This window comes from Tetrao urogallus, assembly GCF_951394365.1.
Source record: "Tetrao urogallus genome assembly, chromosome: 18".
Lineage (NCBI taxonomy): Eukaryota > Metazoa > Chordata > Aves > Galliformes > Phasianidae > Tetrao > Tetrao urogallus.
Window position 1 is genome coordinate 3,152,210 of NC_136831.1, and position 121,896 is coordinate 3,274,105.

General features: G+C 42.7%; 1 protein-coding gene across 2 annotated transcripts; it reads right to left on the reverse strand.

The window, feature by feature from the left end:
- Positions 1-10,715: 10,715 nt before the first annotated feature.
- On the reverse strand, positions 10,716-121,314 carry PRKCA (protein kinase C alpha; the record flags this gene model as incomplete). 2 transcript variants are annotated; one of them, XM_079544162.1, is made up of 18 exons in its annotated part: positions 10,716-10,880; positions 14,204-14,344; positions 16,485-16,592; positions 17,979-18,059; positions 23,239-23,377; positions 23,630-23,692; positions 24,988-25,079; positions 25,968-26,141; positions 26,861-27,004; positions 33,721-33,750; positions 40,114-40,210; positions 40,905-41,039; positions 41,129-41,285; positions 49,298-49,426; positions 50,143-50,254; positions 75,534-75,616; positions 118,429-118,460; positions 121,142-121,314. In XM_079544162.1, 18 exons carry the CDS (start codon positions 121,312-121,314, stop codon positions 10,716-10,718), a joined length of 2,055 nt encoding a protein of 684 aa, XP_079400288.1. The 2 variants fall into 2 exon arrangements, with proteins under 2 accessions (XP_079400288.1, XP_079400289.1); XM_079544163.1 differs by lacking the exon at positions 33,721-33,750.
- Between the last annotated feature and the right edge of the window lie 582 nt (positions 121,315-121,896).

Below are 121,896 nucleotides of genomic sequence, written 5' to 3' on the forward strand. Positions count from 1 at the left end.
CCAAACTGCATGTCAGAACCCTCAGCTCGCTGCCGGGATGACTGAAATCCCACATTTCATGTTCCATATCCTTTTGTAGGATATGAATAAGGAGCGTGTGGAGAAGAGAAGACAAGCACCACATCCCTGTGAGCTTTGTTCATATGGCAACACACGATCCAGCATTTTTTTTACCCTCTTTACTTTACTCCACTTAACGAGCAGGTCAGATTTTCTCACATAGCTGCCCCCTCTGAGGGGTTAACGACACCAGAAGGCATTGGCAGCCCCTGACTTACAGTGGATTTTATATTCCCTGTGAAAAATACACGAGGACGGACGTTCAGAAACGACGGGTAAAACGTGAGGATGCTCACCGCACCCCAGGGCTCCGATCTCCTGGAGCAGAACAGCCTCGGGCTGAGCAGCATGGATCGGGGTCCCCCGTGTGCCGAATCCAGCCGGAGCTTTCAGCCGGGGTTCCTGTGCCCTCCCACAGCCCGGCACCCCAGCAGCGGGGCAGGGGCGATCCCACACGACGCAGCACGGATCGCTCCAGCACAGCCCGGGGCTCTGCGGCCCTGCGCCACCCCGTTGCCCGCACACAGCCGGGGCCGAGCACGGCTGAGCCCAGGGCGGTGCCCCCGGGGTCGGCTCCCACAGCGCATCCGAATCCAGCGGGGTTACGGACCATGAACGAACGTACCACATTCCAACCCTCTGCTCCGCGCTCACACGGCACTTCCCAGATCCCTCCCTCTTCCTCTCAGGCATTGAACTTTCTGGCTTTTCCATGCATTTCGGGAAAAGCCCCACGAAGCTCCTACCGGGACCGCGTGCCCTCCACCCATCCGTACGGACACAGCAAGGTCCCCGCTGCTCCCGCACTCACCGACCCCGCAGCGCTGCTCTCCGGCCCCGGGATGTTTCCTCCGCGCTGCGCCGGGAGAACCCGGGAGGAGCGGGCATCACATGGCGCCGGCGGGGCCAACCCACCGCCCTCCTCCGTGCCCCTTCCCTCCTCCCTCCTTCCTCCTCCTTTTTCTCCAGCCATCCCTCCTTCCTTCCCCCCCCTTCTCCATTCACCCTCCTTCCTTCCTTAAAAGCACCTTTCCTCCATCCCTCCTTTCCTCTCCATCCTCCTTTCCTTCCTCTTACCCCCTCTCCCTGCTCCCTTTTATCCCTTCTTTCCCCATTCCTTCCTCTTCTTTCACCTTTTTTCTTGACTCTCTCTCTTTCCCTCCACTCACCCTTTTTTTACTCCCTACCTTTTCCCTTTTTCATCCTTTCCCTCCATCCCCTTTCTCTCACCTCCTGCCCATCTGCCTGGGACCTGGCTGTGCCACCTGGGACACCACTCACCTGGGAGCTGGGAAGGGCAAATCTGTCTGCAGCCACCGGAGTCAAACAAGCACAGGTCTGAGGACACACAGCCGACAGGGAGGATTGGAGGGCACAAAGCCAGCACATTGGAGAAAGCCAGCTTGGCAGTACTAAGACGAAGGTAGAGAAAGCCAGGGCTAAAGGAGAAAGGGACAAAGGGGCGCATGCTGCAGACCCTGGAAAGCACAGCCAGGCTGAGTGATTCAGCCAAAACACACAGAAATGAGTCCAGAGCCAGGAATGAGGCCATGGCTCTGTCAGGGTGCCCAGCAGTGGGACACCACCTCAGACACAGCAGGAAGGGCACAAAGCTCGTGCTGTGCAGGTGGCTCCTGCTGGGTGAGGGAAGCTCTTTGCTGTCACCTCCAGTGCTCCACAGAGCAACGTGGCACAGAGCTGCCACTGTGCAGGGCTCTGAGGGCATTTGTCCCCTGGCTGGTCCCGGCCATGACAGCGGTGACACGGGGCACAGCTACCTGGGATGGCTGCAAGGAAGGTACCTCTGAGGTCTGCCAGCAGGAAAATAACGAAAGTCATTTGTTAATTACAAATCTAATAGATTCAGTCTCTAAGAAATACTGGGTCACACTTTCTGCACATGCTTTGTCCCAGCTGTACTTTCCCACTCCTCAGCGCTGGGCTACAGCATGGCACGTCTCCATCCATCCACCATGTCCCCAGCCAGCAAAGCACCAACAGCTTGAATGGAATAATTCAAAATAAAGTGAGATATGAGGTGCAGAGGAGGTGGTGGCTGGATAGCTCATCTGAAATCAATGGAGCCGCACGCTCTGGCTTGTTGAGCTCTGTTTCGATTTACAGCAGTAATAAAAGCTGATGCAGGTGTCTAAGTTTTGATTTTTCCAGCCAGAATGTGGCAAAACATAACAGAGCCAACACCTTTCAAACAACAAATCCAAACCCATTTTCTCCAGAATGGAACTGCTGTGTGATCTGCTTGGACACTGGGCAGGGTTGTTTGAATACAACAGGAAAAAGGCTGCAGTGCGAGTAGCCAGTGACATAATTAACCAGTACAGTGTAAGAGGCCCCCAGCAGCCATGCATATAATCAATTAGAAATACACATTTTGGGCCTCAGTCTCTTTTTTTTTTCCCCATCCCCTTCTGCTTCCATGCAGATGTACTTAGACTAAAGCACTCAGAAGGATTTTCCACTGCTGCTCATCTGATCATGTGAACCAGGACCAGGTGTGAGAGGCACCCAAAGCAGCACAGCAGAGCTCCTACCTGCTCAGCAGCACTTTCCCAATCAGCTGGCTGCAGCTGATTGGGAAACCAGCCCCACTGGCTGCAAAAAGCAATGAGGACCAGGAGAAAACCCCTTCTGCAGCAGCAGGCCCAGGCACCTTGCATTTCAGCATCCCTGAAACAAAGATCTTTGTCCTCTTTGTTCCCTGCTTTCATTCGATTCTCTCCTTGCCCCTATGCTCCCATCCAAGAGAGCTCAGAGTTCACTGTGCAGCCCTGTAAGTGAGAGGAGGCAGGTGGGATCTGGCACAGCATGCAGTGGTGTAACCAAAACCCTGCACACAGCTGGCTCTGATCCTTTCATTTATGCACTGAATGAGGACACTTTCTGCAGAAGGAAATGAGGGCTGTTGCTGCACCTGTCCTCACACCAGAAGAGAAAGCCCTGGGTGGGTGCAAAGCTGTACTGTGTGATCACTTCTTCTGGCTTGGTAGTATTGGTCCTAGACAGCTCCCACCTCCTTTTGGCTCTCAGTGCTGAACTGCTGCACTGATGTCCTCAGGGAACCTTTCTGAGAGTCGTTTCCTTTCTAGCAGAGATAACAACAAAGAACACAGAATATCGCCCAGCGAATGGTCCCAACATCCTGCCTGACACAGAATGAAGGGACACAGAATGATGGGGACCCTCTGGCTTCTCTCTGCTCCCTCCAATTTGCTGAATTACTCAGCTCTGCTCTGCAGGAGGATAAGGAGGAGCCCCACGAGCTGCCCTGTGCACACTGTGACATCTGGTGTGGTGATGGGCAGCAGCCACCAACCAGGGGTTGTCAGCAGCATTTTGGGCACAGGAAGGAAAAAGCCATACCAGCCCCAAATTCCAGCTTGTGCCTGAGGAAAGAGGGCTGGTAGATGCAGTGACCCCAGCTCCCCAGAGAGCCCACAGCAGCTAGGAAATACTCAAAATGGAGGCTGCCGAGATGCTCTGCTGCGAGATTTGGGAAAATGCACAGCACCAAAGGATGCTGGCAGCTGCCCGGTCTCTGTTGGGTGGGGGGGTTCCTGCATGCTGCTCACACTACATCAAATTCAAGACATCAGCTCCGGCGCAGCCCTGAGCTCAGCCCACAATGTTGGAGCTGCAGGGGGAGAAGCACATGGAGAGGTGAGGCTCTATTTTCAGCTCCGCACCCACACACTGTGAGAAAGCTTAAAAATAGATATAGATTAAAAAGAAAAAGCAGAGCCTTTGGGAGGCAGCCTCCCAAGGGGCCCTGACTTATGGGGCAACAGAGGCGCACGTGCCAATGGAAGTTACACTCTTTGTTTAAAATAAAACGCCCTCTGTAATCCTATGGGCCTCATTCGAACTGATGAGAGCTGAGGCTGTGTATCCTACAGCCCCACACGGCCCTGGGAGGGGATGTGAAGGGCCCTGCAGAGGTTGTGGTGTGGGAAGTGGTTCAGAGGGCACTCATTAAAGCCTCAGAGCATTTGTATGAAGGGTAACAGTGTTCCGTGTGATTTGTATCATGCTGGGATTTGTTACTGATCTTTTAATGATGTTAGGGTCAAGCAGGCGCAAGAGCATTGAACGAGGTATCCCAGAAGGACCAGGAGCTGAGCCAAGCTCTCATCTCTGTCCTGAGCTCTTTCCTCCCTTCTGCTCTCACTTTCACCACTGGCAGCTTTCACCATAGAACCACAGAGTGCTGGGGTTGGGATCCACCCCCCAGTATGGGCTGGCTGTCCCCCCAGCTCAGGCTGCCCTGGCCCCCTCCATGGCCTTGGGCACCTCCAGGGATGGGCACCCACAGCTCTATGCAGTGCCATGGCCTCACTGCCCACTGAGGGAAGAATCTCCCTCCTCACACCTGACCTGATCTCCCTCTGGCAGTCAGGGGATGATACCATCTCCAGGGCAGTGAATGCAGCAAACCCCTGGAAGGAGGCAGCGCTGATTCATTTCCCACCATATCTGCCTTGTTTCATCCTCTCCTTTGGGAAAAACGCCCTTAAGAAAGCTACGTGGCCAGCTCTGAAGGTGCAGATCACCTCTCTCTGTCCCTGGTCGGACCCCTGTCGCCCTGTGGGAAGGTGACAGACACCTGGTGCCATCGGGGAAAGCATCTGGCCACGTCCCTCCTGAGCCCCTCCTCAGTTCATCTCTACAGGGCTGACTATGGATTTTTCCAGCACAGCAGCAATGATGCCTCTGAAGAGCCAGGTGGGATTCTAATCACCCTGCAGTAATTAATGCAACCATCTTTAGCTACTCCAGCAGTTTGCGGAGAGGTGGTTCTATTTCCCACACACGTACCAGCACTGCAAAAATCCTCTGGGCTGGTGAAGCCAAGCACCCAGAGCCCCATTGGAATGGCCGAGGGGATGGGATGGATGTGGGCAAAGCCCGTGGTGCCCCCAGCTCTGGGCTGTGTGCTGCAGGGAGCGCCAAGGCTGGGAAGAGAGGTTGGCACGGGCTGCAGAGAAGCCGTGCGCATCAGATGGAACTGAGCAGTGGGGGGTGGCCTGGAAGTGCTGTTTCCACCAAAAAATAAAATGAAATAAAATGAATGGATTTCATGCATTCCTTTGGGCAAAGTCAGCCAGATTTTTCTGCAAATTAAACTAACTCAATTACTGAGTTAGCACAAGATGCAATATGTCTGAGAGCCAGCGGAGAAAGAATGTGTCCGTCAAGTTGTTGCAGAGTTTGTACACAGCTTCTGAATCTTGAAAATAAAATGACATCGGCCCCAACAGGGGGAGCACCAGGCTGAGGTGCAGGAAACCCACTCCAGGAGCTGCTACTCCACCCCTAGCTCCCTGTGTCATAACAGCAGCACTTGCACCAGACCTGCAGGCTGTCCGTACACGCACCCCTTTCCCCCAGTTTAGCCTCTTGTTCTCTCAATTTATTAACAGGAATTTAACAAGGGCTCAGGTTGGCATTCTGTGTGCGAGGGTTTCAGTCCAGTAGGATTCTGCTCTGGATGCCAGCGAGGCCCATGGCTGATGGAGCATGGAGCATCCACACCAGAGCATCTGCACAGCACATTTGGAAATGAATTCCCACCAAAGCAGAGCAAACTCTTGCAACATAATGATCAGTATTTTTATTTGCACACACTTGCTTTGAAACTACAATTCATATTTAACAAAAGTGTTTCATGCCAACAAAGACTGAAGGTCTTGAGGAATAAGAAAAAAAGAAAAAAAAGGGAAAAAAAAAAAAAGATGCTGTAATTTGTAGACCGGTTTTGCCCACTACACTTCCAATGTGGTTTTTCTGATTTGGCATCTCCCAGTTTCCCAGTAGCATCTTGCAGAAAAATAAACCATGAGAAAATGAATAATGTTCTCCTCTTTATAAATACAAGCGTCGGGTATTAAAATAACATCCATAAATATGAATGACTCAAGGTAGCACGGCTCCTTGTTTAAATAAAGGACAGCGTTGAAACAACATGCAATCATTTCAAACGTTTCAGGTGTGTTTCGCATCGTTGTGCAAAATCAAACAGGAGTTGGGGTCGCCCCGAATGTGTTCAAAAGAGATGGCACGCTTCAGGTCGTTGAAATTATTTTTCTTACATTCATGTTAATAGCTCATGAGAGAACTGGTGAAGGGCTCTGTTGGCTTCTGTGTGAGGGCTGGGGCTGTGCTGGGCAGGATGGGAGCCGTGGGGAGCCCTGCTGGGGCTGGGAGCAGGACGGGATCCAGTGAAGCTGTGGAGCACCGGTTGGGTGCTGGGCACTGTGTTCTTCCTCTGCTGCCTTGCTCCAAGACAGCTGCACTCCGGACCCTGGAAAGACCAAACCACCTGCATCACTGCCATCAACAGCTTTGCTTCCCTGTGACTGGGAGGAATACAGCTGTATTGCTTCCAATAATTGACGGGAAAAGGTTTATAAATCACAGAGACCTCATTTCCCTCTCTGTTAAGACGTTCCTGCCACCAACACTTCTGGCTTTTAAATTTGGACTGTGGCGTCACGCGGAAGCAACAGAAAAGCAAGAGGAGATACGACACAGGAATACACTAAAATCTCACTGGAATAAAACTGTCTCAGATGGAGCAGCCGCGTAGCAAATATCACTCCTCCAGCAGGAGTCAGTACAAATGTTATTAGAAAAGAGCTGTGCTAATGGTATTTACCCATAGGGAATCATATCCTACAACTGTCAGTTCTGCTAAGACCTCAATTGACATGGAATTATCACATAGAATCTCAGTGTTTGGAGAGGAGAGAGCTGCACCGACCCAAGCAGTGTCACCTCCTCCCTCACCCCTCAGCAAAGGCTGCACTCCGAAATCTGGAAGAAACGTATCACATCTGTTTGTGCTCTCCTTCAAATGGTTTCAGTAGAATTTCTGAAGTCATACAAAAAAGTAGCAACACCCCATGAATAAACAGTGATACCACGCGAGTCGAATATGCTGATACAATAGTAAAAATTATAGTAATACTTATACAACTCTTCTCAGGTTACAAGGGCATTAGAAACATGAACTGAGAAGTCCTTGCACCCCTGCAGGGCAGTATTATTACCCTCATTTGACAGAGAGAAACTGAGGCAGGGACAGCAGCAGCCCGGGGGCTCAGCCTCTCTGTTGTGATTCTCTGGGAGCAGAAGGGCTGTAGTGCACGATGGTTCCTTGTTGTAAGGCTGCTGATCACCAATTGCTGCTGGCATGGCCACTGGTTGATATGAAGTCATGTTTATGGAGTCAATTCTTATTCAACTCTTCCACTCAACTACTTTGGATTCAACTCTTATTCAACTCTTCCACTCAACTACTACATGTAAGCGTGTGGAGCTGTACCTCAGCTGCTCTTGTACTACACTGCAGCTCAGTGCCTGCCTAGCACACAGCACTCACACCCTGTAGCTGCAAACAGATGGAACCTAAATGCACAATAATGCTCATGATGACAAGGACTCAAAGTCACCAAGAACTCAAAGTCACATTAAATGTTTCCGTCACATCCTTCATGGGGATGGCCTCGCTCCATTAGAAGGGAAAGAGTGGAATGCCTTTGCTACTGAGTATGAGGGAAAGAAAAGCAGTCCTAATGCCTTGGCTGACAAAGGCTCTCTGTCTAGGAAGCCACATCTTGTGAGAAACATTTTATAAATAACACCTATATTAAAAAACATGGGAAAGTACTTGCTGGACATTTAATGTTTTATGAGGAGCAGCCACAAAGTGAGCAGCTCCGCTCAGAGGCTGGACCAGCTCCTTACTGCCAGTGAGAGCACCACGTCACTGCTCTGCCAGCAGCAACCACTTCCAGATGGACATCCCAGCACAGCTCCTCAGGAGAAACAACAGATTCAGGAACATCTCTTGGTTTTCTCTCCTGCCTCTTTCTGGGTTGGGGAGCTGCACCACGTGCTGTTTTCCTTGCTCCACAAACCCATGCTTTGCTCTATTTCCTCGTATTTTCCTTTTCTTAGAACCATAGAATCATTTGAGTTGGAAGGGACCTTTAGAGGACAACTAGTCTCCTTTTCAGAAGCCTCCTTTTCACATTCCTACACCACCTGCTGCCTGCTCCAAGCAGATTTAAACACTGAGAGCTCCCTTATTTCCTCAACATCTGACCTCCACAATCTATTACCTTGTACAGCATGACACCGAGATATCCCCAAACCATGGCAGGCTACTAATAATCAGAAAGACAGAAATAGTCGTGAATGCTGCGTTAGTCCACATGCTTTATGGCGAACAACATACCATAATCTTCAGGTATATAATACACAAAGAGAAAAACGAATGCCCAGACTTGGCTGATGACATGTTTGCCACGGGATAGTTGAAAAATCGTACTCCTAAAATATGTTAAAACGGCTGAGGTCTTTTATTTAGGCAACAATCTGGGGAGCTGTTCGTTGGGGGATGCGCTGGGTCCATCCACCATGGGCTGAGCCCTCCCTGGGGATGCTCCAACCAAGGGCTGTGACCACGAAGGGAGCAGGGCTGCTCACACAACTGGAGTGCTGCAAATCCCAGACGCCAAAGGACGGCTTCGGAAGGCATACGTGGTGCAGGAGCGCCGCGCAGATGCTTCTGTTCACATCCGACCGCGCTTTGCTCACAAACTGTCCCAGGTGCCACGGGGTCACTCCTGCACATCATCGCCATCCAATCTGCAGGACTGGATCTTTCTGGCAGAATCTTTGGCACAGGCTCAATGTTTTATTGTAATAAAAGATGATTAGAAAGTAGATTCCTGCCCCCCTCCCACCGCCACCCTCTGGTTACATATTCTAGTATAAATGTAAGTCCTTTATGGCAAATATCTGACTTCTTGAGTATGTTCACATGCTGGAAAAAACGTATTCAGTCTGCATGCAGCAACAGAGACATCATGCTTCTGGCATCGTCATGCACATCTGACAGACAAAGAGTGCCTATGGCTGCTACCATTGACAAGGCAGAAGGGAAAAAAAGGAAAACGCACCGCCTATTATTTTACATGCTGTAACAAAACCAAAGTAAGCACAAAAATATTTACTGATATTTGAATTAAGATCTTCTGGTAAGTGGTTAAGAGGAAATATCAAAATTTGTATCTAAGTGAGATAGGAGAGGAGAAGATTGCATTAATTACAGTGTTCATCATTGCAAATAAAATCTATTTCCTTCCCTGTAAGTAATCAGCAGACATGAAATGAAAGCCTAATTGAAACTTGTATAAAACCTGCAGGTAGAGTTATTGTTTAAAAGTAGATCTACATTTAAAAAAACAGATGATACCCTAAGTCATTAGCAATATCCAAAAACTAGAAAAAAACAACCCAAAACAACAGCGAGAAAACATTTAGCTAAACCTAAATGATGTTGTTCAGAACAGGAACTTCCACAAATAAAGCACAATTTGTTTTATAAAACTTTTATAATACTCTGTATGCTTGATATGATTATGTCAATATAGAACTGCTTATTATTAACCCTTATTATTAAGAGTTATTACTAAACATGCAAAATTCATTGCATGAAGCATATGCAAAATGTATTAAATTCCATTCTATCAATAAAACAAGCTTTAGGTGCTTCTTTCAAGCTTGATTATTGTACAGCCCCAAGTTTTCTGAGTTAAAATTGATTACTGTAGGACTAATTCTCAATTAATTGTCACGAGTTGCTCTGGACAAATCAGGAAGTCAGCTGGGACTGCATTTTTGTTAATTTAGCATACACAATATTCCTTCAACTTACTGCCCTATACTGCAGACTACAAACACACGCACGTAAATAAGATGTAAGGGATTACAGTTCTGTTTTGCATTCCAGGTTAACTTCATAGTAAAACATTGTTAGTAGAACCAGTCAACAGTGAGCTTGAGGAGTGGTGTAAATGAAATCAACTGAACAAACAATGGCACCCTGGATCACAGAATAATCTCACGGAGATTAAAATTCACAAAAATATTATTAAAATTATTACTATTATTATTATTATTATTAAAGACAAAACTTCACCCTCGAGTTTATCACATGCTACTTAGCAAAGATCTAGAGATCTGGCCACTGCTGGAGAGCGTTTAAATTCGGTGTTGCTTACAGGATCGGTTCACAAAACTTTGGGCTCTAATTGGATTTCATTCCCCCCCCCCCCCCCCCCCCTCCCAACTCGTATTTATTTGCCAGGTTTTGGTAACAACTGCTTTCCACCACGTTCTGCAATGCCTCTCCTCCCCAGCGCTCTCCAGTCCCATGCTCTGCTCTCCCCATGGCGCCCATAGGAGCGGGGAGCACTGGTCCCCTGCAAGGACTGAGAACTGGAGGTGCTTCTCAGGTCGGGTCTTGGATTATTTGTAACAGCGGCGGAGTGAAAAACGGAGCAAAAAGACAGTGGGGAGCTACAAAACTATAGAATGTACCAAAAACAGGGAACTTCAGACGAGTCAGTGGAGACTTCTAGAAGGAGAAACGGGCACCATACGCTAATTTATCTCCCATTAAGACGTTTCGGTTGCAAAGCCAAAATCCTCACTAAGTGGCCTTTTCCCCCCATCTCACATTTTTTAACCCTATAATTTTCAGGCCCAAATGGAACCAAGGCAAAAACCTAAAAATTTTAGGGTTAAGAACCGTTTCCTACTGCGGGATTTGTTCCCGTTCTGCTGTTTCATGCTACATTTTCTAGGAGGGGATGTACAAACTGGGGGTTGACATAGGAGAACCCTTCAAAATCAGATTGATCTATGTTAGCAATGACCAGCTGGTCCGGCGGGGTTAACACTGGCTGTCCTCGTGTGAAGAATTTATCGAAGTTTTCAGCACCTTTGCCACACTGCAAGAGAACAAAACAAGAGAGAAAAAAGACTGAAAAGATCAGCAATACAGTCAGCAGGTCTGCAGATTTCCCAGGACGAATGCAAGTCTTACAAGTAATTAAGATAACATTTTCTTTTCAGATATTTGAACCAAAACAATCCCAAGCAAATAGAGGAGCTTTTAATTGATGAGTTGTGGTGAAAAGCACCATGAGATGGCAAGTTAAAGAGGCTTAAATATAGAGACAGGTTTTACTAAAGGAAATACGGATGTAACATTTGGGAAATTATGAACAGATCTGCATACACATACAGATCCATTTGCTTCACGTGTGTTTGTGTATAATCATTACTACAAAATTATACCACGTTATAATGCAGCTGTCTATTATTAGATCAGGAACATGCTTGGTTCCAGAAGGTATTTATTCCAAATCACACTTCAGTCCCACTCAGTGAAGCAGAAATGAAACGAGGCCCTGCAAAGTACTGAAATCCTGGGCAGCCTCACAGGGAACAACGTGGGAACTGCAAGCACAACCAGAGAGCCCTCAAAAGTGTGGAGCAGAGACATGGAGACAAACCTGGCTCTCTTCAGACAGCAGTAAGCACAGAAAAGGAACTGAACTGCTTAGCAGCACCTGAATAACAGTGCACAGTGGATTTAAAGGTAGAAACCAGGACCCAACCACCCTCACCAGTCTCCCCATCACAAGGCAGTCCATGTGATTCTGTATGCCTCAGTGCTGGATGCACACTGCAGAGATGTACAGGAACGGCAAGTACTTGATCCTTGCCTTCCAAACTTCCCCCTGGTTTAACCCCCAGAAGCAGCAATGACAATCAGCTCCACGAAATGAAATGGAAGATATTCTTCTTTCCAAGCATCTGCAGGAGGTAACAGACCAAACTAGCAGCAAACTGCTGCCTGCCTAGGAATGGAAGTGGGGCAGGGAGTGCACCCTGGGAACAGGCCCACGTTGCAAAATGTGCTATCACAGGTTTCTTTCCTTTTTTGTCCAAGAGAAGAGACTTGTGAAGCCTAACTGAGAAGCGTGATTACATACAGCTCCACATTGAGTGCTCTTCATTCAGAACAGAAAACAAAAGAAATCAAGTTTGCTGAAAGGGGGAATTTGGAGTGGTGTGGAAACAGTTGAAAGGCAGGAGAGTAAAATTAGCAGCAAGTGAAAAAGGGAGAAGTTGGAAACAGAACAAAATGAGTTTGGGTGCAAGAAAGACTGCTCATCTGGGGATAAACAGACAGCAATTCTGCACGGAGGTCCAAAGGCAACTCATAAATCTGTTTATTTCAAATCCAGCTACTATAAGAGCTCCTCAAAGAGTGGATGCGTGATATACACAGTGAATACTTCTTCCTGTTGTCCCTGACCCTTTCCTCCCTCCCCTGAAGCAGAGCTGCACTATCATTTATTTTTGTTACTGAATATATCTACATTGGGATTTGGAGGATAACAGTGCATTAAACCATTATCTTCTGACTTAGAAGGTAACTTTGAAAGGACAGAAGATCACTTGTACAATATGCCAATATAAAACATTGATTTTTCTGAACTAACTCAATATGAATATAGGTGCACATTTATAGGAGGAACAAACTGGAGGGGAGCCTTAAGGGAATTCAAGGGCGAGACATGTGGCTCATAACCTATCTTGAAAACAGCTCAGTTAGTTTCTTAATTGCTTACAACACACCTGGCACACAGACTTGGATATGCCAGCCAGTCTGAGCTACAGAGAACTTCTGCTGCCCCAGGCACAAGTTGTTTTATATCTCAGATGAGAAATACATGCTGAGATACTGGACCAGCGTGCTGACAACGGGCACTTGTTCAACCTTGGAAGAGTGAAGGCTAATGGCAGACTGCTTTTCTACTGAATATCCTGGCCTTTTGGTCCAGAGAGTGGACAAGAGCTGAACTTTTACAAGGGGAAAACTGCCTTTTTTTTTTTTTAAGGCAGTGCAGCCAATTCAGAGCAGGGATGTTTTCACAGGAAAGACTTTTTTTTTCCTTTTTTTTTAAATAGATGTTTTATGGAGAAGTCTGATGCTTCTACATAATTATGCTCTATCTGTTTTCCCTTTTTCTCCAAAAAACGGAATTTAAACCAGCTGTGTCTTGAAACCAAGGTGTGACTGAGAATAAGAGATCACCAGAATTCTCACAAGCATGAGAAAATGTCTTTCCTGCCAAGCAATGACCCTACACCTAAGGGTTATGAATTGTCAGTCTAGAAAGGAACATGTTATTTAAACCAACCAATTGCTGACCCAAAATCTGCAGCTCTGTGTTGGAGTGAGAACTGTGCCTGTCTGCAAAAGCAGCAGGATTGCTCCTGCAGCAAAGTGCTTCCTAGGGAAGGTTATCTAAAAACAAAACAAAGCCAACAAATACGAACACATCTTAAAACAAATTAAGGTTTGCGTGTTTTGGAATCAATACAAATAGAATCAGCAATCACAATAAATGAGTTATACATAGGGTATGTAAATATTAGACTTGGATTTTGAATGATTTTTGTCTGGGAAGATGATGTTTTCCATGTGAATGCTTGCCCAAATCTCCTTGGTATCTTTCAATAGCTGCCTGTATAAACAAAACAGGTCATGATAACCACAGGGAAAGATAACAGCTGCTCTGAACAGGATCCAGGATCCGCCACGAAGTGTGCTCTGATGGAACCGGACCGTATTTCAGGATTTAGCATCTTCATGCTGACGAGCACTCAGTTCCCAAGCTAATAAAGCTTGCAGTTGTGGAGGTAGATTTGCTTTATGGTCAGCTTCAATTCTGACTCAAGAAGGACATAATGAAAACCTTACATAAAATGTTTGTAAAGATGTGAAGCTCCCCCTCTGACAGACAGTTCTGGGACTGGTCTGACAGTGTCAGCAGTGCTGTGCATGGCTTTTTTGCTTATTTATACCTTTCCTTCCATGCAAAATCCACATCCTATGGAAAGGCTGATTTCCCCTAGCATAGAACACTTCTTGGCATACAACTCCTCTTCTGGTGAGAGGAAAAAGGCCTTTGTATGCAGTAAGAGAGGAATGTACTCTGCCTCTGTACACTAGTTAGTGGTGACCCGCTAGCACGTCTGCAATGACAAACAGATCAGAGCACAGAGCAACAATCCTATACCTGCCATGCTCTGTGCATCTCAGCAGAAGTGAAAACAGTGTTAAAGAGCAAAGATTCAACAGAAAGATGTAACAATTTTCAGCTGCTCCTGAAGGAATTGCATCTGTTGGCCAGCACAGATCCCAGCCCAGGAGTGCAGACAGGTGCTGGGTGAACGCGGCCATCACCCCACTCACCACTTTGGGCTTGAAAGGTGGCTGGATCTCTCTGTTTTCCAGTTTCTCCCAGTCAATTCTCCTGAAGAAAGCATGTTCCCTGATGTCTCTTTCACCTTCGAGGCCGCAGCCAAGGCGCTTTGCAGGATGTTTAGTCATTAGCTGCCAACAAGAAAACACCAAATGATTACACTGAGCACTGCAACTGGACGCGAGGCAGACTTTCCCCAGACTGCAATGTTCTCGGAGATGGAAGTTGCTAATAAAATTGCTGCGAAAAGCTAAAATTAATTTTTTGAGAATAGCTTCTGTTTGGTCACAGGAGACGGCAGCCCGCGGCTGAACGCAGAGCTGCGTGGGCCTCACCGCACCGCTCGCTCCCCAGTTCCGTCTTTGGTCTGTTGGTTCAGCCTTATAAATCTCCAGAACAGCATCCGCCCTACCTCAGCAATCAATTAAATGCAATAAATCCCAGTTTGCTGGAGTTGTAGGAAGCACAGCCCTCCCTTCATTGCTCTGGGCCTGCTGAAGATGCCTCGCTACGGAGCCTGCAGCTCCTTGGCACCCAGCTGACAGCATCTCATCCGCGCTTCCTCCCGCGCATCCTTAACGACATCTTCGTCAACACTACACCCAGTTGTACAGATCAAGACTTGAGCAAAAAAAACCAACACCAGCACTGCATGCTTGGAAACACTGATGTGCTTTGTAATTAACAAGCTCATAAAAAATCTTGTTTGTCAATTAGGCATCGAGCAATGCAGCCTTCAGCTCTCAGTTCCAGTATTGCAGGGACTTTTAAAAGCTCTTCTACAATTAGATGTGATTGATGCACTGCTAGCAGCAATACCACAACGCATCTTTTTAAAACCTCAGCTGTACCACTTTACTTTTCCTCCAAATGTTCACTTGATCATATTCCAATTCAGAACCTAAAATAACAGAGATGTGAAGCAAATTTCAGGAAGCCAGCGAAGCTTGGGGCTGGGATGGATCACATCATTCTTCATGCTTAAGAGCAACTTTGCCTCTTCTTTAAAGCTTTTTGAACCCCCTTGCTTGAAGAGTGGGAGAAATAAGAAAAATGAGAATCTAGCAGTCATAATTCTGTCCCAAAGTTACTATGACCACCAAACCCAACACACTCAGAATCCATTAAAAGCTGTCAAGCAGACAATTCCCTTTCAGGTCACAGTGGGCAGCACCACCGTGCCTGGCTGTGTGGTCATTCTAGTTTTCTGAACTCCCTTTGCATAAGCAGCCAGTGCAATGGACAGCAAGCAGGAGAGCTGAGAACAAGGTAACTAGATCAGGTTCACATTGTGCGTGTGAACGTACAATTTTCACAACAAGGCATAAATCTTTACAGAAATATAACATTTAGTTTTTGTTAGCCACAAGCAGCATGTCTATACTGGGTAAGTTCTAAAATTAGAGTGGTCCTTCCTTTTACTTCATTGTTCTAAACAGCTTTTCTTTTTCTTGATGATTTTTCCTTACAGGATTAATATCCAAGCTATGGGCAATACTTCTTACATGCTTGCAAAGGAAAGGAAAAAAGGCATTACCAAATCAACTGACATGATGCAAAGTGAGGTAAGACATCAAAGTAAGGCTTTATAGAGGATGGTTTGGAAAAGCTGTGGAATGATTGTACCCAGGGGAATCGCACGGAGTCAAGAGAAAGTCAACCAAACTCTGTTTTTCTGAGCTAATCCCTTCAAATCAAATTTATTATTTTCCATGAAAAAAAAATTAGATTAACTCTCAATCTAAGATAAACTTTTGCTCATGCAGTTTGCAACTGGGTCAAGATTTCCCCACAGTTCCCATGCATTTATGCTACAGAATTTCACATAGGCTCATCTTTATTCACGTTGAAAAATGATCCTTATTAACTCCTCTGTTCTGCTGCTGTGATTAGGGCTGAGGACCACAGCACGTTCCCTGCAGTATCCATCTAAACTGGGAAGCCTCCCCACCTTGCCAACATGGGCTGGCACAGCCAAGGGCTGAGGCAAGGCAGGTGGAGATGTTTCACACCATCCTCCTGCTTGGATCCTCCTTTGGATTTGGCAGCTACTGCCTCTTACATTTGTTCTTACCATAAAATAAGCAGACACAGCAGGAGGAGCTGAATTCTTATCAGTGACACTGAGCGACAAGCACTTTATGACAATATAACTTAACACAGCCTGACAGAAATTACACTTAAAATACTAAGCACCATATCAAAGCCAGACAAAGTTATTCACAAGGATTGCCAAAAAGAAGCTTAGTGATAAAGAAACGTCTATCTCACCCCCTTGCAGATGGAGACAGCTTCTTTGGACAGTGATTTTGGATAGGAAACATTATGTTCCATTATGGACTGGAAAAGTTCATCTTCGTCTTCTCCATCAAATGGAGGCTGTTAAAATAAATGCTGTTAATTCTCCACTTTTTACGAGGTGGTATAGCAATACTGCAGCCATAGTGGTTCAGGTGAAAGATGCACCCATGCTGCCTCCAGACAATCACAGATGTCCAAAGGCATCAGTGGAAGCAAAGGTTCCTGCTCAGGAACAAGCATCCAGCCACCTGCAATCTGGGGACCTGCTGACCCAGAAGCTTAGTGTTTAGCAGTCTCAGACAGAAATTGATGACAAAAATTCATTTCTGCTCCCAGCATGGCAGAAAGTTAATGAAAGGTTTGCTGGAGTACCTTCAGTGATTCCATCTTTGTGATAATCTTTCATTAGCTTTTAAAGCTACTGTATACTGGACATCCAAAAGTACTTCAAAGGGTAAAGTTTGGAAACTGTAACTTTCAGTTACCTTCTATTAAGGCATATCTACCCCTCACTTCATTCTAGATAAATCCCAGTTTGTTTTTATAAGATGTGGCTGTAGACTCTGCTTCTGTGAAGGTGGGACTGCATCACAATACAGGATTGCATTTTAGTTTCAAATACAGGTGAAGAGGGAAGTGCCCCTGGCTGAGTCCCTGGGGTACAGACACTGTAAAGACTCAGCTAGCAGTAAATCTCATTTTCTCAAAAGCACTCAGCTGCCTAATGTTAGCACTGTACACTGTAAATGTTAACAACTGCCACTGCAACCCTTTAAAAACTTTTAAAATGCCAAAAGGGATTTAGTAGAGAAACTATTCAACCCATTTGTTAAAAATGTATGTTTTAAGTTTAAGAAATTCATACCTCTAGCTAACACTCACTGAAAGCTGCTTGCACAAATCTTATCCAACTCAAGACCAAAAGAGCTCTCGAAGTTGGTAGTTATATGCAATTTACTGTAGAACAGCATTGCTTTTCTACTTCAGTGACTCAGAGAGCAGCCTCTCATTAACTGTGCAGAATAAGGGGTCTGTAACTAAGCTTATTTAGAGCAGCGAGACCCATACTTTACCCCTAGGACACAGAATACAAAAACTGTATTCTTGTGACTTAACTGCAATGCACAGCATAGACAAAATCTCCCCGTGGTTTCAAACTACTAAGTGGTGTTTCTTCCATTTGACATGCATTTTCCTACTCAAGTGTCTCTCTCCCATTCAGTTTTGAACATGGCTATTTATAACATCATTACAGTACAAAGAAACCATATTCAAAGGCAGTGCTTTATTATGGGGGTGAAATACAAAGGGCTTAAAGACTACATTCTCAGTGAGTCGGAAACAGTCAAGAGTACATGGAGATAATAGTAGTATGAAAGGCCCCACGCTTGTCCCCTAAGGGTCTGGCCCTTCAGCAAGTTTTGAAAGTGAGCAGCATTGGAGCCACCAAGAGGTAACCCTTACCTGGCCAGCTAACATCTCGTAGAGCAGCACTCCATATGCCCACCAATCCACAGACTTCCCATAGGGCTGGTAAGCAATGATCTGTAAAATCACGTAAAAACAAAGTCCTGTGTTAACTAACTTCTAGTCTTGTGATGTTAGATAAATAGTGCCACAGAGACAAACAGAGTTCTTTGCAAAGTCCCAGAAAGCCAATACTGAATCCTCACTCCAGATAGTAACTGGTTTCAATGGGAATTGGACAGCTTTGCAAATGCTAGCTAAACCCATCTGTGTGTGTGGACGTTCTAGTACCTTGGGGAAGTCAGCTCTAGGAAATCCTGAGATGTGCATTTGATAAACAATGTGAGTAGAGTAGCACAATGTAAGAGACAAGGCAAAAAATTTATCCATTTGTTTGAGTCAAGGCTTCAGATCATGAGATTCACTAAATTGCAGATTATCAATAACTAAGCCTTTTTTTCAATGTTTATGATTTCTTTTTTACACTCCAAATAAAAAACAAAGTTCAAGAGCGAAACCTTGAAAAGCTCAGTTACGTTATTCCAAGCTGCATGACTAAAATGCTTGCAGTATGAAACCAGGTACCAGTCACACCAAAAGGGCAGGAGCCTCTGCTGCTCAGCCTAATGGAAACACCAAGTGTTTTGTGTCTTTACACACAGAAAATCTTAAAACATTTCATCCTCAACCTTTTTCCCACAACCTCTCGTCTTATGGAACAGCAAGGTGTGTTGTGAAAAAATAAAGGACAGTTTTTCAGAAAGTCATTAGATTGATAGGGCAAAACATTCTGTAAGAGGTTTTGATAGGAACATCTTATCTAAATTTGCAAATGAGAAAAAGATAGATCCATAGCCCTGAGAGGAGAAATCCCTCTAGACAGCCAAGCTTTCATCCTGGTCATCACTCTGTCCAGCTAGTCACGATCTGCTTCTTGTAACATCAAAGAGTTTGATGGGAGTACTGACAAGAGGCATTATTTTTAAAAAGCTAATGACATAAAATGAAAGACATAACAAAGCACGTAACTAATGGTGTTGTCTGTTTAACCAGCAAGAAGCAAGTCAAGATTGGGTTGTTCTCTAAATAGCATTCTCATCAGCAAATGCAATCTGCCCCAATTAAATTTGCCTTTGTGAGAGAATATCAAACAGAATCATCAGGAGAGACAGAACTGACATGAATAAAACCTCCTACAGTTAACCTAACATATGGTCAGCGTCATGAGAGCACTGAAATTCCTGTCCTATGTCATTGGCTGAAATATTTATTTGATGCCACATGTTGGCGTCAACAGAAGCTCATGACGAGCGGAGCAGTGGCCCTGCTGAGCTGGCATCCATCTCTCATGCAGAACTGGTTGCGTGATGAGAGTGGGATGCTGAGTAAGAGACACAGACACTGAGTTCAACTGGGACTGGAAGTGCACCACTTCAGAAAAGTTCCCTGGAGGCATTCAAAGCCAAGCTGGATGTGGCTCTGGGCAGCCTGGTCTGGCAGTTGGCGACCCTGCACATAGCAGGGGTGTTGAAACTAGATGAACATTGTGGTCCTTTTCAACCCAGGCCATTCTGTGATTCTATGAAGTTCCACTGCAAATGCAATAGAACAGCTTTTTCATTGCATCTACTGCAAGGTAGGAAGAGTAACATTTTACTGTCAATGTCTGTCGATGTACATAACACTGTAAGGTGTTTTCCTTTAATCCTAATTAAATATACTCATTTGAATCACCTGCCGAATGCTGGTAAGGATGTGATGCAAGTGAAACACAGGAAAGCAATCTGCCACATTCATTGCCAACCTGTGTGTCATGCATGGAAACCAACAGTTATACCCACACACAACACTGGCAGTTACTCCAAGCATTAATTGGAAAATGTAAAGAAGAGGAAAGAATGCTCATTTTGAGGAAGGGATTACACGTGGGAGGAAGCAGATGAGTTTTCAATATACAGTCCAACATGCATCGGTACAAAGTCAGGAGTTCTACATGTTGTGTTTTCTGCAGCTCCCTCCTCCTCACCCAGCAATCACCAGGCATTACCTTCCAGCTGCAGCCAGAGCCAGCGCTGCCTGCTGCCAACAGAATCCTATCTGCATGTATGAATTTGGGGATCTTTCAGGATAAATAGGGGTATATAAACAAAGAGGGGCATATCACTAAATAGTGCAGTGTGCAGAGCAGACACAGAGAGCAGTGAGGGCTATCATGGGACTACAAGTGAAGACCCACACCCTTCTGCTACAATCTCTGCTTTCTACAGGCCTGGAAGGAGCAGAAGATCGATAGGATCCTTCCCTTTCTTTTCCATCACTGATTTAAATGATTGCCTTTTGGCATTTCAGATCTCCCATTTTTCCTACCTACCATTGTGTGTGAAAGCTCTGCCTTTTCAGGCAGAGGATTTGAGAACTCAGGAAGAATTTCTCTCATCAACCCAAACTGGCAGAGGAATGTTGACTGCTTTTTTCCTTTCTTTCTTCTTTTATTTTGCCTCCAAGGAAGGCACAGTGAAGAGCAGGACGTGGAGATTAATACCAGCAATCTGTAGGAATGTTTAGATCACTGCAGCTTGCAGCTGGTAGCCAAATGGGATGAAACGATTATATCCCAGAGGCAAGAGAGAGAATCTTCTGTGAACATATCTTATGTCTACTGGAAAAGTTAAACCACAGTTATTAAAAGAAATAAATATAACTAGCACAAAAAACTTTCCAAACCTATGTCATTCCTATTGCCCTCCCTTAATCCTCGAAAATGTGTGGTTAGAACTTAAGGTTTGAGGTTATTGAATGGAAGAGAATAGGAGAGGATTTTTTTTTAATCTAAATTCTTCTGAAATTCCAAACCAGTGCTGTAGGTGCTGCAGGGATGCTCATGGTGGGATCAGCCCTGTGCTGCAGGCAGCGGTGGTGCTGCCAGAATCTCTTCCCACTAATCTCTTGACATCCATCCTCTTCAGTCTCTCTTGACTCACCAAGGGAATATAAAGGATTAATCGATTTCAAGGCTGTTATACTGCCCTGACCATACATATTTATATGCCTAAGTTCAGCATGTCAATAAATACTCTGTGCTAGAGAACCACTGCATGCCCAACAGATGTGGGATTCAACAACTCTAACCTCTTCCCTCTTCTTAATTTGCATATGATTGAAAAAAGGAATATCAATATCAGTGGATATCAGTGTATCAAGTCATAAATGCTAACTTCCCCAAACACACAAAAGGAAAGCATTATTCTATGGTGCACCAAAGCTTGCAGGTCCACTTTTCTGAATGCAATACCAGCATTGTCCCTGTGTTGCCCCTGCAGATCTCTGCACCCCAGCCATGGTATTCTTCCCCAGCATTGACCATAGGAGCCAATTCTCTATTTTTGATTGCCACACACTCACTTCAGATGGTTTATGTAGATTTAGCTCATCTATCTCCATGCAACAGGGAACAGCAACATTATGCTCATTATGACCTATCATAGGTTTTAGCCCATGGGTATGTGCTAAAATGCTCCTGCAGACAAAATGTGAACCTTACTCTGAAGTTTATCACAGACCTACTTAGCAACATAATGTCTTCAGAAACTAATGAAAATCATACAACTAACAAAAATATAAGATCTGTTTGTAAGATAATAGGAAGACTAATTTCCTTCAAGTTTTGGTTAAAGGGTTATTGCTGTACAGGAGATTTCCCAGCAAATTAAAATAAACCTAATAATCCTACATTGACCTGTAGTGAGCATTTTGGCACTGATAGCATGTTCTTTGGTATCAAATGACACAAGTCTATTGTCTCACAGAGGACACTTTTTAATGTGTTATATTGGCTTCATTTATGTTTTGACAGAAGAAAATGAAATACTGCTCTGGCTGTTCTGTTATCCTATTGCAAGCAACAGCAATTTGTGAAAAAAACAAGCTTTTATAATACACAATATTTCATTCTGAAAAGCATGAATGGGGAGGTTGGAGATTCATGATCCTTAGGTCCCTTCCAACCCTGGCCATTCTGTGATTCTGTGAATTAGCAACTGGAAAAATAAACTATTTTTCATTCTACTTTCACAGAGATGGCAAAATTCACCTTTAACACTAATTTGCTTGTCCGTGTACAAATCTCCTCCGCTCCAACAAACACTCAATTACAGCCAGCAATGTTCCAGCCAGCACTGCCTCTTGCTTAACACTCAGCATATCTTGGATCCTGCATCTTGCACTGAACTTGCAGCCAAACAAATCGAGACTCTTGAAAGCTCAGCAAGCACAAACACCAGATTTTAATATTCATATAGTTGAATCATTTCCAAACTACCACATGTGCTTGTTTTTCATGTTTTGTATCTAAGGTACTGAAATATAAATCTGATCCAGACTAAAAATCTTAATGGTAAGGTCCTATTTCTTTATCACAGTGCTTCAAAACGTGACTGTGTTTCTAAGCATCCCATTCGCACTTCAGACACACTGCAGTTAGGTTTGTCTTTGAATGTGATTTTCAGTACTTCAATGGCTTGAATGCAACAGAGGTATTGGTAAGTCACAGAAAACCCCAGCCAAATGATGGATTTATTATGTCAGCTCCATTCAAGCCCTGATCTTACAGCTTAGTTGAGGTTTTCAATGAGCAGAACTTTCCTGAGATCAAACGCACTGCCTCGGGGCTTTGGTAAGTCATGGCCTGGAGCCGACCAAAGCAGCTTTGTAGAGAGGTCAAGGAAAAACTTCAAGATTTCACGAGTCTCTTCCTGAAAATCAATGAGATTTGTGACCTCCTAAAAATGCTGAACAATCTTTTCACTACCTGTATTTTGACAGCTGTGTGAACCTATAAAAACATTAAAGAAACTACGTTTGCTCACAGCAAAATGTTTGCTGACCTCATTGGCTACGCCCACAAACTTTCTCTGACTTCACACCAAAGCACAAGCAAGTATAGTAGCACTTGCAGTCTACAAATTAAATAATCACAAGGGGGTGAGCCTGCTCATTTAGTCTTGCTAGTATGAACAACATTTGAAATACTGATTCTGTACCAAGTTAGGTTTTCCATCAACTAAATTTTAAAATAGCAAAGTCTTAGAGATATCCTCGTGTTAACTCATTGAGGTATTCAACATACCTGCAGAAATACAAACAGTACCATCCATAGAGCATCCAGAGCTACAGCCATCAACACGTGGTGGTGTGAAATGCCTGTACTGACAACTGCCAATGGAGAGGATGTCAGACTCTTGAAATGGTGAATATTTACCTCTGGTGCAATGTAGTCTGGGGTGCCACAGAAGGTCCTGGTTGTTACTCCATCTAACATATGCTCTTTGCACATTCCAAAGTCAGCAATTTTAATGTGTCCTTCTGAATCCAACATCACATTATCCAATTTCAGATCTCTATAAAGAAGTAATTCAATGTTAACGTTTAGGATCATTTTCCTTTACATATTCAAGGTTTCAGATGAGTTGGGTACGGTGCAGAAAAGCTGACGTAAAGCTGAGGGATTGGTTTGCAGTGCAACAACACCAGAATGACACTTCTGTGATTATTTCTAAAAATTCCTTAAAAATTCACTGATAAGTCAAAGAAATTGACCATTTTGGGGTTTGAAAATAGCACAGAAATTACTTACAACACATTGTACTCACCTATAAACAATCCCTCTATTATGGAGAAAGAATAACCCAACTGAGATCTCAGCCGCATAGAACCTGTGTGAAGAGAAAAAGCCCAAGGATTTCTTATTACCTCGTGATTTGCCTCCGACAAAATATTTTGGACATGCATCACAGTAAAAAGTGATGACAGTAAAGTATAAAAACATACATTAAAGGTAGAAGACATAATAGGCACCTTCCTTCCAATCGACTTTAACAGATAAATTTAACTTTGATGTCAAAAATTTGATGACAAAATAGGGCAGCTTTTTGTTTTTTAATTGAAAATTTGTTTCTAGACCAGAGAGAAGAAGGTGCAGCTGGAGCACAGCACTGCTGCTGCACCAATCAGACGTAGGTCATTATCTCTAATCACACACCAATGCCGAGTTCAGGAATGCAGCTCAATTTACACTGCAATTCATATGGCATTAAATCATTTGCAGAAATAGCATTCCTTTATACAGGCTCTTAATGGATTAATTACGTAATTAAAATGACTGCAATATGAAATATAATTGTTGAATGTAGTAAAAGAATATATAATATTGATGGATGCTTGATGCCAGTTGCTGCGGATCTGCATAAATTATAGGGAAGAAGATAAGGACTATTTTTTAGGCTTAAAGCTTAAAGAAAATGAAAGGTTAGCTCTGAAACCAGAGCTGTTTGCAGACATGTGTGCTGCAATATGCTCCACAGGCACAAGTTGTCATAAAGCAGTATCGTTTCCAACAGGTGGTGGACATGGTACATGAGCTGGGAGCCAAGGATGTTCTGACACCATCGTGCTCTTCTTTAGGGAGTTGCTAACATTTTGTTTTGTATCTCAAAATTTATATCTAGAAGGCCTTTCCTTTAAGCAAGCCCTGATTACTTAAATCAAAATAAGAAATTATTTCCATGGGTTTCTTAAACAGAATTGGTTACGCTTGATTTGAAAGTTTCATTGGTAAATGATTCATGAAACACTAATAAATGATGATGAGATGTTATAAACATGACTAAAATGGCACTGATGTTCTGCCTGCTCACATTTAAATATGCTACATATCATTATCAGTTACTCACTGATACACCAGATGTACAATGACCCGAAAGGGACTATGTACATAAACAACTTCTCATCATTTCCTGACTTCTCACAGATAAAACTTCTATAAAATGTAGCATCACAGAACTTCTCATAAGCTGCACACTGAAATATCTTGTGTAAACTACAATGCAATGTCTCTTTCCCTATAATACTAATCCAGACTTAAAGCATAGGCTGATAGAGAAATTTAACTCTGTTACAGTATAAAAATAAGGTCATTACGTGATTTAAATATACAAACATGGACACTCACACTGCTTGTGGCTCCTTAAATTTCCCTACTTGCTGAATGTGGTACATGAGATCCCCACCATTCACATACTCCATAACAAAATACAGGCGGTCCTAGGATAAAGTATTAAACATGCACATGAACACATCAGACAATAACAGGTAAGCACCGATCAGGAATAAAGCTTTTAAGGTTATTGGGACTGGTTGTACATTCTGGTAAAATTGATACATTAGGAAATGGAAGTGGGATGTTTTGTAAAACCTGCAAGAGTCAATGACTGATGGGAGCTGCCTGGTTTTGCCAATGGTGACTCACGTTTATGTATTCCTTGCTTACATTGTTCCCATAATTACTCACACATAGTTTTGTCTGCTAAAAATAAATGTCAAAAAAAGCATTAAAGACGGTTAAAAATCTTTGTCTTCAGCCTATTTCTGATCCCTCCTAATAGATTTAGGTATATATATACTACTGATGATTAAAAATAGGCAAGAAAAGAAGTCACAGGGTTTACAAAAGTATCTTGAATCTTCAACAGTGATACTAAATTCCTTTCTCACTTTATTTCAGCTAGAGAAAGACTGCAATAAAGTATTTTGGAGGATGATTTTTCTTGCAAAGTAAAAAATTTTAAAGCTTGTATCCAGGTATCTTAAGTGAAACATAACTACAACATATCTGAGTACTTTTGTAGTATTTTCCCACTTAGTGACCTTAAGTGAGACTTAAGCCATATTGGTCTGTCCACCATTTTTCAGAGGACTAAAATTGACCTCTTCCATATGCCTTTGGTAAGAACATGTTGATGACACTCTACAAGCATGCACTCAGGGTGGTAGAGTTTGGGTAACTGCATGGGATCTCTTATCATTCACTGTTTCCTGCGTGCAGAAGCTATGATATATGTGTTGGATGATAATACAGATTATTGATCTGACATAATTCAGGATCACATATTATGAAAAACATCACTGCTACAAGGAAGAGAGCTCACGTACAACTGTTTGGAAACAAGAGTGAAGCTGTGTTAGGAATGGTGGTTTATCCTGCAGTGCTAGCACTCGTTTTTCAACCATTGTACACTCAACATCATCATCCTGAATCACCACATCTTTTTTCAGTATTTTGATTGCATAGAGCTCCTCTGTATTCTTCCTGTCCGCCAACATCACCTGCACAAAAAGAAACAGGAGTGAAAATCTTCCTACCTGCCAATGGAGAAGGTGACTCACATGCTCAGTGAGCTGTATAGGTGGCAATCCAGCTTGCCCTTTCATTGGTACAGACCAACTTGATCAAAACACCAAAAATAACATAATTACTCACCCACTGCAATGAGCTGTATCAGTCATTTCAGACAAAACCTGAGCCAAAACCCCAAGGTGAATTGCAGACATATTGCCCCAGGGCTGAGAAGATGTTAAGTCCCAGGGGACTTCAGTAAAGGGCACATCACCATACAAATGGGTGTTAAACTAGCCAGAAAAATAGCAGTCCTTTCTTTCCACTAATACATTTCAAATATAAATACTATCTGTGATTCTTCCCAGATATTCAGCCCTACCAAAGCCGGTGACTTCCAGAAGTGGCAGTTAGCTAGGGAGCAAGGTCAGAAAGGTAGACCTGATCTCCTTGAAACTGCTTAGAAGTGAGGATTTAAGTTATTTTCTTACACCCTGCCCAAAAGAGTGAGGCTGTTCTCAATCTGTTTTTGGAAAAAAAGTGCCCAATCATGACTGAAGCCTGCCAGTCCTTAAGGAACTGCCCCACTCTGCTCCTTCTGAAGTGCACTTCTTTTTGACTCCGGATTTTGCCTCTTAGAAGGAGAATGATTTATTAATTGTTCCTCAAGAATAAAACAATGGAGTGAACTGTTATTAACAATTCTTACCTTTCCAAAGCTTCCTTTTCCAAGAACCATAAGAAAGTTGAAATCTGTCAGCTTCACCCTGTCCAGATTGTTGGATGGCACAGTTGAACTCCTGTCTTCCGATGGAGTAATGACTTTGTTACCAGCTGGCCCAAGTTTGGCTTTCTAAAGGACATACACACACATATATACACAAAAACGGGGAAGTGAGAAGAGCAGCCCATTTCCTCAGCAGAGTGGGTCACTGGGTGAGCACTAGGTTGGAGATGACCACATTGGAGATGGCATTCTTGGGAGAAAGGCTGCATAACAAAATCTGTGCAGACACGAGTTCAAAGATTCATTCCAACAATACTTTTCACGTTATTGAGAGAATTAAAGTGGAAATATGTGTTCATGTATAACCAGATAAAAGCAGATAAACTTATCTGGTTATTGAAGCAAAACCAAAGCAAAATTGAAAGCCAAAGAAAAGAAGTCACGTATACTCATGCCAAAAGCAGGCTTCTCTGGTGCTTTTGTTTCAAAATACAAAAAACGTTCTTCAAAAATACCATGCTATCATCTACATAGAGTACTCTAGATAAAAACAGTCTTTTCAACACATTCTCTTTTGAAATGTAGTTCTCAAAGACACTCTGCATAGCGAGAGTTAATAAATATTTAACATGCATTAAGAAAAATAACCTGCATCAAAAAAACAACATATGAGGATTAATGCAGATGAACATGGCCACTTTCAAACTAGCATTACAATCAACTTTGATTTTCAATCAAGCGTTGATCTGGAAAAGAGAGGGAGGGAAATATTACATACAAAGGTTCTGTCTTGGCTAGACAGTCTGGTTTGCAGAAGGTTGCAATGGTCTCAGTATTTTCACATGAGACACCACATAATTGCTGAAGTAAGTTTCATTTCAAATCTCAAAGTTAACAAAAGAGAAAAAAGTAAGATTCACCACAAGATAATACAGGCTACAACAAAATATCCCTCTTGTTCTCAAACTTATCCCACACACCAGCAGAAGCAAAGCCAAGAAGGTTTAATAATAGCATAACTTTGGAATGTAAATGCTTTCCCCAAGTAGCTAGTGAGTTGGCATAGTAAATAATCTCTAATGTGGTTAATTTATTTTATGCCATTGGCATATGCTCAACATCTAAGAATAATTACTTCTGTTACTACACCACAAAAGGACAGTACTTGCATATTATTGGTTTTACAGATAAAAAACCCAAAGTCTGGTAATCAAAGCGTATTCAGAGTCACACAGTAAGTCTTGGCCTTAAAGGCCTTAAAGGCTTGGCCTGGCGTATGACCTTGGCAGCTCAACTGGAAACTGGAAGATACCAACCTTCCCCTCCCCAGACATGTTTAGATGTCTGAAACGGGAAGGGATGCCTTGATTCGGCCACCAGCCCCCCCTGCCATGAGCATGACAAGGGGCCCTCCTGTAAACCAACCGCACTGTGCTTACAAGGCCATAATTAGGTTTGTAACTGCAGAAAATCTTGTATCTGCCACATGGATATGAATTTTGGCATTTTTGGTATTTTTTTGTGTGTGTTTTGTTTGTAGTTTGTTTGTGAAAATATGGAATTCATTCCACCACTGTGATGGCTTACTTGTAAGAAAGCAGCCCCTGGAGATGCCAAACAGGACCAGGGGCTGCAAAAGCCTTTAGCAAGGGCAAGTCTTGGGCACCAGCCTACGTTTCCAATCCTACAAAGTACTTCCCAATGGCAGCTCCTGCTGCTGGTGGAATCCAGTGGTACCATGGAGTACAGCCACTAACTGGGCCTTAAGACTTGTACAAGACTCACCAAAACCCCAAATTTGTGTATACCTTAACATGTAGGGGTGTTGTTTCTACATGTAAGAAACAGTTTACGTATTTCAGATAGGGAACTACAAACCAAAACTGTTCTTAAAATAGAGTGACGGTGAGGAGCACAGTGCGTTGTAATTTGCATAAGTGAGATGTCAAAGCACACACCATTTCTTTCACCACTACCTCTGCGTCCAGGATTGCTCATGATGAATAGCTTTACTACTAATTAGAAGGGAAGAAAATCTGTTTGAGACTTATGCTCTGTCAAGGCCAATTCAAGCACTGAAAGAAGGACAGATATTGGATAGAAGTATTTTCCAGAGCTCCACCGAATGCTGTTTCAACAACACTGACCATAGAGGAATAAAGAGACCGATGGCCTTTTTGCATAGGTAAAGTGTGCATAAGGAGAGCGATTAGTGACAGGGAGCTCTGGACACACAGCTGAGAGCAGGGCTTTGGGACCCGAGACACACACAGACCATGGCACCCAGGTGAGACCGCAGATCTTGTTTCCTACAGCTGATGCTGTGAAATGGTGTCCAGATCTTTCTGGATCTTGGACAGATGCACTGTTTCCTCTTCCAGCTCTGCTCTTATAGACAGCCCAACACATGCATATTCTCAGATGTTTACCTAAAGTCAGTGTCTTGAACTGGAACAGGTTTTCTTGTAGTTGCATATGTCTAAAATAAAGGGAATGGTATGGAAAACAGATGGAAGAGGTACATCTGAAGGGAGAAGAGCTAACCAGAATCACAGCCTTCTGGTTGCTTTCTTAGAGGAAAATATATTTCATATGGAGCCATTCTAATAAAGTTATTTAAATGCTCCACGTTGTTTTGGGACTTACTCATTTTTAGAGCATTACAAACATCACCATTCAAGCCACCATATGGATTACATACATTAGGGGATTTTACAATAGTGGGTGCTTGCTCAAATTTGTCCACAACCCCCTCTCAATACGCTATAAACCGGTTTTGTCTGTGTAAAGAGTACAACATTGCACAACAAGGCCAGCTTGCAGCAAACAAACCCAGAAAACAGTACGGTAAAGATGAATTAGTCTGCACTGGTAGCAGAAGGGTTAATCTTAAAAGAAAACGAGACATGCACATCATCTTACTTCCTCCGGCTCGGACGCACCTTATCTCGGCCCGTTCTTTTACCCTGAAACCACAGGTGAGACACACTTTATGCATTTAGCCCAAACGCAGTTCTTTATGAAGTGTTGAAGTTACAGTGTGATACTTTGGAGAATCTCTTAGGACGTATTTCAGAGAACATCTCACTTTCACAGTTAAAAAATGCTTGTTGTTTTTGGCTTTCTAAATCCTGAGTGTAAAAACTGTTCATGGGTTTGTCATACGAACATGTTCTTCCATAATCTAATGATTGTGAAACAAAGAAGTGGTTTAGGGGACAGCAACTCATCACCACCCCTTCCTTTCAGTCACAGCTGAGTTTCCAGTCCTGGTTCCAACCCTCCAGGTCACCTCTCATGCACCATTTCAGAAGGGAAAACCCTGCATCATTTCCCTTGGCATGACCTGGAAGCCAACCCAAGGCCTGGTAGCATGCAGGCCACTGAGGATGTGTTTCCCTGTTGCCATGGCAATCCGCTCCCAGCAGTCCCTGGATGCGCAATGGGAAGACGGACCAGGGTAAATTCAAGAGGAGAAAGTGGTAAATGAAAAATATTTAACAAGACTGAATTTTAACAACAGTGCTGAATACTGCACGTGGGGAGGTATGAATGCATCCTGGGCATGCATCTTCTCGCCACGTTCCCTCTGCTGTGTACTGGTTCCACTGACACCTACTGGGAAAAGAAATGGAGCTCCCACGCACTGCTGAGAATGAGAAGTGGGAGATCCAGCAGCAGGGAGCAGCACTGCCTTCAGTTCCCTGCAAAAATCCTGCAGCTGTGACGGTCAGCAATGCAGCCAGGCTGCATCTGGGGTCCCAACACTTAATACTGGTTGTATCCTCTTGCCAGAATTAAATCCCTTTGTTAAACTAATGAGATCTCTGCCTCAAAATGCAGCAAGGTTCCACCAGACCCAAAAACTCCTCAAATGTCTCTGTGTCCCATATCAGCCTTGCCCCCAGCTTTTCCCTGCCTAATTCTGCAGGTAACTCAATGGCATTGCAGGACTGCAGGTAACCACATCCCACCCCAAAGTGGCACAGCGTGGTGAGAAGCAGGCAGGGAGAGGCAGAACTCACACTGCAGGTGTGGAAAGGGGAAGCTGAAGTAGTTCCCCAGTGACCCACGGAAGGACAGAGCCCTGCTGGACTTCCCAGTCCGAACACCTAACAGGCAGAGCCATTAGCAAGCCTTTAATGAAGAAAACACATGCAGTAAATTTTGAGTCACAATCTGCAGGGAAAAAACCTCCTCCTCAGCGACACATTCTCCATCATTGTGGCAGATTGTTTCTTACATTATTGCATTTCCAATTCCATGTAATTGTAGATGTTGTGAAGGACTATCCATTTCCTCGTGTATACGACTTAATTGTCAGGATGCTGATAACTCAAAATGGGGAGAGTTCATTTCTAATACTTCACCAGACTGTGTTTTAAGCTTAATTCCATAATGTAATGCAAGCTTATAATTCATTAGCAGAGAGCTTTGTAGCCATGGAAACAACACAGAGAGGAGAAGTTCCAGCCCAGGCCTGGGTGATGCAGCAGCCCAGCAGCTCCCACCAGCGAGTGATGAAGAAAATGAAGGAAAATGCTAAAATAGTTAATGAATAAAGAAAAGAAAGAAAAATCATGATATTCCCATTGTTAGTAAGAAAGCACAAAGGCAAACAGAATGGTCATGAAAATATAAATGGAGAGGGTGATAACTCCTGAGCGTTAAATATGGACTGCTCCACATCTTTGGTTTGCTTTTCCCCTCACCTCTTCTTCCTCTTACATTTGTGTCATATTTACCCTCTTGGTTATTAACAGTGCTTTTATTTAAACAAACTGCCTGAAAAAAAATGCTTGTGCCATATGGAAAAAGGATTAAAAATGCCTTTCTGATGAGAGCCTGACCAGAAGCACAGGAACCACCGCTGGAGCCCATCCAGATGCAGCACTGCTCTGCTCATCACAGAGCAGTAATGCAATCCCACGAAGAATTCTGGGTGATTGCTAAAACGGGGTAACACTGCCAGGTTAGCACTTACAGACACGATATGTGCAATATGAGGACTGACTGCCTGCCTCCCAGCAGAGGCGCTCCGCTGCCATCCCATGTTCTGCACTGACCCCTCGTGGCTCCTGACTCGGAGCAGCTCTGTGCTCTGCAGTGTGTTCTGCTGATGTCTTATTGGCAATAGGAGAATCCTAAAGGACAACACAAGACCTCAGTGTGCCACACAGCATCTCAAAAGTGCTGCTGATTTTGGGGGCTTAGAGCCATGTACCCTATCACTGATTGCCGTGATAGTGGCAATAAAAATAATTATATCGCTGGGTTTCTAGTTAATACTGGCATAGCCAATCCCTAAGTGTCCAAAAAAGAAAGGCTCTTTTGATACACATTCCCACAGATTTTTTAATTTTGCAAAGTACTGCCAATTCTCAACCATAATAATAAAAACCCACATAGGGTGTAGAATTTGCTTTAAGCATAAAACCCACTTCAGTATGGACAAAAAGCAAAGTGCTGCTCAGCATCAGCACTCACACGCATGATATGAAGGCACTTTCTGCATGATGTGAAAACACAAGAAGCTGCTTTTGCTCCATCAGAACATCTTCAATGGGCTTTGCAACACACTGTCACTGAGAATTGACCATCCACCACCTGTTCTGCCATCCCTGTGCATCCGTGTGTTCTACCTGCAATTACAGCTAAATACCCTATTGCAAAAAAAGTATATATTTAAACACTACCTACAAACTGCTTTGATTATTGTTTAAAATACATTTAAACAGAACCTTGAGGCTTCCCCGCATTAAACAATTTCCATCAATGAAACCAAAATGTGATTTTCTTTCTGAAGAAGAGGAGGTGTAAAGGACTGAGGAGGAGTACTCAGAGACACCAGCTAAAGGATGGAGGGTAAGGAAACAACGACCCACTGCCTGACAGATGGCATCATCACTGCACTAGGAAATACCTGGTATAGGCAAGTGACCTTATGCTTTGTTTTTCTGGTAAAATCGTGCTTTAATAATAAAAACAAGATTCAAAATCTGATTTTTAAATTAAGCATTTAAAACCCTGGGCTCTAACATCCAAAGCACCTCAGATCAACCTCAGGTGTTGGGGTACTACCAAGTGACAACGGCTTCAGCAATCTTAGATTTGTGAAGCAGGAGCTTCACTTTGTAATTTAAATTGTAATCTGACCAATGTATGAGACTGAAGTGTGATTTGGGTCAGTAATAAAGAAAGAAAATTCATCAGAGATCACATGCAAGTTAAAAGTTCAGACGCACACGGTCAATGCTGGCACATTTTGTTTCGTGAGATGGAGGTTAGTGAAGGAAGAAAGAGAGGAAGTGAATGTGTGGGTTAGTATTTGGGTATTGGATCCTTTGTGCACGTGGGTTATATCCCTGAGGATACAGTATACAAACAGATGTAACAGATGAAACAGATGAAACAGATGTAATATATTAGATCACAATATATGCATGCTACACATCCCACACATCCATGTTTTTAAACATCCAGTGAACATGAGAACTATTTGATCCATGGAAGTTAGAATTCCACAAGTGTATTTCAAATTAAAGATGCACCATTTCCCATCCTCCACGAGAAGGTGCCATTGGTTTAGCAGCGAGAGCACTGAGCTCCACAGAGCCCCTGGTGTGCATACATCCAGCCGACCTGGGGGTGCTTTGTGGCAGTTTATGGAAGATGCAGTCTTCACATTTATTTATTTTTTTTTAATTTAGAAAAGCTTAAATTGGGAAACTAAAGCTTAAATTGGGAAACAAGTGCATCCTTATGAAATTGAATTTAATCAGCTCGTGACATTCATAGAGAGAGTTTTGTGAAGAGAAAGATGCAGAACACTGAAGAGCTACCTTGAAGCAGCGGACATGTACATGGCAGTCCTGCAAGAGACAGGAAAGGGAGAAAACTGCTGTGTTAGCACAGGGCTGGTGAAGCAGAGCAATATCAGCACTCGTAGCAGATGGACACGATCAGGACGCAGCAGTGAGAAGTTAGATGGGCACACCTGTCTGCACAGAAACTGCAGTAGAGAAACCACAGCACCATTTGCTCCAGCACAGCCAGGCACATCCATGTGCTCCATGTATGAGGCATTCTCAATGCCCTCAAACCACTGAAAGGCACCAAGGCGAATGTGTATGGGGATGTGTGAAGTCGGGGCTGCTGGCAGCACACACACAATGCAGGCAGGTGACAGCACAAAAAAGCTTTGAATTTTCTGCCTTGTTTTGAGCATCTAAAATATACGGATCCCCATAACCAGTGTGGCTTGCTATGAACTTGCTTCATCTTCAATCACAACACATACACCAAGAAACCCCTCACGGAGAAACCAGCACCTCCCAGGAACTGGGACTGATGGATGTCACCTGGTTCAGAACTGTTGCATTCTCTCCTTTCAGAGATGGTGAGTGGATGGGAAACCTCCAGTTAACTGCATATGGGAATTCCCCATGCCAAGTGACAGTACAGAACAGATGGAGTCATCTCACAGCGTTTCTATACTGCTGCAAACTACTCTCTAATGATTAAATGTGCACAATTTAAAAATAGGAATGGGTGCCACAGACAAAAAAAAAAAAAAAAAAAAAAAAAGCAGCTCCTCTTTTTATAGCCATGAAGAGCGTGGATTGATGTGCCAGTGAAATGTTGGCTGGCCATGATTTCAGTGCACTTAGTGTCTGTTTCCTGAAAAGTAAATTCAGTCTTTTCTTTTGCAGTTTGGAGAGTCAGCAGCAATATTATTTCTCTTTTCCCTTTGCTGAACTGCCTGAAGTTACAGCTATTGCCTCAATAGGAGATGTGTACAAACTATGTGTGGGTATGGCAGAGACCAACTTCTTATTTACTGCAGAAAACAAAAGCATGAAGTGACTGCAGTACAACAGCTGTGGGGCAAAAGCACAGGCATCCCCAAAGGCTGGGGAGAAATATCCCCTTCTCAGACCTTACAGGGAAGTGTGCACAGACCAGAAATTAGCTCACCAATTAGCAAAACTTCAAGTTCCCTTACATGGTTGGGGTTGTTTTTTTTTTTTTGTTTTCTGTTTGTTTTTTTAATAAATAAATGAAAACATCACATTTAATTGGGAAACTCACTGGGTCTGAGGATCATGCACAGCCCACAGCTCTGAACACATACTGTGCCAGTCCCTGCTCCTGAATAAAGGAGAGGAAGAAAATGTCCTTTTGACATCAGGCTGTGGTGAACATCAGAAAAATGCCAGAGTAATGCAGAAAGTGATGGTCTCCTCCTTAATAGCAGAGCAGCCAGAAGCTGCCTGAAAAAAAGAAACCGAAAGGGAGTGCGAGAGATCTAAGAAACACAGAGCTTGCAGTGAAACAAGCTGAACTGATTTACTGATGGTGCTCAGGAAGGGAACAACAAATACATGAGTCTTTAGCACTGGACTCCAGACAACATCGAAAACAATCAGAAGGCTTTAATTGCACTTTAAAATCTGCAGTCATGTTGTCAAACGGTGTTTAACCTCGGCTGTTATCTTGGCACAGATAAGATGGGCTGTGTGGTCATCAGTTCAAGCCTGTATACTTACACTCCCCCAGAAATTACCAGAGAAGGCTGGGCAAACAAAAGGCTGCCCTGCACACTGCAGGAGGCCAGCACGCAGCTCTGGCAGCACTGGAGGAGGGCTGGGTATTCACAGCCAAGCCCAATGGTTGCACTGTTCCTCTAATTAAAATGGTAAGACGTTCAAAGAGACATTTCCTTAAGCATCGTAATAACAGTTATGTTTAGAAGTGCTGAGATGTCACCCAAATGTCACCACTGATGGTACGTTTCCAGCTTTCAGGTACAACATCTACCCTCGTCTGAACTGTTTCCTCTCTCACTGTGTCTCAGCCTCCTCAGTCTGCAGAAGAACAGCACAGCTGTAGCCTGTGGGCAGTGCTCCTCACCAACCCCAGCACACAGCAGCGCCTGTAATGACAATCTGAGACCAGCACTGCCAGCATAGGTTGCCCAGCCCCATGGCAGCAAAACAGCAATGGGACAGTGCTCCTGGGTGACCCATCCAGAGCTCGGGTCAATCCCAGAGAAAGCAGACTGGGTATTTCTCCTCTGAGAGAGCAGCGATGCACTGGCACACATTGCCCAGATTATTGAGGAGTCACCATCCCTGGAGGTGTTCCAGAACAGCAGGCATGTGGCACTGATGGACGTGGTTGGTGGGCACAGCGGGGATGAGCTGGGGTTGGGCTTGGGGATCTCAGAGGTCTTTTCCAACCTTAAACGATTCTGTGATTCTAAAGCAGAAAAGCAGCATGAGCACTGTCCCTCAGTACCCTGCTGACCCTTGTGGCACACAAAGCTTTATGGCACTGGCTCACTGTGAGGCAAAAAGCATTCCCTGCTTTTCCCCACATCAACGGGTTGGTAGCCCAAGGAGTGGGAATGCCTTGTTCTATGGCAACCCCTCACACAGCTACACTGGTGGGAATGGTGAGAGTAAAGGAAAACATCCATCATCTTATGAATATGCAAAAATAGGGCCCTTATGTACCCTCCCCAGAGCTGCTCTAAACGAGGGCTCTGGGACAACTGAGCTCCCCGTTGCAACAAGCTGCCTGAATGCCACCAATCACCAGAGCTGACTGCTCATATCACTTAATACACCTACACTTGGGAGACATATCCACGTGTGAGGATAATAGCTACCCGGTCCTTTTTTAATTAAAAAATGAATATTGATACGAACCGCAGCAGCTGCTTTATTTTTAATAACATTTTCCGTGATGGTGCTGCATAAAGAAGAGGACAGACAGAATAATTAACCAGCACATTAAGCCACTATTTTTCTATTATTCTTCTAAGGTTATGCTGAAGTATCTAGAAGTGCTAAATTAAGCAGCAAATTACAGGAAACGGGGCTGGAGAAAACAAAAATAACTTCCTACAATTCAAGTTTAGAATTTGCTGCTTTCTTTTCCTCGAATAAAAAACGTATTGCTGCTTGAATTGCAACTGGGTGTTAGAATGACAACAACGTGTCACTGGGTGCTTTTGTTTGGACAGCAATACACAGTGACAGGAAAGAAGTACACAACAACTAGTAGATACTGCAGTGAAACCCTGCTCGTTTGGGTTCATGCAGCCACCTGGGACCATCGCGAGTTGCCGTGGCAACCTCAGCCCGAACAATTATGGAGCAGCCACAATTATCCTCAACGTGCCTGCTGAGAACCCAGTTCAGCCTGGAGATGGCCACCAATAGTGCCATTCTGGGGAGAAAATCCACACCCAAAGCCTAAAGCCCATTGAAAAGCAGTGACAGATTTCACCCTGCCTCCCCTTCCTACAGCAGAATATTTTTGTCTCTAAGTATTAATAATGATGTATCATCTGTAGATCACTAAACTGGATCACAGTGCAAAGGGAATGAGGAGTTGATTCATAACTTTTAGTGATAGGTGAGATCCAAAAATAAGTCTGTTATTTAAAAAACAGAAAAAACTGCACCTTTGCATAGCATACCTCAACCTCAACATACTGTACTGCTTCATCTGGACAATATGTAGATAGCATACAGAAAGAAAATCCTTGCAGTAATAACTAAAAACATGAAGTCACTGTATGATTCCATTAATGAAATCATTGTCTTCCTCAATTCTCCTTTTCTGAACTTGGTCTCATTTGCTCAGCAGAACCAAGAGCTAAGGGCTATTTATCAGCTGCTTTAGACCTGGTAGGATGGGCCACACAGAAACTCCTTTTCTTTCCCTTTCAATTACAAAAGCAAGTGAATGGAATGCTTTGAGCATTTTTCTTACTATTCTTATTGGTATTATTGTTAATCTTGTATAGCTATTCCATGGTAGATTTGCACAGAATAAACGACTCCATGTCAGGAGGTCAGGGAGGAAGCAGACCAATGTGTGCCTACAGCAGGAACTCTGGGTTGCTAAAGTGGGTTCAGAAGGGCGTGATGGGATTGTGTCAACAGCCCAATCTTAAGGTTCTCCATTACTCATTTGAAATATTTTGTATTAAGAATGAGGTACTTCCACAGAAACTGTTGTGATTTTGTACTCAAAACTACATCAATGTGGTTTGGCTATCAATCACACTGCCGCATAGTGGACCCAGCACTGCAAACGGGGACTTGGATTAGCAAGCGCTCTTCTCTCCGAACTGGTAAATATGAAGATAGCTCTGTGTGACCTCTCTTGATCTATGGGTATTTTTCATCTTCCTGCCAACACCCAGCAATATGGCTGCCAAGAGCTTTCCCGCAAAGGTTCAGAACTGATTTCAGAGGAAATATTTATTTAGAAAATGCCACGAGATCACAAACAGAACTTCTCAGTGCCATCTACTTGTTCCTTAGCATAGGGTACTTAAAATAAAGTGACGATGTAAGCCAAGATAATTTCTCAATGATAAGAAAAATAACGTAGAAGAGCCAGCACCACTTATGCACCGTATCAGAATAGCTAGTAAGTTAAATACCACCATTCAGACATCCAGGCTGTTACTTTTTAAAAGCTATGACAGTAATTCCCCCTGAAACCAACTAAGAGAATTACTAGGGGGGGTGCTGCTCACAGCAACAGACTTTGAGTAAGCAGTCAAACTAAAATCCTTTCACTATGCAGAACCACGTTATGTAGCCTTGCCTCAGGTATAACTACAATTTTGTTGAGCTACAGATATTCACAAACAGCAGCATTAGGGTTAAAACCTGCTTATTATGCAGCTCTAGCATGGGGAAAGACACCGTGTTTGCTGCAAACCCATTCCCTTTCCCTGATTAATGCAGACCACTAAAATGTCCTCAACCTTGCTGCCTTCAGAACAGAGAAAGCCTCAAATGCACAGTGCTGGAACTGGACTAATTAGACTTCGAGACAGACTAATTATTTCTGAGACAGAGCTGACCCCATGTGAAGCTGCTGTTTCTGGGGGCCAGGCTGGCAGTTTTGCACGTTGCAATCTCTCAGTTTCTACACCAGTTCTCTGCAGAACGTAGATCAACCCTGACTATTCATGCTGCAACCAGTGTGTGCATAGAAGGCTCAAGTGAAAAAATAAAAGACTGTAAATACAATATGTAAACACAACACAAATAATAACTGACATTTCACAACAGAAATCTTTAGTGACTCGTCTTCATGCTGTTCCTGTCCCAAGAAAAAAATAGGTAATTTTATACCTCTACCACTAAAATACACGTCCACCCTGTTCCAGGCTCTGTATAATGCACAGAGCCATAGAAGCGGTGAAACAAATTACTTTTGAAGTTATTCTTTCTAAGGAGGGTCAGAGGTAAATATGATTTTGAATAGAAAATGACCTAAAAATAAAATCACACCGGTCAGATCACAACTGTAATGAAAGGAAAATGAAATGGAGGTTAAAGTACTTCTCAAATGTAAAGCCAAAATCATAGTTCATGCTGCAGACAAAAGTATGTTAGCTGATCCAAATGTGTTCAGAAGAAATTGAAGCACCTTTTCTTTGATTTTCTTGAAAGCTGAACAAGTGCCGTTTTTCCTCACTCTCTTGGGTTAACCCATCTTTATAACAACAATGTAGAATTCTGCCTGATGGTGAACATAAAAAATGGCCATTTCAGGTTGAAAGCAACAGGCTTAAGCGTTTGTTTAAGCACAAAAGGTACATGAATTACTTTCTGGATAAACTGCTAGGCTAAAGTTGGAAATGTCTGACTAGAAACAAAAGAAATCGCTATTAACCGGAATTTTAAACTTAATTACTGGAATATTTAAATTCATAATGGCATATTCAGCAGATCAGACCAGCTGAATCAAGTACAACCATCAGCAAAACACTTCCATCCTCAAAACATGCCCTTCTTCTCCTTGGGATGAATGGACAGCAAATATTTTGCAGTGGTATTACTGCAGATGTCAGAAGAGCCAGGTTATGTCTGTTACTTAGGAAACAACTCCTTTGCATGGCACAGTGAGGCCATGCTTGTGGCCAACCAACCACTCCACTGTGTGTGGCAAAGGGCAGGAGGACAACCATAACAGAAGAGCAGAACAGCCAGATCAATGCTGAAATACTGCTGAAATAATCCCCTCAGTGCAACCTTCAGGAAACCCAAAGGTCACACTGCTGACACAAGCAACAGAAGCTAGATTCTATGATATTAATAACATAAAAACTGTTAACAGTTTGGGTGTTGTTATTTTTTTGTTTTTGTTTTTTTAAGGTTAAAAAATAAATGCAATACAGAGGTAGCTTTAATCCTCACCTCGAACTTCTGCCGCAGCTCTGCATTTCCATCTTCATCAGCATCTGGAATTGGAACATTATAATATTCGCCTTCTTCTTGATTCAGCAGCTTGTACCTGTGGAACATTTGAGGAAAAAAAAAGGTGTTTTTGTACTTCTGCTCCTTTCAGATATAAAATCTGAGTTACGTCTGTTTGTGTCTGGTTTGTATCAGTGCCACTTGTATGTAAAGAACAACATTCTGAGTTCTAAAGGAGATACAGAAACAGAATATATTTCAAATAAAATTGTATCTTTAATGGCAAACCATGTGTCAAATGAAGACAAGGACTTCATCCCAATCATCTTGCGACATGGTGTAAGAAATCAACTCTGAAAAGACTCCAGTGCTTTTATAGACCTAAATCATCCCCTCCAACAAGTCATACTCTCTGAGAAGGTCTGGTAGTTGAGTTCTGGTTGAGGTCTGGTCTTGAGTTCTACCCGTGGTTTGGCACGTAATAAGATGGCATTATATAAAACCTATTCAGATGTACTTTAACTTGCTATACATAGCTGATATGCTTCATAATGAGTATATCATATTTGAGATAAAAATAAAATGTGTATCACAAGGCCATGAGTTTGCAGCAACTCCTGGTTCCAGCAGAAGCTTCATGAACATAACAAAAGGAAAGCTTCCTTTAATTATCCTCCTTTGCTATCTATAGCCCATGTTTCCCACTTTTAGTTGTATTTCCAGTGAATAAGAGATACAGTAATCAGGCTGCAGAAAAATACTATTTTAAAACTCTTTTCAGAAACTCTTACCATCCACTGGCTGGCATTTTCATGAGCTCTGACACCCCAAATGAAAGAGAGCCCATGAAATCATTCCTGGTTGTTCGATCCCAGTCCCAGACTTCTACAGAGAGCCGTCGGTCTTTATCCGTAGGTTTTAATTTACTGAAAAGGAGAGAAATAGCATTCTGAATGCAAAACTCAAACAGATGATTCAACACATAAGAAATTACATTAAAAGGGGTTAAACTTACAATGTGAATGACTCATTCCAGTGTGGATTCAGGGTAGAACGGAAGGTTTTTGTTTTTTGTTTACTTTCATTCTTGGGATCTGGGATAAGTTTCAGTTTAACATAAGGATCTGAAAGCCCATTTGGATCCATGGGAATGAGGTTTTTTGCTTCTCGCACTGTCAATATAAAACAAATGGCTGATTTGCATGGGGTTAAAAATCACTGTTAACAATATAGTAACAAGTCAAACCAAATCGAAAGAAGTACGTTGAAAGGTAACACAAATAAGATGAAAAACTCATGTGGTCAGACTTGGCATGGAAGAAAATAGTAAAGTAAGGTTGCACTTGATGGTATTTGTAAGGCTGGTAGAGAGAAGTGACAGGAGATGAGAGCGAGCCTAAATGGAATGAAGCAGCTCCTGGGCAGCTCTTTCCTGGAATGGAATGATTAAACATCCGAGCTCATCTCTATACATTTCTAAGCAGGGAGCATTTCTGTGTGCTTTATTTACTCATCAATCTTAGGTTCCACAACTATCAGACGAATGCTATAAGGCTGATAGTTGGATCAGAACAGATTTCCAAGAAGGGCTGCTTTATACAACATGTTATTGGTACTAAACTTCCCTTGGATTCACTGCTTGTTAGGTGTCAGCTGGAATCACTGTGAGAGTTGTCATGAGATGGCACCCAAAGTAAAAGCAGGGGAAGACGAGTTTAACTTTGCCTTCACAAAAATGGTATTTTTATATACAATTTTCATATTCATCTATTTTCACAATGGCAGAAGAGAGCACAAAGTGAGTTCATAGCCCTCATGATGCTACTGATGCCCTGAGACAAGGATGGCCAGCAACCTTCCTGTGGGACATTCCCCACATGGCCACATCTCTGTGCAGAACAAGGAGCAGAGGCAATGGTGGGCCTTTATCAATGGCTCAGCAGCGTTTGGGGCTCTGGCTGAGGTTGCTGCCACAGCTGTGGGGCTTCGCAGGGCAGCTCAGAAGTCACTGCAGATGAGTGGAGTATCACAATGCACGAGCAAGGCAGCACTTCCCTCCATCTTGCAGAAGACCAGCATGACACTCACACCACATTTATATGCACGGTGTGTAAGGTTTTATTATGTGTCAATGGCATTCTGCCATCAGCTTCTGCAGAAGTTCACAACCAGGCTGGATTTCAGGCGTTGTGAAACGCCGTCCCACCCAAACCAGTCGGGCTGACAAGGATCGGTGTCTGTATGTGCTGCTGAGCACGGGAAAAACCACTGACTGCATGTGTGAGGCTGCTCCTCTTCTGTAGGAGACATAGAATAAGGAAAAAGGCCTTTAAGCTCAAAAAGAAGTGCAGCTCAAAGATGCACTTGGAAAGAGAGATGCAACATGCACTAAATACAGGCTGCTAAAGTAGTCATGATCTCGCTCCTTATTTGGGCCATTTGTATTTTTGTGTAATTAGCACCCTTAGACATTTATTTCCAACTGGTAGCACTTTAAACACTTTTTCTTGAGGAAATGGCACGATGATATTTGCTAAATATAATTTATAAGGATTAATGCCATGATGGTTGGTCCATCCCTTTGAGAGTATCCTACTCTTACCAAGACAAGTCCACAAGAGGGATGGCAGGAAGCAGAGCCCCCTTAATATCACAGGTGCTCTCTCATGAGTGGCTGAAACAAAATTAAATGAAAAATAACTCCAAGAAAATAACTGAACCGAGGCTGAATTACAGCAGAAAATTCTGCTGTATCTCCAAGGAAAACAAGCAAACTCTTGTTGCTTTACAATTATTGGTTAATTAAACTCAGCACCAAGAGGAACTTGGAAGAAACACAGAATACCAGCTGCCAGTTTTCTGAGCATGATGATGATCTCTGCACTGAGCAAGGTAGCTGATACGAGTTAAATCCCTTATGGCCTGTCCAGATTAGATTCTTCAACTGGGACTGAGAACACACACAGACAAACAGGGAGTGAAGAGAAGCATATGCTCAAGTTTCCAACAAAGCAAGTGTGCCTGTGTTGTCACCATGCCACAAGGAAAAGGGACCACCTTCCTCCTTATCATTAATGAAGAAGAGATCATAAGTGCCTAGTCAGCAGAAAATATGGCCTGTTTGATGACTCTTCCATTCGACGACGTGTCTCTGCTATCACAGTGGTGCCTCCAGAAGCTGTGCCTAAAATTGGGGTATTCAAGTTTCCAGTAGTGTAAAGACATAAGCAAACACAGAGCTGGTTCTTAGGTACTCATACTTTAAATAAATATCTAAAGAAGACAGAGTGGGATGGCAGCAAACAACACTCACTCTGTGTGAAGGGAGAAATTCAGGCAGCATTTCAGAGTTTGGATGACAACACGTGAACTTTTTTCATGGAATGTATGGGTCAAACATCACAAACAATACACAGTTATGGATTTATAACTTCTTGTGGCGTCAGCAAATAGATTTAGCCACAGGAATGAGCAAAGAAATACTTCTGTCCCTAAAACAAAGCAGAGCTATTTGCAGCACAAGTTCACTCAGTTCCTTTTAATGAGTCACAACTACCTTTTCCTTGAATTTTCAAATGTTGATGATAAAATGATTTACTAATCACAGCAACTGTTGCTTGCCAATCTCTCGCTCCTTACAGGCTTCTTAGAGGAGTAGAAATCTCCCAGTGAATGCAAATAGATGCTTTTGAAAGAGGTCTTGAGCCTCCAACAGTCCTGCCTGGGAAGCTCTCCAATGAAGCAGAAGAAGAGGGAGAACACTGCTAGCTCAGAGTTCTGACTTCCAGCATTAAAACTCTAGAGAATTACAATTACAGGTGTACAACTGAATCTCCTCACATCCTGCTGTGCAGACCATTTCCACACAGTGCTTGGCCACTGAAAGGGCTTCTCAATATGAGATTTCTCTTTTGCATAACCATACCCCTGCTGATTTTCCTATGTACCTCTCCTGAGACCCCTGCCTGCTCTTTACTCCCAGTTTCCTGACTCCCATAGATGCCACAATAATGAATGTAGGCTGCAGGGATGCCTGCGTTTCACAGGTGACTTACACACAAGAAATGGATAAGGAATTAATTTCCTCCTGAGAACAAGACGAAAAATGAACTGGTGTTCCATCATGCTTCATTCCTCTGTCTTTTATTAAGACAGTCTCCCCTACTAATAAAAGGGTACCATCAACTCTAATGCTACTTAATAAGACCTGCAGTAAGTTCTCTGCTTTCATTTCCAGCTGGAAACCTCACAGGGGCATCTGTACTTTATGTTTAAAATCAGATTACCTCTATAAAAATTACCTTCATAAAAGAATACCGAGTACTGGGCAGTATAACTACATAATAAAACACAAGCCTTAACACAAACACTGACTACTGCTATATCAAATTGTCTGAAAAGGGGTTGATTATTAAATTTCTAATACTGATTTGTTCAAATTCTTATGCAAATCCATAGCATTTTAGGGTGTTTTTTTTTATATATGCATACAGATGGCTATCTATGAACAACAAATGTTTCTTTTCCATACTGTGCATTTACTGTTTTTTCACAGTAAAGAAAATTTAATGACTGAAATGGCAAACACTCATTTGCTACAGGGGTTGGCATTTATGAAAGGCACTGCCCTGTGTGCAAGCAGCACAGCAACCCTGCAGGTTCAGGGAATACCAGAGAACACAGAAGGTATTGGTGAGGTAAAACACGCCATTCTTACTTGAGTTATTAAAATGCCTCCCACACACAAGCAGTTATTTAGGATCACTTTATAGGGACTTCACATAACAGCTGATAACTCTCCTGAACACTCACGTGTCTTCCTTTTAAAATCAGCTGCAGAATGTTACAAAATTAATGCTAACAAAGAAAGACACTGTTAATAACCTAAGCAAACACAGATGAAATTAGGAGAGTGTGTGTGGAGGAGTCTTTCAAGGAAACAACTGGTGAACGTCCAGTGATTTGCAGCAGCTCTCCAGTTCTCCTCTTTGGGCAGAGGCTGCTCAGCCAGGTCTCCATGGCAAGCAGCATGATGGACATTAATATGCAGTGCCATAGAGTAGCTCAGCATCAGGCATTCATAAATAATTTGAAATATGTACAGCAGGGAGTGCAGAACTCCTGGGGAGGTGATAGCTGGAGCCCGCTCTGCGCTCCCAGCCTCCAGAAAGAACGGCCAGGTTTCCTCTTTTAAATCACAGAAGCATCACAGAAGAATAAAACCACATTTTCTGTATTCTTTCAGCTCTGAAAATTACACTTAGGAACCTGAGAGCTCTGGGCTGTGTTATATATACACATATTTTAGTAACACTGATAACGGTGGGGTGCCATGGCTGGCAGCATCGTGGCACCCTGCCCTCAGCAGCACCTGCAGCTCACTGCTGCTGGGAGGGCAGCTGCTGTCAGACCCAACTCCTGGGATCCCAACAGCGTGGTGGCTCTTTATATGTCACTGTGCCAGATGGGGTTATTTTCTCACAGAGGTTATTGTTTGCTCGCTATAAAAATAATTCAGAAATAAAATAAAGATCAAAACGGCGATTCAGCCACCTGCAAAACTGCTCAGAAGGAACCCAGGTTACATGATGGGTTGGCAAGTAAGTGTAAGGGTGACAAAACTTGTAGCACACACCAGCAAGGGGAAATTTCGATGCAGAACAACAGAGATTAAGAGCAGCAGAAACAGCTTTGCTATGCCTAAAAGCAAAATCCCAACAGTCCATTCTATGGAAGGGTCACAAATTCAGCAATGTCAAAAAAAAAGCAATTAAGAGAGTTCTTACGACCAGTTGATTTACAGCGATTGCAATAACGTATTAATATCCAAAGCCAACTCTCAAGGTAGTAGGTATAAAATGAACTGCTGATATTTAAGAACTGCCACATAAATGAGCACTGAAAATGGCACTGGGGAGGTGGTGAGATTTTGTCAGAGGACATCAATACAGAACTCCCACTCCTAGTCTGTAGCACTCATGCAGAAAGGACTGCCTGTCCACCTTTAGGCTCCTACACCAAAGATCTGAAGTGCACTGGAAGTTCACATGGAAGCACGCTAGCATTAAATATATTTATGTATGGGACTGAATCATTTCCAGGATCAATTGAATTCAAAACTTGCCCGAGTGTCCTGATATTTTAGATAATCTGGCTGAACTACGGGGCAGCTCCAGCTGGCCTCTTTCCTAATACTCAACGGGTAAAAAATCCCCAACGTTATTTACCCCATTTTATTGTGAAAACACTCAGTAAACATCCATGTACTGTGGCCCTTTTTGGAAAGAAAAGCCACTGCAACACCTTCTGAGCTGTTACACAGAAGCAAACACCACTTGCTATGCACCAAGCAGTGACTTCCCCCAAGGCACAGAGCTCTCCATCGCCGTTCAGTGCATGGCACCCTCCTTCCTCCCAGCAAGGAAGCGGAGCCGCCCACAGAAGGAACTGCAAGATGCCCACCGGAGTGCCACGTCTGCAGCGAACAGCATGACTGTTCTGCAGGCAGTCAAGGCTGGCTGCAGGAACACGAGCTCAGCAGGAACCAATTAACAGGCAAAACAGGATGCAGAGCAGAGAGATTAAGGAATTCAGCTGAAGGAGTTCAACACCTACAGAGACATTCTTTTGAAGAAGAATCCAGCAAAGGCTCAAACCCAAGAGCAGTTCCTGTACATCCTGGACTTTTGATCCAGCCCCTTCCTGAATCTAAAGGCAGCTCTGGAATCTGCAGACTTTTTTGCCAGTAAATATTTCAGTAAAGACGCTGTAGTAGGAGACACATTGAGTTAGAAATTTGGGGTTAGCAGCGTTCATGAACCAACTGAGAACCACTAATTTTGCTAGTCTTGCTGTTGAATATGCACAAAAGCTTCAGCTTGTCTGACCACAGCATATATAAGTACATTTGTATGGTATCATTTATAAATAAAAAAAAAAAAAAAAAGAAAAAAAGAAAGAAAAGTGTACTTTCAGGGAAATCCATTTATACTTAAAGAAATTTTTGGAAACCTTGGAAATGCCTAGGAATGTAACATAGAGAACATAGCTTCAAACATATGAACATAACACAGAGAACACAGCCCCAGTCATAAGAGCAGAACAGCACCTTAACGAGCTTATTACAACAAGGTTGTCGTAATAATTCTTCTTCATGTCCAGAAACCTTCTTAAATTTTGGATGGAAGTATTTTATCTACAAGCACACAAATAAAAGCATTTGCCAAGTGCACTCACACCAAAAAGTGGAAGCACCTTTCTCCTAAGGACAGCATCTTGGACAAGTTCATCTCTCCTACACGACAGGAAGCTATCTGAAAAGTTAATTACAGTTAAGTACTACTTGGGATCTATTCTAATCCTTTCTAACTAAATTTGATCATGCCTCTCCTTTTCAATGCTTTTTTACAAGGTTTGACAGAAGAATCTGGAGTTATTCAGATGCAGAGATAACAAAAGCATGAACAGTGACAGAAGGGAAGTTCAATGCTTCTGTGAGCTGTGAAAATCAAACGTGATGGCCTGATTTCCTTTATGCTGACTACAAGGAATATGGTACCTTTTGTGATTCATTCCCCAAATAAGAAGTGTGGAGATAGAAAGAACATCTCTCTGGTGTAGAGAAGAGAGCCATTCAATTGGAAGGGACCTGCAGATATCATCAGTCCGACTGCCTGACCACTTCAGGGCTAACCAAAGGTTGGGCTCTGAGTGTAAGAAATCAGCAATGCTGACACAATGGAACAATGCTCAACATCCACAGATTGCCAATGACCACATCAAGGAGTAAAGACAGAAAAACAGGTGCTTTGGGAAACCTTCTACTTTGTTCTGCCATAACTTTGGCCTTGAATTTGCAACACCAAACAGGCCGTGACAACAACAGTGTTCTCAGTTCCTGCTTCAATGTGTGGACTTTGTGAATTCAGCTGATCACAAAACCAATTTCCAAGATGTATTTGTGTGCGTGTAATAAGCAGTACAGTGTGTTAAGACGCATTGCTGAAGAAGCAGTGTTGGTCACCTGCCATGACATGATAGCTCATCCCTTATTTTGTTTTTGATAACTTCAGTGTGCCTTTAATATTTCCTGAAAGAGAATTCTGAGTCAAAAGAACTACTTTCATCTTGAATTTATATTAAACAGACTTGGTTTGAACTAATTCCCTTACATCAATTTCATCCAATTCCCACTCTGTGCTCTCCCTCTGAATAAAGACTTTGCAGCCCAATGGATAAAGAACAGTATTAGTGTCCAACAGAAAGGAAAAACCAACAGTAAAGTTCACTACCAGCTTTGCACTTGAGATATTAGAGCCAATTATCAGCTGACCTCAGTTAAACAGAAAGCAAGCACAGAGCAAACAAAACATAGGCTGTAAATACAAATTCTGAAGCGGATCCTGAGTGATAAACTCTGCTCCCTGATAATGCAGCAAGGAAGTTTTGCTTGAGGTAAGCAACACATCTATGTAGGGGGACAAAATGGTCCCTCAACTTGCAAAATACATTTTCCGTATGTTTTTCTGCAGCTTCAACTGGGAATGAGAAAGGCTGTGTGGGTGAGAGGAACCAAAGCTTACTGATAAGCCCTGGGAGAAGCACTTCCAAGGAAAGGAACTGCTGCCCTCTCCTTCCTTCCTTTCTCTCCCTTCTCCCTATCTTATTAACCTTAACCTCACAGAATATGATCTTTTTATTATTACTGCTTCATAATACATTGGGAGTAATATTTGGGATTGAGTCCAAATTTCTTTGTTTACTAAATACTCTGGAATACAGGAAATCCCTCCTTAACTGATGAAGTTAAGAGCATTTCTCATGTTCTGAAGATGATGGCTAGCTTCCTAAATGGTCAGCTATCCCACTGTGCTGCTTCCTACAAGGAAAACAGACATGACAGTCATTTTCTAATGAACATTCCTGATTTTTTTTAAAGCAGTTTTTCCATCTTTACATTTTCACTTTATTTTTTTAAGCGTGCGGATTCTTCAGAATGCCAGCTAACAGAGCATTTCTTGATTCAAAATGCTTCTGGGTTCAAGGACGCAGTGAATGAAACCCTCATGCTTCCAAAAGGAAACACTCTGCCAAAGTGCCCAAAAGATGTTGACCAAAGCACATCAGCTCACAGTGAATACAACACCCTTAGAAATCCTGCCACGTTTCAAAACGAGTCGTTTACCTGTTACTTCCAGTTTGTCACCAGTGACTTCAGCCTTCAGATAAATCCTTCCCCTTTTCTCAGTGTGATCCATGCCACAGAGGCTCGGGACGTTTATCACACATTGCTTATGCACATTCATATCACACGCTGTGGATACAGAAGCGTTTCAGATAGCTGTGAGAAACTAATAATACGATTCCATAGCAAACACTGAGCAGAGTGAAAGTTAAGATTACTATGTCTAATTGCTGGCAACATTTGCAGATTACAGCCAAATGCTTTCTGACTGACCAACATGGCTAGTTTTCATCCTGCAATACATTTTGTGGACAGTGAATGAAACACTGAAGAAAATAATCCACTTCAGACACTTGAATATATTAATGAAGTGCAAGAAAAAAAGTAAAACCAGAATAAAGACCTTCTGGGAATATGCCTGAGAAAACAGAGCACTTCTGCCTGCAGCAGCCATGAAGGGATTTGGGTTTAAGTCATTACAATTTGGTGCAGCAGACTTCCAAGACAAATGAAACACAAGGGAAATACTGGATCTTGGCTGCCACATGAACTGAAATGCCAGTTTTCAACTGCGTGTTCATCCACCCACTCCTGAAACAGGTTTCCTCAAAAGCAACAGCAAATGCACTCCTCTCGTATCAAAGTCCATGCAGCACTTTTGCAGCAACAGAAGAGGTTTTCATGAGATTATTATTATTCGACTGAAATATCCACTTGAAATACAACAGTCCTATAAATAGCTGACATTTGAAATGGTATTTTCCATTGAAAAGAAAAAGTTGTTATGAGGTGTTTCCACATGCTTTCAAAAGTACGGTTTGGTAACAAAGCAAAACTGAACTTACTGTCACATTTCATCCCTTGGTGTATGAGCCCATAAAGGAGGGACCCACAGTGGTCACAGAAGGTTGGGCTCCCATAGGTGTGGATTTTAAATTTGTGCTTGCTCCTGGGGTCCTACGGGATAGACAGAAAGATACACGAGTCATAGGAAATAAGATTGGAGCATCTTTAATGTAGCACTTCAAACACTGAAAATCCTCCAACTCTGCCAAAAAATATATACCATATCTTATTCATAACCCTTACAAGACTGTTGATATATTGGCCACAGTTTTAGTGCTCAGCTCTTATATTCCTTTTGCTTTGGTTTTGTCAGAAAGAATATGTCAGTTTAGCGAGCTGAGGCTTGTTCCTATGATTCATCTACACTAAAACTGCCATTTACTGACTGCACATAAACATAAAACACAATGACGGCATTCCTCCTGTGGCTGGACTGTCATCTGTCATCTGTTTATTTACAATCTATCATCACTGCTCTTCAATGACGACACAAAATACGGCAGAAGAGAAGCAGCAGTTTGTTAAGGGGCTAATCTGAAATGCAGTAAAATGACTGTAAAACCAGGATGTTTAAGATGGGATCATCTTGAAATGCTGCAAATTTATCACTTACATTATTGCAGATGAAAGAGAACAAATTCTAACTTGGCACATAGTAAATATTTTACAGAGACTGCTATTCCTGTCTGATTTTCCAGCAGAGAAATTTATAGTGAGGACATTTTAAGGCCACCGGCAGCTTGGAAATGGTTTTTAATTTTTGGCTGGTGAAATGGAATGCACCCAAATCCCTTAAAAACAAACACTGAAGACAGGTCAATTTATTATTATATTATTATATATATAAAATCCATTTGCTGTCCCTTCAATGGAAGAGGTCCCCTTCAGAGAACTGAGAAGTGCATTTGGATCAGGACTTCAGGACTGCCTCCAGCCCCACCTGTATGGTTTGACACAAATTTGGGAAGCACAATTTAGGTCTGCATTTCAGTCAAAGCTGTTGCAGCACAATCTTCATCAGACCTGGGAAGAGATGCAGCTCTTCTCCATTGAAAAAAAAAATACAACCAAGTTTGAAACCAATCTTTGCAAGCATTCTTTTTTCCTTTGGACTTTGACAGCCTCATGCATTGGCAGGGAATGGAAGTGATGCAGTACCAGATCCTTCATGCATTAAAACATCCCAACAAATACAACTGCAAAATGAGGGCTCAAAGAATTTTCTTCTGCTTACAGTTTATATTGGTATTAATACAGCTCCACAGTAGAAAAGAATTATTAAACTGTCATCAAAACCAAACTAAGCTAGCAACTTGCCAAGAAAAGCTTTCAGGATGAATCAAAGGAAAGTACACATTATACAAAATGGAAAAGTTGCCAACTCCTTCCTCAGAAACATAAGGCTCTTCTGCTATGAGCGCTTTCTCGAGAAATTTGGGAACTCCCAACGGTAATTTTATTGAACATACTGAACACACAGCAATGAAAAGGCAAAATCTTGCCTTCATAATGTAGTACTGTGATACTTTGTGAAGGTTTTTTGTTCACTTGCTTTGGTAAGCACTTCCGTGTTCTTTTCTGCGCTGATTCTAAGCTCTAGGATGACTCTATAAGCAGTAGTTGTCACTGCACACACAGAATATGGCTGTTATCCAGGTAATCTGTACAGCCCTACCATCAAGAATTCAAATTGACACTGGATTTCAATAGCTCTGCTTATTACACAGCCTGAGATACGAAATGCAAACTGCTAACAACCACATTTATGTTGTAAACACAGGCAACCTGCATGGAGTGGCATTCAAAACGCTCCGCAGAACGTCTCTTCCATTATTCATTAGTGATACAGCCAATGGGTGTGGGGTCATGGGAACGTTGCCTTAGTGAATGGTTATCTGAGGACCTGACTTCCACCATGTATGTGCCTGTCAAACAATTCGAAGCACCTTTTCAAGTGAAATTGTGCCTTGATTTTGTATTTACAAACAAGACTCGTCGGAAATTTGTTGCCTTTCAAACATATATCCTTAAACATCATTTTTGTTAGCACGTCTGTTGCTAAGAAGGACACAAATCACAGCTCCTAATGGTGCTGAATAAGGAGATCTTTATAGTTCTGTTTAATATATGACATAAGTGGCATTTATGAGTATAATGTACTGACAGAGGGAAAAGATATGTATATATAATGTGTTTTTAAGAGCCAGTATGTTGTGACTATGATATCTTATTATCCTCTATACACAAAATTGCTTCTTCTAGTCACAGCACAGAAAGTCAGAGGTCAAAGAAAAATAGAACTGAAACTACTGCTGAAACGGAATCCTTGCATGGAGGAAACCAGCTATTTAAGTCTCTTTAATAGAAGGAAATGATAAAACATTCAGAACATTCTAAAGGCTAACAAATAAGAGAGAAGTTTCTTCATCAGTATTTCATCCTATTTTCTGTTCCAAGCCCATGCTTTAATTTTGGTAAATTTAAGAATGCCAAACATCAAATTATTCCTTTGCGAGCAAGTCTGAGAATGAACATAGAAAGCTGAGAGGCCAGGTGATAAAGCACTCACGTTGTTCCCTGTATCAACATGGGCTTCTCATGTCCACAGTTTACACTTTAACTGTAATCCATATTAGTAATAATAATTATTTTGCCACCACCACTTAATTACTTGTATTATTAGCTGCAATTATCACTTCTTAATTGTTAATGCAGTGCAACATTTTCAAATATTAAATACGCATTTAGTGCATAACTGAGGAAATAACACTGCTTTCTGTCAGAGCTGCTCAGCAGAGGTAAACCACTGAGCCAGAGGTAAGATCCTGCAGATTTTTTTTTCAAATATCTCCTTTTAATCAATGTAAACTTTAAATAATTCCCAAAGTGTGGCTGGCAGTCATATTTCATAGTAAACATGGGGAGCCAAGCCAGAATATGACAGATGAACTGCCAAATAATGGCTGCTATTTGCAAGAGAATTGAACTTTGCACTAAACCTGGAGTAGATTAATTGTGAAACTCCAAGGGGAAAACCCACTTCTGTTTCCAAAACCCATCAAAATTAAGAAAGTGGCAATTGGAAAAGCATTGCCACTGCATTTATTCAGCAGCGATGAATGACAGGCTGTATTAAAACTGAAAAGTGAATGTTTTGCTTTTCTTAGGACAATTCCAACTTTCTGTAAGGAGAGCAGGATGCAGTGTGTTATAATTAAATTGGAAAGGACTGGCCTCAAAGCTAAGACACACTTCTGGAGAGGCGGGCACCCATGGCAATGTGGTGCACACAGAGGGATGCCTTGAGAAAGGAACCCCAAAATTCAAGCAGGAACTCAAAAACTGGTCCATGCCCCAATATGTGTGCAGAAGAACCCTTCCAGCCCTGCCCTGGCTCACAGCTGCTGCTCCAGCTCCAGCAGAAGGAAGCAGAATTGCACGGCCATGTCTTACTGTGTGCCCTACTGCAGCAGTGCCACCACTTCTTGGCCTGAAACCACTCCGTCCTTTTTCGGGATCAAAGATGGGAGTGGGAAATAACTGAAAGCACGCAGCTAACCAACTGCAAATGTCAAACTGTGCTTCGGCACGTTACAAAACAGCTTATGAGCACGATACCGACAAATTCCTTTTAAAATCTCCCTTTTGATCAGCAATTTATTCCCACTGATAGCACACTGAACTCACTGTAATTTTGTAGGCATTAAATCATTGCTTTGCTTTTCAGTATAAAACATACAAAAAGCCTCACGTGAGGCTGCAGCCGTGGGCATTTTATAGACAAAGCAGCGTTGTATTATGACTTACTGATGTCCTTTCATAGTAGAAGACTCCAAAGTTTCACTGTGTCACTAGAACTATGTGTTCAAGACCAATTCTGATGCTGATTCTGTGGCTCTGCGCTGCTACACCCCTACTGTCATAATTGAGCATCTTCAGGGTGACATGGATTTTTCAGAAGGAATTTAAATCAAAGTCACACAGGCTAAAAAAGATAAAATCCTGAATGCCAGTGGCATAAATGGAGGCTCTACTAAGGACAGAAGGGGAGATGTATTAAGGATACGCACTGGAAACACGGGCTGCTCTACGCACGGTGAGCTCAGACATCTCCTGCTGGAGCAGGAACACCAAATCCTGCATCCTTCCTCATTCCCCCAGGAAGCAACACGGCTCCAATGGGCTGAGCCCACCCCGATCTGCACCACTCCTGTTTCACTTAAAAGAGCTCCAAGTTCCCCAAGCCATTACCAAGTTAATAAAACATATCTGAGAAGGTGGTGTGTTTCCTCTGAGTAGAAACAAATCCCACGCTCATCCCACACCATCCTCGGGCAAACTTGTGTTTCATTTGAGAACGTTTTCAGATTCCATTTTTCAGACTGTTACTGAAGACCACTTTTACTTCTTATTAATAGGAAAAGATTCCAGAAGGTGAGCTAAGAAGGAAAACTGTATTTAGTCAATACTGACAGTTACTAACCAACCATTTCTACCTCCATACTTTCATAGAAGAAAGCTTCCTCACAGTTCAAATATGACTGAAAGGCAGATTTTTCAGTGCTCTCTTGGAATTCACACTAAATTATTACTTTTAATTAAAAGATACAACTGGTCATCAAATCAACTGATTTTGATGGCTGCCTTTTGTTCCTATTCTTCTGGCACGGAAATGTTTTAGGATGGACTAGAGATGCTGGTGATGTGGATTCAAAAAGAGTACTGGGAAGACAGTGGCACAGCTGTATATGCATCGAAAGTCATTTAGTATTTATTCATTTTATTCATGCATTTGATATTGGTCATATACCCTTTTAAACACCAAGTACACCTTCACACTTCGATCACTTCTCACAATGTAGAGTTTCACGTTGATCAGATGGGGGAAGTAATTTAAACAAATTCCCTTGCTGAATTGTTTAATATTAGAATTAACAATGCAGTTTCTGTGCTTTCCAATGGTGCTGAGATGCAGTTAGGTGGAGTGCCTCATTAATGTGATAAAGGACTTAGCACAAAGCAGGGATGTTGATGTCATTTGACTGTGGGACATCAGGTTGCATGCCAACTACATTAATGCATTTATGTACAATATCTTCTCATCAGGTTTTAAAAATTTCAGTATCTGCCAACTTGCTCATCCCAGAGATGATACGATTTACATTTTTTCCCCAAAACCCTCGGCTGGAGCTCACATTATCCTTCTTTCACTAATTGAAACAGAAAATGAAATGAGATAAAGGCTGAAAACCAACCCAACTTGAAATCCATTGGTTTCTCTGTAAAAGCAGTGACCCCAAGAGCAGAGGCATCAGGTCAAACAGCTCAACATCTGCTGTAGCTTGCACGCTATTCATGCAGGCAAGCAAAACACATTTATCCAAGAAATAATCAGAATTAAGGCAGGAGAGAGTGGGAGTGACTCCAAGCACATTTTTTCAGAAGCCATCACAGATGTCCACATCTTTTTTGCTCTGTTAAGACTCCAAAAAGTGGCTTAAAAGTCCTTATTCAGCTGCTAAGCCCTTGAGCTGTTCTGATACATATGGCACCGACTCATGACTGGTTTGCATGTCCCACGCTTCCTCCTAGTGCAGAATTCTGTTTTCCCCTATAAACTGTGAATGGTGCTCGCAGAGCCCACTGCCCCCTGCCCACCCTCACCAAACCCCACCTACCTATAGAGGACGTTGGCTTCCCCCCTGTTCTCAGCAGCACCCACGTGCTTCAGTGCTCCCAAGGCATTTCCATTGCTGGATGCACTGCTGCAGGGCAGGAAGGTTTACTACACACGAATATCAACTCATGGTCAAGATCTAAACGTGAAGCCACTAACTTCTGTGCTGGAGGAGAGTATTTCTTGAGTATGGAAAGCGAATCCAAGGAGCAATGTGTCATCTTCAGTGCTCTCCAGAGACACAAATGCCATTAACAACGGAGGGGTTTGATGCAGACACATGCTGGTCCCAAACCTGCACCTGGATGTGGAAATGCCGCTTTCATACCTCACCCCATCCCAGTAGGGACTGAGGCATGCAGTCCTTGAATGGTCTTTTGAATTGTATAACCACTGAAACACTATTTATTTATGCCTTGAACAGATGTTTTTCCATATGTCTAAATAACCCTTCTTCAAAAAAGCAATTCAAGCACATTAAATTTAGTAGACCAAGGAATATAGAGACATTAGACTCGTTGGTATTTATAGAGCATGCAGTATGTTTTCTATAGCAAAGTCAGAATGTTCTCTTTTGAAAAAGTCAGTAGTCCCAGCTAAAGCAAAAAACCTACGAAGGCTGGCTGTACAAATGCTATGACACAGCTTTTGTCCCCAATCCTGCCCTTGCAGTGCCAACACAGCATTTATACACAGCACTGTAGAAGTTACCATATATCTGTGGATGTAAAAATTCAGGAAGCAATACTAAAACTGTAAAAAAAAGTTATCAGTGCACAATAAACCTGGAAAAGAAGGGCAATCTTTTAGCACAGTCTCTTGATTCCCAGCTCTCCAGCAGCATTACTTGTGATTTAGAACTCAAACTCAGGGTTAGTACTTGGGGAGGAAAATGCTTCATTGTGACCATGGACGAAGCCCAGCTGGATGAAAACCAGGAGCTGACACAAACCTGCAGTCCCCAGGGCTGTGTTTGGCCTTTGTGTGGTTTGCTAACCAAGCCCAGTAAGGAAGCAGGGCTGTGAGCAGCAGAGCAGTGAGCTGTTGGCAGGCCAGTGGCATCAGGGGAGAGCCTGCAGCGTGCAGCAACGCTCCGTGATATCATCTATAAATATTTAATATCTGGCAATTAACTCAGCGCTGTTCAAAGCAGAAGGAAATGATGGAGATGCACAAAGACCTCCCCGAACCTTTGAGGAACACTTCTACATCGCATCTTTTGAGTTTGCCCATTCTGAGAGCGTTCCACAGACACCACTTTGAGAAAGCAGCACTCCTCCCGCTCCTTCTCTAATGAAGGCATTTTTCTCAAGGCTGCTGATGCCAGAGGAGCTCCCCAGATCTCACGCCATTGCTCCCAAAGTAGCTGAGCGCTCCCAAAGTAGGAAGGCGAGCTCGGCCTGCTGCTTCTTGTTTCTCAGAAATCATTTGTGAGAAAGAACATTCCCTTGTGAAGCCTAGGGTTGAAGGCTGCACAGCTCTGGGAAGCACTGCAGTGAGTGGGAATGTCACCAGATGCACTGTAACCTCCCATTAATGGGCAGCATAAGGCACAAACCAAGGAAGAACTTCCACAGATGTGTGGCACATCCCAGCAGCTCTGCCCCTTGTGTTCCTCACATTCCTATAAGCCAAACCCTTCTGCACACTTCTCCCCTTACTTCTGTTTGGCATTCGATCCCCCAGCCAGTGCAAATTAACCACATCCTAAACGCTGCCATACACTGCTTGTGAAGCTCATTGCCTTGAGTGCTATGGGGTCAGTTTTATACAGAAAATGCAGATTCAGGAACATCAGACAAAGAATGAAGAAAGAGAAACGAATAAATAACTTTCTCTTAAGAGAGGGAAAGCTTTTCCATGCTGGCTCTCCTGTTTCACAGCACTCAGGCCACATGCAGCAGGAAGCCCTGCAACAAGCACTTGGGCAGTGCCCTCTGCACGTGGAGACAGCCCTGAGCTCTGGGCACTGATACCATCAGTGAGGGGAGAAAAGATTTAGCAGGATGTTAAATCACCTTCCTCGAAGGTCCTACAGTGCCACGGTCGGTCAGGGGTTACGTAAAGCACCTCTATGGAATTCGCCTGGCATGTAGGAGAGCAGAATAATTGCATTTTCCCTAAACTGCAAGTAATGTAATGTTTGAAAAGAGTCAGGAAAGAAACTGTCCTTCCTCTGTAATCCCAGTATGTGGATCAGCAGAGGCTTTTTGTGGTGCTGCTAGCTAAGCCTTTGTAAGGCTGCATGGAAAACAATTATTAAAATTAATCCCAAGTACAAATGGAATTGCACAATATTAATCCTGCTAAAAATAAAAATGTAACATGATAAACACGTAGAAGACTGACATGAGGAACAAGGAAAGAAAACAAAGTGTCTTAGAAAACAAATGGGGCTAGCACTGGTCAAGCCTGCAGGAGCACATGAAAAAGGAACGTTTTAAAATGTGTATGCAGCCTTCTGGAGTGCCCAGCCTGAAGAAGGCACACATTTGCAGCCTGTCGGGAAGAACCTGAAGGAAATTCAAAGTGTTTTCCTTGTTTTGTTTTGCTTTTTAGATTGAAGATAAAACAAAATACAAAAGATGTGGGAAAAACCCTTCTGCAGCAGAGCGCCTCCATTGTGGAACCCAGAAAAACAGTCAGTGCAAAGCAGTTATACATTTAGAAACTGGGCAGCCCACAGAACCCCTCCTCACCATCCCATGGAACAAACAGGAGGAGGCATTCATGCACTGCCTCCAGATGAACGTTCAAAGGACACAAATGGTTTCAGATAAAACCACTGTAATGTCTATAATAGTTACTAGATTCCAATATAATGCAATTAGCATGAAGTTGGTTGAAGCTGTAACATAAATGCTGCCAGTGCAGTTCATAATGAGAATTTCATACGTAGAGAAGCATGTTTTATGCACTGCTTCCCAATGGCAGTTTGATTTTGAAAAGAAAAAAAAAATTGAAGAATTTCAGATTCATACTAAATGCTTTTTCTAGTTAAAGAAATAAAGATGTACTGTATCAAGTAGACACAGCGTTCTCCTGCATTGCCTAATGAGTGCAATCTCTGCATGACAAAACTATAATAAGGATGCAAAATGTCCTCTGGCCACAGAGATGCAAGACAACTCACTCATGCAGGAAATCTGCATGAAAGGGAGGGGACAGGACCTGGGAAGGCATAGGGCTAAGCATGAAGCAGCTCCTGTAGCCTTGATTAGACCCAGGGCATCTCCACAAACTCACGGTGGAGATGAGCAAATAAAGAATGTGTAATACAATGGGTCGTGACAAAGAAGCATAAACCTCACTTCAGTCAAACACGAATCGTGGCCTTACAGCTGTTTGGCCCCAGGAACAACACTCGAGTCCAGCTCCATACTGAGCATGAGCTGTTTGGCCATTCTCTGCAAATCAGTTGTGGAGAACTGTGAGGCTGCTCTTCAGAGATCTGCTGATTGAAAGAAGTCATCCAGCAATTTGTGACAGAATGCTGTTGTTAAGAAGTTAAGGCTAAGACAGACAAGTTGCAGGGGAGCTGACATTCATAAGAAGGAAGTTCTGATTTATCTGGCACCAGGATTACCAGCCATGACCTGCATGATGCACGTCATCATCCCTGCCCAGCAGCCAGCAATCCCACTACTGTGTGTGTGCAGGCAAGGCACGGAGGTACAGCCTGAAATAACACATCATTCTGAGCTGCAAGAAATACAAAATGAAGCTCGCCCTCCAACTGGGGAGGCTCTTCTGCTCCTAAGCCAATTGCCTTATTGATATCCAGGCCCCCAGTCACTGCTCTCTCCCCAGACTGCATGCAATGCTGCAACGGGCTTCAGCTTAAAATTAACTTGCCCTTGGGTTACTATGACTAAGGCAAAACAGAAGCAGAGAAAGCACAAAAAAAGCACCAGAATTGATCACGGCTGATTGAACTTGGCATAGAAATCTATGACAATGCATTATTTAAGAAAATGTGAATTGAAAAACACAAATAATACCACTTCAGTTTCAAACAAAAATGAAGTTTCACCACAAATGTCAGATGGGAGAAGGTTCAGCTTGCAGTAAAACAAAACACATGGTTGGAAGATATAAAACTGGAATAATGTTAAATATTTATAAGATCACATCTTCCCTAAAATAAACATATTTATAAAAGTGATTTAAACAAATGTATTTTGTTAAACATTTGTTAAAATGCTTTTCTATAGAATTAATTCACTGTTCTGCTGAGCACAGTTAATTGTTGGTCCCAAACTCACCCAACTGCTTTAAATTCAGCACATTCCTTTATATCCTTGCCCACCGTTTCTGCCATTACCTATGTGCCTGGCTCGTCAATCACAGCCCTGCAGATTGGCACCTCTCTACTTACATTTATCACTTTTCCATTTTCCTTCAGCACTTAGCATCATTAATTTATCAAGTCCCATTCCATCCTACTCCCACAGCTCCTTTAAGCATGACAGAGCAAGGTCTTGCTTCATTATTTTTCATTTTTAACATATTTCATGTCAGGCACAACAAATGAGGCGACTCCGCAGCAGCAAGGCATCGACAACAGGCTTTTACCATGACTTAATCAAAGTTTAAGTACACAGAGAAGAAGCTCCGTGCTGCATTCACCCAATGCTTTTCTTATAACACAGAAGCAGTTGCAGCAGCCTCCCTTCCCCCGTGCACAGGGCAGGCACTCAGCGCTGCAGTTATCCGCTTGGAAAGCTTCTATTGAAGCACTGAGAGACGTTTTACTTTCATGGTAATGTCTCTCTTGAATCTAAAAGTCCTTTCCAAACAGAGTAAAAGCTGAGCTTGCCAAACAGCCCATGTTCCAAAATACATTGTCCTATGGAGAGTGCAACTGGGCTCAGCACAGCGCAGTTAGCAGCTGATGCCAGGCACAGAAAAAGTCTTACAGACATCTGGACACTCACAAAGGCCACGTGGAGCTGCCTTCCACCATGCCATGGCAGGCTCCCTAACACAGGAGATGCTGCTTATCCATTCTTCCGAAGATTTTTCAAGCAATCTTGTTCTAAAACCCCAAACCCCCTCAAAAGAATGCAAAAGGTCTCCCCCTTTCCTTTTGATCTGAAACATTAGCAAAACCAAATGCATCTGGAAAGCACGGATGTATTGCACAGAGGTGTGCAGCCCTTGGGCTGGCAGCCCTTCTGTCACCACAGAGGAGAGGAAGGGAATGGAATCTCAGCAGGTTTGATCAGGTCGGATGGATCAGAGCTGAGGCCACAGAGCTGCCCGTCTCACAGAGCTGCTTCAGGCATCGTTGCAGGATTCTCTCATCTCTCGTTCTTCCTTTTTATATTACACTACATTTTATCTAACAAAGAGCAGATAACTGAAGTCTCATTCAATGAACCACCACAAGACCAGAAGTTCTCAAACATTCAATGCAAGCAGCATGCACAGTGGAGAAAGATTAATTCATATATGAAGTCCAGCAGCTGTGCACTTGTTTTTACTAAGTACACAGGGCACTGTGACATTCCAGCTCTGCTTCTTTTGCCATCCATCTGGGCTCGTGATCAATGGATGGTGACTAGAGACCACCATCTAGGTGGGTTTAAAGTTGTATCCCATCCTTCATCCTTCATCCTGTTCTTTTGCTTCAGCAGCTGCTCCTCCAGCAATGCCCACAGCACTGAGGTGGGACTTTGAGGCAGTTTGAGCTCCTTCTGCACTTGAACACTCACCATTTCTCTGCACATTGCCAAAGTGCAGTGGGTTTCAAACCCCACACGCATCATCATTGCAGATATGTTATGGTATCTCAATAAAATAGGCAATATTGTGTTGTGAGTTGTTTTGGTTTTTTTTTTCATTTTAGAATGTCAGGACCCTACATGGCATCTCTGATGGCCTGCAATGGAAACAGCATGGCAAGTAGGTAGCAGTCCATGGACTTGTTGGACTTGCAACATATTCAAAGCTTTGATTTTACAGTGCAAATGAATAGTCCACTTCCTATGAAACTAATTTCCCAAAAGCACAGAACCAAATACATGAAACTCCATCAAAATTCTGTATTCCCAGTGAGACAAATCTAACTACATCTCTTAGAACAAGTAGTGCTGATTCTCTAAAAGAGCTTATCCCCCAAACAAGCAGCAGGTAAAAACGGCACATCCCAGGTCCCTCTGGATTAAAGCACACCTGAAACTACAGCTCCCGGCCTGACAGTGATGTGCTGCTCAGCTGTGAGCCCTGGCACAGCTGTCTCAGAGGCTGCAGGAGGGAGCAGCCTCACTCCCCTGCATCCCTGCATCCCCACATCCCTGTTTCCCCATGCAGAGCAGCTCTGCTGCACAAAGCTGAGCCAGCAGCTCACAGGGATGACTGCTGTCTGCTGAACTAAACCTCCTTTTTCTTCTCTCTGAGAGTCACTCAAGTCTTTCCCTGAAAGCAAATTACATATCATTAATTTAACAGAATTTAATAAGAGTTTATTTTCAGCTTGTCCTGACACTGCACCAAGTAACTGCATAAAAAAACAACAGGATAACATCTTCATGTCTGTCTAATCAACGTCTGTGAATCAGTGGGTACTTTTTAATCAAAGCTCTCTCTGTTTAGCAAAGAAGTGCTGAATACACAGAGTGAAATAATGTCTGAAATAAGAACATGGAATGTTTCTTTACTGAGATTCTGTGTTTAAAAGAGCTCCGCTGTGGAGAAGAATATATATGCATTGATAGAGGTGCAAACTGCAGGCTGAAAAACGAACAATGAAAAGCTATAGAAGAAAAACACAAGAAATATTAATTATTGTATTGTCAAAGAAGCATTTCGTGTTAAATCTTCACCTACAGCTTTTATTGCTAAAACATATAATTATGTTCACATACTACTGGGTTGGTTGTCCTGCCCCCAGCGTTATGAAATAAACAATCCAGAACAAGCAGACAATCCAACAAAGTGGCAATTTATCCTGAGAACTGTGGGTTAAAATGGCAACCTATTAAAAATGTGACTTCAGTTCAAAGAGGGGAGCATCTGTATGGAGCCGCTGAAGGCAGCAGGATCGTTAGAGAAGAAATCCGGCCAGGAACAAAGATCAAATGAGAGAGCCCGTGGGAGATGCTCACTGCTCATTGCTGCTTCCCAACCTAACGTATGTGCTGAGCCCAGCACGTGAGATGGGGCCAGGCAGGAGCCAGCCTGCGGTTGGAAGCCTGGGGACACCCTGCTGGCATTCAGGCTGAGCTCCCTGTGGTCCATCTTGGAATCAGACGGAACAGCAATCAACCCAAGCACACACTGCGCGACAAAAACTAAACCAAAGCAACTCCTATTTCTGTGAAGCCCTGGAAAAAGAAACTTTGCTGTGCATAAATGGGGTCCGTGTGAATAGGAAATCAGCATGCTGAGAGTGAGATACTCCCATTGTTGGGGCCTTCTGAAGCAAAGACATCTGCTTCCAGATCTCTGGGGTTTTGAATTATTTTTAAACCCTGAACAAAGAACACTTGGTACCACATACTTCCAGTTTCACAGCTGGGTTATTTTAAGCAGGCAAAAAACTCGCTGGGATATAACTTTCTTATTTTGAAATATTTTAGCTTGAAGTTATTAATCTGCCCCTCGAGAATTCAGAACATCTTAGAACACTCGTTTTAAATATTCAGTATCTTTCAAAGCTACAATCTTCTCAGATGGCCTTAAAATGAACGCCTGAAATATCTCACTGTAATAACCCAAATGGAGCCCTTATTAAGGAAGAGATTCCATTTATTCTTGATTAGAAAATTTTTCTCCCTGTCTTCACTTCTCCCTCCTTGAGAAGGAAAATCTCTGTCCTTATAAAGAGGTGGGGAAATAGCCAGGAGAGAAGTGGTGGGATGAATTAATTGGTAGAGCAGGGAATTAAGCCACAAGGACTGAGGTGCAGGATGGACGACACGTCCTGACATGCCATACACTGCTTTCTGATAAAATCAGTCTGAAATTGGAAAACACAAAGGCAGCAGTAAGAAGCTTGCAGAGAGCTCACCAAAAGCTGTGCTAATACGAAGGGTCGGCTTCTCCATTTGCTGCCTCATTACTGGCTGGCTGATAGTTTCCAGGTTCTTAAAGAATTCAGATTGAATTTCCTCATCTAGCTTTAGTAAATTTTCATCTTATGCACTGACAATGAAACTAAATTTTCCTCTTTATGGTGGGATGATGAATTTTGTAGCTAAATCTCAAACTTCAATTTGAAGCACTTAACAGATTCTCCATCAGCCCTCACTGAGTCACCCAAACTGCCAGCAAAAATTCCCATTTGTTCTCTCTGTCATTCTGTGATATCATAAGCAAATAAAAGATTTGCTTTTCCACAGAATAATTCAATTTGTTTTAAAAGATGATTAAATACCCTCTAAAGAAAATTGGGGAATACTTCTGTGTAGTCACAGCATCTCTGGATGCAACCGCAGAGCATTTTCTGGATGCAGCAGGCTCAACCACAGCCAGGACAGGGAAATATCCCATAGAAAAACCTGGCAATGCAAGGAAGTGAAGTTCACAAGGAGCTCTGCCTTCAGCCATGCTGTTAAAGCACTTTTTTTGCTTCAAGACCAATCACGTTTCAAGTCTGCTGGGTAGCTGTTGACTATAAATGAGACTGCAGAATGAGAATACGGCTGTGCGTGTCACTGCCTTTTCCATTTGCTTGTTTGTTGTTTATTCACCTTGCTCTCCTGCATTAACTATCAACAGAACCTCAACAAATCCATTCTCACTATGTGCACCTGTACCACGCTTCAAAGGAAGGCTGCAACAAACTTTGTTGGCCACTAAAAACAAGAAAAATGAGCAGGGTGAAATGGTTTTAGCTGAATGGGGACACATTGGCACCACCTTCTGCAGAGACAACTTCCAGCAAGACACAGAACACCATCTGTAGGGGGAAACAGTGGGTTTCTATTAAAGACGACCTCTTGGTCAGGTGTGTAACACAAGGGGAGAGTAAGGGCTTGAGAGAGTAAAAAAAGGATAAATTGCTGTCTTTTAAGCATGATCAATTAACCACAGACAGCAAAAGAGCACTACACTGAACTTAAGGAAAATACCACTCATCAACATCAAGTGAACAGCAGAATGAAAAGTCACTTTCTTCACGGAAAGAGAGGGAATCAAGTTTGGCTGCAGAAGGTATTACAGAAAGTGAACTAAATAACTTAGAGCAGAAAGACACACATCTTGATCTAATTTTAGTTACGCAGCCTGGCATTTTGTTCCATCTTTCTTCAAGAAGATTCTGTCTCAAGAGATGACAAGTCATCCTGCAGGGACAGGACAGCCCAGTGAAACGCTTTGAAGAGCACTGAGGCCAGTCTGTCCAATTCCTTTTAATTGAATCAGACACAGACAGTGTATATTTTACTTTAATTAGGCTGCAGATAAAGAACATCACAACATACGGGATGCCTGTCAGGGATAAGTCATTAGACAGCAGAGAAAACTTGAAAATATGTGAGGCCAAAGAAGATGCTGCACAGATGAGAAGATGGGAGCAGGATCCTTTTCCATCAAAGGATCAGCGTCATGTGAAAGCAGGGAACAAGGGAGCACTGCACAGGGAGATGGAGAGACCTCTCATCAGTTTAGAAATGAGAGCACTTTGAGAAGAATGAAGTTACTGCAAAAGCAATGCTGCTTCTTTCTTTGCAGACATAATGCAATCAGGCATAGTAGTCTACCACAAACTAAAGTTACAGTCAAATATATTATTCAACCCATCCATTAAGGATATCTAATTATGGAACATCATTAGCAAAGACCTAATCCGATTTTTCCTTTATTTTTCTTTTTAATTCTAACCTATTAGTTTTCTCCCTTTATTGACAGACTTCACTTTTAAGTTGTTATCTTTGAAGTCTGAATAACATTAGCAGATTTATTTATAATTTTTTTTTTTTTAGCTGGCTGAACTGGCATGATTTTGCAGAAGGATTTGGACATCAGAGAGCCCCAGTTTTAAGACTTTCTCCTCCTCTCCTTTTTTGAAATTCTCATCTATGAAGTTTGCCTAACCTACTTGCAGTACTGAGCTTTTTGCATCCACATATCAGCACAACTGTAATGCTTTTTAAACGTACAGAGAGCATATCACTATTTATCATTAGGTACCTCATGTTTATGCACAAATTGACATGCAATTGCATAAGCAAAAGCCAGTGCAAACAGCATGCATCTTAGTGGATATTTTAAGCAGTGTGTAACACACACTCCTGGATTTGGTGTCATGATTTATCAGCCTAATTTTCAAAGGCTCAGAAGTGTCTTCATGCAGCTCCTGCTGACTCCAATGGTGAATGCAAACATCACTGGGCACATACAGGGAACAGCATCTGTGTGCATACACCCCATCTGTGTGCATGAGGAATTTCACGTCCTCTTTAGAATAGGGAAGATTTTGCCAAGAGGTTTTCGTTCAGAAAATACCGTCAGAGGTTTCCTCGTCTGTGATATTCTGAGAAGACCAATAATCCATGTATTAAAGCAGTACTTTATTTTTAAATGTGGTCATTTTGAACCTCTGCTGAAGGAAATGTTTAATTTTTGGAAGCCTGTATCGATTAAGATGCGTTGGTCTTTTATTGCAATGACAAATGACCCAAAGTCTTGGAGAGATCCCAACAGTATTGGCAACACACGCGGTAATGAACCTGAGGGAATGGGCTGCGCTCTGGCAGGAGCAGAGAGATCAAAACAAAGTGCTGTTCAACGCTAACAAGGGAAAAAAAGCACTTGTCTCTCATTCATTTTAGAAAATAAACTTTGATTACAGCAGCTACTTTTGGGCTATTATGTCATTATAGTGACTGCACTTAGGTGTACAGAGTAACTTGTAGATCCAGTGCCCATTTAGGTCTAAGTCCTGGTGCAGCACCATTCTCCTCATTTGACCTAAAGGCTTCATTACAGCAAAACACAAAGCACTGGGAAACACTGTGATTTGATTTGAGCTGGTAAGATCAGTAAACAGCTGTACCTTCTCACATCAGAGCAAAGGATTAGTATGGAATGGTAGGATAGAACATTTTCTGCCCTTTCTATTGCATAACGTCCTTCCAGCAAATTAAAAAAAAAAAAAAAAGTGTGTATTTCTGTTTTGCTTAATTTTACCTCTGAGCAGCATGTTTCTAAATTGGGCGCATTAAATATAACGCCGTTTGCGTTCGACTGAAGTCTTTCATATTATTTATTGCAAATCCCCTCTGTGTGGGAATACTGAACAAAGTCTGTTGATTGCACAGCTCTTTTTGTCTTCGTGAATGGTCCAATCATGCTCTTGGCGCACGAAGACACAAGTGACAGATGTTAAAACTGAGGGATTGTACATATCTCCTAACAGTTACAGGACTGTTTGAATTTCTACTGTTTCTTCCATTAAAGTGATTTCTTTTAGAGGGCAGAGCCCTCGGGGCTCCCAGCTTGTCAGCAGTGGCAGCCAGAGACACGCAGCCCATTATCACTTTCCGTTTGCCCAAACCAAACCAGAGCTACTGACTCGCTGCTGTTTACCCTCAATACTTCCCCAACTTCAAACCTTCCATATTCAACGTTTCCACCTTTTCTTGGTTAATTCTTATTTCCTCTTTTATATTAATTAGCATTCATATGTGTCGAAGTTCTCTTTTGTCATGAAGAAGTACTGAAAATCGTACTTTACTACTGACTTCATTTAAGCTCAAGACTGAGAACAAAGTCAACATGGTAACATGAACAAACTCTGAAGACTACTACCTACAGTCCCTGCTTATTAAAATTCTTATTTTAATTAAGTAAAGTGAAAACCTTTTTTAATGTTTTTGAAAAGCAATGCCATTAACACGTGGTGAGGAATGGGATTTTGGCCTTCCAGACCAAACAATAGAACATGACTCATTGATCCTAAGTAGGTCAATCCGTAGATACTAATACAGACCTTGAAAAATAAAATTGGATTTGAACTAAGGAAGGATTTAATACGGCTATTAATAAGGCAAACAGCCAGGTCTTCTTCCAGTTGTGTGCTAGGGCTGTGGGGTTCAGACTGCCATCATTCCGTTCATCTCCTGGTACTGACCACAATAACCAGATTTCAATAAATTCCAGGTTTTGTGGGGTTATTGCTTTTTTTTCTTGAGAAGCAGAAACAAAAGTAGCCAAAGCTTTGCATACGCTTTTTATAACTATTTTTATAGAGGCTTTTATCTACTTTCTGATCCATTCTTTGCTGGTCTGATGCTACAGTTTCCATAGAAACAGACCTGAAAGTAGCTTTGTTACAGATTACAACGGTTTTCCCAACACAGAGAAATTTCTTTCATGCCTCAGTTCAGCAAGTACCCTCCTCATGGGGACAAAAAGAGGAAAGAAAAACTCAGTCTCTGACCCTTGTACCTATTAAGTTCTCATTAGCAGAACGTATTACACGCTTTTGCCTTTACTTTGTGAGCTCAGCCTGTGCTCTAAGGATTAAGTTTCATTAATCACATGGGTCACACCAATGTTTATCTGCAAGGGAATAGCTGAAATCAAATTATGGAAGGGACTGTGATTGGGAGAACAGCTTCAGTGGAAGGGGAAGGATGACGTCCTTCAGTGCAGGTAACACGCTGTCGGCCTAAACCCTGCTGGCATCAACTCTCACTGGGTTACAGAAATCTGACCACTTATAAACATGAGAAAGTATTTCCCAACAGCAATTCCACGGAATACGTGTTCCCCGCTATCACCGCCTGTTTCACTGCACTCTGATCTCTTCCAAAACCTAAAGAAGATCTGTGAACTGTTTGGATGTTACCTTGGTAATGGACAGCTGAAATGAAGAGGAAGCAAACCAGATGACAAAAGCCCAATAACCAAATGGAATGTGTTTATGTGAAGCCCCCAAAAGGCTCTGCCAGGGCCAGACCAACACACAGAGCTCAGCCAGCAGGATCCCCTCCTGCTAGGCAGGTCCATCCCCAGCTCCTTTCGTCCTTCCCCTCTTCTCTTCCCTCTGCTCCACGGGCAAAGCTCAAGGATGAAATAACCTGCTTTCTCCTACAAGTGCTTCTTGTTCCCCCAACCCAGGGTTTGATTTATACTCAGAAACAAAGCCCCTGTCAGCTAACTCAGTAATTAGAAGCACATTTCTGCCAGCAGCCCAAGGAAACAGCTACCAACAATTTACAAAGATAGGTATGCTCCCTGGTGACACATCCCAGAATTATTTGTGGCATATGGGACCTACAGAGCTTTACAAAAGTAGCCCACTCATTTTAGTCCAAATTAAGATTTCGTCTAATTTTGGTGCAAGAACTGCCACCTCACAAACAGACATTGCTAAAAGTGTTTTGCATTCTGCAAAATCTCCGTGCTCTGTGCCCGTGTGCCATCCCTCCAGCTGATAAATTCAGGATGCCATAATCAGACTTCTTTCTAACACATGATTGTGGAGGTGGAACCCAATAGAGATGCCTGGGTTACATTTTACATGCCTTCTCATGTAAGAAAAAACGATCAGTAAGTCCTAAGCTTTCTTCCCCCTCTGCATCCCAATATCACATCGTTCTATTTACGCACAGCTTAAAGATTGACACAACAAACTTTTGGAAATGGTGGCTGTAAGATGACAAAGAAATAACTACATTAAACTTAACCCGACAACTGTAACAATACGGGCTGTTGGAATAATGTCAGCTTCAGCGTTGGGAATTAGAAGTTCTGATTGTACATCAGTGCCCAGCAGATTGCTTCATCAGTAGTTCTTACTGCCATTAAAACTGCAGCCCTATCAACGAGGTTTTTTTTACTACTGGGAATAACTTTGCTGAGAGTTCTCCTTCTATAATATCACTGCCTAATAATTGTTCTCAGATGCTTACTTCTTATGAAAATTGCTGATATTTTTAGGTCCGTCATTTATACAAATTTCCCATCTCTCAGCAGTACTCTCCTTGGTTATTAACTCTTCTGAGGATCATCTGTGTTATACTGACTGCACCTGTGCAGGGCCTCAGGCATGAGCTCTGAGAACGGATGGGTTGGGATGGAAGCCCCAGTGAATGGGGCCCAGCTGGCACGGGAGGGAGGTCACCCTCCACGAAAAGGAAGCAAAAGATTTGCGCTGTTCTTTTCAAGAGCTCTTTTCTCTTTTGAGAAAGTCAACCCAAGGGCTATCTTGGCAGAGCAGAAGGAAGGGTTTGTAAGTAGGCAAGGGTTGTGAACCCACCCGTGGTGCAGCCCCAGTGCAGGCTGAGCACACGCAGGCTATTCACACAATGCACACTGTGTCTTTCTTCAGATGTTTCTCTTTTGAATTTCTCTCTCATCTATTCAAAGTCTTACCTCAGGGCTGGTCCTGCTTGAACTAAAATTTCAGTCAGTGTATTCAAATACCTGCATGTCAAAATCATCATTAAATGATTAAAAATTACATTTTTGATAGCCAAGTCTTCCCTATAGTTAATTTCTATGTCTTTCAGGTCAAAACCATAAGTAATACCCTCATGGCACACTTCTTTCTCTATGAAGTACTTCCAGTACTCTGCAGAGATTCAGAATTCAGAGCACTCACAAGAAACCAAGCATTTGGTCTTGTAATAGAAGTATTTTTTTTGGACCAAAACATTTTAAACTACTTGCTGCATTGAGCGTAATGTTGATTTTTTTGTCCCTCGGACTGGCTTTGTAGGAAAAGGGAGTAGGAATAAATACAGAATACCATTTTGACAAAAGTTATGCTTGCACTGTAATTGCTTTATAAAAAGAATATCTACTGTATCTGCTGTAAACAAAGTTATTCTGATCAGTAATTCTAATAACAACAACGACAACAAAGCAAAACCATACTAAGTTGGTATTTTAAATGATTTTAAAGGAGTTTCTATATTTTCTTTTTTTCAAGTGTACAATGGAAGATTTAAAAATTTATTGCATCAGACCTGCTTCAGAGTCTCATCATTAACAAGAGCTTGCCTTTAGGAGTATATTTTTGCTATTCTGGCAGGCAGGAAACTTTGCTGTTTGCCAGACTCGCCTGCCTTTGTGTATCTTCTGTGATAAAGTGAGCAGATTTTTATTTTAATTACCAAGAAAATATTTCTGGTATAGGATTGCCTATCACCCAAAACTCAGATCAGTGAGAACAAAAACTTTGTCTATAATATTAACCAGTGATGTGTGTTTGCTGCTTGTGTCCCTCACGATGTCCAACAACTGAATGGTTAAAGGCAAAGCACTTTTCATTATCCCTGGGAGAAGGGCTGCAGAGCTTTCTGATTAAAATCCCTTTTGGACTGGGTTCTTGGGTAAGTCTTAATGCTGAGCTTCCAGCTGCTTTTTTGTTGTCGTTCTATTTTGTTCTGTTTTGAATTCCCAGTAAAGACCGGTAAAGCAACCATCTTCTTTCACTCTGAAATCTGAAAATATTTCCAAAGAAACCCCAAACCCAACCCTGGAAATATTCTGAAACCTGCCTGCTAGCATGAATCAGACCTGCATGCTTCCTGCAGATATAAAGGCATATATAAAGCCAGCAAAGCCAACCAGGAGGTCCAGGAGCACTGTTCCAAGCCCAGTGCCAAACTCCAGCCCTTATGATCCCTGCTTAGAACTTAACAGTCGTGGAAAGCAGTCAAAGACCCTTAGCATTTCCATTCCTTTCTAAATCCCTCTCCAGTACAGCTGCACAGCTCTATACAATGCATCTCACCAAAAATCAGAACAATCCCTTGCAACTTATCCTTCCACAGCACACCACTCCACAAGCCACTATGGAAAATATTCAGCTACTGCAGCATCCCATGCAACCTCAGGGCAAATTTAGAATGCTTTTTTTTTTTTTCCCCCAAATGTGCTTAATACAATAAATCTCACAAATCATTTCAATATCAAGAGGCTTATCCACTTTACCATCTTTCCCATATATGTCACCTTCAGCGGACACAAGGTCAGACACTGTGGCAAATGAAATGGGATGGCTTTGCTGTTTCATTTTGTGTAATCAAAATCTTATCAATTCATTCTATTCTGAGTGCTTAAATATTAAGAATTCACTGCAATTCTGAGTAGGGAAGTCAGATTTAATCTCCCTTGACCACACAGTTGTTTGCCTCCCACCCCCTTTTTTTTTTACTTTTCAATTTCTATTTATTTATTTATTTTGGTTATAAACCTTCCAAGTCTGAAAGGAGAGCAGTGCCCATGCAGAGACTGTGATGTCTGACTTCCTGTGCAATCCACGTTGTTTTAAAGGCTCGTTTAAAAAGTTGATCGTAGAATCACAGAATCATAGAATGGCTTGTGTTGGAAGGGATCCCAAGGATCCAGGGCCACCAATCTCCAGATCTGGTACTAGACCAGGCTGCCCAGGGCTCCATCCAACCTGCTCTTGAACACCTCCAGGGAGTGGGGTTGAATCTATTTAAATAATATTTTAAACAGTCAGTGTACTACAGAAACACAACGATTTTGGATTGCCTGAATTCTTGTTGTTTCAACTGAAAGGCAGTTTTGTTCCCCAGACACCATCATTCCAGCAGCAGCCATCGAGGAGACCACTTTATTCATCACTAATATTTCTTTTTGGCACAAAAACAGATCCTGCAACCCCATGTTTCAACCTGAATAAAGCAGAAAAAGAGGGTGATTTTAGGCTTCCCTATCTCCTGCATACCTTTTTGCTAAGGCATTCAAAAGTAATAATAAAAAATAATAAAAAATAATAGATAAATAATAATAACTTATTTTCTCTGTTACAGCAGTGGAGCACTGCAGCAAATAATAATGTTACACATGGAGACAATATTTGTACACCACTATTTTAGCGTGATGCAGGTCACAGGACTTCTATACAGCCACACAGTCAAAGTTTATAACAAAACACGCAGCTACATGGAGTTTAAGAAGGGCTAGGAAATAAGAAAAGGTCGGCGAAGGTGTGAAAACCCTTTTTGTTTTCTGAATTGCCTGATATAAAACTAAGTTTTGCTGCAGCTGTTCAATCCGTTTAGGGAAATGACTGAGAGTGAGGAGCTTCCTCTCCTCGCAGGGCACTGCAGCAGCCACAGAACTGCTCACAGTTCCTCTGCAATTGGAAATGGCTTTGCACGTGATTTATTATGGAAGTGTTCTAATTCTCTCATTCAAAAAAAACCATTATTTTCAAGATCTGCTCAGATCTCGTCCTTCAATCACAAAAACCCTCCCATGGAAGCCAGAAAGATGACTAGAAAAATTAAGGGTTTCCCCTCTTTGGAGTCTCCCTAAGTGACTAATGAACTTTGCTGCTCAGAAGCCCTCACCATCCCCCGAGGCATGCAGTGTAAGTGCCATACTACCTCGCCTCGAGACAAACCTATAAATAAATGCTTACATCGTGTCCTAGATACCCTCAGATAGACCTCAGCAGGATGTGTGGAAACACACCTGCAAGCACTGCCTCCTTTGGCTGCAAAAAGCACTTTTGTATCACAGTGGGAAATGTTCCATACATTGACATTCTGCAGCCCCTGGTTGAGAGGTGTCTCTGTGGCTGCCAGACTTGAGGTTCTCTTTATCAAGTGAAATAAATGGTACTGATAATTATTCCAGTGAAGCGTTTGTGAGAATTGCTTGATTTATGTGAGCAGTGCCGTGCAAGACAGTTTATAACTGTTACTGGAAGCAGAATAATTCTCCCTCGGAAGTGCAGAGCATATTCCAAGCAGTTCGTTAGCAGCCCACACTGTCCTTTGATCCTGACCTGCTGGCTCCTTGCTGCTCTTACTAGGAACATCACACAGAGTTTTGTGACACAAAAACTCATAATAAATGTCTATCACTTGACAAAGCTTAAGAAAAAAACCCCGCACATTTCCAGAGAGATGTCTTACTGCAAAAAAGTGGAAATTTCCTCACCTGAGCAAAATATAGGAAGATATTTTTAGCAGTGATATTTAGAGCATTGTTGAGCTTCTTCCACTGTAAGCTATTGCCAATAGAAGCTATGAAGAAATACACGATGTCTTAAAAATATATATGCATTTGGAACTCCTAAACAAAGATCCTGTGGTAATCACTTCAACATTTCACCATTTATTTTCAACGCTTCAATTTAGCATATCTATTTTGTGACATCATACTCCAAAGTTTAGGATGTGCTTGTGGACCTGTCATTAAGGGTAGAACAGTTAAAGAAGCAGCATCTTTCACTTGCATGAAAGAAACAGTCTGTAGTGCAAACATGGAGTGCTTCACTGCTTCTCACTCATCTGCCACGTATGAAGGATTCAGGACTGAAGCTATTCCTCTAACTTTATAAACTGAATATAATAAATGCTGAGAGCTGAGCAACAGATAAAAAATGGCCCACAGAAATTGTCCAAGCTTAACTGCCAGCCTGACCCATTGCTCCAATGCGTCATGCTGCTGTGAAGTTAGTGCACGCATCTGCTTTTGAAGGAGGCAATATCTGTGGGTTACACCAGCAAATTGATGAGCGGGTCAGGATCTCAGAGAGTGGAAAGAGGGCAGGGAAAAGTTACAAAGAGAAGAAGTGGGTGCTGAGGGCAGCAGTGTTTCTGTCAGCAACCTCAGCCTGCTGCCACAATGATAAGCATGTCTTATGTGCCTAAATTTGCATTATATGAAATGTTTAACAAACAAACTGTCTTTAAAATACTTTTCAGTTTCAGACTGAAACTTCAGCTACTGTACTTAAGCCCTGAACTTCAGCTAAAAAATAAGAAAACTTTCCAAAACCCCTTGCAGCTTCTGCTCATTATTCACTGATCTCATGTCTAGCATATTAAAACCATTCATGAGAAGCTCATTAAAACTTAGTAAGAAAAGTCTTCTGGTGTGTTTCATCAGAGGAGATAATAGCCTACAATCTAGAGCATGAATACGTTACAAGAGACAAAACAGAGCCATTTAGACAAAGAACACTTGGAATGCATTGTTCCCATAAGCAGATGTTAAATTACTTCACTGTAAAGTGGAATTTAGAAATCCCAAATAAATGTTATTTTTATGTGAACAAACAGTTTATTATTTCACTGGGGTGACACAATATTCTTGTAGATACGTCTCACCATGTAGGCAGATGTGTTGAAAATTTGATTGTTGACCAAAAATGCTGCTTGTAGATGCATGTATTGACAGGGCAAGATGGAACGGGTGCATCCTGACGGGTGTCCTGACCAGCTCAAGCATGAATATAATAATATAAGTTTCAGATAACCTATTTCAGATAAGCCTGCTGGCTCAAGATTAGGTTGGATCATCATCCGTCTCATCCATGGCACGTACTTAGAGCTGCAGATCCTTGTGTGTACAGAGGACGAGGAGCAGAGTCAACTCTGAAGTTATTCCTTGAGATATGTTGGGTACACAAACAAGCTCAGAAAAACCCTCAGCCTTTCATGGGCGTTGTTAGTATTAAATGCATACAAAACAAAGCAAACAAAAATAAAATGCTGACTTCATGCTTCATGCTTGGGTAAACACCTCACATTCTGTTGTCACATTCTGAGGAATATTGATCTTGGTCATACATTCATCCATTGTTAACTTTCTTTAAAAAAAAACAGCTCTCTAAAGTCCATAAATCTTCAATATTCACTTCAGAATGAGGACTATAAACATCAACCTTTAGAACCTATTGATGTTGTTTGTAATATCTTCTCACAGTTGAATGCCACAACATAAGAATACTTAGAAGAACAGCATATCAAATGTCAATGTACTTACATCAGTGTCAGGTCCCTTGTCAGCTCCAGGACAAGAGAAGGTAACGAACTCATGGCATCTCTTATGAACCACAAAACAGCAAACTGGTAAGAAAATGGAAAACAACAGTTACAGAGGCATGAGTTTAATTTCCTCTTGTTGATACAAATGTAGTTATGCAGGAAATAAGATAACACTTGGAGGCAAACATCTCACCTGTAAGTCATTCAAAGAAAGTAGAGCCTAATGCTAGACACAGACACACAAGAAAGGCAGATGTCAAGTAAACTATGCAATTACTGAGGAAATAAACACATTTAAAAATCAAAGGACAATTTTTCAATGATTAAGACATCCCAAAGTGTGAAAGTTTAGTGAGGAATGAACAACACTATGAAGTCGCTTTTCCTGAACCCAACCATGTTGTAGCTGGAACTCACTCTGTGTTCAGGCAAGAACAGCAGCCATAAATGAGGTACGTTAAACTGGAAGGAAAGCCAGCCCTGGGCATGGGATCTGTTTTCCTGCATGCTTTGATGAAGATGTCTAAGAAAACCCAGTGTCTTTGCTAGTTAATTATGTCTGTGAGAAAGCAAAGCTCTAAGTGAAGACTCTCGTGGAGAACAAAGTGTTCTCATATCACAGAGTGGCAGGAGATAACGGGAAAAGAAAATTAGCTTCTGCTTACAGAATAATTCCCATTTAGAAATTTATGAATGATCTGAAAGAACTTTCTTCATATAAGGAAAGCTTATTCTAATCTAATCATATAATGTGACAGAGCCTATAGGCTGTCACACAGCAGAGGTCACACACATTCCCAAAAGCACATATGAACAATTTGCTTGAGCAAGCTTTGTTTCACTAACAGGCACTAGCTTTTCACCCTCACAGAGGTTCTCTTTTTGTTTTACTCTTGGTTCTGGTATGTCATCATCAGTCCACATTTCAGCAGAACTGAAAAATCTAGAGTTGAGGTTTGGAACATCCTGATGCAAACACTGCACTATCAGGTGGTTTTGCAATGAGTCAGAAGGTTACAATGAAAAGTCCGAAGTAATACACAATTTCTTTACAGATAATACACTGTGTTACCTGAGCACTTCAGACTGTTTCCAGTAAATAATGTACAACATCGTAAAGGAGAGTTTTAAAAATATCAGACGGATTTTTTAGAATTGCAAGCAGTGCATTTCCAATTTCAGTGGAAACCAAGTTACAGTCTCACAGTTTTTCAAGACAGCTGATTTCATGTGGAATCTCACTTTTCCTTCCCATTCATAACGTGCATGGAGTTCTTTCACCCAATGAAGAGAAGTGGGAAAGATGCTATCAGGTGCATTTGGTGTCACTGCAGTGTACAACCCCTTGTGCCACCACAGTGCCATCCCAGCCTCCTGTGCAACCTTCAGGCGGTCGGCTGGCTCGAAAGAAGTCTAATCACCCTCGCATTTTTCTTCAGCTATTTCTCAGCAGTGGCCCATGCAGCAGTCGTCTCCAACTGTTCTATTTCTGACATGGCATATGTTTATTCTTTGGACAAATGGTGCAAAATGGGCTTTGCTCCCCTGGTTCCATCTAAGCCGACTTCATAAGAGCCACAGTTCTGGCTCCACGCTCACTGCCCACTTGCTTGTCTACTTTGTTAATCAATCTATATCCCAATGAATCCTACAATTATCATTTTGATAGTTTGTTTCCACCAAATGAAAGACCACTAAGTGGCAATTACTATTAATATTACTTGCAGCTGAAAAATGTTTCACTTCCAAATTATACTTTTGGTTCCAAACTTTCCACTCTTGAAGACAATAGCTTGATTTGTGTTTGCAGGAACATCCTTCATGATGTTCATCCTTCATGCCTGTTACATCCTTCAGAAAATAAAAATGTTAAATAATTTCTTCTGTGAGCAGTGATCATCTATTTGGAAAAAATACAAGATCATCTTCGCAAAGGAATGGAAAAATACCTCTGGAACTGAGCTGCACTACTGACGTTTTCTTACCAGCTGAGATCTTAGGCTGGCAAGCCCAGCTCTGCCTTTACTCAGGAACAGAGGCAGTGTTGTCATTGCTTTTAATACTGATATGTAATAAGTGTTAGGACATGTAGGAGAAACACTGTCACTCACTGCTGCCATCCCATCCTATGGCTCTGAACGGCAGCCTCTGGCTTCCACAAAAACTCTGCCAATCACATCACAATGAAAACTCCAACTCAGCTGTCAACACAGGCAAGCCACACAACATTCGACCTACTGGGCTTCAAACTACACTCCAAACACAATCACTAATTAAAGCTTCATACAGAACAACTTTCTAACCCTCCCTGTTCAACCCTCTGCTAATGGCTTGGCGCTCACACCTCACCACCAAAAGTCTCCATTCCTTCTCCTGGATTTCCTATCTGTACATGCTGTGTGTTACCCTTCTCCACAGAGCTCAGTTATTTAGTAAGCAGCTCAAAAGTATGACTGTCTCATGTTTTGAGAACATTCAAATGAAAAGAACATACTTTGACATAAAAAAAGGGATAAGCAAGTCTTGGTGAATGATAAATTCAATGGCAAATGAACACTGGGCTTAGATCCCTCGTTAGCAGGAATCATACATAAAATCCCACATCTAAATTTTCATTTTTCCAATTCAGCCAATAGGGCACATTTTAGTAACGAAGTTTTAATTTCAATAAGCGATACGTAGCTCGAGAGTTCGTAATAAGGAAAATCACGGGCAAGTGAAAACAAAATATTACCTGCTTAAAATACCACAACATTTTTAGTAATAAAGCTGAGAAGTAACCTTTCAGTCGTTACTTGTTATGGAAAGATATTAATAGCTTCGCTTCGCTTACTGCCACTGCTAAGAACTCCCATTATGTTCATCACCTTCTCCTAATGATAGCTCTATTACACCGCTTTGCAGAGGCTGCCAGGAAATTTGTTGCTTTACATTTTAACAAGAGTATAAGCAGGAAGGAGCTGGCACACATTACGTGTAGTTGCTGGAAAGCAAGCAGCATCTCCAGGCTGGTGGTTACACAGCAAGGAGCACTCTGCACCTTCTCCAAACACAAGCAGACGATGCACTGTGCAGTTTGGGGATTTATGATGTATAACCGAGGGCAATTCGTTCCATCCAACACTTTTCTGTTAGTTCACAGTGCTGAGAAAAACGTGTCGTTATTAAATATATATATTGCCATCAGTCACTTCTAGTTACAAGGCAGTGCCATAAATTTCAAGCTGTTTTCTAAATTATCTGACGTGTGAAGGTTATCAGTATAATACATGATGGGAGTTATCTGCTAAAAAACGCTGTTACTCGTAGCTTTTATATATGACACAGACTGGTGAGATAGAAATGAAATATTACAATAATAAATAACAGAAGCAATCTTCTCTATTAGATGGTCTATAAAGGAGAAAAGCTCTCGCTGAGCCCCCGTCACCCACGCGGCATTTAGCCGTGCATCTGGAGAGCTGTACAGACAGGAGCATTCCCAAGAACTGGGGGTAAATGCATTGAGGCAGAAGTCATGCATGTTACATGCTTGGAATTAGAAAGATCCAACAGATATTTAAAACCACAGTTCTACTCCCATTTTTGAGAGAACAACCCCCTGATGGGCTGGATGAGATTTCCCAGTAGAAGTGGTTCTCTCTGCTATGGCCCAGATTTATTTCAGTAAAATAAATGAAGCTGCGTGGAGAGCACAAGTAAAAAAAAACCAAAACCCTTTCTATGCAAGTTTATTTAAAAAACTCGATGACAGCAAGCGGTTCTACATACGTCCAACTGATCTGCCAGAGGAACCAGTGAGCTTTGTCAACCTCTGACTTATTTCTGCCACAGTCGCGATTATTTTCCCAGCTCGAATTATATTTTTTCAAATCTGAAGTAGCATAAAAATCCTCTATTAACTTTCGAAACAAACCTTAAAGCTTTGTCTCCACTGCAACGACAATTATTTGCCTGACATCAACAGCTATACGTATGCTTGCCTACATAATTTGTTTCTAGGGTAGAGTATCGATTCTCTCAGAGGTAATGGAAGAAGAGGTCTGATCAGCAGCAACAGGGAAATTACTCTGTGCAACAATATTTGTTCTTGGCTTTTACTTTTATTGTCTAACAGAGCAAGAATTGATTCCAAATTAGACCAAGGAGTTACAATAAAACTAAAATAAGCATGAAATCACTCCCTGCATTTGTCTCAGAGTGTAATAGGGAACTTTAAGGGCCTCGGTAGTCATATGGAGCACTTCATAATTTTTATGTTGCTATTTTACATGCTTTGCATTTTCAGTGAAGCCACAGAATTTCCCCAAGGGACCCATATTACTGCTTGACTTCTTCTTTTGCTTTCTGCGTGACACCGAGCAATGAACAAATTTGTCACACGGCATGCATTAGCTCCTTCTAAGATTAAATACAGTAATTACATTAAACAGAAATAGAGTAGTGTATTAAAACAGACAAGCCATTTCAGTATTAATTACTTTTTTCTTCTTTTAAATAAGCACTACTGTTTAAATAAATTTACTAGGTATAGAGTAAACTCAGGAATAGGGAGTATATCTTGAGCATAAAGTGTAACAATTAAATAGGATTTTCTCTTCCTCCTGCTCTGAATATGATGCTACGGTTATGACTTTTACAGAAAATCCACCGTTTTCACCATATTTAATACAAATGAGGGTTCTATTATATATCGAAGACACAAGTCAGAAGAAGTGCAGCCTCTGAATGTAATGGACATGAATCCACAGGGCATTTTACACACTGCATCGCCCTAACTTTTTCAACACGTGCAATTTGTAACACGTCAGCTACTTTTCCTGCCAATATTTCACCCCACATACAGGAGAAGGCTACCTCAAGAGAGAACCCAAGCTAGGGCTTAAACCTGATACATGCAAACTCTCCCCTTGTCACTTATAATTCCCTTCTCCCTAAAATTGCCCCCAGTCCAGTGCAATACAGTCTGCTCTGGGATAACATGGCTCACAAGGAAAACAGCCCTCTCCCTCAACTCCTTATCCTCTTCTTAAGCTTCTTAAAGCTCTTTTATAACAGCATGAGGTCACACAGCACCTTAAAGTGCTCACCTATGAAGAGCTATACCTTGCTTGTCTAACGGGTTACCTTTATCTTCATTGCAGTTTCTGCAGTCCTCAATCTACCTGCTCCAAGCAGCAGCAGAAACTTACCTTGAAGTCAAAGCATATGAGCCACAAGAAGACAACACAGACAAATTTAGGGCTGATTCCTCACTCTGAACTCCCAGAGTCTGCCAGGCAGTAACTGGATGCATATCCTCAGCTACACTGAATTGCACACTGCATTGTAGGGGCTGGAGGGGACCTCTGGAGGTCATCCAGTCCAACCCGAGGTCATTCAAATGTCTGACTTTGCTCCATAGTTTTTCTTTGTCAATTTGGTCAAGTTCAATTAGGCTAAACAAACAGGAGGGAGGACAGAAATAAAATCTCTGCTACAAAGTAGAAAAAAAAAAAAAAGAGAAAGTAATAGTTGCAACAACATCTTATTTGTGGGAAAGGATTACGCAGATCGCCTGGACAGTCTTAACTACTCAGGTCATTAACTCCTTTACACTAAGAACAAAACAGATGGATGCTGCCGGTAAGCTGGCTTTGCAAGATCTACAGCAGTGTGCAAATACTGGCTGCATGCCTGGCTGAAGCTGCATATGTATTTTCATCTCCAGCAATGAATTCAGCGGACCTGGTAGTGCCGGGGGAGAAAGAGATGAATATATTCCAGCAGCTGTATGGGCAGCATTTTTAAAACAGTTGGGATATAGCAAAATACTTCACATACCACACCTTCTAGATTTGACATTTCTACCTTCAGTTACAAGGAAAAGAAGGTCCATTATATTATTTTTATGCTGCCATGCTTGCAAAACAAAAGAAGTAGAAGATATTAATTTCCAAGTATGTCACAGAAAACTGCTTCAATTCATTGTTAACTGTGTTCTTTTTTTTTTGAACTTTTAAAGACAGACATCACCATTCCTGTGGAAAGTTCTTGCTAAAATTTCACAAAGCTATTAATCCTACTCCTTCGAGGCGTCCCATTTTATAAATGAATAATAATCCAGAAGCCACCTATCAAAGCCAGAACTGAAATAACTATCTCAAGAACTCACAATGGCAAAAAAGATGACCCACTATGCCAGGCTTCTTCTATCACTTCTGTAGTTCAAAACCACTGTAGTTCAAATACCTGCCTTTAACACGTTGTGCCAGCAGCAGAGGCACTGCAGCAGGGCAGGGTGCAGCTCCTGCAATTCAGCAATGCAACACAAAGCCCACAGATATTTCCTGTGAATGTTCATCCTTAAGAATCTGCACTACTTCATCGACGTGCCTAACCTCAGAAATGGGATGTCTGGAATAAAACAGCTGTCTTCAGCTTGTTGTGTTAACAGATGTAAAAAGAAATGGGCTGAGAGAGCGGGTTATGTGGAGCAGCACAGGCTGTACATGTTTCAGGACAGCATGAAACCAATCTCCAGCATGCAGCTGTTGGATGTTATTTGGTAAAACAGACAGAATCCCAGAGGGCTCCTTACAGGGAGCCAACAGAAAGTAAAGGGGTTTATGGAAAACCCCAAAACGGCTTCTGCCAGGGCTGCTCACATTCCAACCGTGCTCCTCAACGAGGCAGTGAGCAGCCACCAGGGCCTTCCTCTTCTGGAGGCTTTGCCACCACGCTTCCAGCTCATCCAGCCTGCCCCCAGCCTGTCCCCATCCCACCCTCTGCCCCCATCCTGCCCCCAGCCCAACCTGCACCCCATCCCCGTGGTGCTGCACTGCAGGCTGCAGGCACTTCTTGGTAACATCTGATCTGCCTCACAGCTGGAAGCATGGAAATCTGAACAGCTACAGAAAATGTCCTAGCACAGCTGGTGGGTTTTACCGTCAAAATCGTACAAACGTTTGGAAATATTTCAGTACTGGCTTTATAGCTTGCTTTTCTCAACACCTTATTAATAATTCAATGATATCAAGCTACGGGTAGTTGTAAACCAAAACAGTTCCATCCTTTAGCATGATTTGCAATGGACAACAACAGAAGCAAAATGCCAGATCCAAATGCCAAGAGATGAATGCAATGTATTCTAGTGTATTTTGAATTAAAATATGTGCATTTAGTTCTATTTGAGAAACCTTTTAACTTACTAACAAAATCAATAAACCTCACTTGGCAGTAAACACAATCCACACACTAATTCTAATACTGCTAAAAGATTTACTTTATTTTTTTTCCCAGGATGTAAGTGGGGTCAGGCCGACACCAAACGAGCTGTTTGCAATAAGAACAGAATCATCTCGCCACTGCTGAGCTCCAGGAAACCAGCTCCCTGCAGCACCTGCCTGCATGCAATCCCAACAGGAGGATGAATTCCCAGTTACTGACAGGACAGAGACAGCCACCCAATTCTACGTTTACTGACACGTGTAAAAGCTGTTAAAAAGATGACAGCATGCTTTGACATTAACTTTCACACAATTGTGATTCCAGAACAGGGCAGCGGGGCTTCAGAAGTATAAAAGCAAAATATTCCTGACTTGCACATTTATTTTTTTTCTTAAAAGCAGAGCGCTTCGTTTTAAAGGATGGAAGATCCCATCCCATCATACGAATGTTATTACAGCTCTTATGTCCTATTTATGTCTCCCACTTCATATTTATGCTTGCAACTTTCATAAAGTCATAAAGTCATGTATGAATAAAATCACGACAGGAACAGCAGCCCATGCTTCCCTCTCGTCAGTCTGATTTCATTTGCTCTTTCCAGTTATTTTAGCTTGGGGAGGTTTAAATCAAAAACATCATTACAAAACTTATGCCACAAAAAATCCACCTTATAGTGCTTAATGTTAATGATTCTCTCTGCGAGAGTTTAAAGTGCATTTAGACAGCAAGTTAACTCCAACAATTAGCTCATTCCTATTTGCACAATTAATCAAATTTGTGGCTTGTACTATAGTATATTCTGTGCTAAAATGACTGCATTAATAATGAATGATATTAATTTTGTGTGTGGAAGGCACACACACACACATACAAATAAAATTGAAAAGCAGTATTTACTCATTTGCTGACACCAAAACAAATCATTTGGATGTAATGAAATTGGCAGTATTCATTGTATTACTGGATCTGCAATGCCAATTTCAATATCTTTAGCTAGAAGATATGTAGGCATTCCCATTTTGTGCTGGGTTGTAATTATTATTAAGATTCAGATCTGATAATTTATTCTACATTAGCTCTAATTTGATAACTTCATTTGCCTTCATGCAAAATGAGTATTGATACGTAAATATTACTGTCCCATTAATTCATGACATATAAAAATAATGGTCAAATAATGGTCCAGTGACCCAACAGGAGAGAAGATATTAAAGATGTGTTAATGCTGCCAACACAGTCAGCTAGGGAGGGCAGCCACAGCATCTGCACAGCTACGGACCTGAAGCTTCACCCCTCGAAAGCAGACTTTCATGGCAAGAACCATTCCCTGCCTCAGCCTGAAGTGTGACTGGAGCAGCAAAGAGCATTTTAAACGTGAAAAGGTTCGAAAGAGAGGGCTGAAATTTTCAAAGGTTACAAAGAAAAAAGGGGAAGCTCATCTCATGGGCATGGGGGATACCTACAAAACCATCATTTTGGACACTTCTCTGAAAGGATTCAGGCTGGGGTTTAAAATTTAACCACCATCCTGTTTTGTGTGGGATTATATCAAGAAATTGAAGCTCATTTGCTCATTTGTTTAAGATTTTTTCCTATTGCTGTTTCTCTTTACTTTTCTGATGTTATTCAACAGATGGCCAATATTTGTTGCAAGTCTCATCCAATTAAATACATCTTATTAAAGGGTCATCTGCTAGAAACTTCAATAACACTTTCCAACTCTCATCAGTCACTGAAAACACAGTTTCATCCCCATGTAACAGCATCCTCTCGGGAAGCAATCAACAAGAAACTCTGCATTAAACCAACAGGAGTCAGAAATCCGTTGTTAAAGGAATTTAAATCACATAAGATGAAAAACTCATATAGAAACCAAGTACAGAATTTCAAAAATTTACCCTTTGCTGATAGGTGGAAAACTTTCTGCAGTGTTTTTGAAGGGTAAGTTATGGACTTAGATCAATTTCTTAGGTCTGGTGGTTACCAAAACAACGTGGCTGAGTGAAGGACATGAGCTACAATAATTCCTTCCAAATAGTAGAAGTAATATTTGTGGTAAATACCCGTGGGCTCATGAATGGGCAGCACACACAGGAAGCACAGAGTCATGGAAACAGGTCATAGAATCTCCAAAACTGGAAAAGATCTCTACGATTATCCAGTCCAACCATCCACTGCCATCAGTTTTTTCCCCATGAAACCACATCCCTCACTAGATCTAAACATTTCTTGAACACAAAACATCAGTGGTACGACCCAGATGGGACTTGAACCCACAATCCCCAGCTCCGGAGGCTGATGCCTTATCCATTAGGCCACTGGGTCACCCGTTATCAGTGATTAAACGACCTGATGACTCATCAAGTCATTTAATTACAAATGAACGATTTACATTTGCAATAGGAATTACAAAGAAAATCTTCAACGCTAAGAAACAGGTGAAGACGGGAGCTCTGCAGCAGGGAAAGCAGTATGGCAGCAATCAGCAGGACTTCCCATCATGCAGTCACTGTAATTTTTAAAACCTGTGCACAAATTCAGGAAAATTAAGGCAGCTACCAGTCTGCTACCTCAACTGAGCCCTTCCCAGTTTGTGCTGCAGGCTCCCAGTGCTCTGCTAGCTCCTACGTCTGCTCTCTGAGGGAAGCACTGCGTCAGGGGATGGGGCTGGCACGGCAACCGTTCCTTCAGTCGTGCTTACATGACTACTTTAATTTGACATATGGCACATTACTGTCAAAACCAGTGGTCCTGTCTGCTTGCTGCTATGTATTAACATCTACGCAGCCAATTTTTTTTTGGCAAGGTTGGATTTTAGCTGGAGCAGTTCCCCCAGCTTGCTCAATGCACAGAACGCGAACATTCACAAAAACAGAATACAGAACCTCTGTGGCAGCCTAGATTTATGCCAGGTTCATACCAGATAAAGCAGCCGCGTGGTAATGACCTATGGGAATGTCAGAACTCAATTCACATCGCACGATGAAGTCAATGAACCGAGATGCTCTCTGCAGTTTGTCTTGATGGCTGACAAAGTTATCAAAACATTTCTCAAGCACAGAAAACACTCCTAGAACTTGATCTTTGTCTCATAAATGAGCTCCCAAATTAAGCCTGAGTTCTTAGAAAGCATCATGGATATTCTTGTTATTCTGTCATATTGAAGCTTGACTACAGATACACAGGAAACAGTACGCAGGCATTTTCCACTGTATGGTCATGACATATTTGTGCAGCTTTTCTTGGCTCACTGGAGCAGCAATATAAACAGCATCTCTCAGTTTATGTCAGACAGAATGAATAGTTTTCTCATGATATGGCAAGGTAAATACTATTTTCTATCCCATTTATTTACTAAAAGCAATATATTAGTGTAAGTAACAAGCTAGGCATAAATGTCAGTCATATGCCAGCAGACATTTATCTAAGAATATTGCTTACAACAGGCCAGGAATTTTCAAGTAGCAACGCTAGAGCTCAGTAAGTCATCACCTGAGCCCCCAAAACCAAAAGATTGCAAACTGAGATTGCAACTCATTCCGAATGTCTGACTGTGTTGCGAAGTCTCAGCAGTGGGGATGGCACTGCACACATCCATGCATGCCATGCACAGCCACGAATGCAAGCAGATGCACTCAATGGGCAAAGATCACACACAGATGGTACTGCTGAGTCGTTACCATGAAGCCATAATGAGGAAAGACATGGATATGATGGAAGCACTTCAAGGGGACAGGATTTCTTTGCCATGCCACCAAGTCCATACAATGCTGATGGAAAACTGAGTGCACATAAGAGAACCTCGAGGTTTGTTAAACAATCCAGAAAGTCTGTGGAAAGTCAGCTCATTTGCATCATTTCCTCAGTGCTGCAATGTTTCTGTATCTCTTACTTCCCAAAACACAATCCAGATACCCAATGCTGCCCATAAATCCCAGCAGATCAAAGCCTGTGTTTGACAATGTTTGTCTGTAGGTCTCAGTAACAAAGATTATCCTACAACAAGTTTGTAGCAAGCTGGTAATAAAAAGCCACATTCTCCCTTGCATCCCTTCCCATATTAGTCCTTATACTCAATAGCCTGAATAAGGCACTTTTATATAATGCAGCTCATTCATCACATCTCACCCACACTTCTTAAATGCTGTTTAATATTTCTGATTGTGCACAGGCCATTACCGCAGCCAAAAATAGTTTTTATTTTCAATTATTTTATGCCTTTTAACACCCCACGCTTCAGGGTGCTTAAATCCTTCACAAATTGAGTAAAATAATGCAGAAAAAGTGCATGGAAGCAAGTGTCTTATGTAAGACTGCATGCTCTCCTTGTAAACAATGTGACACTGTTGCAGAAGTGGATGGAAAATAACAAATTCCAAGTAGTTTCCAGCTGGCACACACACGGTATGTTCTGTGTGAATTATGTTGAAGCAGTATAATAAATTTCCAGCTCCAGTTTGAAACTGAATCCCACATACCATAAAGCACCATACATCAACACGCTGCTGTATAAGAAATCAAGCTTGCAACAATACCTGACTGCAACACGAATTTTCAGAGTGGCAGCAGCTGTGCTTTAAAGCAGTTATGATTAACACACAAATATGCCATTCATAATGTCAGCTCAGAGTGTGAAAATGAGGCTAAACCGTGCCTGGCAAAAGGACAGGAGAGAGGAGTGAGCATGAGAGCAGGTCACAACAGGGCACATGGAGCCTTCCCACTGCAGTTCCTTTGGAATTCCTTCCCCCTTCACCTGCTCTCCGTTATTTCAACATTGTACGCCACTAAAGCCAAAGATGTTGCTTTGCAATATTAATTGTTACATTCTAGGGGAAAAAGAAGAGACTGAGTTGCACTGAGTGTGATTGGTGAGAACACCTGCAGCTGAACAACCCGTCAGTGTGTTTGCTCTGAAGTTCGCTGACTGCATAAAGCTCATTATAAACAGATTCATCAAAGTGACACAGAAATTGGAACAAACCGACAATGAGCAACAAAAAAAGGAACAGAAAAAGTGCTATTTGTTTAAAACGTGTGGTGCTGACAAAATGCCCTGAGCCAGCCTTGGACGCAGCCCCAGTCTCCCCAAGTCACTGCTTTTCAATTCTGTGGTCTCTCTGCTTTACAGCACAACTGCAGAGAGGGGTGTTGCTTGGTTTTGAACATTTTCTTCTCCTTGTTCTTGGTCTCCCTTCTGCTAAGCAGCAGCTTACTCCGTAATGCTGACAGCAATAACTGTGAGTCTCAATGCCTTCGGGATTCAGCGCTGGTTCTCCAACTTCATCATAAAACCTACAGAACTGCTGTATTCTGGAAAAGAGATTTTTGTAATGATACCATTTCCATTGCTTTAAGCTTTTTAAAAACCATAAAATAATCAAAACTTTCCCCTTTAAGCCTCTGCTACATAAGTGTAAAGTGGTATTTCTTTGTTTGTGTGGGGAAAGATCACATTAATGTCTCAGAAGTACACAAAGTTTTTCTTAGTTTGGCTTTTATGTCCATTCGGAGCTATTAGCACAGTAAGTCTATTAACAAAGGCAAGGGGTTCCACAAGTTCAATTGTGGTAATTAGGCTTATTTGAGCTGTAAATGACTCTCTGCTCTGAAGAAAGATTATGGCTTTTCTTCTTGCTCTATTACCCAATTGGCATTTAAGCCAATCTGCTAAAAGTGTATCTGCTTCAATGGAAGCTCAAAATAACCTATTAAAGGAATATGTAAGTCTCTGAGCTTTTTTTTTATTCCTTAATACTTTAATCTAATAAGAACTATTATATTACTAAGAAATTGTGGTTGAATCCGTTATTCAGCTCTCCTCAGTTCTTTCATAATTCCACTTCTGCTGTCAAGACAAAACCACGAAGCTCCTTCAGAGGCTGAACGTCTGCAGCAGCCTCAAGTCATCCTGCAGGCTGCAGAAAACTGCTGTCCCAACTCCCATGCCCCACGCTTAGCACACCAAGGAAGGCAATGCCATGGCAAGGCAAGGAGTACGGCACCAGAATTCCCAGCAGCGCTGGGAGTGAGAAAGGGCAGAGCTACAGCTCCAAAAGGAGCTTTTGTGCCATACAAATCATCCCAAGATATATGCTGGCCTCTTCATTTCAGGATCTCGCAAGTGGTGCTTTGTTAAATGCTCTTTTAAAACTACGTGTGACAAAAGCAGTAATCACAAATCCCCTTTCAGACACACTGTCCACTGAAGTTCCATTTCCAGTAATGCTCTACATATTCATCATTCTGTTGGAGAGGAATTTACAACAAAGTCTGTTTGGCTTTAGGAGAGAAAAACATTTATGTTCACACAAGGGCTTCCTTTCCATAGGGCTTAAATTTAAGACAGTACACCTGGCTTCTCCAGATCCCATCAGCAGAGCTCTCCTTTTTAAGATGATGGACACTACTGTGAAAATATAAACTCAGGTCTTCCCTTGCTTAAGCTGAGCAATACATCCCTTGGCTTTTCTCCTGGTTTACAGCAGATTTTTCCTTGTAAATAAATAATAAAGAAATTACCCTGCTTCGTGACTGAAGCATCATGATTTATGAAGCTGCACTGGGAGAGGGAATTGCACAGTTTCCTGATTATTACAGATTTATAAATGAACACCATTGGATTTATCTCACCCGTGTGTCTGTAGAGTTTGGATCTGTTTGAGCTCATGGCCTTATGGCCAATGGAGGGAGGCAGGATTTCTTTCATTGAAATGCTCTTCACACCCTGTTGCAAATGCCTGTATCATGTGGATGCTCCCCTATTAGCAAAATGCTTTAGGATGAGCGTAATCACATTTGAGGAGAGCCCGTTTCTCTCCATAGGCTATAAAAGGATTCTCAGTTTAAAATTTACAGTGTTGGCATTTAAATGTGAATGGATTAAGCTCATCCTATACGTTGGCTAACGTAAAATAAGGTTTAAGTTAATAGCATAATCCGTGTATGCACTGTGCTTAGAGCCAGCCACTGTGCAGGGCTGTCTGAGCACACTGCAGCAAACCCTGAGAATTCCCTGCCTATTGGGAGCACAACCTAATGCACTGCCTCATGCTTTCTGGATTCCATTAGTAGGACACTCACTGAAGATTCCTTTCCTAAGCAATTCAGGTTAAAAACTGTTACATCTTTATTCTCGTGCCTAATGTTGCCCTCCCACACAGTGAGTGGCCAAGCATTTGATCACGCCAACTTACATTTCACTGCACATACAGAAAATGTAATAAAAAGCTCAGTTAGGACCAAGCAGCACATGTGCATGGGCTGCCAGACCCAAGTCTCCTTTAAGTAGAGCACAATGACTTTCATCATATTCTGTTCATTCTTTCCCCTTTTGGACCAATTTCTGGACATATTATGCAAGCTGAAAGAATAGATGCAAATTCCCTAGCAGCTATTAGTGTGTCTAGACTCATTCATTGACCTAGAAGATGTCTTAATTGCCTCTTTTCTATCTGATGGGGAAAATATGCTCTAATCTTTCCTGGCTGCAATCTTTCTTGTTAAATTTTCCAACTGAAATGGAAATAACCGTATTTCATAGAAAATCAGCTGTACTCTGGGTTGTGCGGAATGTTTATCACAGGTTTAATGTGATCCACAGGAAACTTCTGTTCACATAAATGTTTGTTATTAGGATATCAGACGTTTCGGGCTCTGTGCTGCTGGCCAAGTTACGGGCTGCTCTCAATGGATCTCAGTGGGCTTTTACAATATGTAGCTTGGGATACACTATATAGCACTATGCACATGTGTAGCTGTTTTAATCAGCATATAACATCTATGTGGTTGCTGGGTTTTTTTAATTGTTTCGACACCTTTTATGTTTTGTGGAAAGGGTCGCTGGAAAATTTTCAGGTGTGTCCAACTTCACAACTGTTATTCATCTGTGACAAAACCAATGGTGCTCTCACATTGCACCTGGACAAGAAATAATAACATGGAGATAAAATGGAGCCAGAGACAGCAGTGTAACTCCTGCTAATATGGTTCTTAAGGGGATTATTAATGTATTTTCTCTCTGCATGGCTTGCCAAGTGCCGAAATGCAGCTAACCACAAGGATAAGCAGCACAATTGTTACTTTAGCTAGTCAAGAATTTGAATCTCAAGGTGAAAAATCTATGTTTACATGGTAGGTCTCCATTTGTAGGAAGGAGCCTGATCCTCAGATGAAGCAATACTTTGGGTAGATGCAGTATTTTGTGATTTTAAGATTAAAAGAGCCTAAGAAGCTTTTGGGCTGTGTGCTGCATCAAATGTACACTGCTGCAGCACTGAGCACCAGACAACAAGAAGTATTAGCAGATTTAAGCGAGGATGCATTTCACTGATTACTTCCTGTTAACGAAATTTTGTTTTAATCATTTAAACTCTTAATGCTCATATTAAGAATGCTATAAAGAGGCACTGCATGCACTGTGTGTCATGTGTCCTTTCTGATAGCTTTATCTCTGGGGAATCACCACAGTTGGAATAACAGGTTTTCACACAGGAGAGATCATCAGTTTGTCATGTTAACCTCTTTATTCCAATCCCTTCTCTATGTAATGCCCAATAGAAGATGTAATTAAAGCTGCTATTTATAAGTCTGCCAGGTTTCCAACCTGTGCTGCCAGAATATCCTTCAGATCTCTGATGCAGCGAAGGCACTTCAGGACTCTACGAGCCCATTCCAAAACACAAAGAAAATGCGAGCAAAAGATCCCAACTCCGTATTATTATGAAAAGCTGAAATAAGCCATGCTTTGTAGAACAGATTTTTTATTGCTTTACTCCATGTATTTAACACATTTTTCCATCCTCTCAGCTACTATTTTGACTCTGCTCCGCACAAGGCTGCCCGCAAGGACAACGTGCTCATTGAGGGTATGAACGTTTCATTCACGGCCTTTGACAACCCAAAAAAGAATTTCACTACAGAAAATATAGCTGTGTATTTTCCACCAGACTCCCATTACGAATAATAATCTTTCAGACTTGTTTAAGTGCTTTCCTGAAAGAGCACAATGACCGCCCTTCTCCGGCTCTTCGTGCCTGTACTTTTCCCTCACCATCTTCTCAAGAACGTACTCAGCTCTGGGGCAGCCAATCCTTCATTGATCTCAGCTTCTTTCCCATCGGCGAATCCACACCAGGATTACTCACAGGAGAGGCCATATCCAGGAGAATGTCTGCACTACTTTTTGTCAGTTGCCTATCTGCCGAGTGGCACCCAGTTTCCTAAAATGAATCTTACAACAATGGAGATCAACTTTGAACTAAATTTTCTGCTACAAGAATTCAGCCTTGAATGGTTCCAGGAAAATACAAGCAAAAACTGTCTCTGAAAGGCTTTCCTGAAGCTTTCTGAAGAACTGAGGTGCATTGGTGTCATGTGCCAGTGCAGACCTCATCATGGGAGACATCCAAAAAAGTTACATCACACATCTGAAATGTTTGGAGCAGGAACTGAGGGATTCAATTTCACTATTTTTCCTTTCAAAACCTTCCTATTTTAAGGAATATTTTTGGTTTTGTGGTTGGATGACAAATCCTTCAGCATTAAAAGAAAATTTTGATTAACTTTTTCCATGCTTTGACCATAGGATAATCGAATCCTTAAGTAGGAATCCTATGCATTGAATTCTGTGATCCACAGAAACTTCAAGTTTTAATTCAGAGATGGAATTACCATGTTAGAAAAAGGAATGAAATAGCATCGAAGTGAAAGGAATGGGGAAATCCTGGATACAAAGACACTGTAAAGAGATCAGAATGGCTGCAACCACTGCCGAGATTCCTCCCCCTCCAGTAACACTTCTGTGATTCACACAGAACACAGACAGCTATTAGAGGTTTTACTGAGGGACATTACGTTTTGTCTTATTTATGGCCTCACCACTATCTTATAGGAGAAGTAAATTGTTTCTAAAACAGCAGTGATTTGTGTTAGGTAGGGGGATGAAACCACTGTCATTGCTCCACTGTGTTTAATAGCACTGCAGTAGGAAAAAAACCCCCAGCTTAGTGCTCACTCACTGCAGTGCAGAAGTCAATGTGTGAAGCTTTAATTTAAAAATGCTTAAAGAACCATTTGAAACAATGGCTGTGAAGCAGTGGACATTTATGCTGAGCAGAGCAGACAGCTTCCAGTGGTGTGCCACTTCCATCATGGCTGCAGCATGAAATGGGAAGCTGCTGTGACAGGTACAGCCACGCCAGACAAATAAAAGCTTCCACACTGGAGGCACCCCACACCAGAAGGAGGAATTATGAGTTTCAAACTCATAATGAGCTAAAAAACACTCTTTTTCTGTTGCACATGTTGTAATTCTGTACAGAAGTAACATTCAAGTGCTCTAAATACCAGGAGCTCTCATATTCCTGGACTAAGACCCTCCCTAAGTGGCCCTCCGGCAAACTTTGACAGTTTTATGCTTCTTGCAGGACTATGGAAATAAACAGCTTCAGCTGCATCACATATTCTGGAGAGTGTCTGGCTCTTCTAAAGCAATGAGACATGCAAACAAATATATAACTGTTTTTGTGGCCTCTGCATGGCCATAGAAATCCTTCACCAGTCCTCACCACCCCACAGCACAGCACAGATCTGAGTGTTTCCCACCAATGTTCGGGAACTGGGTTCTACTACTGGCGCAGTCAGCGCCCTGCATCCTGCCCTGCTGGTTGGGAATTGCTGCCCCTCTTAGCCTGCCAAATCCAGGCCAGCAGCATGGAATTGCTGTGCTTCTGCTCAGCTTCAATGTGCATTTCAAAATCCCTTCTCTCTTTTGAAATGGTGCCACTGGAAGCATCATCCCAGCTGCGCCGCAGGAGGTGCAGTCAGGATTGCAGGTAGTGCTTCTTGGCAACCTTAGAAAGCAACAAGCTTTAGTAAATGCCATCTGGGGAAGGGGAAAAAGGACAGGACAGAGACATTCTGCTGTGTTTTCCAACGCAGTTAATGACAATAGGGACCCAGTGATTATGTCTGATTTCTAAAATGCAGTATTGGTAGAGGCAGGACGTGGCAGTTCCAAGATAGGTGCTCTAATACTGCAGTAATTCCCACATCTTTTCCTCAATCTTTTGATAAGCCACGTCCTGCCTTTCCTTTCCTCCATGTTTTGTCCTAGGCCATCTGACACCAACTTTTCATACATGTTCTCAGTTATCTGCTGGATAACAGCACTGTGCTGCTGTAGAATGGGACAAGAAAAAGGCAAATGTATTTCTGAAAGCTGCAGAAGTGCCTGTTTGGGTATTTCTGAGTATGAACATCATAGCTGAAATATGAATCAAATTAATGCAAGTGTTTCTGAAAATGCAATTGGCAGTACAAATATTTGAATTCTTGCTGGAAGCTTTTCCTTACTTTGGACTTAGAATGTTTGGACATGTGCTTTGGTATCAGAATATCTTAAATCACAACATACGTGGACACATGGTGAAATGTAACATGACAATACCTACACACTTCCCAAAATACATTTAATTGAGCAACAACTTGAAAAATGACTTTAAAAATGTCTACCCGTATTTTTTGCCTTATTGAAAATGCATGTTAAAGAACTAAAGTACAACTTCAATGGCTCAGTATGGAGTTGCAGCAGCTAACTTTGAGACTTCCAATGCTTCAGTTCAGCAATTCTGAGGACCCTTATTTTCTTAGTTTGTGCATTTAGAGATTAATGTTTGAAACAAAGGCCCTCACAAGTTGCTAGGTGACTGCACTGAGAAAGTCGAACCAAATAAGAAAAGCACTTCTTGAAGATGAACTGAAAAGGGAAGCAAACAGTGTAGCATGCACAAAGAGAGCCTCAGAACTCGACCAGAAGTGTTTACTTGAAAAATAAATACCTTCTTTCTTTCTTTTTTTGGCATAGCCTTTGGCAGAGCGACTAAACAGCAAAATGCAGTATTAATGGACTTGAGAACTTACCCTTATGTAAGTTTCCTTGTAAAAAAAAAGTCCAAAATTGCCCTTTTCTGAAAGCTGTTTTGCTGCTGCCCTTCTACATGTAACTCATCAGGGGTGTGAGCTCAGGCATACCATTCCTGCCACCCATTTGCCTTTAAAATCCTGGCTAAACTGCTTTTCTATGGAAATCAAGACACAAAGAGATTTTCAGAACGCAGCTCTGCAAAACAAAAGAGGGACAAATATCAGGAATACAACAGCCATCCTCAGCAGCCACTGGCAGATCATTTCCAGGTACTTCTGTGAGATGCACAAGCCATGCATGCTGCTCCCTATGCCAAGGAACAGACACTGCAGGAGTCAAATACAAATGGCAGCCACTCATCTAGGGGTGCTGGTGAGCAGCAGCTCCAACTTCTTGTGGCCCCTGTCTTTAATTTCTTACATACAAGAAACAACCTAAGCACGTTTCTAGGAAAATTCTGACCTGAATTTCTCCAAAATACTGGAACAGCTCATACAAAAAGCCATTTTTAGCTGCAGATAGACCTGAGACGCGTTTCTTTCGTTCTTAAAGATGTTAACGTTTAATAAAATCACCTTTTTCTGTACTTATTAACTGTAATTTCAACCAAAGATGAGGTTCAAAACTGACATGCTGATACCAAAACCTTAAAACTCCATTCTGAAGTGACACAAGAATACACTTCAAATATTGGAACAGTAAGCCTTATCTCCTGCACTTCCTTTGCTGTCATATTGCTATGATCCCAAGGCTGTAGGCCAAGCAGACGTGGGTGCAGAGCCAGCCCTGTGTGGTTGGGATGGACTCTAACTTCAGTCTGTTCTTTCATGCGAAAATCCCTGAGATGAGTTCACACAGCTCTTCAGACAGTGAGGGAATTTATTCCGGTCATTCCTAGCTGAAGCTTAAACCAAAGCAGAAAGTTACAGAACCAGTGCTTCAAAAATTATAATGTCGTGGAAAGTTCCATCTGGGAAAACACTCATGTCCTCAGTGTTCGGCTCCTTCAGTGGTGACAGCCCTCCTGCAATGCCCTGCATGAATCCCACCCCTTCCCCACAACATGGACCATCTCCACGTTCTCCATTCTGGCAGGATGTCTGCTGCTTCCTGCCAGCTCTGAGCAACCAGCCCACCATCCCGACACATGGCAAAGAAAACTGAGGCAAACATTCAAATCTGACAGCTTGTTGGAGAAGGGAAGAGGAAATCAATTAGAAGGGAGGCACAGAGCTTCTCCCCCTCCTCTCCCAGCGCTGGGTGGCAGTGGCCACGTTGTCATCTGGCACCGAGGGACGAGGCTCCGACCCTGCCCCGATGGGTTGCTTTCAGCAAAAACAAGATGTTAACACAGCATCAATTTGTCTGCCAACAGCATCCAGCTCTTTTGCGACTGAAACAGCTTCTGCTGAGAAGCAGACACGAAGCAGGCTGCGAGCACACAGCAACTTGGGCTTTCTCTGAGGTCGCTCAGGAGATGAAACTCCAATTCTTCCCATTAAAAAAGCCTTCAAAAGCTCTGCAGCAGGCTGAACAGCGCACAGACAGCACTGAGCATTTCCTATTGTTGCATATAAATGTGAGCCTCTGTACAGTTAAGAGAAATAAAACTGCAGATCAACACTCATCTGGCTTACTGATTCTGAAATTAAGAAGAAAAGGCACCGCAGGTAAAGGAGGGGAAGAGGAGAGAAGAATGGTGACTTCTGTATGCCGCACTGGTGAGAATACATTTCTGAGTCGTGGCCTTTGTACAGAGCCAGGCAGCAGTGTGACATCATGTGGGCTGTGCGCTCAGCTCCACCTGTCCAGCAGACACAGTGGGATCTGATCCAAGGAGTCACATATGGCACAGTGATGGGGTTCTGGAAACAAAAGTCTGCAGAAATCAAGCTGAAGAGGGGCTGAACGTCTCCTCCACGCCCAAGCTCCAAACAAAATGCCCTTCATTGCTTTCCAAACTCTTTTTCTTGTTTATCTGCCTGGATTTTCTCTCTTTCCTTTGTCACACAGCTCTTATATGACACCACCATCCCTATAACACCTGCACTGCTGGGAAAATTCTTCCCCAAAACTTCCATGGTGAACAGTCTCACATTCACTTTTCTTTCAGAACAGCATTTCAAACCCTGCTCTCCCCATAACTCAGTGCCTTTATTCAGAAAGTTTTCTTGTAGCATTTTCTTTCTGTATTTAACTGTCAAAACAACTTGGCACACAGCTTGAAACACACCATGCAATATGAATCTATCCTGTGCAATGAGTTACTTTGGATTTCTTCAAATAACAGTGTTATTAAAGATAGCAAAGTTTCCTGTGTTTGTTTGGGATTTGCCTCATTTCACTGTGGATGTGGCACTGAAGAATGATGCAGCCTGAAATAACCACAACACCACATTTAGTTTGTGTTGTAAGAAGAACAGAACCAGCACCAGACAGAGCTGATTCAATAGGAAGCAGAACGTTAACTCTGTGTCACTTTCATATGCACAGTCCCCAACGTACTCGCTTTACTTAATATTAATTAGAAAACCTTGTGTAAGTTGGCTTAGTACATTCAAATCGAGTTTTGTTGCTTTTTTATTTAGAGCTGGAACATATGATCAGCCTAGCTTCGCCGAACTACCTAATTAGCCATCTGCTTCTTGAAGTTTTGTTAAATATGTATTATATAGCTTTAACAAAAGGGCATTTTATCATCACATGCATTCTTCTCTAATGGTACTAAAGTGCATGATGGATGAAGTCTCCTCTGTTACACAGCGATGTACCACAAAGACAAAGCTGTGCCTCCGTTTGATACCACAACACAACACAGCAACTGGGAAACCAGACCAGAGCATCTCAGTAATGTGCAGCAACATCCTGAAAGCCTGGAACAATCAACAGCAACAAAGCAACAACATACACACAAATCTTCAGCAGAGCCTTCCTTTTCTCTTAGAAACAGCAGTGCCCCAAGGAGCAAAGGACTCACCTGAAACCTGAAGGTTCTCTTTCCATTTTGCAGCTTTGCTGATCTCTTAACCAGCCAAGGACCGGCAGAGCTCAGCTAAGCCAGCACAACAATCCTAATGCTATTAAGCAGGCAATCCAATTAAGCCATTTCCAAGTAGTGTTTGTCATTAAAGAGAACTGTAAGTGAACAGCAAGCATGTCCATATCTGAAAATCAGTAATGTGGACTGTCCAGAAATAGTCCTGCCAAGGCTTTGAGCTCAGTATGACAGGAAGCAGGAGAATATGGTTTCAGGGTATTTGTATTTTTAATGTCAAGAAGCATTTGTGCTCCATGCTAGATAACCTTTTCTTTGACTTACAGAAGGAGTTTGGTCACAATCAACACGCTGTAAAAATGTGCTGACAAACATGCACACAACTTGCTCTGCCAAAATGCTCAATGCCAAAGAATATTACCCTCTGACGAGCCCAATTACAGCACTAACCACAGTTACATTTCCAGGAATCACACACATCATCCAAGCATTTGCTGCACTTCTTAACAATATCGTTTTTCTCCGCAATTTTCAAAACTGAAACCAAAAGAAGCAGCAGGCTATCAGAGCAGCTGATGTGAAAACGCATGGAAAGATTGTCCTCGCAGAAAACAAGAAGCCACACCACCATGCTGATTCCAAATAAAATGCTTTGCATCTAGAATTGCTCATATGTAATAAAAGGAAAAGTGATGGAGGGGAAGGGAAGGAGACATGCAGATGTGCAGGAAGCCATCTGCAGAGCACCAGGGGAAACCACTTCTTCACTAGCAAGAAATCCTTCAACAGTTGATTGGAATGGTCTGAGATCAGCCAGCACCAAGTATGGGCAGATTGATCTTAGATGGCTAATACATCCTTGCTCATTTAATCTTTATGAAATTCAATTAAATATTAACAGTAATTAATAACAATTGATAACAATTACATCTCTATAAATATTTTATATGCAAGCAGATCAATAAGCCAGAATTTCCGGACCCAAAGTCCTCCTGGACACAAGATGGAAGCATTCCTTCTGCACGCAGGACAGCACACACTGCCTGCTCCCCTTCAGCAACAACAAAATGAAGGGGTGGGAAGCAGCAAGCCTGAAAATAACCCTAGTGCTTCAACTGAAGATCTGAACACAAGCACTGCATATCACATAAGGCAATGAGAATGGCCATCAGCAATTTCATGCTGCCTTGATTTTTAAGTCAGCTCAGTACTTAAGGGGAATGTGTGCAATATACACACAGTTCTTTGCAAGTAAACTTTAAAGAACTGGGGAAGACGGGAGAGAAGAATTCCATTCCCCAAAGTAAAGATTTGGGGTTTTTTATTTTATTTTTTCAAGGGAAGTTTAGAACAAAGATTTATAACATCAAGACACAGGAAAAAAAACAAAACCATAAATTATCTTAACTATCTCCTACTTGGAAAACATGAACTACAGCATCATTACTCATTTCTATTAATCTCACAAAGTACTGCTTCCACTTCACGTTCCCAAGAAACAGAAGGAAAGCACATCAGTTCTGTCCAAAAAGTCATTTTGCAAATGCAATCTGCATTGGTTATTTCGGACATCAAAAATCCCAACCGACACTGCGCAATATGAAAGTCGGAGATGAGTGGCAGCAATCAAGTTTCTTAGAAAAGACACCAGGGAGGGCAGAACAAGGGATTTTATCAAAATCATGGTAGATTTCCAAGAAACAAACACAAAGTTCATCTTCTGCTCAAATCACATGCGAAAACTCTGCTGTTTCTTGGGAGCAAAAATGATGATTGTGTTCAGTTTTAGTCATAAGCCTGTATCTATAATGGATCCACCAATGACAGTGTCTCTTCTGAGTATCTGAACCCAAATACTGAGCCGTGATTCATCTGACTTGCAAGCAGCCAGCTCCTTTGTCTTCCCTAACTCACGCGCTGTAAGAGAGAACATAAAATGTCAAGTGCAAGGACTTCTGCTGTCTGGAATGGCAGAACTGAAATTTAGTGTATGAGTAAACACCTGAAGGGAATGTTTTCATAACACACTGAGAAATGTTGCAGGTAAGAGCTGTGCTGATAACTGTGGGTGCGGCTGAGAAAGCAGCTCACAGAGCTGGGATGCAGCTCCCTCATCCTCCAGGGCAACACAACGGACCTCTGTGCTGCTCAGGTTCAGCTTCATGGAAGGCACCGATTGGTAATGTAGAAGGAAATACAACCAACACACTGCAGAGGTACGATACAGAAATAGGACAGACTTATGAAATCTGTTGCCGACATTTTTCAGGTAACGAAATTCTCAGGATAAGCCAGGAGTTTTATTTTTGTAGCAGTTCTGACCATTTTTAACAGTTTGCTTACATTACCTCCTAAAAATATTTCCTATCATATGAAAAATGTGTATTTCTAGTTACACCCCACTGCTCAGCTTCTGTAAGAAACAAGGAACTGGGGGATGCCATGTTCTTCCCAACACCCGTAAGACTCAACCACCAAGCCAACATCCAAAACCCTACAAATCCCAACATCTCCTGAGACAAACCATGCAACAAGAGCCCTGGGTTGGAGGGACACGTGGGATGTGCACCCCAGAGCAGGATGTCACAGCACCACAAGGACAGTCCCAGCTCAGGGGACTGCAGGAGGCAGCTGGGATCCGGAGTGGTGCAAAGTGCAGTGCTATGATTCATCCCAACTGTTGCTGAGTCCTGGTACAAGGGCACATGGAGAGCTGCTAAGAAAACAAAAGTTCAGAAGGTAATAAAATAATAATGTTATTGTAAGGGGAAAAAAAAAAAATCAGGTAAAATAAACAGAAAAAATAGGAGAAACTCAAATGTAATTTACTGCTGATTGCTTGTTTATATACCCAGCTGCAGAAGCAATAAAGATCCCAGGCACCTCCTCATGCAAATAATTTCCTCAAGACCAGGCCCTGTGTTTTTGCGTGGCAACCAAGGACACGCAGCACATATCAATGTAGTGGGAACTTCCTGCACAAGACAGCACAGCAGCACCATGCAAGCTGCAGCCCTGGTACCCACCAACCCACATCAATGACTGGGAAGCACAGGGATCAGACTGGGCCCTGTGTGGCACCGAACACATCTCACAGCCAAAAATCTGAGCAGGCTGCAAATTCCAACAAGATATTCGGAAAAATACTTTCATGCCAGAGGTCGTCTGCCAATGGGATGGGATGGGATGGGAGGAGGAGAAACCCCTGCCCTTGGGGTGTTCCAAACCACATGGCCCTGAGCCAAATGACCACACCTCAAGGCTGGAGCCAAGGCAGGGGAAAAGGAGAAGACTTCAGAGGTCCCTGCCACCTCCCTTTGCTCTTGTGCCCAATCAGTCTCACAGTTCCACGGAAAAGAGAAAGCTGGGGGCGGGGGGAGCAGTTTACTCTCAAAATACTCCACAGCTTCAAAGTCAAATGATGCAAAAGGTCAGACCTCTGGTGGGGAAAGGAAAGAAATGTCATGTTCTACTTTCATTACCACCCACTGCAACTTTGCAGGTGACTGACAGTCACAAAGAACACAAAGAGTCAGATGAAGGCTTCGTTCTGAGATTCCGCTGGCAGAGCCACCCATACCACTGCCTTATCCATCCATTAGGGAAGATGGTAATAGCACAGTAACACAGCTCGGTTGTATTCTTAAATCATTCATTGTTTGCCTTTTTCCCAGTCTTTAAAAAAGAAATACTTTTCTAACCTGCCTAATTTTTTTTTGGCAAAGCTTAAGAAAGGTGTGCTGGCTCTGGGACTAGAACCATTGCTCACTGTATTACTGCTCAATATAGAATGGTACAATGGAAAACTGGGCATCATTTACAACATGCAACATCAGCTTCCCTCACCAAGATGTCTCATTGCTTTCCCCAGCCCATCCACCAAGCAGCTGCCCAAACCACAAACAGAACGAAGCTCAATCAACATGCCGCTGTTCTATTGCGACTGGTTTGGAGCTTTGAAACCCAAACGGCTCAAAACATATCACTTCTTATTTTCTGGTTAACAAATAACAATTTATTTCTGTATTACTAACGGAGCCTGAAATTCAAATAGATTTTCAGTGCTGCTACCAGGCTTGGGCTGCCCCACGTGCTGTTCCCTCCAAATAAGACTGCGCTGGGGCCACGGAGCATCAAGTTCCATAGAACTTCCCCCACTGGGCTTATGGACTCGGCTTGGGTCAAATCTGGAATCAAGCCACCTCACCTACAGAGGCAGCAATGGGGCATTGTAAGCACAGCACAGAGCTTTGCTCCTCACGGGTCCAGTGGATGATGGAGCACCGCTTTGAAAATCAGAGCACTTTAATAAAACATTCCTTGAAACAAGCTGTGGAGGAAATGTGAACAAACCCACAAAAATAAATAGGCCCGAGCAAAAGTCCCATCTGTATTCTTAGCACAGTCCCTGCACTGCTCCCATCCCTCCACCCTGCTGTCATCTAGGAATGGGAGCACTCCCTCCCTTACACTGAGGGAACAAGCTCATTGTGGGCCTTTTGGGCATAAGAAAATGAAAAGATTGAAATAAATTCAGCTAGAAGGCATCCAAGCAGAAGAAAGGAGCATGCTGCATCCTACTGAATGTATGAGAACCTTAAATATGGGATTTAAGCATCTTCTGTGTGTGGCTTTATGTGTTCATGAGACATATTTATGCCCTGAATTGTGCTTCCATAAATTATGGGCAGAACTTATTTTACTTAGAAGACCTAGAAGAGGTCAGAAAGGACACAGCTGTATCCAGCTGCTACCTGCCTCCAGGACTCTTAAGCTCTCTTTATGATAACCAGTGTAATTGTTCCAGAAAAGGTCTACACAGAAGGAAAGAGGTTACAAAGGCAAAGAAAAGGTTCTTCTCAATAAAGAATGGACATAACAAGAGCAAACGTTCAAAAGCACGGAGCTTGTCTGCTATTGTTCCTCATGGCCTGGTTTTCAGAACATAATCCAGGACGTTCCTCCTCTCCCAACCAGAGGCTGGTTAGGTTAATGCAAGGACAGCCTCCAGCTGCTGAGGGTACATCCTTTGAAAGCACGGCACAAATTGAAACCGATTTCACGTGGGCTGTGTTCCCAATAATATCTAACATTCTCCATCAAACTAAGCAGTTTATCATAGGATTACAAGAAGATTACTGAAATGCATCATACAAAAACTCTACCAAACAGATTTCGACACAGCGACAGCCAGCGAGGAGACAAAAAATATCTGGTAAAACACCTTTGGGTCTTTCTGTTCATTCTCAGCTCTTCTTTTCATCACATTGTTACATTCTCACTAATATTACAACTTCTATACATACTCATATAGGATTCTAGTTTCAATTGTTTTTTTCTATCTCACGTTATCAGCATTTACTAGCTCAAAAAAAACCCCTCTAGCTGAATATAGCAAAATCCTACTTAATTGGGAACAGAGGACAGAGAAGGACCTCCAGGGTAACTGAATCCAGCCCCTTGCTGCTATGGGCAACCAGGACACAATCCTTCCAGAAGGTCATCTTCCAACCACCGGGTTTCTGGGTCCGACCTTCCAGGGAAGCTCTCCCAGGACAACTTTCTTCTGACACAAAAGCTGCAGTTTTCCTCCTAAATGTATTCATGACATACTTCTTTGTCCTCAGATTAACACCAGAGCACTGTCACGAATGATAAAAGCACTTCTGAGATACTGCTGCCACTAGCAGCGCAGTCAGTGAAAAAGAAACAAAGTACAGCATGGTAGAAATAAAGAGCATTTCAGTGCTGAAATAACAGGCTGCATTTTTATGTACAGCATCGTAACAGCTAATTTCAAATACTGTGGAAAACAGCTTCACTTTTGATGACCAACTCTAGCAGATGGAAAAACTTCCATCAGATGGAATAGGAGGAAACAGCAGGCTGGGATGAAAAGTGTAAGAAAAGGTTATTTTCCTTTTACATCTGAAATTGCTGCTGAAGAGCACGAACTTTCATTTGTCCTAATTAGAAGGAATTAATTAAAGGAATTTTTAATGGGCAGCTTTTTTTGTCTCATTCTTTGTAGAAAGATGGCAGCACCCAAAGGAAAGCCCAGAACACGCTGAAGAGACGTAAGGTTTTGCAGCACTGTTGGGAGACACGCAGCTCAGAATAGCCACAGCCACAAGAGCCCTTACACTCCTATGAGGGAGCACCACATCCGTCTGCCTGGAAAACCTCCTGTGAAGTTTGTCAGCTATCACTTTGGCCACGCAGGTTCCTGCACAGATCATGGCATAATGCAAAACAGACACATCATGGAAGTGTCACTAACACAGATGCTTTCCCCTCGTATTTAAATCTGTGCTTCTTTAAATACCAAAAGCAGCAACACTCTTTTTCTGCTGTTTCAAACTTCTTGTATTAAACACTGCTACGGATTTCCACTTACAATTAACAGTGAAAACTACAAATAAAATAATTAAGTTTCGTAATTTAACAGCGCCTTCTTCTTCTTACATCATACATCTGAAGATATTAATAGAGGCCCTAAAAATAAGCATCACACAGCACGGCCACGAGAGATACCTAATACTCAACAAAATGCAGCTGAGGGGATGAATACCACCACTATTTTTAGCAAGAATAACATTTTCCTGAACGAAGTCCTTCAGAGACGATCTCATCTGGTGGGAAAATGAAAAAGCATAAAACAAAGAATGCTCCCACACTGGGATCTCCCTTTCCTCTGCCCCTGCAGGGCAGTTGTGTAGGTGAGCATTATTTTTGCTATACCCCATTTCAGAATTTTCCTACAGTATTTGGGGGAAATACAGAAGTTTCAAGCTGTGTATGACCCTTTTCAATGCAGAGAAACGGGATCAGACAGCCCCTAAGGGTCTCTTCCAGCCCAAACCATCCCATGATTCTATGACTCTTCTAATGTGACTTGAGCTTGATTACACGATGATTTCAAATGAATATTGTTTTAGTCTCAAATGCTACAATTGCACAACAACCTGCAAGTAAACGAGATCTGAAAGCTTAAAATAAAGGTGAGAGATGACAGCACCTAAATGCACCCATTGTCTTAACAGTTACATCAGTTCAATTAGCTGTTTCCTAGGCTTGAACACAGAATTAACAGCTTCAACTTTGGAACACATGATCTAAACAGAGAATATTATATGTAGTATAGATGGAGTAGCGTGTAGCAAATCTCCAATGTGTTTTGCAGACAAACTGAGTATTAACAGTAATTGGATGGATTGATCTACCTTGCACCTAAACTGATGTGATTAAGATGACAGAACAACAAATCACAGCAGGAACAGACTGCAGGATTTCTTCCCCAAACAAAATGCTGTTATTAATTAGTAACACAAATAAAATAAAAACCTATCTGCTTCAATCACTGCATGTCTTTCAGTTCCCTGAAATGATTTGAGGCTGTCCTTTTTGGCAAACACTTCACACATGGTCAGCAGAAAGCAAGCTGTGGTGCACAATTTTATTGTTGTCACTATTAAAATTGGGAAAACACATCTTTAATTGCCACAGCACTCTTAAAGCAAGCTGCTTACATGGTGACTTACAATACAAGAAGGATAAAAATTACATGAGAACATGAAGTGCCATTATTAAAACCATACATCATGGGAATGTAGCGTCCAGTCGAACTGTTAATGATTTCCAGCAGCCAACGCCACTGAAAGGGACAACAGCAATGAAATGAGGTGTCTCAAATCTTCTGTTTCATTTCTGGCCCAGTTTCATAAGAGGGTGGGACCTGTAACACCATGCAGTGCCAATCCCAAGGAGGGCTCATCTGGTACCAAGATGAGGCTGGCAGAGTCAACACTCATTGGTTAATTATTGCTAAGGAGTAATAAGTAACGTGTGGGGGAGGTGCAGTGCTTGTTCCAGATCTTCCTGAGCAAGATATTCGAAGTCTCAGCACTTAAAGCAAAAGCTGCTTCCCTTGGCAGAGGTGTTCTGTGGGGAGAAGTGAGAAGCTCTCCTCACACGCGTGGCTCTGAAGTGTCAGCTCCCAAATGTTCAGAGCACTTTATTTGAACAGGAGAAACAAAGCAGGTTGCAAGTGCAATGCTCATTTCTGACTGTTACCCAGAGACCCCTCCTACAGGAACAAAAGCAAGAAGTAACAAACTGTGCTACTTTTCCATGATGAAGGATTTCAGATTTACCCAGCACATGCAGCAACTGATCTGATTTGCTGCCCCTGGAGAACCTCAGTGCTTTAAGAACCAAAGTACCCCAAGTATTTTGGGTATGCTGAAATGACAACTGGTGGAAAAGCAAAACATCTGAACCTGAGGATCCTGCCCTGTAGTAATCACATTCTTCTCGATGCAAGTAGGATTTAATGAAACTGCACGAAGTAGCTTTCATTGATTGCAAATACTAATGCATCAAAACTGCAAGAAAGCTGCAGCCTCACAGAACACTGTAAGAAGCAGGAGGAAATGCTTCACAAGAATTGTGAAAGTGTGATGAGACAAAACCTGAATTGCTTCACATCCACACAGAGCAGCATCCCAGGGAAGTTTTCCTTGCTCGGAACACAGTCACCCGGAGCTGGACAATTCAAAGTGTGCAAAACCACAGCTGACCTTCAGGGAAGCACAAAGCAGCTGCATGCCTGCAGCCCCAAGCCTGCTGCCTGCCTGGTGCACTCGGGCAGGGCAAGGGGAGCAGCTGCAGCCCCAGGAACTGCCCTGGGTGCAAAGGTGAAAAGAATATCCCTGGAGGACAGAAGCGATGTCACTGTGAACAGATTATTCCGTACACAAGGAGTTTACAACCGTGTTATACGCTGTGCTTTTAATGCATTTCTCTCATTCCATCAGCTTCAAATAAGGAAACATCCCAAAGCTGGGGACAGCATGCTGAATTTGTTGCTATCTGCTACTATAAATAGCTTTTCCTGGCTTTTTAAGACACAGCTGTACCAAGTTTCTACCAGAAAGAGGGTGAAAATGGCACTGACATCGATTTGCTGCACTGCTGTCCCACTGCTGTCCTTCTCTGTGAAGGCACATCGGTCACACGTCACACCCTCGCTGCCTTCAAAGGAAAGAACACCATCTGCAACAAGCTTTTACAACGTTTCTTCTTTCTAAAAAGAACCCAGCCTTCAGAACAAGATTCTGTGAGCACGGATGCAGGTTTGCTGCCTTAACCATGACCCAAAAGCAGTGCCAGGCTGTGGGAGAAGGATTCTACACTTCAGAAACGCAGTGCACAACGCTGCTTTCGCACCCATTGGCCTCAGCCCTTGCACATGGCCTCCTGCCTGCAGGCCTGTCAGCATCCACAGCAGTGTGCAACAACTCTGAGACCCACACGGAATCCCTGGTTAAATCCTGTGAGGGACTGGGACACGGGGAGTGATGCGCTGACTTCTCAACCTAAATACATAAAATCATAGCGAAGAAATCACAATTTAAATTCACACCTGTCAGGCAAGTGATAAAATGACAATGTTGGAGCAGCGACAAGCTCGGCTCTGGCATGGACAGGGTTGTTGTGGTTTACAGAAACTCATCACAGAACTGAATTAGTGCCAGTGGGATGGATGATCCTAGGGCAGATTACTCCAGTGCCAGCAGCCATTGGGAAGGGGACACGTTATGCACTTGTTCTCATTTAAGCAGAGCTCAATTCCTGTGGCATCCTACGGGAGGCAAAAGAGGTTTAGCAGAGAATACACTTCCCTGTCAGAGAACAAGATGGAAGAAGGAGGTAACTCATCCTCCAGGTAAGGGGAATGAATTATAAAAATACGTCCTGAATTAAAGACAAAGAGGAGTGAATCTGCTTCTAGGCAACTGCCTCCTTGAAAAGCACGCTTGAAAAGAAGCCAACAGCTCCTGCAGAGCAGCAGAGTGAAGGGCAAGGGCAAACACAGCTTCAGAACTCAACTCTTCAGGACAATGGTTCTGGGAAAAACAAACTCACCTTGGCACAACGCTTTGTGCTCATACATGAAAATGTTGTGGCTTTATCTCATGTCACTTATTCTGACAAAATCTATAACCCGAGCACTGCTAAGTATCATCATGGTACAGATGGAGGCAATATTAGTCTAAGACATAAATGAGACTTAATGCAATGCCATTTTAATGATTTTGAGAATGTTGGATCAAAGACAGAAATGCAAGGTTTCTGTCTAAAGACAACACTGGGCATCCTTAGCTCACAGTGCACCATAAGTGTGTTATGATCTGCAAGTCCATGGGAAAAGAAAGCCCAAGGATAGGCACACACAGGGAAGGAGCAGAACTAGGACATTTGAATTGATTTCAGGGCTGTGAGGTTTCCTAGAATCAGAGTCATGGAGGTTGGAAAAGACGTCTCAGATCCCCAAGCCCAATCCCAGCCCGCCCCCTGTGTCCACTGACCACATCCCTCAGTGCCACATCTCTGTGGTCCTTGAACACCTCCAGGGATGGGAACACCTCCCTGGGCAGCCTGTTCTCAAACAGACAGAAGACACGAGAGCACTGCAGGACTCTGACTATTGGGCAACAGTCAGAAGAACAAGGAGTCAGAGGGCAGCAGGACATCCCTCACCCAGCACCTCTGCACTGAGCCACGTGTCACACCAGTAATGTTCTTCCCATCCTATTGCACAAAAGACTCAGACATATTTCCAACAGATGCATTTTGTACTCCAGTAATTTAGTGATATTTCCTGATGGCTGGTTAATACAAAAGCTGGTTGATCCAAGGACTGCATCTGTTCCCCTGCATCTCACCAGTGGGGCATTTCTAGCTGCTGAAAAAGATACCACAGAAAAACAAATTCATCTCTGTTCCTAAGCCCCAGCCTTAAAGGACAAATAATTCATCCACACAAGAACTAGAATTTAGTAGCTTGTATTTCTAAAATAGCCTGAAACAGGAAAACAAACAAACAAACCAAAAAACCACACAACACACAAACTTCAAAGCACGTTTTCATGTCGATATATGGGTAACATTCAGGAAAAAAATGTACTCCTTGATCACTTTCTCAAGCCAAGATCATTCTCTTTAAGATGAGGGGTAATGGCCTCAAGCTACAGCAGGGAAGGTTCAGGTTGAGTATTAGTGTGCAGTGACACAGCTGCCCAGGGAGCTGGGGGGGTCACCATCCCCAGAGCTGTGCCAGAACTGTGGCCGAGTGGCACTGAGGGACGTGGTCAGTGAGCATGGTGGGATGGGTTGGGGTTGGGGACCTCAGGGATCTTCTCCAACCTGAATGATCCATGATTCTGATTCTTCCCATCACCTATTCTACTTCCTCTGATTATTATGTGCACATAGCAAGATAACCTGTATGGAAGAACTTATACCCCCGACACTCCAAAGTACCTACAGACCAATGAAGCCTTCAGATGCAGCTTACAGTAATTCTCTCATATGCATGCATAATAGCATAATTAAAATATCAGTATTTATGTGAAAATGTTTTCAAATAACATTAAGAGATATCTTGCTATAAAACTGAAATTTCACTACCAGCTCAAGCAAATCATTTCCACTTCAGAAAAATACATATAGGATAATCTACACATATCAGCACACCCAGTGTCTCTCTAGGTTACTAAACATGCTGAAACAAGGGCATCTTACTTTATTAAACCCTAACACAGAATTCTGCACAATACAAAACTTCAGTCCTTCAGAGGATCTCAGCACTGCAAATAAAAATAAGCACAAAAGCCTATATGGGTAGCTGCAAATTAAGGTCAGATCCCCATAGGTGCTCCTTATAGAGAAACGTAACAGATAGATGTACTATTGAGTCAGATTCTGATCCACTCACACAAAGCAGCTTAGAAGATCCAGGCTTTAAAATACTAAGGGGAACATTTATTAGCTCAACAGGAACGCGATCCTGCCCTCTTACAGAGTCTGACTGCAGAATGATACGAATTGGAAGTTCTGGACATACATCAGTTATGCTACCCGCTGGCCAACCCAGTTTCCATTCTCTGCACTTCACATTTGATGGGTCTAAAATTAAACCCTGCTGATTTTATCACCAATTTCCTCTTCATTTTGCCACATTAGATGTCAAATGATCTGTACGCCTGACACTGCCCTTTTAATTATTACAACAAAAGCTTAATGACACCACGCACACACGCACGCACTCCAACGGCTCAACGGAACACGGGTGCTGAGAACTCAAAGGTCAATATTTGCATAAACTGCACAAAGGCCAAGAAAGAACAAGTCTTATTAAAAATTAAATTCTATATGAAGTTCAGCAACTAGTACTCCTACTGCTCCGTGGATGGTGTTTAGGACTTCATTGACATTTACTGAGCGTATTTATCAATGCTGTTTGCAGCAAACTTGTTTATAAAGCCCGCCGAAGCCCCAGTACATTAATGATGCACGATGAAGTCTTTTATGCCCTTCATCAATCTTCGGTTACATGTTTACTTAAACAATCGATACTCCAAATCTATGCCGTGTCCATAAATTCGTGGCCTCGCATCAATGAATTTGTTGATTACGTGTCCTCCAGCACCAAGTCTCAGACGCTGTCGGCTGCGTTAACCCACCCACGTTTTATGGTGCTGTTGTCAGGACTCAAAAAGCACTTAAGATGACAGCAGCAGCAAAAAACCTTTGGACTCTCATGTCCCAGTGTGTCCATTACAGAGTCTGGGTTCTTTAGCTCCCACAGCAGTGGTTGCAGCAGGCACAGAAATGCACAGCAGTACAGACCCCAAGAGGAGGCTAAGGCACAAACAGGTAACAGAAGAATACAAAGAGCTCCTGCAGAAACCAGGCAGGGATGCGGTGGTAACCAAGCTTTGTCTTCCCTCCTCCCATTACAGAAATGTCTCTTATCAAGAAATCTACAATGCTCTTACTGTGATTTCTACTTTATCAACTATTAATAAAATCTGTACTAGCACAGGGCCCAGCAGTGAAGCTCACACACACCTGCTTGGCTCTGTCTCCCCCAGATGCGACAGCAATCAGAGCTCCCAGGGATGTTCTGCTCTGCAGACTCTCAGATGCACCCCTGAGCACAACGTACCACAGAGGCAGTTTCGAGCACTAAAGAGCCTACATGATGTGAGATTCAGATCAGCAGCAATACAAAGAAGTAAGTTTGCATGACAGACCACTACTGCTCTGCCCACTGAAATACTTGGAAAAGAATGAAACTTTTTAAAGTTCTCATATTTAGCACAGTATTGATCTCAATGAGTACAGTCACATACGGAAGAATTGAAGAGCATTCCTCCACAGGAATTAACTGATGCCTTCTGCTGCGTTTGCATCCACTTGTATTAGCTGAGAAGTTCCATTTTATAAAAATATATCCAACAGATGTAATGTGTAAAAGTCAAAGACAGGAAAGGAAGACATAAAACTGACATACTTGGATTACTCTCAGATTTAATTCATTTAAAGTGTAGGTTAGCAAACAAGTTAGAGCAATCCAAAATCTGACTAATTTTAGGGCACAGCAGAACTTCAATCAACTAATCTGTCATGATGGAGGAACTTGGAATGAAATGATAGACACGCTTTCATATTGAATCCTGTTGCATTAGTCTGATTCTGTATTGATTGTAACATGATATTTTTGTAACGTTTCCTCTCAGTCAAACAAATTTAGAGAATTGTCAGGTTGACTTCTATTAATTTTATAAGGTTCTGGAATAGGAGAAAATCGGGATGCCCAGAACATGTCATCAGTGATCAAGATGCCATCTTCAGAGACAGAAATTCTCTTGACTGAAGGGCCATACAGCACCTAAAGTACTATTCTACATACTATTCAACTTAAACTTATAAAAATTAGGCTTCCCACCAAAAAGCAAGTGAGCAGACTTGGATCACGAGTCCACGTGAAGACCAACGAAGCCTTCCTGTGATCAGCAGAATGGGAAATGCACCCCTCATACATACATTGCTAAAGTCTAACAGTTTTAATCATTATTAAATCACCTGAAAGTTCAGATCTGAATTTTCAGAGGCACAGGAGGGCTTACGTGAGCTTCCTCTGAAAACAAGGCCCGAGCACACCAGATGCTCACAATCAATCTGGCTGATGTGCTGGTGAGTAATGAATAGAACAGAAATGGGCCATAGGCAGAAAGCTGAAAGAAGAGAAACAGTTCTTCCAGCTCACCCCAGTATGTGAATAATGCTTTGTTTACTGAAGAACTAAAATAACACATTCCAGGGAAGTTAAAAACACTATTAACTTCAAGTGAAAATGAAGAATGAAATATTCGTGCTTTGGAGAGTTACATTGGGAAGAAAACTTCAACACTCTCCTAAATGAGAATCTCTACTTTTGGTCCACACCTTGCTTTGTGCACTTTTCCCACATCTAATAATAAAATAAGGAAGGTCAGAATCTGGTCCAGTTTGAGCTCCTGCTTAATCTTTGCTGCTAACAGACACCAAACCTGACATTCATGTGCACCGTTAGTAGTTTTGAAACACAGGCATAAGGAAGCCCAAAAAAGGATACACAAAAATAATAATTCCAGTAAGGTTCTGTACTTACAGACACATATTCTAGATTTCTAACATAGCTCATTTCATGAAAAAAAATAGTAATTAATAAAAACAATAACATCATTTCAGAATTTACATGAAGTCAGGAGAAGATACCTTCCAGGCCAAGTTACAGAATTACATGAGGGACCTCAAAAAGCTTCATGTAAATTGATTTATAATTAAAAGATCAGAATAAGTAACACTGAAACCCACAGAAAGATGCATATGCATGGGCTGGGCTGCCTGACTTGCAGGGTAACTTATGAGTCACGCTTATGGAAGGCACTATTCATAAGAAGCTGCAGTGGAAAAACTAGCAGGCAATAAGTGACTCCCAGGCACTTCAGATCTCTCTGAACACCAGCAATGCTGAAATCAGCTACAATTTGAATCTTCAGCAGCTACAAGAACTAAAGATGCTCAGCAGGCAGTTCCCCTTACCTGGGCTCACTCAACACCCCTACCAATGACATGGATGAAGGGATGGAGTGCACCCACAGCAAGTTTGCTGATGGCACAGAGCTCTTTTTAGTGGTGCCCAGTGACAGGACAAGGGGCAGTGGGCACAAACATGAGGAAAAACTTCTTCACTTTGGGGTTTACAGAACAACAGCACAGACTGCCCAGAGAGGCTTTGGAGGATATCTCCTTCTTGGGAGATATCCAAACCCATTGGGAAACTTTCTTGTGTCACTGCTGTAGGGAGCTGCTTTGGGGAGCTTGGACTGGGGGATCTCCAGAGGTCCCTTCCAACTCCTACATTTCTGCCCTTATACACAATAGAGACATTCACCCAGATTTTATGCTTTCTACTGCAGACTTAAAAGCAGAACTTGAAGTTTTTATTAAATAACATTATTTTTACCCTTCACCCTAAAGAGAAACAATCCACAGAGAGAAAAAACAAAAAAACAAAAAACCAAGCATAAAACAAATAATTATCTGTGCATCTCAACAGGGAAATCTGTTTTCTTCATCCTTCTGCAACTTTCTTGCCAGCATTTCATTAGATTCCGCTCATGGCATAAAAGCCATTTCAATCCACAGAAATCTTGTATAAAATTAACACCATATGTGGCTGCATATCAGCAGCTGATGTGTAGTATTACAATGAAACACAAGGGAAAATAAAGAACATGCCAAACTTTATCTTCCCCAGGTCTCAAACTGGTTTATCTGTCAGCTCCGAACAAGTTATCACTCCCACATGTTTAATTAGAAGCTGAGGAACTTCACAGAATTGCATCCAGGGCACTGGAACAGACAGTTTCTCTGAACTGGAACGCACTGCTGGGATATCGAAGGGATTCAAGTAAACAACCCAAAGTTTAACATGGCAGAAGTGTGGGAAGGGTGAAGATGCTTCTGCCTTTGAAATACAATACAAGAAAACAACAGCAACAACAAAAACACGGACTGCTGCTGCAAGATAAAATGTAATTAAGCTCCAATTTGGATGAGCACAATATCATCTAAAAGATGTTCTAGAAAAACAGGAGTGCGATGGCATATTTCTCTATTGTCATGGTCCATGTTGAGCAAATTGTATATTTAATAGATTTTGTATTGTACACCTATTTTTATTTAATGTACAGGGTTGGTTGGTGTTTTTTTGTGACCAGTATGACTGTGGTAAAGGGGAATCTTTGTGAATATGAACACGTGCACCTGCTCTCTTTTGACAAAGGTGCCCACTGGTCCTTTTCCTAAAGCAGCGATGCTCAGACAACAGATCCCTTTCCTATGGCAGAACCATAACGTATCTATCTATGTTAGCAATTGCTGCTTCACCAGGAATGGTTTGTAGATGAAAATAATGCAAAGAACACCCACACCATTCACATTCATGGCTTTTATGCTGGGTTAGTCACAGCAGAGTCCACCAGCCCAGCATCCTTTAGCACCTGGAGCACACAGATCACAGCCCCGTTAGGCTGAGGGCCAACGCTGAGCACAAAGCAGGCTGCAGGAATCACTTGCTCTGTGCACAGACATGCTCTGTGCTCCCAGTTCTGCTGTTTTAAGCTTTGGGTGTTTGCTTGTTTGTTTGTTTGTTTTTCTTTCTTTCTTTTGTGGTTTTTATTTCGTTTTTGCTCTCTCTGAGGGTTCTATTTTGGAATGGATACCTTCCAGTTATATGCACGAATTATATTAAAAGCCAGCTGCGTGAAGTACATCCATATTAAGTTTCCCCTCTCAGAAGAATTCATGCTGACCTTTAAGTTACGTAGACAGACTTGGAGCGACTTCCATGGAATTCATTTCTCTGTCTCAGCCTTATAGAAAAATTACTTAATGTAAACTGTGGCACGTGACTAATTAACATCAGGAGCACACAGCAAAACACACAGTTGTTCAAGCTATGGTCTGTAATACCCCATCTTATCCCTGAACTGATAGGGACACTGAAGAAGCAGCTCTGGCAGAGAAGGGAACTTGGTATCTTATCCACCCCGTGGCAATAACATTTCCAAGTAAGGAAGACAGAAAACCTTTCGATGAGAAGCAGTATGGCCATGCAGTTTACTTTATTAACTTGTTGTTGTTGTTACAAAGGAAACAGAACGTAGTGAAGTGAACAAGAAACTACTGGGGAAACAAAACTATCAGGATAGGAAATTAAGAAGTAAACTTTGTTCTATCCTCAGTAAATAATTAATTGTGTGGCTACAGACCACACTACAACAGCACTGAGAAGTAACAAAAAGGACACACAAACCAGGTCATGAGGCTTCAGATTTTGTTGGTTCAAACATTCAGATCTCAGCATTGGAAGTGAGTTTCTGGACACCCCCCCTGCAGGTCTTTAATATAACGTTTTGCATGAAATCAGTGTAAAAGGTGGTGGCACCCACGGGTTCCCTGGTCAAGAACCAAAAAAAAAAAAGAAAAGATTAAATAAAAATGAATGAGCCACTGGTTTAACGTCCAAGCATTATGATACTTGCAAGGACAGCAGAAAAGAAGAAAACTCAGGGCTTCACATTCTTATGGAAGGAGTCCCTCTGGATTTCTAGCCAGCCCGGCAGCAGCCGCACGAGCAAGTGCCCCTCACCTGGCATGGGCTGTCCCCAAAATCCAACAGCCTGAAAATAAATTGAGAGAATGAATATGGGGGAAAAAAAATGGAAGCAGCAATAGTTACACAGGTTAAATATCGTCTGCTGCTTCAACTAATTCCTCTAATTTTTATTTGCATAAATTAGAAAATACACATGAAACTCCCCCTTAGCAGATTAGGTTCTACTCAGAGTGTAACGACGAATATCAAAAGGAAGACAAAGCCAAAATTTCACTTCAAAGCCTCCTTAATTTCACGTTTGATCTCTTGAAAGAAGAGCATCCATCCTGCGGTAGACTCAGGAACATGTTTTTCTCACATTCCCTCTCAGTGCTCCAGGTGTGCACTACATGCAAGCTCTCAGCAGCACTGGCAGCTCACAGTTCTGCTGGCGGCTTCCAAGAGCCCAACAAAGCCGTGACTCTCCGACACACCTCACCATCATGTTTTCCCCACCACAAATGCGATCAACAGAGCAAGAACTCCTGTTTCAGAGTGTTTCAGAGCAGTTTGTGTTTGTGTACATAGACAGTAAACCACAAATTTCAACAACCAGCAATGACAGCAAAATGCATTCTAAGAACCGGAGTCAGGGAAAAACAGCTAAGAGGAAGTTAGCCCAGCTCTTCTGAACTCACCTCCACATCCATATTTCTCAGGGCCCATCTTTGGTACTTTTCCACTGACAATTTTCGACTCCAAGTCCCCTTTCTGACAAATTTCCTATCGTGGCAAAACACAACTGAATTTGTGCCCTCTTTCTCACCACCATTTGATTTCAATGCACAATTACTATGGACATTTCCTCTTCCCTTTGGTATCAAAGACAGGACGAATCTGAAACAACTTTGGAAATAGCAAAATCTCCCCACCCCCGGAGGTGCCCAATGTCAGCTTTCAGTCTAGCAGGAGCTTTAGCAGCACTCTTTAAAACAGAGCTAGAACAGCTTCTTACACTGGAAACTCTGACAAACCAAGAACTATACCTATACCCGGAGCTGTCACTAACAGTCTTTGCTTTCCCTCGTGTCATATTGAAATTTCCATTATGCCTTCATTTGCCCTTCTTTTCTATAAAAGCAGAAGATTAAAAAACTAGGGTGTTGCTTCTTTAATTCTTCACATTCCCAGCAGTTTCTGTCATTGCATTTGTCCTCCCAGCTCCAGCTGGTGACTTTTTAAATGAAGCTTCAGAAAGTAGAACACAAGTTGAACTCGGCTGTTTAACCTTATAACTGAGGTTCTATTTTTCAAAATTATCATCCTGAGAGTGAGTGCTCTTTGATTTTGACAACTAAATACAGTGAATAAAAATGTCAGCCAGCAAAACAAAACCCATACCAAACCACTACTTCCAGCTGTGGGCTCAATAATCCTTCCGAGTCCCTCCCAACTCAGGATATTCCATGATTCTACTTTAGGAACTCATTAGTTGAAATACTCCCTGGATTTATCAGTGCATCACCAATAACCTCCTAGAAACTATCACACAGCTTGGAATTGAAAACAGCAGTATTTCATTCACATTTTGACCGTGTACAAACACAGTACTCCAGAAACACTGGAGTACGACAGCCTCCAAAGAGAAACTGCAATAATAATAATTAAAAAAAAATAATCAGCCTGCTCTATTGCTTGTTCCTGCTTGTGCTCATGCAGAGCATTTGGAGGCAAGAAGGCACAGGATTAGTTTTCATCAGACAAAACTCTCCCCAGATTGCAGCAGTTGCAATGGTAGAAGAAATTCCAGGCACAGAAGAACATGTCCTGGAAGTGCAATGCCACGCTAAATCTGGCAGGAGGAGGGCAGAACGTCAGCCTTGTGTGAATTATGAACCCTCAGACCATTTAAATACAGCTCTGATTATTTCCTGCACACCAATGGAAATCTCTAATGCACATCTAAATAATTCCTTAGTCAGAAATGGGATTCAGCTGCAAACACCACCTTCCTATGGCAGAGGATGCACGGCTCTACACAGCACTGCTGTGGTGGGACGAGCAGCAAAGAGATGGAGGATATTCACAGAACTTGGCATTAACATTCTGGAGCTGAGACCTTGTGCACAAGGTCCATGGTAAAACCATGGCTGCATTCTTACCGTGCCTGAACAAAGCATGCAATATTTTCCCAGTATGCATCAGTAACGTCTCTCTGCAAGTCTCTACTTGAAGAAAGGAAAAGATCTTGCAACATCTTTAAATGGCATCTTGTGTTTGCGTTCGGATACTCTGAGGTTTCATTTCAAGAAGTATCAACTAACATCAACTTTCATAAAAATACCACAGAATCCATCATTTCGCCAGTGAATCAGTAAATGCAGCATTCAGCAAAGTCAAATACGCTCTGAGGCATTAGCAAATAACCATTAAGAGTGCAATGAAAGAAACAGGCAGCTAATGAGAACACAAGGTACGCCTGCAGGTGGAACATAGGGAAGGAGGTAGGAAAAGGAGAGGCACAACAAACACATGGCACAGAAAGGACAAATAGTTGGGTGTGGCTGCTTTATGATTAAATGGTCACTAATGATAAGAATTTGGCAATAGCACAGAACACAGGAGAGCACACTGCTTCTTGCTCTGGGTTTCCTGCATGTTGTTATCTCCCACTGCAATAGCTTTCGGTTTCTCGAGGTTAGCAGAATCATTAAATTGGTGATTTATTTATTTTAGGTGGCATTATATGTGCCTCTTTTGGGGGGGTGAGGCAGGGGTTTATTGACTATTACTTAACACTGAGAAATGCCACCTATCCTAAAACGTAATGAAACCAAAGGTCCTCCAGACCATGCAACGTATGACAATTAAAAGCAGGGACTTTGGGTTATGAAAGGAAGCCATATGACTAAAAAGTGAATCCATTTTCCAAAACGCCCACACAGACAAGAGCTTCTGATGTGAAAAATGGTCTCTGCAAAAGCTAAATTGCACAGATTATTCTCAGGAAAAGTTCGAAGCTGCTCTAAGCAGATCAGATGATATTTCTCTTTCTTAAATCTCCTCGCAGCGAACTCTCTTTCCATCATTACATTGACTTTGATTGTTCAATGCATATGACATAAATACCAATTGTTAATTAAGCAAATAATTGTCTTTCTTTAAAAGGTGCAGAGGCAGAGCTGCTCGGCTTTTCCATGCTGACCGCTCCCTGCCGCAGGCACGCCTTGCCCACCGTCACACAGCAGCCAGAAAGCATTGAGCCTTACCTTGGCACTGGAATCCTTGTTTCCCAAATCCCCTGCGTGAAAAAAAGAAAATAAAGAACACCTGTCTCAGTATGCTTCATTCTTGCTTTGCTAATCTATAACCACATAAAATTAGTTTCTTGTTCAATTTCTTTAGATTTTACCAGGACAGCAACAGACTTAAAAATACACAACGCAGCACAGCCCACCCATCCCCAGGCAGAGTACAAGCGCTGCCTCTGCCTATTTAATTTCAGCTTCTGGCAATTCTTTTTTATTTTTGTTATTATTTCACAAGCTATTTTTGATCTTCGATTATCATCACCAGTGATCACTGCATAACATTTCAACTCTTTTAATACCACGCCTATACTGAACGGCGATGTAAGACGGCCCAAGCTGCAGAACCCAGAACACAAACACGACTCCATTCCTCAGCCCCATCCCAGGGTGCCTGCAGTGTAGGAAGGAGGCAGATCAAGGGCTCCGTACAGATGAGAAGGCATTGGGTGCACTCTGATGCTCTCCCAGCTCCCCGCTTCATTTCCATAACAAAACACCGTCGTGCCCCAATGAATGCAGCCACGCGCTGCAGTGCCACCCTGAACCTCTGTTACACCTACAGCAAATCTCCACGCTGTTGCTTTTGTTTATTTGTTTACCTTTAAACATTCAACATCGCCTTTCCACAAAAATAAACGTTCTGAGGATCTGACCTATAAACATCTCTCTGCATCTCCCCTCTTTGTGGGATGTTTCTCAACTGGAGAGCCACACGGCCAAGAGCAAACAGCCTGGGCAGGAGGCAGGCAGCTTGAGTTAATGCAGAGTTTCACTGGGAACACTGCAGAAGTGATCTGAAAAAATGATATATATTTTTTTTTTTTTAGTTTAGAGAAGGGACAAAGCCTCCAGGATGAATTCACATCAGGTGGGGAGGGACTCTGTACAACTTGCAGCATTTTTTCTGTATTTCTACTGAAAAGCATTCTCCCTGCTATCGACATATGCAGGCCCAAGCTAAGAAGCCCAGAAGAGATATGCAATTGTGTGCTAGCTTGGCAGAGTGTGACCCTATGTAATGTCATTCTGTCACTACTGTTGCTTCACAAAACCAGAAAGCACACAAGTGTGCAAATGTGACTGTGGGAAAGCTGAGAACAGGATTAAGAACACAAAATGGGCTTTTTGGTTTTATTTTCTCATCTTTTTGAACAGCCACACAGCAAAGGCCACCGCTCTGCTGCCTACCCCAGGGCACAGCCATTCTTTCCGGGCTGAGCTGAGCGCATTCAGCAGCACAGGAAGGCAGCACCACCCCATGCTCTGCTCAGCGCATTTTAAGGAAGAGGTCTTCCAAATCCATCAGCGCTCAGAAGCAAAGCAGAGAGGTGAATGTTGTCTAAGAAGGTAAGGAAGGCTGTGTTATTTCAGGCTGTGTTACCCAGACGAGTCTAATCTAAGTAGAAGATCTATTTGCTCGGTTCATTGAAGGTCGCTTTTGCCATTCTTTATACCTCGAAGCAGATGTTAATAGCCACGTGTCATTCTGGAAAGAGATGAAGCATTTTTCATGGTGTGTGGCACTTATTCAAGACCTGTCTGTCTTCGTGCAAGGAAATGAAACAAGTTCTAGAGCTGTCACATGCCCATGTGCCGAATGCACTGATCTCAGCAACAAGAAAAGTCTAGAGCTGCTCCCCGTGCCACCTGTCAGCTGCAGGATATCCTTTCCCTTCAGACCCATCCTGTCACCGGGTGCCTCTTAAACAGCAGCACTGAGTTTTGGTTTAACTGTGGCACTCAGCATCACAGCGCTGCGCTTCCACACCTGCCCGCACAATTCAGTCTGCTCTGAATTCATTTTGAAGTGGTTTGTGAAGGTCTCTCACTATTCCGACAACTAGATTTGCTTCTTTTCCTTTCCAAACAGGATAATAATAAGCCTGCCTGTTTCCTCTGCACTCTCCTCATTTCTATTCCCCCTCCTCACTCTGCAAATGTATGTTAAGCGTTTCTCCAGCATGCAAAAGGAGGGATGCTCTGCCAGGCAGACTGTGCTCAGCACCCAGGTGAGAAGATCTGGGCGCACACCCAGCAATGAACCGCAGCCCAGTTCTCAAAAGGACAGCCGCCCTCACACCCCAGCGGATCCAGCTGCCGCCAGCCGGGCGGGGAAACCTCAGCTCCAGCTCCGGCCCCAACCCCTGCCTATTCTTTTTCCCAGCCTCAGCTCCGGCCGCTGCCACCCGCAGGGCTCTCGGGGCCGCTCAGCGTTGCGCTGTCGCCCAGAAGAGGGCACGGCAGGGGGGTTCGGTGCGTGCTTTCCCCAAGAGGCTGAGTAATGAGGGTGTTGGAGGAAGTTTTCCTCCCCTCCCTTTAGCAGGAGCCATTCCCTTGTAGAACTCTCCTCGCAGCAGGGGTGTCACCGCGCTTTCCCAGCCAGAGGAAATAAATCGAGCGCAAAGTTCCAGGCGGGGCCGCACAAGTTGTGTGCCACGGAGCTCAGCGCCCGCGAGCCGGGCCGCAAAGCGCGGCCGGGGGAGGAGACGGGGCCGCGGGGCACCGCGGAGCGGGACGGGGCGGGGAGCGGCGCTCGCCCGGGGGCCGCGGCTCACCTGCCCGGAGCGGCGGCGTCGGGGGAACGGGGGCGGAGGTGGGAACCGGGGGGAGCCGGGGCCGGGGGAGGAGGCGACCGCGGCGGGGAAAGGGGCGGCTCGGGGCCGTCTCTCACCAGATGAAGTCGGTGCAGTGGCTGCAGAAGGTGGGCTGCTTGAAGAAGCGCGCGATGAATTTGTGCTCCTTCACCTCGTGCACGTTCTTCTGTCTCAGGGCCCCTTTGCGAGCAAAGCGCCGCGCCGCGTCCGGGGCCGCGCCGGGCTCGGAGCCCGTGAACACGTCGGCCATGGCTCCCCGCTCTGCCCGCCGGGAGCCGCCCCGACGTCCGCCCCGTCCGGCGGCCGCCGAACCTCTGGCAACGCTGCGGCGGCGGCGGGCGCTGCCTCCCGCTCCCAAGCCTGACGTCGGAGCGGGAGGAGGAGAATCCCGGCCCCGCGTCGCCGCTCCGCCCGCGGGGCAGAGCGAGCCCCCGGCCGCGGCGGGGCGGGGCGGGCCCGGAGCCGCCTCCGGCTCCCCCCGACCTCGGCTCCCCCCGGCCCGCGGGGGCGGCACCTGCTGCGATCGGGGCCGCGCTCCCCGCTGGCACGCAGACACACAGACGCGCAGACACGCTCACGACCGCCGTACGCCACCCGGCCCTTCCGCCTCCCGCCCCTCCGCCGCCGACAGAGGAGCCGCGCGGTTCTCCCCGCTCCCCGCCCCGCAGCGCACACGCAGCCGCGCCGCCCGCTGCCCTCCGGCTGCGCGGTACGTGCGGGGGAACGGCGGCCCCGCGGCAGCGCCCGCTGCGTTGGCGTTGCCATCCAGCACCCATCGCTGCGATGGGACGGGCAGGAAGCGGGCTGCCAACTCCTTTCCACTAGTTGGTGT